We start from the raw sequence: 128,812 nt of genomic DNA, 5'->3' as shown, positions 1-128,812 counted from the left end.
TTCAGCCCTTGGTGCAGTATATTAGTTTCCTTTTGTGACAATGTTACATTACTTAAATTAAAGATGCCATTTAATCGGTTTCCCTCCTTCTTTTTTTGGGTCCTAAGTCCTGCTCTACACCCCCTTGTTCGTCTCTCCTTGGGTTTGGTGGTTGAACATAATTCCTTTCCCAATACGGTTGGTCCTGCCTCTGACTGGTCCTGTTGTTGGGTATCACTGGTGGATAATGGTAACTCAGAGGTCTGCCCCTGTGTGGTGGGAAACCTCTCCCTCTCCTTTGGCCCCTCCGGCCTCTCCCTAAAAAAGGGCGCGGGGAATAATTGCCGTAGCTTGTATTCTGATCCCACAATGGCTCATATCTGTTAGTAATGGGCACTTTATAAGAATTATCATATTGTGGAGGTTGGGGGTTCACACCTGTACCACCTCTTCCCCTTTTAGCTTTACCTTGACTTCTATTAATCCTTCTCGGGGTGTTGGGTAATGGACCGGGTGGGATAGATGTTTTCTTTTAGGTAGTGTTTCTTTTAACTAGTTTGTGTTTATATTTTTGGTTTTCTACTCAAGCTCGCTATGGATATATTCAGGTTCTTGCCTAATAGGCAATTAGATGTTGATAGCTTATTTTCAATTAATGAGCAATCTACAATTGAAGAGAATTATGAGATTGCACTCACAGCTTTGGGTAGTACGCTAGAAAAACAAGGACGCACATGGTGGGATATTTGTACTCTAGAGCACTACCTAAAAGAAAACATTGTATTACGTAGCCTGAGGTGGGAGGTCTCACCCCAGGATGGATTAGATGATTCAGACTCCATGTCCGAATGGATAAGCTTTTTTAATGGAGTAGGAATTAAATTACAGGAATTGGTATTAGGTAGGAAAAGGAAGAAAATGATTACGTTAGAAACTAAGATTAAACAATTACAGCAACAGATAGAACCTATCAAAGAATCACCCCAATATATTGAATTTAATAATAGGATCACCAAAAAACTTGAAAAAGTTACATAGTTACATAGTAGGTGAGGTTGAAAAAAGACACAAGTCCATCAAGTCCAACCTATGTGTGTGATTATGTGTCAGTATTACATTATATATCCCTGTATGTTGCGGTCATTCAGGTGCTTATCTAATAGTTTCTTGAAGCTATCAATGCTCCCCGCTGAGACCACCACCTGTGGAAGGGAATTCCACATCCTTGCCGCTCTTACAGTAAAGAACCCTCTACGTAGTTTAAGGTTAAAGCTCTTTTCTTCTAAATTTAATGAGTGGCCACAAGTCTTGTTAAACTCTCTTCTGCGAAAAAGTTTTATCCCTATTGTGGGGTCACCAGTACGGTATTTGTAAATTGAAATCATATCCCCTCTCAAGCGTCTCTTCTCCAGAGAGAATAAGTTCAGTGCTCGCAACCTTTCCTCATAACTAAGATCCTCCAGACCCTTTATTAGCTTTTTTGCCCTTCTTTGTACTCGCTTCATTTCCAGTACATTCTTCCTGAGGACTGGTGCCCAGAACTGGACAGCATACTCCAGGTGCGGCCGGACCAGAGCCTTGTAGAGTGGGAGAATTATTTGTTTTATCTCTGGAGTTGATCCCCCTTTTAATGCATGCCAATATTCTGTTTGCTTTGTTAGCAGCAGCTTGGCATTGCATGCCATTGCTGAGCCTATCATCTACTAGGACCCCCAGGTCCTTTTCCATCCTAGATTCCCCTAGTGGTTCTCCCCCCATTGTATAGATTGCATTCATATTTTTGCCACCCAAATGCATTATTTGACATTTTTCTACATTGAACCTTATTATTGCCCTGCTTAGCTTAGTATCGTATGCAAATACAGAGATTGAACTGTTTATCTCAACCTCCAGATCGTTTATGAACAAATTAAATAGGATTGGTCCCAGCACAGAACCCTGGGGAACCCCACTACCCACCCCTGACCATTCTGAGTACTCCCCATTTATCACCACCCTCTGAACTCGCCCTTGTAGCCAGTTTTCAATCCATGTACTCACCCTATGGTCCATGCCAATGGACCTTATTTTGTACAGTAAACGTTTATGGGGAACTGTGTCAAATGCTTTTGCAAAATCCAGATACACCACATCTACGGGCCTTCCTTTATCTAGATGGCAACTCACCTCCTCATAGAAGGTTAATAGATTGGTTTGGCAAGAACGATTCTTCATGAATCCATGCTGATTACTGCTAATGATACCGTTCTTATTACTAAAATCTTGTATATAGTCCCTTATCATCCCCTCCAAGAGTTTACATACTATTGATGTTAGGCTAACTGGTCTGTAATTCCCAGGGATGTATTTTGGGCCCTTTTTAAATATTGGTGCTACCATGGCTTTTCTCCAATCAGCTGGTACCATTCCAGTCAGTAGACTATCTGTAAAAATTAGGAACAACGGTCTGGCAATCACTTGACTGAGTTCCCTAAGTACCCTTGGATGCAAGCCATCTGGTCCTGGTGATTAATTAATGTTAAGTTTCTCAAGTCTAATTTTAATTCTGTCCTCTGTTAACCATGGAGGTGCTTCCTGTGTTGTGTCATGAGGATAAACACTGCAGTTTTGGTTACTGAAGCCCCCCGATTCACTCGTGAAGACTGAGGAGAAGAATAAATTCAATACCTTCGCCATCTCCCCATCCTTTGTAACCAGATGTCCTTCCCCATTTTTTATGGGGCCAATATGGTCTGTCCTCCCTTTTTTACTGTTTACATACTTAAAGAATTTCTTGGGATTTTTTTTGCTCTCCTCCGCTATGTGTCTTTCATGTTCTATCTTAGCTGTCCTAATTGCACCCTTACATTTCTTGTTGCATTCTTTATAAAGTCTGAATGCTGAGGATGATCCCTCAACCCTGTATTTTTTGAAGGTCTTCTCCTTTGCTTTTATATGCATTTTTCATTGGAGTTAAGCCATCCAGGACTTTTGTTGGCTCTTTTAAATTTATTACCCAATGGGATACATTGGCTAATGCCCTTATTTAATATGCTCTTAAAGCAAACCCATCTCTCCTCCGTATTCTTTGTTCCTCTTTGTTGTTGATAGAGATACTCAGAAAAAGAAATTTAAAAAGTTTTTTAGGGACTTGAAAGACTTCCATTTATTTATCTGTGGCAGAACTCCCTAGACCCCATTAACACAGAGGAAGGACAGAGGGTGTTTCAACTTCCACAGTCCAACACAGTACGTTTACAACAACCTTACCCTGGCCAGAGTCACACAGATCAGGGGAGGGGTCTACAGCAACAACAGATAAAGACATCTATTCCACCCGGTCCATTACCCAGCACCCCGAGAAGGATTAATAGAAGTCAAGGTAAAGCTAAAAGGGGAAGAGGTGGTACGGGTGTGAACCCCCAACCTCCACAATATGATAATTCTTATCAAGTGCGCATTACTAACAGATATGAGCCATTGTGGGATCAGAATACAAGCTACGGCAATTATTCCCCACGCCCATTTTTAGGGAGAGGCCGGGGGGCCAAAGGAGAGGGAGAGGTTTCCCACCACACAGGGGCAGACCTCTGAGTTACCATTATCCACTAGTGATACCCAACCACAGGACCAGCCAGAGGCAGGACCAACCGTATTGGGAAAGGAATTATGTTCAACCACCAAACCCAAGGAGAGACGAACTAGGGAGTGTAGAGCAGGACTTAGGACCCAAAAAAAGAAGGAGGGAAAGTGATTAAATGGCATCTTTAATTTAAGTAATGTAACATTGTCACAAAAGGAAACTAATATACTGCACCAAGGGCTGAAATGTGGTCTGAAAAGACCTCTTGGCAAATTTGATGCTTATATTGACGTTCACAAGTATATGCGGAAGTTGAGCATCAAAAAGTTTTTCCTCAATAAAAAGTCTAATCCAGTTAGTATGAATGGTAATTCATCACTAGCTGTTGACAGTGGTCTGAAAAACAGATCCCTTTTCAATCCTCCTAACAATTCGTCTCAATGTTTAGATGTGTTTAAAAATTTGGTCCTCCGAGATCTCGATAAGTTGAAACCCAAAAAGAAGGTCAACCCATGGTATATTAAAGAGGGGATTAAGTCTCTGGAAGATAGGAAGGATATCATCATTAGACCAGCGGATAAGGGAGGGGGGGTTGTTATTTTGTCCAAAGACTACTACACTACTCAATTGGAGGACCTTTTGTCTGATAGAGATACGTATTCAAAATTGGACAGGGACCCCACACTACAATACAGAGCAGAATTGCAAGCTTTGATTGAATCTGGTTACCAGTCACATGTCTTGACTATTAAAGAAAAAAGATACCTTATTCCTAGTAGTAGTAGGATTCCCACCATATATACCCTCCCAAAAATCCATAAGGATGCGGTAAATCCTCCCCCAAGGCCCATAGGTAATGGGATAGACTCAGTGACCTCCAGACTGGGCCAATACCTAGATACATTTCTGCAAAAAAGTGTTGTTGCTACAAAAGCTTACCTGAAGGATACAAAAAGCCTATTACAGGAACTACAGGAGATTAATCTCACTGGTAGAGATGAAGTATTTCTGGTCACATCCGATGTGACCAGTTTATGCACAGTCATACAACACAAAGACGCTCTATTGGCTCTCAACTGGGCGCTTAGCAGAAGAGATGATCTACCCCATAAACAGAAAGTGTTCTTGAGGAATGCGTTAGACTTCTGTCTTTCGCATGACTATTTCTGGTTTGGCCATAGGTTTTTCACCCAGAAGAGAGATGAAGCAATGGGCGCTAAATTTGCACCCAGCATAGCTAACCTCTTTATGGGTGAATGGGAAGACAAGGTAGTGTTCCATGAGAGGAGACCAGAACTCATCTATTATAGACGTTACATAGATGACCTGCTATTACTGTGGGCAGGTACAGAATCCACATTGAAAGAATATATTGATTACTTGAATGATAACACGCATAATATCAAGTTAACAAGCCACTGGAGTACCGAACAAATAAACGTTTTAGATGTGACAATATTTAGGGTTAAAGACAAACTACAAAAGTCTTCTTTAAAACCACGGATAGAAACAGCTTCCTCCCTTTGCACAGTGGCCATCACCCTCTGTGGCTTCGCAATGTGCCTAAAGGTCAAATGATGAGGGTCAGGAGGAACTGTTCTGCGTTAGAGGATTTTGACCAACAAGCATTGGTCCTAAAAAATAGGTTTGTTGAGAAGGGGTACACACCACAACAGCTTGATTCGATTGTAGAAGAGATAAGAGCTATACCACGTGACCAGTGCCTGAGGGATAGAAATATAATTGATTCGAATGTGGATCATGAATGGGGCTTTATATCCTCTTTCCACTCTCAAAACAGAGAGGTGGAGAATATATTCCACAGCCACTGGCACATACTCCATTTAGACAGGACACTAGCAAGTGTTCTGCCTATGAAACCGAAGTTCATTTATCGCAAAGCACCGAGCTTTGGGGATTTGATTGTTAAAAGAATAATTGACCCGCCTAGCCGATTCTTTGCATGTATAAAGTTTAAAGCCTGCAGGAGGGTCTCTAGACCTTTGAGGAGAGTAGAGATGTTCTCTTCCACCTCAAATAATAGAGAATTTCCTATCAAACAGTTTATTACGTGCAATACATCGCATGTAGTTTACGCTCTTAGGTGCTCCTGTGGGCTAATGTAAATAGGGAGAACAAAACGTCTGCTTAAAATTAGAATTGCAGAACATATACAGAACATTGCTATCGGTTTTAAGGATCACAATGTATCCCTTCCCTTTAAGCAACACCATGACCAAGATCCTTCAGGGCTTGTTTTTTGGGGTATTGATCATATCAAGCCATCTTGGAGAGGGGGGAATACAGTACGAGAACTCTCCAAAAAGGAAACTCAATGCATTTTTTTTACAGACACCCTTAGCCCGAAAGGGTTAAATATAGAATTAGATATTAATTGCTTCATTAGCAATTATTAGACAAATATTACAGTATGGAGTTTGTTTACATTGTGTGATATGTTTGGATATTGGTTATGACTTGGGGGTTCACTTTACTTCATTTTATGTTAGGACTTCAGTCTCATCATTTTGGGCCTGTAGTTCGGACCTATAGCTCTTTTCAGACATTTTGGTTTAAATACTCTTCCTATACCATAATCCCGGGTAACTATCTAATAAAATTATGAGTTTTATTGAGTTAATGTTTTCTACTGATTTCAGATTATGATGATGATTAAAAGTTTTTTAACATACATTGCGGGGATATGATTGATGCAATTTTGCAAGTACATATCTCTGATAAGGGTATTAGTGTGACTTTTTATTCTTATTTTTATTTCCAATTTAATTGTTGTGATTAAAAGTCTTTTGTACTTTGATACTGATTTTCCGTTAGGGTGTTCTGTCTGTATTGGTCCGTAGCTCAATATCTTTAGTCCACTAAGCTTATTATTGGCAAGATAGAACGGTCCTGTCTCGCACCTCTGACTAATCATTACAAGCGGGGTTAATATTCCAGTCTGTTCGCCTGCTGGGGGCGGAGCTTTAGTCTAAACTGATTCCCTGCCCCATAGTTAAATACCGGGACGCTGAGCTGTAAGGCCACACCCTTTGAAAAAGTCGTAATGACGAAATGCAGCGTCAGGGAGTGACCTTACGGCGACTGGAAATCATGTCACTACGTTGTGCGCTCCAAAGCCCTAGGATTACAACCAGGAAGGAGGAAGTAAGAACTTGATGTAGAGCTTCACTGTCCTCACTGATGTACACCTCTCTCCATCCGGGATAAACACAGGGCCAGTGGATGATTTTAGCTCTTTACTTTAAAGATCTTGAGCTACATTACCACAGCTGGATTGCTACTTCGATGTGCTATTGGATTTTTACTGTGTGTGTAAATAAATTTGCAAAACGGAACTAGACTATGTGGAGTCTCTTTTATATATGAGGATTTCGGAGACTGTACTTCCCCATTGGGATATCCAGACAGCTAGTCCATGGGATGTTGGTCTGTGCCTATTTACCTCTAGGTTCTGGTGAGTACAAACCCCTTGCGGGTGTGTGGAACGCACAGAGGTGAGGTGTCTGGTGAACGGTGCACCCATCAATATACTGCCTGATATACCATCTACACTCATCAGAGACTCTTTATGTATTATTTTCTATTATAGTCTAGTAATTTTTATACAAACTAATCTATCAGATATACTTTTGCTGCCTGATAGAAGCGCCGCTTCAATGTTTTTATTTTTGATCTCTATTGAGATTTTAATTTTAACATTTTTTTATTATACTTAACACGCTGATATTAGAGTACAGAAATAGGAATATGAAACCTTGCTTTGAAGTGGTGTACAATTGTCTGTTTGTGAAAAGATTCAATTTTAAGACATGATTAAAATTCCCTTTTAACCAAATTGCAATACTTAAAAAAGACCTGATAAACCACCACTGCGCTCTAGTGCAAAACCAAATAAAACCTATAGCTGCCAACTTATAAATAGTGATGTAAAACAGTATTTTAAATAAATAAAATAGTGGCGTTGTAAATCACAGGATCCTGTGAAGAAGTTGGAATGACGAAACATGTTAGGGGCATGGCAGTATGGCAACCTAGTATCTGTTTGTGACGTGTGACGTATTGCACTCTGTACTGGCCAGCTGAGACTACCTCGTGCTGCCGAGGATCTAATGAGGGGAGGGGTGAGATCTTACCAGTGCATCGCATCCCGGGTCCGCCGTGACCACAGTACATTGCTACTATCTGTTACAGGAAGCTTACTAAAAAACTGCAAGAATGTGAGTTAATTGATAGAAGACCTTGTATGTGTATTTCAATAAATGTTCTCTACGTTATTACGCTATTGGAGGCATTGTTTCTTTTCATGTCGGTATATTTCCTCACAATGAGCATTGCTGTTAATTGAAGAGCTCCATCTGCCTTAATCGCAACTTCATTTACCTTGACTAGTCCCCGGGGGGGGGGGGGGCTATATCACTGCCTACACGCCGAGCATGAGAGTGCAAGGCAATATTTTCTGGTGAGTGCGGCATCATATAAGCGGATCACAATCACTATCGGTGTGGTGGAGGAGAATTTTTATGGCATAGCAAGATCGCTTTTCAGATTCACTTTTCTGATACACAGCATTTTGCATGGACTTTTTCTCATCGTTTTTTCCATATATTATTGCATGGACTGTTGCCATTTTGTGTTTATTTATATTTATTATTTATCACTGTTTTTTAATTTATTTTATGCTCTCCTGGTCATTAATGGAGAGGTAAACTCATTATGAAATATCACGGACACTTTTATTGATTCACTGTTTGGGTTTATTATCACCAGCTGATGATTTATTTCATTTGCAGTAGTTATCACTATATTTAAGGTATTTATGTGATTTACAGCTCCACTATTTTATTTATTTAAAATACTGTTTTACAAACTGCAATACTTACCTTTTTTGGCAAAGTTTCACAGATGGAGACACCTCAGGTATCCCCTGGAGCCCCTGTGTGGATTACCCTAAAAAAATTTCTCTGGTGTCCCACAGTACACTAGTGCTCCTGAGTCTAGATGTGGAAACAGCTGCTATGTCCTGTCCTTACATTACACTGAATCATTTTTTCAAAGCATTCCAGTTTCAAACACATCTACACAACAATATCCTAAACTTCTTTTAATAAGACAAATTATCAAGACCAAAATGTAGGTATAGCCCTGTACCATCATATTTCTTGGCAAACGAAGGACATTTAGTTAGAATCATATGTATTTTCAAAAGAACGATATTTACGAACGATCGCATCGTTCAACTGTATAAACGAAAAGCATATATGGATCAGCATGCAAGTTAAGTATCTCAATAAGAACACACGACAAGTACTTACTTTTTTTAAGCACCTTCTTGATTCTGCGATATTGTTCTGGCTCCCTCGTTTTTAGGTTAGACCAGCGCTATCTCAATTGTTCTTTAGCCCGTCGTACCCCAAATTGCTGCTCCAGAGAGGTGACAACTGAGGATATTATTTTGTCCTTCCGCAAATTGGGTCTGGTGTACGGACCATTTTTGCCATCATAGTCCTACCTCCTCAATATGGCCACCATCTCCACCATTTCTTCAAAGGCCATGTTGGTGGCCTTATATCTCCTCCTGGATCTGGATTTTTGGGGTTCCGGGCTTTTCTTTGCGCTAGTTCCTGAGAATGTCTCTGCCATCTTTAACTATATACTCCCACTGCGCAACGAAGTGAGAAGGGGCAGGAAAACTTCGTCATAAAGAATGTCAGGGGTGGGCGATGCAGGCGGAGCATGACACATGCGCAGTCTATATAAACCTAGTGCGCTGGCCTACGTATGTCCGAACGGAAGTAGCGAGCGTCATAAACGAAGGTAAGATTTAAACGTGTATGTGTGTGCCCTATATTGGGATAAAGATAACACTGGGCGTTTAGACTGAGATTACTGTTTTTCTCATGTGTATTGTATTTCAGAAAAAATGAATTCCTTTAAGGAGGAAGATTTTTTGAGTCATTTTATTGACCTATATGAAGCTAACCGAAACCTGTGGGAGGTCAAGCACCCCTTGTATTTCAATAAGCAAGCAAAGGAGGCAACACTGGGGATACTTCTGGAGTTTGCAAAGACTCGAGTCCCCCAGGCAGATATTAGGTTAGTGGACAATAAAATTGGGATCTTGCGGAATATGTACAGGCGGGAGCACAAGAAGATACAAGAGTCCCCCAAATCAGGAGCAGCAGCAGACAAGGTTTATGTCTCCAAGCTGTGGTACTACCCAAAACTGCGTTTTGTGGATGACTAGACAGAAGCCAAGCAATCGCTTTCGACCCTTCCCTCCACCCTTCCCTCCACCCTTCCCTCCACCCCAGCTGAGGCGTCCCAGGAAGAACGGGGCCCTTTCATCCTTGAAGAAGTGGATGCGCCCAGCGGGAGCCAGGTATACTTTTTGTTTTGTAATTATTGATTGTCTGAATCTTAATGATGTTAACTAAAATGTTTGATTTGCTTACAAATCAATGATTTCATCACAAATATTATTATGTATTCATATCACTAGACAGTAGTGCCCAAAAATGTTGTTCAAATATTGTTGAACAGCTAGAAAAATGGCGGGGTCAAAATGATGAATGCCTTTTCTATTGGTTTAAAATTAAATTTGCAAGTCATGACCTGAAAATTGTGTGTGATTGATGAAGCCAAAAATACAACTATGTCCCTTTTTTTATACACAGGATGAGCTCAGCCAGGAGGAGGCCATGCCCAGTGGTAGAGAGGAGGAGCCTGTGCCCAGTGGCAGGCAGGAGGTGGCTGGGCCCAGTAGGAGCCTCACAGAATGCCAGGTGCCTCCCCTCCGCCTTCCCACCAATAGGCCTAGGAAGATGACCAGAATAGAGGAGCAATCACTTGCCCTCATTCAGGAAGCAACCAAAATCATCAGTGACCCCCCCAATGCTGAAGAGGCCTATGGTACATATTTGGCCACCAGGTTGATGGAACTGGAGAAGGACCAACGCCTCCTCTGTGAGGGGCTTTTTTCTGAGGCCCTTCAGAAGGGGGTTGTGGGGCCAGCTTACTAAAACAAGCCATATTTATAATGAAGCCCCTACTCCTCCTCCTGCCACAAGTACACCACCAGAGGCACAGCCTCCAAGGAAGGCTGCAAGAAGCATGGAGGGAAGGCTGCGGGCAGTGTGGAGTGAAGGCTCTACGGAAGAGTTGAAAGTGATTGACTGGCTTCAGTCTGGTCTGACAGAAGACGCAGATTGTGCTCCCTATTATATGGACTCCGCAAGATCCCAAATTTGTTTTCCAACGACTTGATGTGTGCCCTGGTGGACAAAAGGATTCACAAATTCCAAAAGTGTCTCCAGTGTTGCCTTCCCCTTTATTTTGTTAACCAGAATAAATGGCTATTTTCTTTACACAAAAAATGTTACATGTGTTTTTATTCCAAAAGGACAGTTTGTTTGTGAGTAGGCAGGTACATGTCTAAAAGACTATGGGGGTTATTTACAAAAGGCAATTCATTTTGCAATACAAGTGTAAAATGCACTTGAAATTGCACTGCAAGTGTACTTGTTGGAAGTACAGTCACTGTAAATCTGAGGGGAAGATCTGAAATGAGGGGAAGCTCTGCTGATTTTATCATCCAATCATGTGCAAGCTAAAATGCTGTTTTTTTAGTTTCCTTGTATGTCCCCCTCGGATCCACAGCGACTGCACTTCCAAGTGCTGTTTCAGTGCAATTTCAAGTGCACTTTTGCACTTGTAGTGCTAAATGAATTTGCCTTTTGTCAAATTAACAAGGGACACCAACCTCATTAAGGTTTATAAAAAATACAAGATAACAATATTATTGTGGTAACTTGAAAATACGAAAAAAAAATAAAATAGAAATCACAAGCATTTTTTGAAATTTTTAAGAAATTGGAAAATATATATTGTTGAAATATAAAATTCTAAAAGATGAGTCTAAAAAAATTGTAAACATTATTTATGCAGGTCTGGCTTTTAAAAACTAGAATATTAGTCATGACATGAGGATAAATAATGAAGAAAGAAGTTTGTGAGAACTCTGTGTGAATATGAGCAGCAAAATAACTTCATTCTTCTAGCATTATAAAGAAAAAAAGAATGCGCTGTATTAAAAGATCACTGAATTACCAGCGTGAGGAATGTGCTAGCTTCAATACGAAGGCTAGTTTTACCAGACTGAGTGCTTCCGTCTTGTACTTGCTTCAGAGCATGCGTCATTTTTGGTCTGTCGGACTAGCACACAGACGAAAGGTTTGCACGCTAGAAAGCCGAGTCCGTCGGACAGATTTGAAACATGTTTTATTTCTAGGTCCGTCAGACTTTTGGGGAAAAAAAGTCAGCTGGAGCCCCCACACGATCGAATTGTCTGATGGAGTCCGGTCCGCCGGACCAAGTCTGCCGGAAAGTCCGCTCGTGTGTACGCGGCATTAATGTCTGCAACTGTTGTCTCTTTTGCTTTCACTTGCGGCTTGTTCTAAGACCCTTAACCTTGCCATGGCTGTGGCATGCTCACATTGTTTTTCCAAAACATCCATTTCTGCTTTCTGGCGTGCAGCTTCAGCTTCGTTCTCGTGAGTAATATAGAACAACCAACTCCAATATGACACAGTGCAATAACCAACCACAGACAGAGACCCACAAATAACAACAGACAGATAAGTACAATAAATGGGAAATACCAGGATCATAAACAATAGCCAGGCCAGGGTCATACACAGCAGATCAGCAGATGGACAGGGGATGTTTCCAGAGACATAAACGTAAGCCAGGCCAAGGTCATACACAGGGAGATCAGCAGATGGGGTTAGAACACAGGACAGGGAGAGGATGGATGGATGGATGGACCAGACTGCAGGCAGGGATGCAAGGTAACAGGTGGGGCAGGATAGGGATCTGGACAGGGAGACAGGATCAGGTTCAGGGCACAGGATCAGATCGCTAGCAGGTCAGGAGGCAATGAAGAAATCAAAGCAAACATGTGAGTGCTTGCCGGGTATTTATAGGCCTGTGATTGGCCTCAAGTGACACCTGATTGTAGGAGGTACTGTCTGCTCCACACTGCCAGGATCCATCCACTGGTGGACGCCAGTACTGCGGCCCAAAGATGACATAACATTAACAGGGAAAAGCTCTCCTGACAGTTCCAAACTGCCAGGAGACACCTGCTGGTGGACCTCAGTACTGCGTGCCAAATAACAGATATTACCAGCGGATGGATCATTTCCTGACAATGGGCCTTTATGAGTTGTTGACTGAGTGCAGAAGATCTTGATTGTAGGGATTTGGAAGATCTTGTGGAGCGTCTAGTAGATGCAGAGTGGTAAGATCTGGATTCATGAAGCCGTATTATTCTCACTTCTGCCTTTGTCTTTGTTTGCGCCATTAAATTGTCTCTTTCAAGATTGAGCTCCTCAAATCCCTTTAATTCTTCCAATGACCCTTGAGTGTTGTACCGCTTTAAGAGATTAGTATATTTAACACACTGTCTTTGATAACTCTCATAAGCAACATTCAATTACTTGATAGTGCCCTCTAGTTGCAATGGCTCATGAGATTGTTGGGAGAGAGAAGACATGCATTTAACAGTATTAGACCATAAGTCATTGATATTAAACAGCAGTTCTTTGTCAGTTTTCAGATTCTCTTGCACTTTCCAGGTTGGTTTTGTTAAGCGTTTTTCCCTTTGGTTTCTCATCTGGAAGAAGTACTAAAGCTGGCTGTGCATCCCCAGATTGCATATTGTCTTGCTGAAACAACTTGTAAGGCCCCTTTCACACGAGGCGGACTCTGCTTCCACGGAGTCCAACTCGGTCCGCCGGCCCAGCGGGAGATCTCTCCGTTTATCTCCGCTGAGCCGGCGGATGACAGGTCCCTCTCTGCTCACTGAGCGGGGAGGGGCTTGTCCCGCACCGCTGCTGCCTATGGAGAAATCGGACGAAAACGGACAGCATGTCCGTTTTCATCAGATCTCACTCAATCCGATCCGCCAGCGACGGATCTGAACGTAGGGCCATCCGTCTGCTTTTAGCAGATCGGACTGGGTCGGATGTCAGCGGACATGTCTCCGCTGACATCCGTCGCTCCATAGGCTAACATGGAGCGCCCGTTCAGATCCGCCGTCAAAACTAACAGGCATACCTGAACGGTCCGACCGTGTGAAAGGGGCCTTAACAAGGAGAGGGTTTATATTAAAGTGGAGTTCCACCCACTTTTACAACTCTTCAGCATCCCTCACTAAACTGTGCACTGTAAGCAAATTGGATATTTTTTTATTTTTTTCTCAGCACCTACTGTATATCTGCTGTATTCATTTTTCACTTCCTCCTCCCTGGCCCCTTCTGCAAAGGGACGGCAACTTCCTCTGAAACTGTCATTGCTATGGAAACCTGACCTGAAACCTGTTACACTGCTTGTGCTGCACTGAGCATGTGCGAGATCTGTAAGGATGAGATCCAGGAAGAAATACAGTCTGGCTTCAGATGCCAACACTTAAGATGGCCACGGCCTGCTGTAAGTTTATAAAATGACAAACTACTGCTATAAACTAACAAAACAGACCTTAGTTTACAGACTAACTTTACTAGAATACACTAAGCTTGTGTATTATAGGGGTATTTTTATTTAAAAAGTATAATTTCAGCCGAAACATCACTTTAAAGTTTTCCAGCAGCAGATAAATGTATCAATTTGCTGTGTCTGAGCTCAGGTTTCTTAGGCTGCAGTTTAAGAAAGGTTTACTCTGACTTTCTTATAAGATTACACAGACAAAAAGTCATGTGCTGATGCATGCAGAGGCAGTGTATAAGCTGTTTGTATGAAAATTCACAGCAGTAATATTGTCCTGTGGCTGATGAGTGCTATGCTGAGACTTGCTTGCAGACACACATACAGACTTGTGTATTAATGGCTGCACTGTCTGATAGCTGCTTTTTCCAGTGTCCATATAACCTCTGACAGTGGTTCCAGAGCTAGCAAGGATCAGATATTTTGACTGATCTTTCTAACGATCTTTTGACTGTTCTGTCTCTCCAATCTAAGCATTGAAAGTGTGATATCTGTAACTTACAGTTAGTTGTGTTGAGATGTCGATAACCCCAATCTTATTTGAATAAACAGACAGTGACTCGATCCAGATGACACCGTGTTGATCTTGTGAAGTTTAATCCATAAACTGTGAGGATCTTACAATAATGAACATCGGATAGGTCAAAAGATCATAATGTGATCCAGTCCACATGTGTGCTGAAATGCATTACTGGCAAATGAAAAAAGGGTGGGGCTAATTATACAGAATAAGCTGAGAAACAGGAAAGGAAGGGACCAGCGACAGAATAATACGCACTGTATAACATTTAAAGGCATATCACAAGCATGTGAAACATGACAGTAGTTGATCAGGGCAGTATACTGTTTGAGGATATTCGGCCTTTGATTAAGATATGTACAGAGCTGGCTCTGCCCTGTATCCCAAAGGCCAGTTATGACTTTTCTCCCCCCTTCAGCATTAACCAGGTTGTGTCCTTAGTATGGCTGTTGGAGGATGACCCTGCATCCACTATTCTTTATTCCAAACAGTTGTTAAAGGATTGTATAGATGCAGTGCAGTCCCTGGTCAGACAGAGGGTATGTGAGCCCACTCTTGTTCTACCTGTACTTCAGGCATGGTCAGATCTGTTATGCCCAGCTTCTGTCAGCTCTCCACAACCCAGACCTGCTACCAAACACCTTCCTGCTCAGACATCTTTTCTCCCATCACCCATGGCAACCTCAGCTACAGTCCAATATACCCTGCTTCCCACTAAGTATCAATACCCTGTTTCTACTTCCTGCACCTATCCTGCCTTTAACCCACCTGCCTCTTCTCTACTACCTTCAGCTTCCCCACAGAAACTTCCTCTGGCCTCTGTTCCCCCTTCTTTGCCATATCCCAGCCCTTCGCTTCAGTATGCCTCACCTCCTACCTACAGTCCTACAGCCACCTACAGATCTCCAGCAGCCAAGGAAGAAACAAGTTCTTCCCCACTCACATGATCCTGCCAGTAATCCAACCTGCTTCCACACCAACCAACCTGCGTCAGTCCGCCTTCATGCCAGCTGAACCTGATGACCCACCTAATCCTGCCAACTCTTTGCCTGCTATCCAGCTTGAAGTTCCTGTGCCACAGTCTGATGTTCCTGTGCCCATGTTCCAGTCCAATGTTCCAATACCTGCCGACCAGTCTGATGTGCCTGCTGTTCAGCCTGTTGTGCCAGTGCCTGCCGTTCAGCCTGTTTTGCCAGTGTCAGCTGTTCAGCCTGTTGTGCCAACGCCTGTGTCTGCTGTCCAGTCTGACTTCCCATTGCCTGCTGTCCAGTCTGACATCCCAGTGCCCTTGTTCCAGCCTGATGATCCTGTGCCCATGTTCCAGTCCGATGTGCCAGTGTCCCAGTCTGAAGTCCTGGTGTCCCAGTCTGAAGTCCCGGTGTCCCAGTCTGAAGTCCCAGTATCCCAGTCTGATGTCTCTGTGCCCGCCTTCCAGTCTGATGTCTCGGTGCCCGCCTTCCAGTCTGATGTTCTGGTACCTGTCTTCCAGTCTGATGTTGCGGTGCTCGCCTTCCAGCCTGAAGTGCCCGATGACCAGCCTGAAGAGCCTGTTGCCCAGCCTGATGTACCCCAATCCGTTGTTATGCTTGATGCCATAGACTATGGACAATTACAACTAGTTGGAGCTTCCGGAGGCCGCTTCTTTAAGGGGGGTTCGCCCGTTGGTGACGCTGTCGGTCTCTTGGATCACAGTACCAGTGTCCACCAGCGGGTGTCTTCCAACACTCTGGATCTGTAGTGGAGGGATTCACCTGTTGGTGGCACTGTTGGATCCTTTGGCTGTAATACCGGTGTTCACCAGTGTGTGTTTCCCGGCACTGTGAAGCAGACAGCACCTCCTGCGTTCAGGTGTCACTTGAGGCTAATTACAGGCATTCATATAAATACCCGGCTGATGATTGATCTCATCACCCTGGTATCTTCCTTGTGCCCTGATCCGTACCTGCAACCTGTGAACGTGATTCTGAAACCTGTAACCTATGTACCTGACCCTGTTACCCTGTGCATTTAATCCTGATCCTGTACCACCTGTTACCTTGTATCCCTGCCCTGTAGCCTGATCCCTTTGCACCTTCCCCCATCTGCTGATTCCCTGTGTATGACCACGGCCTGCCTTACATTTGTGATTCTGGAACTGGTCTTGTTTATCTGCTGATCTCCTGTGAATGACCCTGGCCTGGCTACATTTAAGATTACGGTACTTCCCTTATATTGTATATAGTTATTGTTCTTTGTGGGTCACTGTTTGGTTGGTTGTTTACTGTTTATATTGGAGGTGTTTATATATTGTTATCACTTATCCTTAAATAAACTTAATTATTCACTTACATGCGTTTTTGGTTCTCTCTGTGCAATCCACACAGTCTGGTCATACCAATTCATGACACATTTACATAGTAATCAGTGCATTTTTGTAGCACTGATCGCTGTATAAATGACAATGGTCCCCAAATAGTGTCAAAAGTGTCTGATGTGTCTGCCATAATGTCGCAGACACGATAAAAATCGCAGATCACAGATCGCGGCCATTACTAATAAATTACCTATAAAACCATCCCCTATTTTGTAGACGCTATAACTTTTGCCCAAATCTATATACGCTTATTGTGATTTTTTTTTTAACAAAAATATGTAGAAGAATACATATCGGCCTAAACTGAGGAAAAAATTAGTTTTTTTTATATATTTATAAATAGGGATATTTATTATAGCAAAAAGTAAAAAATATAACTTTTTTTTAAAAATTGTCGCTCTTTTTTTGTTTATAGCGCAAAAAATAAAAACCGCAGAGGTTATCAAATACCACCAAAAGAAAGCTCTATTTGTGGGGGAAAAAAAGGACATCAATTTTGGTTTTGTGTAATGTCGTACGGCCTCGCATTTGTTAGTTAAATCATCACAGTGGCGAATCGCAAAAAGTGCTCTGGTCAGGAAGGGGGTAAAATCTTCCGGGGCTGAATCGGTTAAAGTGCAACTTTTAAGGCAAACTTCTTTGAAATATCATGCATGGTGGGTCCCCTTACTGTGCCTGTAAATTGGTGCATTTGGGGCATATACACAACATGCTACAGCAAAAATGACATTTGTAAACCAAATCAAATCCCACTTAAATTGACTTGTGGATCGAATTGCTGGCAGCCAGTAATTAAAACCACAAGAAAAAAAAGGCGTGTAGCCCCCCCAGTCCATACCAGGCCTGTTGGTGGATTAACATCGAGGGACACTTTTATTTATTTGAGATGACATTTTAGACTAAACGATTTTAAATACTGTCTCTTGTGTTTTTTTTTTAATTTTTGACTCTTTTTGGTGAAGGAGGAGAGGGGGGGTCAGTATCTGGAAGCCCCCTTGATAAAGGGTGTTTAAAGATTCTGAGAAGTCCACAATCATAGCCCAGGGTTGCCGGAAAGAGGCCCTTGTCCCCATCAACATGGTGACAAGGTGCTTTGGGGTGGGGGGGCGCAGAGCCTCCCTGCCACAAAGCACCCACCCCCCCATGTTGAAGTCATGTGGCCTGGTATAGTTCAGTAGGGGGGGAAGAGCACTTGCTCATCCCTTCCCCTTTCCTGACCTGCTGGGCTGCATGCTTGTATAAGGGTCTGGTATGGATTTTGGGGGTGAGCCCATGCCATTTTCGCAAACTTTTTTTGAAGGCAGTTGTTTTTTTTGGGATTCAGCTGTCAGGGAGAAAACACATTGACAGCTGCTGACTCATCGGTTATAAAGGATGTGGTGGCCAAATTCCTGGCCCTGTCCCTTAACAACCATCTTACACTGTGTCCTGATTGTTTAGCACAATCAGGGCACAGTGTGCAGTGCTTAGTTTATTGCAGGGCATTTATTGGGGTCAACACCTAGCAAACACCCTTTGGTTAAAATGCACAATCTGGTTTGTGTTTCCCCCTCCTAATTTCTTAATTCCCCTTTATTGGTGGCTCCTTTTCATTGGAAATGTGAGTATCCCCCATCCACCCCCTTGGTGGCAGGTTGCATTTGTAGGAATCCATTGTTGCCCTCTTTGTTGTTTTTTCATTGCAGAATCTCGTTTGTCTGGGACGGCACACTGTTGAATTCGAGTTATTACTGTATTAATAACTATATTTCAATAATTCATATTGATGAAGAAAGTTCCAAGAAAAATCTGTTAAGTTCTCGCGTAAAAACTCAATAATTGATTTAAAAATAAAATAGCAAAATGTTACAAAAACAATGTAAAAATTTAGAATATAAAAATAGAATCAATAAGTTTCTTATTCTTGAAAGGAAGATTAAATTAGATATGTCTGTGTGTAAAAGTAGCATCAATGTCTTGAGATGTATGTGTGTGTGTGTGTGTCCTCATGAAGAGCTGGAATGCATGTCTCCCTTTGTACCCTCCTGTTACAATCTTTTCTACTCCTAAAAAACCAACCCCTCCCTTTTCAATGAAGAAAGTGGTAAAAAAGGTTTATTTTTTCCTTATAGTCCCACAGAAAAACCGGGAACTTTCAATGAGTAACATTCCCACCCACCTTTTTAAAAAGGCGGGTGTCACTCATTCCAACACAGGATGTGAAATACAAAACCATGTCTAATCAAAACATTCCATGGGGATGGCATATCTACTTTGTCAGTGTAAAGTTAAACATATACAATATAATATAAGTTTCTTTTTAACATCTAAAACAAGTACTACATATATCTCAGTATATAGAACGTTCTTAATAATATCCTAAACAAGAAATATTGTAATATAAAGAAATGATGTTCTTTAACTAAAACTAGAAACTATTAACAACTTAAGTAATATGAATTCTTTCTTGTCATGTGATGGGGGAGGTGAAACAAATTGATACCACATGAGAGTTCTACATAGAACTGCTTTTGAACCTCTCCCAAGAAATGCATATGAAGCTTTAAACGAATCTTTACATAAATATATGTAAAAGTTTATATACCGTATATACTCGAGTATAAGTCAAATTTTTCAGCCCCTTTTTTGGGGCTGAAAGTGCCCCCCTCGACTTATACTCGAGTCACCGCCATCTGCCTACATGATCAGCGTGTCATGCAGGCAGAAGGCGGCCAGCGTGTGCTACATTACACTCGGCAGTGGCTCTCACTGTTCAAAAGCCGCACCTCCTCGTCTGTGATAGGCAGTCAGTGTACAACCTATCACGGACATTCTCTCATCCTCGTCCGTGGTATGAGGATGAGAGAACGTCCGTGATAGGCTGACCGCTGACTGCTGGGAAATGGAGTTTTCTGCCTATCATGGACGAGGAGGAGGCGCGGCTTTTGAACAGTGAATGGCCGCCGCACACGCTGATCGGTGTAGAGCGGCACACGGAGGATGCACAGGACACAGGTAGGATGCACACAAACACATGCACACAGACACATGCACACAGGTACATATACACATGACACATGCACACATACACAGGACACAGGTACATATACACATGCACATATACACAGGCACATGACACATGCACATATACACAGGACACAGGTACATGACACAGGTACATATACACATGACACATGCACATATACACAGGACACAGTTACATGACACATGCACATATACACAGGACACAGGTACCTGAAACATGACACATATACACAGGACACATGACACATGCACATATACACAGGACACATGCACATATACACAGGACTCATGACACATGCACATATACACAGGACACATGACACATGCACATATGCACAGGGCACATGACACATGCACAGGACACATGCACAGGACACAGGGAGGTATACAGCTGCAGATGGGCATTGTTGACCCTCTTTTTCCACTTACAGTAGCTGCTGCATTTCTCACCCTCGTTTTATACTCGGGTCAATAAGTTTTTCCCATTTTTTTGTGGTAAATGAGGGCCTCGACTTATACTCGGATCGACTTTTACTCGAGTATATACGGTATATATATTTCACTTTATCCATATCTAGAATATATGATGATATACATAAGCAAGTCAATCATTCTCAAAAGACTCAAATTCATTCATAAACTCTGATATTCTAACACACACCAGATTGTGGCTTGACCATTGTGGTCAGGTCCCTTTCTTTGGAAATGTGAGTATCTGCCCCCCCTCCACCCCCTTGGTGGTAGGTTGCATTTGTAGGAATCCATTGTTGCCCACTTTGTTGTTTTTTTTAATGCAGAATCTCTTTTGTCTGGGGCGGCATACCAGATTGTGGCCTTGACCATTGTGGGCGGCTCCCTTTCTTTGGAAATGTGAGTATCCGCCTCACCTCTACCCCCTTGGTGGTAGGTTGTATTTGTAGGAATCCATTGTTGCCCACTTTGTTGTTTTTTTCATTGCAAAATCTCGTTTGTCTGGGGTGGCACACCAGATTGTGGCCTTCCCTTGCTTGGGAGCTCCATTTTATGCCCAAAGTGAGTATTTCCTGATTCCCTCTCCAAACTGGCATGTTGTGTTGGGGACTCCCTTTTCTTATAACCATGTTTCCTTTTTTTAATTTTCTCTTTTCAGATACGATACCCTAATTTTGCCTCTTGGTTTAATACATCCCCACATGACTTGCCTGCTGCTGTGTTGTTTTTACCTGCCTGCTGCTGCTGCTGATTACCACTATCCAGATCTCCTGCCTCCTTTTCTGGTTTTGCCATGGCCCCCACCAGAAGGCCCAGTGGTTTAAGGTTGTCTGGCCGTGGTGCAGTTAGGACTCCAGCTGTAGGCGGGAGGTGTGAATCTTTCTCCAGAGGATGGCAGGTGGCTGGGGTGCAGACACTTCCAGCCTCAAGGATGTCCCCAAGCCTGGAGTCACCAGGGGAGGATTCATCCAGGCAGGCTGCGAGGCCACAAGTCCGTTTACTGCGGTTCTCTGAGAAGGAAAACCGGATCATGGTGTTAAAATATTTGGAGAACTACTTCCAAATCCGGTGCCTGGGCACCTCCCGCACAGGTGCTCCTGTGGGATCAGATCACTGTGGCAGTAAATGCAGTGGGAGGTCGTACTTGCTGTACTGCTGATAAAGTACAGAAGCATGTGAATGAGCTGGTGGGGCGGACCAAGAGGTTGCTGGGCAGGTGGGCTCTTGATGGGTATGTGACCAGGCAGGATGTGGCTCCATCTCACCTGAGCCAACTGAAATATTATCAATGGGCACTGCTAGATATCATCAGTCTGGATACTGTTCTTGGTGTGGATTCTCGGGATGACACTGATGCTATCCAGCATGGTAAGTAAAAATCATATGTACCATATGTATTTTACACGGGAGGGAGGTTGCTTGTTTGTCTTTAATGCTTTATGCAAAGTGTGTCTTGATGAGGAAATATGAGGAAATTCTTTAAACTTTTTGTGCTTGAATTGTAGCCCCTTCATCAAGTCCTGGATCATTTACCCCTGCCAGCCCCTCTGGCTAGCAGCAACATGCTGAAGAGGCCCACACACATGCTGATGTGGAATCTCGGGTCCCTCCTGGTAAGTAATCAGATGAGCTCTGCTTTGTTTCTTTGCCAAAAATATAACAGTAAGAGGAAACTAAAACTAACTTTCAAAATATTTCTTCACAGCAACACACCAGCAGGAGGAGGAGGCAGCTGCGCCAAGCACCATCCCACTGCAGAGAAGCCAGGAGGAAGATCTAGATAGGATGGTTTAAAGCTGGCTACATTTGGGGAAAACATCTTTATATGGGAAAAGGGCAGGAACAGAAAACAGTGTAGGCATAATAAAAAAATGAGAAGAACATAGCGATTTGTGGTAGGCCAACAAATGCCCAATGATGCACAAATACATCAACCACATAATGTTAACTGGCAACGCCCCACATGCTTGTTGATTTTCCAAAATTTGGTTGGGGGGAGTTAAGTGGGTGCTCCTGCTTAAGATCCAGAATAGACTACATGGGGCGTCCTGCTAGCAAGACCTCCATTGCAAAGCACACACATATATTAAGGGCAAAGGCCTTTTTACCACTACACTGGTTTGTATGTGATGGTTTGCCAGTGGCACAATTTGCATTTTAACCACTTGAGCCCCGGACCATTATGCTGCCAAAGGACCAGAGGTCTTTTTCCAATTTGGCACTGCGTCGCTTTAACTGCTAATTGCACGGTCATGCAATGCTGTACCCAAACTAAATTTGCGTCCTTTTCTTCCCACAAATAGAGCTTTCTTTTGATGGTATTTGATCACCTCTGCAGTTTTTATTTTTTGCGCTATAAACGGAAAAAGACCGAAAATTTTGAAAAAAAATGATATTTTCTACTTTTTGTTATAAAAAAAATCCAATAAACTAAATTTTAGTCATACATTTAGGCCAAAATGTATTCGGCCACATGTCTTTGGTAAAAAAAATGTCAATAAGCATATATTTATTGGTTTCCGCAAAAGTTATAGCGTCTACAAACTAGGGTACATTTTCTGTAATTTACACAGCTTTTAGTTTATGACTGCCTATGTAATTTCTTGAGGTGCTAAAATGGCAGGGCAGTACAAACCCCCCCCAAATGACCCCATTTTGGAAAGTAGACACCCCAAGGAAATTGCTGAGAGGCATGTTGAACCCATTGAATATTTATTTTTTTTGTCCCAAGTGATTGAATAATGACAAAAAAAAAATATTTACAAAAAGTTGTCACTAAATGATATATTGCTCACACAGGCCATGGGCCCAGGGCCGGTCCTAGACGGGGTGCACGGGGTGCAGTGCACCCAGGCGCCAGAGAGGTGGGGGCGCTGAAGCGCCGGAGTGCTCCCTTCCCTCCTCCTCCTCCTCTTGATTGTGTCCGGCGGCGGCGCTCTCTGCCGGTGTTAAAAGAAGAAAGGCGCCGCCGCCGCTGTGTGTGCTGCTCAAGACCCTCCCTCCTGAGCGGCTGGTCTCTGCGTGGAGAGAGACCAGCCGTACAGTGATGTCGCGCGGGGGGGGGAGCGGAGGAGCGGTATGTGCCCGACACATTCTGCTCTGTGTCTCCCACTCCTGCCTACTTTAAACTCCTCTGCTCTTCACCCGGGCGGCGCGGCTGGCTGCACACTGTTCTCTCCTCTTCAGCTGCCGCCCGGGTGTATATATGTACCCTAATGGAGGGGGGGGCCTGTACTAATGGAGGGGGGGCTGTACTAATGGAGGGGGGGCTGTACTAATGGAGGGGGTGCTGTACTAATGGAGGGGGTGCTGTACTAATGGAGGGGGGGCTGTACTAATGGAGGGGGCGCTGTACTAATGGAGGGGGCTGTACTAATAATGGGGGGGTCTGTACTAATGGGGTCTGTACTAATGGAGAGGGGGTCTGTACTAATGGGGTCTGTACTAATGGGGTCTGTACTAATGGAGGGGGGGTCTGTACTAATATGGGGGTCTCTACTAATGGAGGGGGGTCTGTCCTGGGGGGTCTGTACTAATGGAGAGGGGGTCTGTCCTGGGGGGTCTGTATTAATGGAGGGGGGTCTGTCCTGGGGGGTCTGTACTAATGGAGGGAGGTCTGTCCGGGGGGGTCTGTACTAATGGAGGGGGTCTGTACTAATGGAGAGGGGGTCTGTACTAATGGAGAGGGGGTCTGTACTAATGGGGTCTGTACTAATGGAGGGGGGTCTGTACTAATGGAGGGGGGGTCTGTACTAATGGGGTCTGTACTATTGGAGGGGGGGTCTGTACTAATGGGGTCTGTACTAATAGAGGGGAGTCTTTACTAATATGGGGGTCTCTACTAATGGAGGGGGGTCTGTCCTGGGGTCTGTACTAATGGGGGGGTCTGTACTAATGGAGGGGGGGTCTGTACTAATGGTGGGGTCTGTACTAATATGGGGGTCTGTACTAATGGAGGGGGGTCTGTACTAATGGAGGGGGGGTCTGTCCTGGGGGGTCTGTACTAATGGAGGGGGGTCTGTCCTGGGGGTCTGTACTAATGGGGTCTGTACTAATGGAGGGGGGTCTGTACTAATGGAGGGGGGGTCTGTACTAATGGAGGGGGGTAGGTACTAATGGGGTCTGTACTAATGGAGGGGGGGGTCTGTACTAATGGGGTCTGTACTAATGGAGGGGGGGTCTTTACTAATATGGGGGTCTCTACTAATGGAGGGGGGTCTGTCCTGGGGGGTCTGTACTAATTGGGGGGTCTGTACTAATGAGGGGGTCTGTACTAATGGAGGTGGGGTCTGTACTAATGGAGGGGGGGGTCTGTACTAATGGGGTCTGTACTAATGGAGGGGGGATCTGTACTAATGGTGGGGTCTGTACTAATATGGGGGTCTCTACTAATGGAGGGGGGTCTGTACTAATGGGGGGGTCTGTACCAATGGAGGGGGGGTCCGTCCTGGGGGGTCTGTACTAATGGAGGGGGGTCTGTCCTGGGGGGTCTGTACTAATGGAAAAGAAAAAAGGAGCAGAGAAGAGGATTGTGGGACATATAGTCCCGAGAACTGGCAGCCCCACTGTAACACGGAAACTGCAGCCCACACAGCATGCTCAGCTGAATGGGAAAGAGAGAGAGAGAGAGACAGGAGCCTGGGAAAGTTTTCAGGGAAGTACACCCAGGACTCCAGAGGGAGAGGACAGTGCTGAGAGAACACCATCAGAGAGAGAACCCTGCTGCCCTGCGCCACCAGAGGGAAAGCCACACAGCCTAGCGCCATCGCTGGCATTGAAAGGAATGGAGTCATTGCAGGAATACAGCGGAGTCGCCACGGGCAATTCAGAGTGAGCTGACTCCTGATCAGAGGAACCATTGCTGTATCGCTGGGTCAGGTGAGAGGGCCGATCGGCCAATATGTACTATGTCTGCAGTCTCTGATCATCTCCTGTATTATGTCTGCAGTCTCTGACCATCTCCTGTACTATGTCTGCAGTCTCTGATCATCTCCTGTACTATGTCTGCAGTCTCTGATCATCTCCTGTACTATGTCTGCAGTCTCTCACCATCTCTTGTATTATGTCTGCAGTCTCTGACCATCTCCTGTACTATGTCTGCAGTCTCTGATCATCTCCTGTACTATGTCTGCAGTCTCTGATCATCTCCTGTACTATGTCTGCAGTCTCTGATCATCTCCTGTACTATGTCTGCAGTCTCTGATCATCTCCTGTATTATGTCTGCAGTCTCTGACCATCTCCTGTACTATGTCTGCAGTCTCTGATCATCTCCTGTACTATGTCTGCAGTCTCTGATCATCTCCTGTACTATGTCTGCAGTCTCTGACCATCTCTTGTATTATGTCTGCAGTCTCTGACCATCTCCTGTACTATGTCTGCAGTCTCTGATCATCTCCTGTACTATGTCTGCAGTCTCTGACCATCTCCTGTACTATGTCTGCAGTCTCTGATCATCTCCTGTACTATGTCTGCAGTCTCTGATCATCTCCTGTACTATGTCTGCAGTCTCTGATCATCTCCTGTACTATGTCTGCAGTCTCTGACCATCTCCTGTATTATGTCTGCAGTCTCTGATCATCTCCTGTACTATGTCTGCAGTCTCTGATCATCTCCTGTACTATGTCTGCAGTCTCTGATCATCTCCTCTATTATGTCTGCAGTCTCTGACCATCTCCTGTACTATGTCTGCAGTCTCTGATCATCTCCTGTACTATGTCTGCAGTCTCTGATCATCTCCTGTACTATGTCTGCAGTCTCTGATCATCTCCTGTACTATGTCTGCAGTCTCTGATCATCTCCTGTACTATGTCTGCAGTCTCTGATCATCTCCTCTATTATGTCTGCAGTCTCTGATCATCTCCTGTACTATGTCTGCAGTCTCTGATCATCTCCTCTATTATGTCTGCAGTCTCTGATCATCTCCTGTACTATGTCTGCAGTCTCTGATCATCTCCTCTATTATGTCTGCAGTCTCTGACCATCTCCTGTACTATGTCTGCAGTCTCTGATCATCTCCTGTACTATGTCTGCAGTCTCTGATCATCTCCTGTACTATGTCTGCAGTCTCTGATCATCTCCTCTATTATGTCTGCAGTCTCTGATCATCTCCTGTACTATGTCTGCAGTCTCTGATCATCTCCTGTACTATGTCTGCAGTCTCTGATCATCTCCTGTACTATGTCTGCAGTCTCTGATCATCTCCTGTATTATGTCTGCAGTCTCTGATCATCTCCTGTATTATGTCTGCAGTCTCTGACCATCTCCTGTATCATGTCTGGGGGTTCTTTCTAACATACTCTCTAACAGAAGCCCTCTTTGTGTGCATCAGAGAGACTCCCCTCCAGGTCTCATTAGTGTAAGCTCTTCCTGTATTTTTTTTTATTGTTAAAAGATCATGGGACGATCCTAGGGTAACAAAGAGTTCTTAGGAGAGGATCTCTGTGTTTGAGTCATTGCCATAGAAACATTTGTAAAGGGGAGGAGTTGGTAAGATCACCACGCCCATGTGGGGGCGCCAGAAATTTTTCTGCACCCAGGCGCCGGTGACCCTAGGATCGGCCCTGCATGGGCCTATGTGGAATTGCACCCCAAAATACATTCAGCTGCTTCTCCTGAGTATAGGGATACCACATGTGTGGGACTTTTTGGGAGCTTAGCCGCGTATGGGGCCCCGAAAACCAAGCACCGCCTTCAGGATTTCTAAGGGTGTAAATTTTTGATTTCACTCTTCACTGCCTATCACAGTTTCGGAGGCCATGGAATGCCCAGGTGGCACAAAACCCCCCCAAATGACCCCATTTTGGAAAGTAGACACCCCAAGCTATTTGCTGAGAGGCATATTGAGTCCATGGAATATTTTAGATTTTGACACAAGTTGCGGGAAAGTGACACTTTTTTTTTTTTTTTTTGCACAAAGTTGTCACTGAATGATATATTGCTCACACAGGCCATGGGCATATGTGGAATTGCACCCCAAAATACATTTAGCTGCTTCTCCTGAGTATGGGGATACCACATGTGTGGGACTTTTTGGGAGCCTAGCCGCGTACGGGGCCCCGAAAACCAAGCACCGCCTTCAGGATTTCTAAGGGTGAAAATTTTTGATTTCACTCCTCACTACCTATCACAGTTTCGGAGGCCATGGAATGCCCAGGTGGCACAAAACCCCCCCAAATGACCCCATTTTGGAAAGTAGACACCCCAAGCTATTTGCTGAGAGGCATGGTGAGTATTTTGCAGCTCTCATTTGTTTTTGAAAATGAAGAAAGACAAGAAAAAACTTTTTTTTTTTTCTTTTTTCAATTTTCAAAACTTTGTGACAAAAAGTGAGGTCTGCAAAATACTCACTATACCTCTCAGCAAATAGCTTTGGGTGTCTACTTTCCAAAATGGGGTCATTTGGGGGGGGTTTTGTGCCACCTGGGCTTTCCATGGCCTCCGAAACTGTGATAGGCAGTGAAGAGTGAAATCAAAAATTCACGCCCTTAGAAAGCCTGAAGGCAGTGCTTGGTTTTCGGGGTCCCGTACGCGGCTAGGCTCCCAAAAAGTCTCACACATGTGGTATCCCCGTACTCAGGAGAAGCAGCAGAATGTATTTTGGGGTGTAATTTCACATATTCCCATGGCATGTTTGAGCAATATATCATTTAGTGACAACTTTGTGCAAAAAAAAAAAAAAAAATTTGTCTCTTTCCCGCAACTTGTGTCGCAATATAAAATATTCCATGGACTCGACATGCCTCTCAGCAAATAGCTTGGGGTGTCTACTTTCCAAAATGGGGTCATTTGGGGGGGGGTTTGAACTGTCCTGGCATTTTATGCACAACATTTAGAAGCTTATGTCACATATCACCCACTCTTCTAACCACTTGAAGACAAAGCCCTTTCTGACACTCATTGTTTACATGAAAAAGTTATTTTTTTTGCAAAAAAATTACTTTGAACCCCCAAACATTATATATATTTTTTAAAGCAAATGCCCTACAGATTAAAATGGTGGGTGTTTCATTTTTTTTTTTCACACAGTATTTGCGCAGCGATTTTTCAAACGCATTTTTTGGGGAAAAAACACACTTTTTAAAATTTTAATGCACTAAAACACACTATATTGCCCAAATGTTTGATGAAATAAAAAAGATGATCTTAGGCCGAGTACATGGATACCAAATATGACATGCTTTAAAATTGCGCACAAACGTGCAGTGGCAACAAAATAAATACATTTTTAAAAGCCTTTAAAAGCCTTTACAGGTTACCACTTTAGATTTACAGAGGAGGTCTACTGCAAAAATTACTGCCCTCGATCTGACCTTCGCGGCGATACCTCACATGCATGGTGCAATTGCTGTTTACGTTTGACGACAGACCGCCGCTTGCGTTCGCCTTAGCGCGAGAGCAGGGGGCGACAGGAGTGCTTTTTTTTTTTTTTTTTTTTTTTTTTTTTTTGCTTTTTTATCTTATTTTTAAACTGTTCCTTTCATTTTTTTTTTTTTTTAATCATTTTTATTGTTATCTCGGGGAATGTAAATATCCCCTATGATAGCAATAGGTAGTGACAGGTACTCTTTTTTGAAAAAATTGGGGTCTATTAGACCCTAGATCTCTCCTCTGCCCTCAAAGCATCTGATGACACCAAGATCGGTGTGATAAAATGCTTCCTCAATTTCCCAATGGTGCTATTTACATCCGGCGAAATCTAAGTCATAAAATGCTCGTAGCTTCCGGTTTCTTAGGCCATAGAGATGTTTGGAGCCACTCTGGTCTCTGATCAGCTCTATGGTCAGCTGGCTGAATCACCGGCTGCATTCTCAGGTTCCCTGTTGAGACAGGAGAGCCAGAGAAAAACACGGAAGACGGTGGGGGGGGGGCTTTCCCTCCCACGGCTTGTAAAAGCAGTCTAGAGGCTAATTAGCCACTAGGATTGCTTTTACATGAAAGCCGACCGCTGGCTGAAAAGAATGATACCAAGATGATACCTAAACCTGCAGGCATCATTCTGGTATAACCATTCAAAGTCGTGAATGGCGTACCTGAAGACAAAAAAATGGTTAACAATAAAGCACAGTAAACGGTAAAGTATAAAAAATTGCATACCTGAAAAGCAAACATGATAAAACATAATAACAATAAAACATTGCAGAATAGAATACAGTAAAAAAGAGCAGAACAAGAGAGAGAAAATAGAGAGAGAGAGAACAATAAAACGACAACTATTTTTTTTTTTTTTTATATATTTTTTTTTTTTTTTACACTTTTTTTGTAACTAACTTTTATAACTGTAACCGGTTCCAGGTTCGGGTCTCTCAAAATGCGATGGCATCTTGGGAGACCCTGTGAAAGTGTGCCTAGTCTGTGCAATGCTGTACCCTACGCTAATACTCAACTAATGAATGGTAGCGTTCAAAACATTCACCAATGCAAAGACCAGGATTGTCAGGACAGGAGGGACAATAATAGAGGGTGTCACGCCTATATTCGCGCTTGCTGCAGACACAACATCTTTTTTGGGGGTTCGTTGGGTAGGGGTACTCGGGAGGACATAAAGAAAATGCCTCTCATGCAGCCGACTGCATTTGGTTGGGGATGTGAATGGGGGAAGTACGGGCGCTGCAGAAGCGGTGGGTTCCCAATTAGGACTGGCGAATGCAGCAGGAAGGGCACTATGGGCACGACGGGCCTGTGTTTGTCTTTTTGGTGGCAGCGGGACACTACTTGTGCTTGCCACCTCACCAGCTTGAACTGCACTTATGGGACTCGCCACGTCACCAAGTGTTACTGCAGTGCTGGTTTGACTACGACCGGGGTGTACTAGGCCGCTGGCGCTTGCCAGTTCAATAAAAAGCTACCAAAAAAACTGTTAGCGATCGCAGGGATCAGGCCTGACTCTGCGAACGCTGCAGTTATGCGTTAAGTGTTTTGTAAGTGACAGTGATCGATCGATACTGCACTTGGGTGGGCTGGGCCGGGCGGAGGGGCAAAATGCAGGTGCTAGCAGGTATCTGGGCTGATCCCGCTAACACTGCGTTTTTGGGAACCCTAAACTGCTGGGGACGCTAGTATAGATCTGATCGGATCAGATATTGATCAGTTCAGATACTATACCACTAAGGGAGGTGTACGGTGGGTGCGTGGGTGTTAGGGGTACTGGCGCTAATCTGACGCTGCTTGGGGCTGGTGCTTGCCAGTTCACCAAAATACTACCAAAAAAACTGTTAGCGATCGCAGGGATCAGGCCTGACTCTGCGAACGCTGCAGTTATGCATTTAGTGTTTTGTAAGTGTCAGTGATCGATCGATACTGCACTTGGGTGGGCTGGGCTGGGCTGGGCGGAGGGGCAAAACGCAGGTGCTAGCAGATATCTGGGCTGATCCCGCTAACACTGCGTTTTTGGGAACCCTAAACTGCTGGGGACGCCAGTATAGATCTGATCGGATCAGATATTGATCCGATCAGATACTATACCACTAAGGGAGCTGTACGGTGCGTGCGTGGGTGTTAGCGCTACTGGCGCTAACCTGACGCTGCCTGGGGCTGGTGCTTGCCAGTTCACCAAAATGCTACCAAAAAAACTGTTAGCGATCGCAGGGATCAGGCCTGACTCTGAGAACGCTGCAGTTATGCGTTTAGTGTTTTGTAAGTGACAGTGATCGATCGATACTGCACTTGGGTGGGCTGGGCGGAGGGGCAAAACGCAGGTGCTAGCAGGTATCTGGGCTGATCCCGCTAACACTGCGTTTTTGGGAACCCTAAACTGCTGGGGACGCTAGTATAGATCTGATCGGATCAGATATTGATCCGTACAGATACTATACCACTAAGGGAGGTGTATGCTGCGTGCGTGGGTGTTAGCGGTACTGGCGCTAATCTGACGCTGCCTGGGGCGACGCATATCACCGCCGGGCGATCAGGGGGCTAAACCTTTATTCGGTAATAAACGGCGGGTGCCCTGACACTATAAAAAATAAACAAACTAACCAGCGTCACCCGTAACAGTTATACGGTGATCAGTGGTGAAAGGGTTAACTAGGGGGCAATGAAGGGGTTAAAACATTTATTAGGTAGTATATGGGGGTCCCTGTCGCTATAAAACGCTGACGGCGAACCTAAATATTTAGGTCCCTAACTAGCGTCACCAGCGACACTAATACAGCGATCAGAAAAATGATCGCTTAGCGACACTGGTGACAGGGGGTGATCAAGGGGTTAAAACTTTATTAGGGGGGGTTAGGGGGGTATCCTAGACCTAAAGGGGGGTAATACTAACTGTCCCAACACTGTAACTGTCACAAACTGACACCAATGCAGTAATCAGAAAAAAAAAAAAAAAAAAAACTGCTGGTGTCAGTTTGTGACGGGGGGTGATTGGGGGGGGATCGGGGGGCGATCGGGGGGGGGATCGGGGTGTTTAGTGTGCCTGGCATGTTCTACTGTGTGTGTGTGTGTTTGTGCACTCACATACCCGTCTTCTCTCCTCGGGCCGGAACGGAAATTACCGAGCCAAGGAGAGATGACATCATTTCCTTTGCTGCTGTTTAGCATACAGCAGCAAAGGAATGATGTGATTGGCCGGCGGCGATCGCGAGGGGGGGGGCCACGAACGGATGGCCTCCCCCTCACCTCTGATCGCCGCTGGACAAAAGACGACCGCCTCGGGCACCGGGGGGGGGTCCGATCGGACCCCCCACCCGCGGAAGGCAAATCACGTATATGTACGTAATTTTGCCTGTCCGTGCCACCTTGCCGACGTAAATCGGCGTGAGGCGGTCGTCAAGTGGTTAAACCTCTGCCAAGCTAGGTCAAATTCAACTGTTTGGCCACATGTTTCAAGAATCCAAACTGGGCAAAATGCTTGTTGGTAATGAAAGAATAGTTTGAGGATGATTACTTACTTAGATTTTTTTTTTTGGAAATGCAGCCCCTCAGGTCCATATCATGCCTGCAGCTGGTGTTGGGGATGATCCTGCATCCAATGTGAGGGTATGTGTAAGGAATAAAATGTGTGGGGGTGGGGGGAACATTGAAAGGAGACCTATGTACTTGGTGTCATGCCATACATTTGTGATATTTTTCAGGCTTTTGCAGACAATGCAGCTGCTCCATCTTTACCCCCTTCCGCAGCTCCTACTGAGTTGCCTCTACATCTGGTAAGTTAAAGAGGAAGTAAACCCTGTCAAAAAAAAAACACACCCTGCAGGACAAAGACATAATAAGCTAGTATGCATAACATACCAGCTCATTATGAATTACTTACCTGAGATTGAAGCCCCTGAAGCCACCCTCGTTCACGTCCTCCGTCGCCGACATGATCCCCGACACTCCGGCGCATGCGCGTGGGAGCCGTCAGTGATGGCATGATTCCTTCACTAACGGCACACTCAGTGCGCCTGCGCCGTTGTCTACGGCGTGCATGCGCCATAGACATCAGTGCCCGTTTTTAGGAAAATATCTCCTTAACCGTGTAGGTTGAGATTTTCTTGCACCTACAGGTAAGCCTTAATCTAGGCTTACCTGTAGGTTAAAGTGGTCTGTAAGGGTTTACAACCACTTTAAATAATTGATCTTCTTTGCCACAAGTGTTTGCACACAACCTTCATCTTTTGTGCTTTCCCACAAATATACCTTGCCAATTGATCAAGTTGCTTTGAAGTTCTTGTTCCTTTAAAAAATGAAGGGTTAACATAGCCCAGGAAACTAAGGGGTTGATTTACTTAAACTGGAGAGTGTCAAATCTGGTACAGCTATTCATAGAGACCAATCAGCTTGTAACTTCAGCTTGTTTAATTAAACTTGGGCAATAAAACCTGGAAGCTGATTGGTTTCTATGCAGAGCTGCACCATATTTTGTAAATAACCCCCTGTATGTCTGAACTTGCACTGGATATGCATAAAAAAGGTGCAGGGACTTTACTTTTCCTGCACTGGAATTAGATCGCATGGGTGTTCTCACCCATGCAATTATATTTCTGGCCAAATACAGTTTGCCTGTGTGATCTAATCTAGGAGTGTCATTAGTTTTGTATTGACACCTGCAGCAGTTCACAGAAGGCAGACTGTGGGAGAGATGTGATGTGGGAGCTGGTGCTACAATTGCATTGGTTTCCACAATGCTACAAGATGCCCAGGACCACTGCGAGACACTACGCAGCTGCCCCAGAGCTATGTGAAACAGCTCCATAGAGAGCCAGTAACACTTGTGTCATGCAAATTCAAGCTGCATTTTGATTGTGTGTGATTGTGTCCCAAGATTGGAATGTGTGTCCATATTTCAGCCATCTTTCTAAGTTTAATTAAAATGTTATGTTATGAAGTGTCCTATGCTAAGTAACCCAGCCTTGACAACATGAACATGTTCTAGTACTTGGGCAAATGGTACCCACTTCTAATACTGTTTGTGTGTTCAGCCATGCAAACACTGTTTTTCAAATCGTATACTTTTTCTTTTTTCTTTCCAGCCCACATTGGATGCAGCAGGATCAGCACCTCAGCCACCTTGCCAAAGCCAACTTATCGAAGTAGGTGAAAGGTTGGCTTCTCAGGTGGATAGGTTATGGGAGCAAGGGAGGCCTTCTACACAAATGAATTATGTAGAAAGGACACTGCAGCTCTTACAGCAAGACTTAGGCCAACAAGCTCATGACCGCCAGCAGTTAAAAGAAGAATTGCAAGGTATGGGCCAGAATCAGGCTTCACTACTTCAAATACTGACTACAGCCATCAACAATCAGGCTGAAGTTCTCATGCGAAGTGGTGAAGACATTTGGGCCCTGCATTTAGCGGTACAGCAACTGAATGCAACAATCGCCAGATGCTCTCACCTCAGGGGCAGTAACAGTGAAGAGCAAAGTGTTGTGTTGCAACAACAAGATGTGCATGTTGAAAGGCCAGGGTGTGGCTGATCCTGATTTACCTCTGGTGGATCCTCCCTCACGCTTGGTTATTATCACCACTTCCTCACATGCCCCCACAGACCTAAACAACACCCCAACACAATCTGTCCCTAATGATTCAAACCAGCAATCACAAACTTCACGTCAAAACACAGCATCTCCCCATTCCCAAATTGCAAATATGCCCCCACATGACCAGCCTATATCATCTCACATTGCCTCTACCTCAACTACATATACCTCCTTGCCCTCTGCCACACACACCGACTCTGGACACTCTCAACCCCACATCTTCCCTGTCTATTCAACTCTCACTACCCCTCTTCGTCAAAGTCCTAATCTCCAAATCCTTTCTTCATTTTTTTTTAAATCAAGGCCCCATACGTACCATTGTATTTTCGGGAGCTTTTTGTCTTAAGGTTTGACCTCATATTATATGGTTTTTAGAAATTTGTATGCAAACAGGCAGGCCCTTGCACTGCATGGTTTTGTTAAATCTGAAGACAAAAATCATCATAAAATCTAATAGTGTGTATGGGGCCTATGCCTGCCATAGGAGGGGAAGAGGAGATTGTGCCAGCTATGCACACACTGAGCAGAACATCACAGTAGGCTAACTGAACCTTTGGCACTCATCTTAACGAATGCATTATGTTGGAAATAGGCAAAAACAACTGTCATGAAACTTCGTAATTTTACTCTAAGGAAGCACCACAAAATGAAATGTGTTTGGTTTCATGCAAGTAGCTATTACAGCAGACACAGATTTTTAATGGAAAAAGTTTGGTTGACATTCCGGAACATCTCCCAGAAACTGGTATATAAGTAGCTGACTTGCCATATCCTATAATCAATAAATATGTCGGTGTTATGGTTATGGACTTTAGTCTAACAGATTTGGAGTCAAGACAAATCTAAGGGCCAACATTAGTCAGTCCATGTATGAACAATTAGTGGCCATTTGTGCCTCCCTGCACTCCATCTTGGCAGTTTGCCCCACCTACTGTTACCATTCCACTGAAATGTGAAGGAACATACTAGTGATGGCTGGAGACTATGGACAATAATGACTAGCTACATCCACAGTTGTCACCCTGACTGGTTTGCAAAAGTGCGCATAAGTGTTTTTTGGCCTAGCTGCAAGTTGTAAACAAGGCATCTTTTAACCACTTGAGCCCCGGACCATTATGCTGCCTAAGGACCAGAGGTCTTTTTCCAATTTGGCACTGCGTCGCTTTAACTGCTAATTGCGCGGTCATGCAATGCTGTACCCAAACGAAATTTGCGTCCTTTTCTTCCCACAAATAGAGCTTTCTTTTGATGGTATTTGATCACCTCTGCGGTTTTTATTTTTTGCGCTATAAACGGAAAAAGACCGAAAATTTTGAAAAAAAATGATATTTTCTACTTTTTGTTATAAAAAAAATCCAATAAACTAAATTTTAGTCATACATTTAGGCCAAAATGTATTCGGCCACATGTCTTTGGTAAAAAAAATGTCAATAAGCGTATATTTATTGGTTTACGCAAAAGTTATAGCGTCTACAAACTAGGGTACATTTTCTGTAATTTACACAGCTTTTAGTTTATGACTGCCTATGTCATTTCTTGAGGTGCTAAAATGGCAGGGCAGTACAAAACCCCCCCAAGTGACCCCATTTTGGAAAGTAGACACCCCAAGGAAATTGCTGAGAGGCATGTTGAACCCATTGAATATTTTTTTTTTTTGTCCCAAGTGATTAAATAATGACAAAAAAAAAAAAAAATATTTACAAAAAGTTGTCACTAAATGATATATTTCTCACACAGGCCATGGGCCTATGTGGAATTGCACCCCAAAATACATTCAGCTGCTTCTCCTGAGTATGGGGATACCACATGTGTGGGACTTTTTGGGAGCCTAGCCGCGTACGGGGCCCCGAAAACCAATCACCACCTTCAGGATTTCTAAGGGTGTAAATTTTTGATTTTACTCCTCACTACCTATCACAGTTTTGGAGGCCATGGAATGCCCAGGTGGCACAAAACCCCCCAAAATGACCCCATTTTGGAAAGTAGACACCCCAAGCTATTTGCTGAGAGGCATATTGAGTCCATGGAATATTTTATATTTTGACACAAGTTGTGGGAAAGTGACACTTTTTTTTTTTTTTTTTTGCATAAAGTTGTCACTAAATGATATATTGCTCACACAGGCCATGGGCATATGTGGAATTGCACCCCAAAATACATTTAGCTGCTTCTCCTGAGTATGGGGATACCACATGTGTGGGACTTTTTGGGAGCCTAGACGCGTACGGGACCCCGAAAACCAATCACCGCCTTCAGGATTTCTAAGGGTGAAAATTTTTGATTTCACTCTTCACTGCCTATCACAGTTTCGGAGGCCATGGAATGCCCAGGTGGCACAAAACCCCCCCAAATGACCCCATTTTGGAAAGTAGACACCCCAAGCTATTTGCTGAGAGGCATGGTGAGTATTTTGCAGCTCTCATTTGTTTTTGAAAATGAAGAAAGACAAGAAAAAACATTTTTTTTTTTCTTTTTTCAATTTTCAAAACTTTGTGACAAAAAGTGAGGTCTGCAAAATACTCACTATACCTCTCAGCAAATAGCTTTGGGTGTCTACTTTCCAAAATGGGGTCATTTGGGGGGGGTTTGTGCCACCTGGGCTTTCCATGGCCTCCGAAACTGTGATAGGCAGTGAAGAGTGAAATCAAAAATTCACGCCCTTAGAAAGCCTGAAGGCGGTGCTTGGTTTTCGGGGTCCCGTACGTGGCTAGGCTCCCAAAAAGTCTCACACATGTGGTATCCCCGTACTCAGGAGAAGCAGCAGAATGTATTTTGGGGTGTAATTTCACATATTCCCATGGCATGTTTGAGCAATATAACATTTAGTGACAACTTTGTGCAAAAAAAAAAAAAATGTGTCTCTTTCCCGCATCTTGTGTCGCAATATAAAATATTCCATGGACTCGACGTGCCTCTCAGCAAATAGCTTGGGGTGTCTACTTTCCAAAATGGGGTCATTTGGGGGGGTTTTGAACTGTCCTGGCATTTTATGCACAACATTTAGAAGCTTATGTCACACATCACCCACTCTTCTAACCACTTGAAGACAAAGCCCTTTCTGACACTTATTGTTTACATGAAAAAGTTATTTTTTTTTTGCAAAAAAATTACTTTGAACCCCCAAACATTATATATTTTTTTAAAGCAAATGCCCTACAGATTAAAATGGTGGGTGTTTCATTTTTTTTTTTCACACAGTATTTGCGCAGCGATTTTTCAAACGCATTTTTTGGGGAAAAAACACACTTTTTTAAATTTTAATGCACTAAAACACACTATATTGCCCAAATGTTTGATGAAATAAAAAAGATGATCTTAGGCCGAGTACATGGATACCAAACATGACATGCTTTAAAATTGCGCACAAACGTGCAGTGGCAACAAAATAAATACATTTTTAAAAGCCTTTAAAAGCCTTTACAGGTTACCACTTTAGATCTACAGAGGAGGTCTACTGCAAAAATTACTGCCCTCGATCTGACCTTCGCGGTGATACCTCACATGCATGGTGCAATTGCTGTTTACGTTTGACGACAGACCGCCGATTGCGTTCGCCTTAGCGCGAGAGCAGGGGGCGACAGGGGTGCTTTTTTTTTTTTTTTTTTTTTTTTCTTTATTATTTTTCTGCTTTTTTTATCTTATTTTTAAACTGTTCCTTTCATATTTTTTTTTTTTAATCATTTTTATTGTTATCTCGGGGAATGTAAATATCCCCTATGATAGCAATAGGTAGTGACAGGTACTCTTTTTTGAAAAAATTGGGGTCTATTAGACCCTAGATCTCTCCTCTGCCCTCAAAGCATCTGACCACACCAAGATCGGTGTGATAAAATGCTTCCCCAATTTCCCAATGGCGCTATTTACATCCGGCGAAATCTAAGTCATAAAATGCTCGTAGCTTCCGGTTTCTTAGGCCATAGAGATGTTTGGAGCCACTCTGGTCTCTGATCAGCTCTATGGTCAGCTGGCTGAATCACCGGCTGCATTCTCAGGTTCCCTGTTGAGACAGGAGAGCCAGAGAAAAACACGGAAGACGGTGGGGGGGGGGCATTCCCTCCCACGGCTTGTAAAAGCAGTCTAGAGGCTAATTAGCCACTAGGATTGCTTTTACATGAAAGCCGACCGCTGGCTGAAAAGAATGATACCAAGAGGATACCTAAACCTGCAGGCATCATTCTGGTATAACCACTCAAAGTCGTGAATGGCGTACCTGAAGACAAAAAAATGGTTAACAATAAAGCACAGTAAACGGTAAAGTATAAAAAATTGCATACCTGAAAAAGCAAACATGATAAAACATAATAACAATAAAACATTGCAGAATAGAATACAGTAAAAAAGAGCAGAACAATAGAGAGAGAATAGAGAGAGAGAGAACAATAAAACGACAACTATTTTTTTTTATTTTACATATATATTTTTTTTTTGACACTTTTTTTGTAACTAACTTTTGTAACTGTAACCGGTTCCAGGTTCGGGTCTCTCAAAATGCGATGGCATCTTGGGAGACCCTGTGAAAGTGTGCCTAGTCTGTGCAATGCTGTACCCTACGCTAATACTCAACTAGTGAATGGTAGCGTTCAAAACATTCACCAATGCAAAGACCAGGATTGTCAGGACAGGAGGGACAATAATAGCGGGTGTCACGCCTATATCCGCGCTTCCTGCAGACACGACATCTTTTTTGGGGGGGTTCGTTGGGTAGGGGTACTCGGGAGGACATAAAGAAAATGCCTCTCATGCAGCCGACTGCATTTGATTGGGGATGTGAATGGGGGAAGTACGGGCGCTGCAGAAGTGGTGGGTTCCCAATTAGGATTGGCGAATGCAGCAGGAAGGGCACTATGGGCACGACGGGCCTGTGTTTGTCTTCTTGGTGGCAGCGGGACACTACTTGTGCTTGCCACCTCACCAGCTTGAACTGCACTTATGGGACTCGCCACGTCACCAAGTGTTGCTGCAGTGCTGGTTTGACTACGACCGGGGTGTACTACGCCGCTGGTGCTTGCCAGTTCACCAAAACGCTACCAAAAAAACTGTTAGCGATCGCAGGGATCAAGGCCTGACTCTGCGAACGCTGCAGTTATGTGTTTAGTGTTTTGTAAGTGACAGTGATCGATCGATACTGCACTTGGGTGGGCTGGGCTGGGCCGGGCGGAGGGGCAAAACACAGGTGCTAGCAGGTATCTGGGCTGATCCCGCTAACACTGCGTTTTTGGGAACCCTAAACTGCTGGGGACGCTAGTATAGATCTGATCGGATCAGATATTGATCCGTTCAGATACTATACCACTAAGGGAGGTGTATGCTGCGTGCGTGAGTGTTAGCGGTACTGGCGCTAACCTGACGCTGCCTGGGGCTGGTGCTTGCCAGTTCACCAAAATGCTACCAAAAAAACTGTTAGCAATCGCAGGGATCAGGCCTGACTCTGCGAACGCTGCAGTTATGCGTTTAGTGTTTTGTAAGGGACAGTGATTGATCGATACTGCACTTGGGTGGGCCGGGCCGGGCGGAGGGGCAAAACGCAGGTGCTAGCAGGTATCTGGGCTGATCCCGCTAACACTGCGTTTTTGGGAACCCTAAACTGCTGGGGACGCTAGTATAGATCTGATCGGATCAGATATTGATCCGATCAGATACTATACCACTAAGGGAGGTGTACGGTGCGTGCGTGGGTGTTAGCGCTACTGGCGCTAACCTGACGCTGCCTGGTGCTTGCTTGCCAGTTCACCAAAATGCTACCAAAAAAACTGTTAGCGATCCCAGGGATCAGGCCTGACTCTGCGAACGCTGCAGTTATGCGTTTAGTGTTTTGTAAGTGACAGCGATCGATCGATACTGCACTTGGGTGGGCCGGGCGGAGGGGCAAAACGCAGGTGCTAGCGGGTATCTGGGCTGATCCCGCTAACACTGCGTTTTTGGGAACCCTAAACTGCTGGGGACGCTAGTATAGATCTGATCGGATCAGATATTGATCCGATCAGATACTATACCACTAAGGGAGGTGTATGCTGCGTGCGTGGGTGTTAGCGGTACTGGCGCTAATCTGACGCTGCCTGGGGCGACGCATATCACCGCCGGGCGATCAGGGGGCTAAACCTTTATTCGGTAATAAACGGCGGGTGCCCTGACACTATAAAAAATAAACGAACTAACCAGCGTCAACCGTAACGTTTATACGGTGATCAGTGGTGAAAGGGTTAACTAGGGGGCAATCAAGGGGTTAAAACATTTATTAGATAGTATATGGGGGTCCCTGACACTATAAAACGCTGACGGCGAACCTAAATATTTACGTCCCTAACTAGCGTCACCAGTGACACTAATACAGCGATCAGAAAAATGATCGCTTAGCAACACTGGTGACAGGGGGTGATCAAGGGGTTAAAACTTTATTAGGGGGGGTTAGGGGGGTACCCTAGACCTAAAGGGGGGTAATACTAACTGTCCCAACACTGTAACTGTCACAAACTGACACTATGCAGTAATCAGAAAAAAAAAAAAACCTGCTGGTGTCAGTTTGTGACGGGGGGGGGGGGTGATTGGGGGGGGATCGGGGGGCGATCGGGGGGGGGGGATCGGGGTGTTTTGTATGCCTGGCATGTTCTACTGTGTGTGTAGTGTGTTGTGCACTTACATTGATGTCTTCTCCCCTCGGCGCTGGAACGGAATACCGAGCTGAGGGGAGATGACACCATTTCCTTTGCTGCTGTTTAGCATACAGCAGCAAAGGAATGTTCCCATTGGCCGGCGGCAATCGCGAGGGGGGGGCCACGAACGGATGGCCTCCCCCTCATCTCGGATCGCCGGGGAACAGAACGGGACCGCCTCGGGCGGCGGGGGGGGGTCCGATCGGACCCCCCACCCGCGGAAGGCAAATCACGTACATGTACGTGATTTTGCCTGCCCGCGCCGCTTTGCCGACGTAAATCGGCGTTAGGCGGTCCTTAAGTGGTTAACTCCGGTGACTTGTATAGCGCTACCTATGCGAACTAAATCACCTCAGGGCGCTTTTTGACACCGGTGTCCATCTGCGGCATAGCACGGTCCTTTACCCCATGGGGTCCCGATACGCTTACAAACACATACACATACAACATACATGCTGCCTTCTCTTTCCCCAACCTGGCTGTTACAAAGGGAAACTACTTCCAGGTGGACCAAACGCCACATCCACTAAGAGCAAACTTGAGACTTTGACCACCGAGCAGTCTACCACAAAGAATAGAGTTTGTTTGTGATTTTTGGCTAACTTGATCCATGGCAAATTTATAAGGAGACAGAAGTGGTTTCCATGTTTTACATTTTGAAAAAGAAGAATCCCCAAACTAAATATTGTATGAGCTGCAATCTATGGCAAACAATAATCTTCAAAGCTTGAAAATACACAGCTTTAAAAATAACAGCTGAAGTTGGAAGTGGTTGTTTTCCTATTGACAACTGCTACACATCCTTCAGTTTTTACCTAATCACCTGAGAATATCTTTAGCACTGCAGCTGGAGTGGGCAAAAGCTGCCAATTGTTCCTCAAGCTAGCAGAATCTTGATCAGACTTTGGCAGATATGTATGTGTTCTGTAACTGCAGGGTTTCAGATTGTGTTCAAATGAAAAATAGGAAAGTACATTTGACAAGGCAGTGCAGGGTTGGATAGCTTTTTTTTAATTTTTTTTGGAAAACATTTTTAACAAACTTTCTGAAACTAAAAATATAAAAAAAAAACATAAGAAATAAATATCTATAAAACAAAAAAAAAATAACACAACTCTGGTGGCTGATCATCACAGTGTGGCAAGCCTATCAGCTGCTCCACATATTCAAAACGATGGTGCAGCCAGCCCACCACCACCTTCATGTCATTTTGAGTGGGGTCTGTGGAAAACAAAAAAGAAGTCTTCAATCCTGAGTCTCATTTGTGGCAAATAATACAAAACATAAATTGTGTCTCTGTGGGTATTTTTGAACAATCTAAGGATACAGTGTTGTGGTGAGCTAATAACTTGACACCTGGCTTACACAAACTATTCACTTAACATGTTAATTTAATGGCCAAAGTAGTCTTCCTGGAAGTTGGGTGACTAAATTGCTGACATTCACATGTCAAGGTGGGTTACAAGGATACCTCTTTGGTGTTCACAATAGAAGTGTTTGGACATTTCATGGCCTCCAAATACATGTTCCACAAAAAGGCATTTGAAATTGAGTAAAGGATAAATAGTATTGAGGGACTGCCATAAAAAACAGGCTCTGTGAAAGCTGGACATCAAAGAAGTAAGTGTGTGAATAAGTGAATGCTTCCTCAGAATCACATTGTCAAAGATTGGTCCTCCTTGCATATACCGCTGCAAATCTAAGGTTTCACAAGGATTACAACCCGAAAAATCCATACATGATCTGCAAATGTTTGGCATCAGGCCTGTGTCCTCTACTTTGTGCTCCAAAACACACCTGAAATCCCTTTCGCAAAAATTAGGGTCGGGGGATGGGGTTGGCAAAAAAAACTCCCTAAAAAAAATCACAGGTTGAGAGATTTATAATTAGTGAGGAAATTAGAAGAAACAAACCCACACCTCTCTACACAGGCGGAGAAACATCAAACAGAGGGTGCTATACATCTGCTGTGTGCTTGCTGAAAGGATGTCCATTTGCCAGGAAGGGTGAGATTTGGGCTTCACATTTTCATAGCAGGTCAAACTAAAAGAGGAGAGATTGTATGGGATCTAAGATTTTGTCTTTGGGAATGTGTTCAATACACTAAGTTGGGTTCCCTAAAAAAATTTGATGATGCTGCAAAAATAACTAATGTCTGTAAGCTGAACATTTGATTCTTCGATGTAGGAAGTTGAGCCAGGTGACATGACATCTGCAACACCCTAGGATGAAGGCAGGCAAATTTAGTCAAGTATGGTGAGTGGACTGTTTGCTTGAAATAAGGTAACCACATTTAAAAAGGCACTCTTTCCCCAAACTTGGCAACCATTAAGAATTGGAGATTTAATAAATCTGCAGAGCACAAAATCTGGTACAGCTCTGCCTAGAAACTAATCAGCTTACAGGTTTTTTGGACAAAGCTTAATTGAACAAGCTGAAGTTAGAAGCTGATTAGTTACCATGCACCAGATCTTAATCTACCATGCATCAGATACTTAATGCTCCAGTATTAGTAAATCCTTTTTTTCAAAATGTTTTTTGGACATGAAAACAACTAAGCAATATTAATGACTATTGTTTTGGACTGGCCAAATCCCACTCAATGATGAATTTAGTGTAATGGGAAGAAGGGATTGTGGCAATCACACTCACAGCTATATGTTTGCCAGACAAATACAAAATTATTCTTACGTTCGCCATGAGGGGGTTAAGCACCAGAGTGGATGGCTCCGCCTCTTGTAGGTGGCCCCTTGGATTGCCAGCTACAAAAAAGACAAACACACCTTTCACAAATGATTCTCATCAGGAATTGAAAACCAGCCTGACCCAGATCTTACCTCCAATGGGGTACTTGGCTCCTCGACCTTGCAAATGCATGGTCCTGCCACACTGCTCCCATGGATAGATTAAGCATTTGGCAAAACACAAAATAAAGAGCAAGCTATGGAATGAGGTCGGCCTTATTTTGTGCACATTGCCTCATGACTAAAAAATGGTGTTGAAAAGCAAGGAACACAACATGAATGATGTGCATAAACTGTATGCATGTAGGTAAAAAGAAAAGGAGAAAAGAACTCCTTGCTCCAATCAAAATATGTTCAACTCGGCGGAAAAACCTAGGAGCAGGCAAAACTGGTTGATTACACATGCATTTGAGAACATCACATTTCCACAATGTCACAAATGTTTCAGTTCATAAACTTCAGCATCTGGCCAAAATGTGACAGAACCGCCAAAATAATAGGTATTGTTGGAGTAAGGGGGGTGATGACCAACTTGTATTGTAGCTGGTGTAGTGTATGTAACAAACGTCCACTATCTGGCCCTGTTTTACCAAATACTAAATGAGACATCCCTCATCAGTTACTCAAATCCATTTTTCAAAGGAAATACCCAAAGGGGGAGATTTACAAACACTGGAGAGTGCAAAATCTGGTGCAGCGGTAAATAAAAACCAATCATCTTCCAGGTTTTATTGTCTGAGCTTAAATGAAAATGCTGAGGTTACAAGCTGATTGACACCAGATTTTGCACTCGCCAGTTTTAGTAAATAACCCCCTATACTATACTATACTTTTTACCTAGACCAATAAATCTGGCAGGGAATGTGCTTTCCTCCATGTTCCCAAGAAGTGCCAATAATCTACACTTTACACGCTACAGTTTTTTGATTATTGTTTGGGGGGGTTACTTCTTGGCAGACCTGCTTTGCAGACTGGCCCCAATTAAAATGACTGCTTTCTGTGCCAAAAAGACAGTAAGCAAAAGCACTCAAAACAGCCATGCATCTCTTCCCGTACCTTGCTGTGCAACTTAGCCTTTTTTTAAAGCAGGCTGGATTTTGCAAAATGTGGCTCACTTTGGACAAGGTCTAAACCAGGAGTGGCAAACCAGTGGCCCGGGGGCCACATGTTGCCCACAGAGCCTTATAATGTGTGCCACAACTTCCTGCTCTGGGATGGCGGGTCGACAAGGCCATATCTTGGGTTGCCACCCCTCTATCCCACAGCATCAGCGTTGTGAATGAAGCCGGTGGTAGAGGAAGCAAGTGGCTGAGGAGCAGAGCCCCATAAGCCGCTGCTTACTGTATAGTGTCGGCTGCTGTCACAGGTGGAGTGATACCAAATGCACTCTGCCTGGGCCAACAACAGCTGGCAATACTGGAATTGGAAGACTGTTTTTAAAGCTAAGTTTAGGACTAAAATCACAGTGTATATATGGGTATACAGTAGCTCACAAAAGTGAGTACATCCCTCACATTTTTGTAAATATTTTATTATATCTTTTCCTGTGACAACACTGAAGAAATGACACTTTGCTACAGTGTACAGCTTGTATAACAGTGTTACATTTGCTGTCCCCTCAAAATAACTCAACACACAGCCATTAATGTCTAAACCGCTGGCAACAAAAAGTGAAAATGTCCAAATTGGGCCCAATTAGCCATTTTTTCTCCCCAGTGTCAAATGACCTGTTAGTGTTACAAGGTCTTAGGTGAGAATGGGTAGCAGGTGTATTAAATTTGGTGTTATCGCTCTCACTCTCTCATACTGGTCACTGGATATTCAACATGGCACCTCATGGCAAAGAACTCTCTGAGGATCTGAAAAAAACAATTGTTGCTCTATATAAAGATGGCCTAGGCTATAAGAAGATTGCCAAGACCCTGAAACTGAGCTGCAGCACGGTGGCCAATAACATACAGGGGTTTAACAGGACAGCTTCCACTCAGAACAGGCCTCGCCAGGATCGACCAAAGAAGTTGAGTGCACGTGCTCAGCATCATATCCAGAGATCATCTTTGGGAAATAGATGTATGAGTGCTGCCAGCATTGCTGCAGAGGTTGAAGGGGTGGGGGGTCAGCATGTCAGTGATCAGACCATACACCACACACTGCATCAAATTGGTCTGCATGGCTGTAGTCCCAGAAGGAAGCCTCTTCCAAAGATGATACACAGGAAAGCACGCAAACAGTTTGCTGAAGACAAGCAGACTAAGGACATGGATTACTTGAACCATGTCCTGTGGTCTGAAGAGACCAAGATAAACTTTTTTGGTTCAGATGGTGTTAAGCGTGTGTGGCGGCAACCAAGTGAGGAGTACAAAGACCAGTGTGTCTTGCCTACATTCATGCATGGTGGTGGGACTGTCATGGTCTGGGGCTGCATGAGTGCTGCCAGCACTGGGGAGCTACAGTTCATTGAGGGAACCATGAATGCCAACATGTACTGTGACATAGGGAAACAGAGCATGATCCCTTCCCTACGGAGACTTCGCCGCAGGGCAGTATTCCAACATGATAATGACCCCAACCACATCTCCAAGATGACCACTGCCTTGCTAAAGAAGCTGAGGGTAAAGGTGATGGACTGGCCAAGCATGTCTCCAGACCTAAACCCTATTGAGCATCTGTGGAGCATCCTCAAAGGGAAGGTGGAGGACCGCAAGTTCTCTAACATCCACCAGCTCCATGATGTCATCATGGAGGAGTGGAAGAGGAAGTGGAAGAGGAGGATGTTATCATGGAGGAGTGGAAGAGGCAACCTGTGAAGCTCTGGTAAACTCCATGCCCAAGAGGGTTAAGGCAGTGCTACAAAAATAATGGTGGCCACACAAAATATTGACACTTTGGGCCAATTTGGATATTTTCACTTAGAGGTGTACTCACTTTTGTTACCAGCGGTTTAGACATTAATGGCTGTGTGTTGCGTTATTTTGAGGGGACAGCAAATTTACACTGTTAAACAAGCTGTACACTCACTGCTTTACATTGTAGCAAAGTGTCATTTCTTCAGTGTTGTCAAATGAAAAGATATAATAAAATATTTAAAAAAATGTGAGAGGTGTACTTACCTTTGTGAGATACTGTATCTTTTCTGCAGTGGTTACTGGACTGCTTTCAAATTGATCCACATCTATATATCTTACCCCCTAAGGAGTTGCTGGTAATTGATCAGGCCTGTACTCTGCTTTTCTACTCCCAATGAATTGGCTCAACCCACTTGACACAGCTGTGTAACAGTGTTGGTGTGAAACCCAATAACAAGGAACAACTCAACAATAGCAATATACATATACTGTACCTCTATCGTTACCTGGGTATCTGTTGCTCCACCTGCTATGAGAATAACCAAAGCCTCACGCCAATTATACTTTAACCAGACTGTGAGTTTACTGAAGGCTGGTCTAAGACAGTAATTACAATAACAATTCTGGTGCACAGATTCAGAACAATAATAAACTAGGTGCATGTAAATAACTATCACTCAAAGATTACCTGAATGATGCATGCGGGCACATCTCCAAGTGGGACTGATGCTCAGGGTGGTAAGACCTTGACACTGGGCACCTTCCCACTTCCACTGCGACCACGCAAACACACACCAGACTTGCAGCACACTATCTAGTACTAGGAAAAACAATGCAATACAGTATAGTTGCTCAAGAGCTCCCCCTGTGGTGCAATGCAGTTCTTAGAGTATGTAACAGAATCAGAAGGCCTTATAATGAATAGTATAGTCTCTTGTCTTCTTTCATCAGCTAGCCATATTATACTGCAGTATTTGTATTCCAGTGAGTGAGCAGATGGCAGAGTAATATAAAGTAGTAGATGACAGTAAACTCAATTATACAGCACACTTGTAACCTTCTTCTTGTGAGAATGTGACCGGACCATCAGTCAATGTCTAGTGGAGTACAGGCTTTGAGGCCTGGTTAAACACGGTCTATTTAAATGAGACCGTTACATAGAACTGCAGGTCTCAGCAACACTCCGGAACTAGTCTATACCATGTTAAGTGCTTTATATAAATCTTGGGCAACCGCCCTCTGACCACACCAGACCTGGACAGCTGTACTGCTACATTTCTGTGATCTCAGTCCCGCTTCTAGGTGGGCTCTGGCACACCGCACCGCTCCGTCAGATGAACGATGGTTGTCATTAGGCTCCTTCAGGCTCCCTGGATCCTCCGACCCGATCACAAGCGGCTCCAGCACACTGTGTTCAAAACCTCTCCGGTGGCATCAACTCTGTTCTGCGCCAAGCAGGCCGCACTCTTCCGAACACCCACACAGGTCCCTGCAGGCAGGTCTCACGTCCCAAGCAGAAGAGAGGCGCCACATGCCACGCATGCCCTTTATATAGCCCTACCCATCAGGCAATTCTGTAACTTGGCCCTGTGGGTAGGTAAGTGGGGCACTGTGGGTAAGCAAGTCCTTTGCAGATCATTTTTGAAGTCACTTCCTGTTTATGTTTTGTCCCCTGCTCTTTTGTGAGGAACAACAGTCTTATTTCACAGAGATGAGCTGACCACTAGAGGGAGCCAACCACTAATCTAATAGCATTACATACTGCCTATCATTAGATGGCAAAAATCCCAGCGCTACATCATATATATATATATATATTTATATATGTAGCAATAACTCTCGGTGGAGCTGCTGATTTAAGCGGGTCTGTTACCTTCACTCTGCTTCCCTCTGTTTCACCAGCACCAGGTCTAGGGTTCCGTTGAGTTTACCTCTGGACGACACATGCACCAACACTGGAGTACGTTTTCAATGCTTTATTAAACACTTGACTTAGGAAATAGCAGGAAAGAGGCGGAAAGGAAACTGCAGAAGAAACTCAAACATCTTCTTGTAGGGTTCTTTTGACAAATGTCCCGGTAGAATTCAGATATTGTATGGAATGCGCTCCCCTCGTGGGACACACTCCTTGCTCGTCTGAATAGGCCTCTCTCACTAGCCTAGCAGCCAGTACGCAGCACGAATCAAAGTCTCTGCCACAGACTTGTTGCTTGGGAACAAAACCCGTACGATCCTCTGCCACAGGATGTATCAGATTTTCTGTAATGAATGTCATTCACAGTGCCTGAACCTTTAAGCCAACCCGGCAACACTATGCTGTATAGTTACTTTCGGATACGTCCTCCAACCGAGTCACCAGGCCCCTCTATAGACCAGCACGCTGCATGATCTCTCCAAGACGGGTCCTCCCCTGGGATCTCCCCGGTTGTCCAGCTTCGTCACACAGGACCGACAGCTCAGGACCATTCCTCGGCCGTGGTGGTAGGCCCCAGACAAGCCTCTGGACCCACCCCTGCACTGCAGTATCGTGGGCCTCCGGAACGGAGGACCACGAGGTAGCTCCTTAACGCATACCTGTCGGCCAGGAGGGCCAGCAGGTGGCTGTAAAACGAACCCCAAAATATGGCGTCTGTCCCATAAATACCCTCGCCCAGAATGTAACTCGGAGGACCACCTCCACCGAGTTGTCTACGGTTCAGAAGAGCATCCACACGCTTCAACACGTTGCGCTTCCAACACTAACCAGTGATAACAGCGACACCCATCGGTCAGCACGGAAACACACGCAACGTCAGCCAAGCTGGAACAGAGGCAAACTTAACCTTCCTAACGAACAATTTACTAAATTTACCTAACATGCGGTAGATTGCAAATCTACCAGCGCTACATTACATATATTTATATATATATATATATATATATATATATATATATATATATATATATATATAATGTACACTCATTCCACACACACAGTGGATATAAAAAGTCTACACACACCTGGGAAAATTTGAGCTTTCTGGGATGTCCATACACAAGACAGAGGGGTTTTATTTACTAAAGGCAAAGTCCCTGGAGATCCAAGGGGGACATGCAAGGAATATAAAATCAGCAGAGTTTACCCTCATTTCAGATCTTCCCTTCAGATCTAAAGGGACTGCACTTGCAAGTGCACTTGTGCAAAGTGGATTTGCCTTTAGTAAATCAACCCCAAAGATAAATCATTGCATAACTTTTGGCAGGTTTAACCTCCCTTGTGGTATTCCCGAGTGTGGCTCAGGGTGGATTTTCGGTACCAAAAGCAGTAACCCTGAGCCACACTCAGGATCGCATCACAGGATCCAGGAAGAGGTTACTTACCTTGTTCCCAGGATCCTGCGATGTCCTCCCCGCTCCGTATGCGAGCCGTCCTCCGCCGGAACTATTACAGTGCCGAGCTCCGTTCCCTGCGAGCGTTGCGACGCACGGGGACGGAGAACGGCACCAAATTCAAAAAGTAAAACACACAATACATATACAGTATACTGTAATCTTGTAGATTACATTACTGTATCAATTTATTTCACCTCCCTTTTGTCCCTAGTGGTTTGTCCAGTGCCCTGCATGCAGTTTTATATTATAAAAAATGTTCTTTCTGCCTGGAAACTGGAGATTGTCCATAGCAACCAAAAAGTGTCCCTTTACATCAAAAGTGGTTTTAGACCAGCTAGAAAACAGCGATAATAAATTAGAATCACGTGCAATTCTGCAACTGAGCAAATTTCAGTGTTTTTGATTTGATTACATTATTGAATAATTTTTATTATTATATTATTATTTTTTATAATTATTTATAGTTATTAATTTTATTATAATTTATGATTTCGTGTTTCAAACTTTATCATACCCGGGATGTCTACTAGACTCTTGTTTGGGCAGATTTAAGTGAGTTATTCCTAAGAATTACAGGCCTACAATATAAAACGCCAAATTTCCATGCAAATTATTGTCCGGCTTTTAGCATCAAAAATGTGACATAATCATACCGCCAGGGAGGTTAATATGTCTACCGATGTAGACACTCAACTACCCTCCCCCTTCATACCTGTACACAGTATTTTGCTTCTACATGATTAGATGATCAAATCAGCAGAGCTTCCCCTCAGAGTTACAGCGAGTACACTTGTATTGCAAAGTGGATTTGCCTTTAATAAACCCCAAAATACCTAATAATTTGGGGTGTACACAACAAAGTGCTAGAGTGCAATTTGCCTAATGGGGACACTAGTTAGATTGACCTGTGAGTCCCCAAGGAAAGACATTGGTAGGGTTTTACCCTCACTTCCTGTTTGGCTATGTGACAGGAAGTGAAGCCAAATTTGCGAAAAGGGACACAAAGCCAAATCTAAAAAAGACAAGCAGGGGTTCTAACACTCACTTGGTTTCCCTCAAATGTCCCCAATTAGAATAGGATTGTCTTGAGCTAGATTTTAGCTCAGTGCTCTAATTCAGTGGTTCTCAACCCTGTCCTCAATTACCCCCAACAGGCCATGTTTACAGGTTTACCTTCATCTTGCACAGGTGCTCATAATCACAGTCAATGGCTTGGTATTTTGGACAGCTATTTAGCTAAGATAAATTCCCAAAACATGTCCTGGGGTACTTGGGGACTGAGGCTGAGAACCACTGTGCTAAAATATAAAATTGAATACTTACCTCTCTAACTTTCCTTTCCCGGTTCCTATGCATGGCAGCATACTCACAATCCATGCATATGCTACCATGAAGGCACCAGGAAATAGCTTTTAGACAAATCGCACCTTTTTTTTTGTTTTGCCATGTCTATCAGCCTAGTTAAGCTGCAGCTGGGAAATCTGTTGCATGAAATTTGTTTGGGGGGGGGGGGGGGGGGTGTAAAATGCATTACTTGGATTGAGCATGCATCTGCAAAACAAATTATTAACAGAACACATAAAACATAAAAATTTGCTACAAATTTTATTGGTCAACAAAACATGACTTGGAAACGAGCAAGGAAAAAAAAAACACATGTATGGCAATTTGAGACTCTAACAGAATATGGTTTTGAGGTCTGACCATTTTGCAGAGGAAATTAACAGGAGTTGAAAGGACTGTGCCCACAAACGGACAGTCTCTTAGAATCTAAACATTTAGTAGTCACAACAGCTTGAGGAAGATTTTGCAAAATAATGCAGGACAGACAATTAAATCAAAGTTAAACTAACAACCTACAAACACAGATTGACAACATCAAAAATATTTCAGTGAAAAATATCCCCCCCCCACCCCACCGCCCCCCAAAAAAATACTTGCTCTAAAAGACATCTGTTTTTCAAAAACATAAGAAACAAAATACAAAGAGAAAATACATGTGTTACAAACTCTATAAGGACACCCAAATGTACTTTCTTGCTGGCCCCACACACACCTATTTTCAGGGCAAGGTAAAGAATGCTATTTGCAAGCTTTATATAACATAGGTTTGTGTGCTCATGAGGCAATTGAAAACAAATGCACAGTCCATGAAACACACAAAATGCAAGTTCACCCAATGTAGAGACAGAACTTCAAAGTGTGTACACTTGTTAACCGTTTGCCGCCCGCCGGCCATTATATGATGGCCAGGCAGCGCGGCTCTCGTTCTGGGAGGGTCCATCGGATTGGGTGCCGGCACCGCCATCCTAACTAAGGGAAACAGGCAGTGGAGCCTTGCGGCCTCACTGCCCGTTTCTTACTGCGCATGCACGAGCGCTTTGTGAATGGCCCTGACATCTTCTGGGACACACACAGGTCCCAGAAGGCAGCGGGGCTGCTCGCCGAAGAGGAGGAAGTAACCAAACAGCTCCGCGGAATAGGAAGAGGCAGATTAGGAAGACTGCCTAGCAACAGGGGTTTCTTTTTTTTCTATGTTTTTTAATTTATTTCAAAGAAATTGTTAATGTATAAATGTTTTTTAGGGTGGACCTCCGCTTTAAATTACTAACCCAAAAAACACACTCTCTGAGCATTACCCAGAAACATCCAAGTGCTGTTCACACACAAAAAGCTGAAAAAAAAATTCAAGTCCCTGAGCATGCCCAGACCAACCCAAATGCAGCTAGCACAAAATAAGCCACCCCCTGTCCAAAATTAAGCACATCATCCAGCATGCTACAAAATTACAGAAGGGACAAACACCCCCAGGTCCGGGGGGCAAATAAAGAGCCTAACATGGGCAAAAGTTATACGACAAATACCATTGCAGTCTATGGGAACTGACTTGTTAATTTTGCTAGTCCCCACTTGGCTGGCTTATCTTCTAGTTATTGGCCTTAAAATGGGTATGGGGGCCCAGGTTCCACCCTAAGGGACATATATCAATGTCACCATTTTGGACAACCCCAAAAACAAAACAAGGAAATGTGCCTTTAAAAATGCAAAATTGCTTAAAAGCTAGTAGTTTGGGGGGGGGGGGGGGGGTTACTCTGCCTGTAAAGTGGTTCATCTGTAGCATGTAAATGTAAAATGCTGCTTCAAAGATGTATGGCTTTAGAGAGAACTTACAAATCTACATTGCAGCTGCAAGATTTTAACCCAAAACAAAAAATAGCCTGCCCCCCAATACATACAAGGCCATTTGGGTCTGTTAAGGCTTAAAATGAGAACCCCCACGTGAAAAGTACCACCCAAACTAAAAAAAGATAGTGCCCCTCCCACACACTAACAAACCCCTAGCCAAACACACAGCAAGCCAGCCCATGAAAGGGGGGTGGATGCTTGGGGGCAGGAGGGGCTCGGGCACCCCAAAAGACAACCACCTTGTTCCCATATTCAGGGGGACAAGGACCTCTTCCACACAACCCTAGGCTGGGGTTGGGGGGGGTCTGCAGACAGGGAGTTTTACAGAATGTGGAAAGCCCCTTTAAATTACTGGGTACAAGGTGCTTTGTGGTTGGTATTGGGCTGAGCCCAACATGCCCCAAAGGCAGCCAGCTATGTTGAGTGCATGTGGCCTTGTATGGTTCTGGAGGGGGATGGGTGATTGCTCTTCTCGCCCCTTTCCTAGCTGGCCCTGTTGTATGCTCTGAAAAAGGATGTGGTTTGGATTGGTGAAGGCAGCTCACAGCCTTTTAAGAACGGAGTGGAGTGTGGAGTTCCCCTTTAAAAGCAAAAGTTAGCCCAAGGAAATCATATGCATTAGAGGGGGAAGGTTAGGAGGAGCTAGAGGAGAGAGAGTCTTTTTATATAATTCTAACAAGGTGCATGTCACATGTTGGTAACGCTAACATGACCTGTGTGCAAATCTCCTTTAAAAAATACATAAAGGTGAACCAGCGTAAAAAAATTTGACAAGTTTAGAGGTGCGCCCATTCAACCCACGCAATTGCATGTATGTTGCTTAACATTTACTAAGATTTTGGCAGTGAACAAACACATTTGAAGGAGCGCAAGAGCCGCTTGCGCATGCGCACTGCTTACATCTCATCTCACGCAGTTCTAAACGTACTTGCAGGCACAGCAGGCTTTCTCTGAAAAAGTTATGCCGCGTACACACGATCGAACTTTACGGCATACTTGGTCCGGCGTACCGGATTTCGTCGGACAATTCGATCGTGTATTGCCTCCAGCGGACTTTGTTTTATCAAAAGTTTGACGGACTTAGACTTGAAACATGTTTCAAATTTATCCGGCGGACTCGAGTCCAGTCAAAAAGTCCGCTCGTCTGTATGCTAGTCCGACGGACAAAAACCGAGGCTAGGGCAGCTATTGGCTACTGGCTATGAACTTCCTTGTTTTAGTCCGGTCGTACGTCATCACGTACGAATCCGTCGGACTTTGGTTGATCGTGTGTAGGCAAGTCCGTTCATTCGGAAAGTCCGTCGTAAAGTCCGTCAAAGTCCGCCGGGCAAAGTATGCCGTAAAGTCCGGTCGTGTGTATGCGGCATTACTTTCTCATTCTATTTTGGGCATATTTGTTACTTGGGAAGTTGTTACTAAACTTCCTCACTTCACCCCATAAGACTGGTACCTCCATCTTCTGTAAATGAATTGAAGATGCCGTGCGCCATGTCCATAGTGGCGCACAAATTGCATTCTCCCGTGCGGCAAGATCGCTGTAGTAAATGGGGGATTTGCGCTCTGTTCCCGGCGCACCATTTCATAAATATGAAAATGTGTGCTGCGCCTCGCCGTGCGCCTCGCCGTGCGCCTCTAACGATGGCGCGCAACTTTCGTAAATCAGCCCCTTTGTGAAGCTTCCTTTGGGCCAGTGGGCCAGTGTAATATGTTTCTACCCTGGAAAAAAAAAGGGTAGTGGCTCACTGTTTCTTCAGAGAAGGAGAGTGCCAGAGAAAAAGGGCTCCCCTTGAAGAATTTCTACAAACCCTCACAAGTAGGCCAGCTATTGCTTAGGCTTGCAGCAATAACAGCAGGCCACCAGGAGAAGTTATGCTGCCTCGATGCCGCAGAGGATGGCACACTACGGGCATCAGTCAGAGGAGCTCCGTACCTCTTCATCCTAACTTGTGGGTCTGACTAGGATAGACAAGAGTCGGTACCCTGGTGATTGAGTGGGACTGAATCTATTGCTAGTCATATGGTTCAAATCTGAAATGTGCCCAGTTAATCAGACTACGATGTTGTTCTGTTTGTCTATTACAAAAACACTACAGGAAGACGAGTCAAGAGTTGCCCTTAGGGGGCTGGATGCATTTACAATCTCTATGTGATGATTAGTGATAAGGATTGGTAAAGTGAGAAGGTCGCCTGTGAGGAGAGGGCAGTCTCACTGTAAGTATATAGGGTGAATGATGCTATATACTTGTGTTTCTATCTTTGCAGGCCTGCAAGAAATCTTCATGCCTCTGCGGAGGTTGTCTTCAGTTCACTTGTATATATACTATATTTTGTACATATGTAAAAATGTTATGTGTAGCATAGTTAGTTAGGGGTGTTCAGCCATTTTCCCATCATCCAGTTTTGTTTGGTAGGGGATGCACTAACTTAGTGCACCTGGCAAAAATGCTCTTTAAAAATAATGTAAATATTTGTACAGCAGATCTATATTTTTCTACGTAATGTATTGTGCTAACTGGCCACATATGGGGTATGCCCCATGGCCCTGTACATATGTTATTTCCCTTTTTCCCTTTTCCAACTTTGTGGGATACTCCTTGTATATTTTTGTACAGGTATTTTTGTAGGGGCGGATTCCTGAAGCTAATGAGGACATGGCTTGTTCTGGTGGGGTGGGGGGTGGATGTAGCACCCTTCTAGGTAGGTGCTAGAAGAGAGTATAGTTTTTGGTCTTTCTGCTTTTACCAGGAAGAGGGTCAAGTAAAACTTAGAGTGCTCTCTGCCTACCAGGATCCATTGGTTAGGTCTGCTGATTCTACTCAGGTGCAGCTCAGCTTGTTCTGACTGTCCCCCACTGGTTCATTAGGGAAGCATATTGGACAGTGGGAGAGGACCTGACAAGTGAGTGTACAGGCTTTGTTACAGCCCCAGCAATTGGCAGAAGGAAAGTGCTGCATTGCATTGTGAGATACTGTATATAAAGCCAGAGTGCTTGGGGTGAGTTGAGCCGGGGAACAGAGCCCAGGAGGGAAAAGGGGCGGCTGCCCGCTCCTCCATGGAGGTGGTAATGCGGCCCTGGATGGTCGACCCAGGGGTCTAGAGAGAGAGAAGCTGAACTCAGAGGTCCTGCAAAACTGACTAGAGGGAGACACCAGGAGGGATCTGATTCCTGCCTACTGTGAGTACAGATCTGTGTCTTTGGGGCCTGTCGAGTGAGGGCCACCCCCTTCAGCTAGAAAAGTCAGTGGACGGGTGTCAGTAAAGGGGATGCTAGAGAGCATCCTGAAGATAACTTAGAGCATCAAGTCTGCTGCTAGTGAGAGCAAGAAAACTTAATTCTTCCATACATGTGGCTGTATGGTCAAAAGCAGTGTGTCTGCTTCTACAGATAAGTGATGTCAAGTGAGAGTTGTCCTTATGTATTGTGAATAGTTGTAGTTGGAGTATCCCACTCATCACTTCTCCAATCCAAGTTCTAAATAAAATACAAAAACCCAAATACCCTGGACTGGTCATTAAGTAACGCGGGAGTAAGGGTGAAACAAGTAGGGGTTCTCAGCAACCAAGGGAGAACCCCTAGCAACATAGTGGGAAATCCTCAGCAACCAAGCGGGAACCCTCAGCACTTAAGTGGGAAACTTTCTACACCTAGGTGGGAACCATTGGAAACCAGCTGCAGGTAACAAGGGAGAGACCCATGAAGTCATCATTCAGCAAGCCCTAAGGGGACAGTGCTACATATGTATATATACCCTGCAATTTTGAACTAGATCAGGGGTATTGAATTACAATTCACCGAGGTCCGGTCAGTAAAATTTTCTTCTGGCAGAGGTCCAAGTATCATGTTGGTTCCCTGTTGTGCATTTCCGCGTGCCCTAAACCGCATGTTGCTGCAGCTCCATGCGGCTTGGTGTGGCGCAATTTTGAAAAAAAACATTAAAATGGGCTGATCCACACATGACGTGTGCACCTAATGCACATACACAGATCTGGACCCATCCTTATATCAGTGCCTTCAGTTCCCACTGCACATCAAACTTCCCTCCCCCTTTTACAGTAGTGTTCTCACACTTCTTTGACACAACCCCCATTAACAGTACTGTCCTCCGCCCCTATTTACATCAGTCCCCCCCCACATTACCGTCCTCAGTCCCCCCCCACATTACTGTCCTCAGTCCCCCCCACCAGGGGCGTAACTACCACCATAGCCACCCATGCGGGCGCTATGGGGCCCGCAGCCAAGTGGGGCCCAGTGAGGATGAGAGCACCGCTGGCACAGTCTCCCAGCCAGGGGAAGAGAGAGGAGAGGAAGAGGCAAGCTGTGACCTGTGCCCAATACAGCGTTGCCTGTGCCCAATACAGCCTGGTCTGCCTGTGCCCCATACAGCCTCACCTGTGCAGAGGAAGAGGCAAGCCACCCGGATCAGCAGAGAGCTGAATTGCCCGATGTAATAGCTTTCATTAGAACTTCCAGTGTTCCCGGGGCTCGCGTCACATAGCTCCACCTCTTGGCCCGACGCCTTTGATAGACAGAACGCCAATCCAATGCGGGACGTGTGACGTCATCAAAGGCATCAGGCCAAGAGGTGGGGCTATGTGACGATGAGCCCCGGGAGGACGGGAAATTCAAATGAAAGCTATTACAGCGGGCAAACCTGCTCTCTGCTGATCCGGGTGGCTTGCCTCTTCCTCTGCACAGGTGAGGCTGTATGGGGCACAGGCAGACCAGGCTGTATTGGGCACAGGCAATGCTGTATTGGGCACAGGTCACACTGCATTGGGCACAGGTCACGCTGTATGGGGCACAGGTCACGCTGTATGGGGCACAGGTCACGCTGTATGGGGCACAGGTCACGCTGTATGGGGCACAGGTCACGCTGCATGGGGCACAGGTCACGCTGCATGGGGCACAGGTCACGCTGCATTGGGCACAGGTCACGCTGCATTGGGCACAGGTCACGCTGCATGGGGCACAGGTCACGCTGCATTGGGCACAGGTCACGCTGCATGGGGCACAGGTCACGCTGCATGGGGCACAGGTCACGCTGCATGGGGCACAGGTCACGCTGCATGGGGCACAGGTCACGCTGCATGGGGCACAGGTCACGCTGCATGGGGCACAGGTCACGCTGCATGGGGCACAGGTCACGCTGCATGGGGCACAGGTCACGCTGTATGGGGCACAGGTCACGCTGTATGGGGCACAGGTCACGCTGCATGGGGCACAGGTCACGCTGCATGGGGCACAGGTCACGCTGGATTGGGCACAGGTCACGCTGGATTGGGCACAGGTCACGCTGGATTGTGCACAGGTCATGCTGGATTGTGCACAGGTCACGCTATATGTGGCACAAGTCACGCTGCATTGACACTAGGGCAGCTATGGGGGGGGGCTGTTTGCAGGGGGGCCCCATACAACATTTTGCTATGGGGCCCTGCTATTTCTAGTTACGCCCCTGCCCCCCACATCGCTGTCCTAAGACCCCCACATCACAGTCCTCAGCCTCCCCACTTTAATGTCCTCAGCCCCCCCCCCCCACATTACAGTCCTCTCCAGTTTAATGTCCTCAGCCCCCTTCACATTACAGTCCTCAGTCCCCTCACATTACAGTCTTCAGTCCCCCACTTTAATGTCCTCAGCCCCCCACATTACAGTCCTCAGTCCCCTCACATTACAGTCCTCAGTCCACCCCTTTAATGTCCTCAGCCCCCCACATTACAGTCCACAGTTCTTCCCACGTTAATGTCCTCAGCTCCCCCTACATTCCAGTCCTCAGCTCCCCCTACATTCCAGTCCTCAGCTCTCCCTACATTCCAGTCCTCAGCCCCCCACCCCTACATTCCAGTCCTCAGCTCCCCCTACAGTCCAGTTCTCAGCTACCACATATTCCTGTCCTCAGCCGCCCCACATTCCAGTCCTCAGCCCCCCACCACCACCACCACCATCACTGCAATCCTCGGCATCCTCTCCACACATTCAGTCCTCAGTCCTGTTTAACTTCACCCCCTCACTGTCCTACCTTACACAGACAGATCAGAGGGAGGCACAGCATGTCTGTATGGAGACGGGAGTTGCAAGATAGTATTTGGTTGTTTGGGCCGCCCTTCAGCCTAGCAGCCAATCACCTGCTTGTCAACCTTGGGCAGCTCCGCCCTCCATCCAGAACTGTCCTGCCTCCCACTGTTGGCTCTGTGAGGATTACAGACCGATGGCAGGGGGAAGAAAAAGCTCCTAAATAGCGGTACCGTGGCGGTCCGAATGGGAGAGTGACCCGGTCCGCATTGGGCCCGTTGTTCACCATTTAGTGATGCACCCACTAGATAGATGCCATTAACATTACTAATATCATTATTACTATATTGCCAGTAGGATTATTATTCTATTTATTTTTTTAATGTAATAGTTTGTAACATTATTACTTCCAGCCTTTATGGCATACAGGTGGTGACAATTTATTCCCATTTGTACCTTTGGGTTCTAGTTTGGTCACATTTATTGCCAGTAGAGAAGATAACATGGTCCTTGTGCAGCTGTTCCTGAAGGGGTTAATGTCTCAAGCACTGCCAGGACAATTGGCCTTAAATATGGTCAGGGGTAAAGGCTCCTTTCACACGGGTGGTCCACCTGCTTCATCAGTTCATTCAGGTTTTTTTTTCAAATTAAAAACGGGTTCAGTTTACATCAGTTTTTTTTTATCAGTTTACGCCTGCCATGAGTATTAAATGTCACCTGTATGATATTTATCAGTTGTTTCTAATTTTTGCAAGTGAATTAATGGTGTTATTAATAAATTGACGTTTTCATCCTATTTGACATGCTGCACAGTGGAATTAATCTATGCATCTATATTGTTAAATGTGAAGCAATAGGGGTTATTCACAAATAGGGATGAGCTCCGGCGTGTTCGCATGGCGCACGTGCCGAGCCCGCCAGGAAGTCGGCACGGGGCAGCGCTAATCACAAGCAGTGAGACATTTCCCGATGCGTGGCTGCAGAGATCGGGAAATGTCTCCCTGCCTGTGATTAGCGCTGCGCCGTGCCGACTTCCTGGCGGGCTCGGCACGTGCGCCATGCGAACACGCCGGAGCTCATCCTTATTCACAAAGACTGGAGAGTGCAAAATCTGGAACAGCTGTGCAAAGTAGCCATTTCCTGACAGACTCCATGGCAGCCTATGTGTGGGTTAACCCCGCCTCCTCTCCAATGCTATAGGACCCCATTCCCATAAATGAGCACTCACCACTAGCTACTGCATTCCTTTTTTGTCCTACTCCAATGGACCTACACAAGATGTTCGCGTCCGATCGTAAGGATCCAAGATGGTGGCATACCCCATGCGGTGCAGCTCAGGGCCCAGCCATGGGCGGGCGAGTAGCGTTAAGAGGCTGGAGTTTACCTCTTTGGTGGAAGGATGGTCGCCTCTGTATGCCGAATGGATGGACGCATCAATGGCTGGCAAGGTCGGCAGCATGGTTATTTTCTCCATGGAAGTTGTTTTTTTGTGTGGTCTGTCTTCCCTTAAAGTTTCCCGGCTCATGTTAAGGCCTATGTGGTCGCTCTAGGACCGTTTTTCCCCTCATGGCGGCTGGAGCGCTTGTACGTTCCAGCCCGCTTTGGCACTTCCGGGTGCGGCCATCCGCGCTGCTCGCGCATGCGCTGTAGCCTCCTTGGGACTGAGGCTTGGCTCGCGTGTGCGCAGAGCGGCGGATCGCTCAGCAACCGCACATGTGCAGTATCGTCGCCGCCCTACAGCGCAGGCGCGAGGTTGGGCGGTGACGTCATGGGCGGGGAGTTTAAATTCCGCTCCTAATCTCCTGCACAATGGGAATTCCCTGACAGTGAGTGGGAGTGGAGCGGTTTTCCCCATACCTAGCCCTGGTCTACTTCAGTTGAGTGTCTGCCTGTTTGTGCATACTAAATTGCTTTGTTTTTAAAAAAAAAAAAAAAAAAAAAAAAAAAAAGGAAAAGCAATATATATTCATTTGGTGTTAAAAAAAAAAAAAAAAACAAAGGGAACAAATATTTATTAAAATATTTTTAAATTTTACATATGAATAAACATAATGTGGTTTGTAATTGGATTTATTAAATTATATTTTGCACGTGCACATATATGTTTTTTGGGGCAAGATTATTTTTTATTTTTCCCTTACTGGTGCCTTGGCTTTTTCAGGGCATTTTTCGTCTGCAGACCAACCGTACTGTGTCGCTCTTTGTCCAGAAGTCATGGACAATTTGCCGCCTTTAAGTGGCCAGCCCTCACGCACAAGGTATGTGCTTGTGAGGGGAGGGGTTGAGCTTCAGTCGCAATTGCTTGCGTTTTCTGATGTTTGGTCTCGCCTTTCCCCTTCCCCTACTGTGTTTTCTTTCCAGCCCTTCTAGATCGGACCCTCAGATCACGGTCCAGAATGACAAAGACCTTGCCAGGCCACAATACCAGTCACCTTCAAGATCCAGACGAGACTCTACGTCTGGAAACCACCACCAGGGGAGACGTTCTCATTTCTTCCTCCAGACACCGCTCCCACCGCCATGACAGCCGCTCTGATTGAAGAGCTTACTGGGGATGTGGAACACGAGTTCCGGAGGGCAAGTCACTATGTGACTGTTGCTATGCCCGTGCGGTCAGGGAAAAAGAGACGGAGAACCAGCGTTTGGAGTCTCTTGTTAAACGCGTGGTGCAACAATCCCTGAAAGAGTTGGATTCGCCCCACCCCACAGAGTCAGTCTACTACATTATCTGACCCTCCGGCTGATGAGACCCGTGAAGACCCGGGCACTTCCCAGCCTTACGTGGCCTCTCTTGATTCTTCGGATGATGATCCTCAGGAAGAAGAGGAAATCTGGGGTTTTGACTTCAGTATGGTGTCGCCATTAATAAAAGCAATCAAGGAGGCTCTTAAGTGGGAGGACCCCTCTACCCCCCCAGCCAAGCAGAAAAAATTCTTTAAACACCTGGGGAAAAAACGCTCAGATTTTCCGCTCCTTTCTGAACTGAAAGACATCATAGATGAGGAATGGAGTAAGACAGACAGGAAGTCCTCCATGTCAAATAAAACCTCCAGATAATATCCCTTCAAATCGGAAGAGGTGAAGCATCTGGAGAATGCTCCTCTTGTAGACGCAGCCTTAATGCGTCTGGCCAAGCATGTTACGCTTCCCTTAGAAGATGCGGTGTCCTTCAAGGATGGTCTTGAAAGAAGGATAGACCAGGACTTGAAGAGGATTTACGGGTTGGCCGGCACGGCCTGTAAACCGGCCCTGGCACTTGCGGCCATGTCGAAGGCCATGGAGGCCTGGACGGAGAATGTGGATTCCTTCCTTAAGGGGGTTTCGGAGGAGCTAGCCGGGAGCTCAGCAGCTGCAGAACTGAAGCTAGCGGCAGTCTTCCTGGGGGAGGCGTCCATAGATTTGATCCGCCTATTGGCGCGGATTATGTTGTCATTGGTCACGGCCAAACGGGCTTTATGGTTACGTCCTTGGCTTGCTGACCCGGTTTCCAAACAAGCCTGGTGTAAAATCCCCTTTGAGGGATCTTCACTGTTTGGCAACAAGTTAGACGATGCCATAACACAGGCCACGGGTGGCAAGTCAGGCTTCCTCCCCCAGGACAGGCGTCTTCTTGGACGGAAGAAACCTCAATTCAGAAGACTTCAGGAAAAATTAGAGCAGAGGTCAGACATCCTTTCGCAAGCCCGCTAAAGGCCAGACATCCAGCGGTCGTGAGCAGGCGAAGTCTTTTTGAGATTGCGCCCGCCCAGGCGGGTCGGGTGGGGGCACGTCTGCGCCTCTTCCGACAGGTCTGGGTGGCCTCGATCTCTGACTTTTGGGTAGTAAGGACAGTCTCGACAGGTCACAGATGGACCTTCTCCAGTACTCCTCCCCCCAGATTTGTCTCCACTCTTCTTCCCCGGTCGGAGGAACAGAAACAAGTGCTGCTGTCCTATGTGGACCTTCTGAAGTCTCAGGGAGCAGTGGTACACGTCCCAAAACACGAATGGTTCCAGGGGGTATACTCCCCTCTCTTCTTAGTTCAAAAAAAGAGTGGCTCTTGGCGCCAAGTCATAGACCTGACCTACCTCAACGAATTTATAGAGCACGGGAAATTCAAAATGGAAATCCTGTCGACCATCCAGCAAGCTATACAGCCAGGCGATTGGATGATTTCCATCGACTTGAAGGACGCTTATTTCCACGTCCCAATAGAAGAGGAGTTTCACAAATATCTCCGATTCCAAGTGGGGCAAGATCTTCTTCAATTTATCTGCCTCCCCTTCGGGCTGACAACGTCCCCCCGGGTCTTTTCAAAAGTACTCTTAGCCACAGTAGCTCTCATAAGATTAAAGGGGGTACGTCTTTACCATTACCTCGACGACCTCCTAGTATTGTCGCAAAGCAAAGAGCAGTTCCTGGCCCACCGGGAACAAGTGATCTCCACCCTGTCCAGCTTCGGGTGGCTCCTGAACTTAGCAAAGAGTCATTTAAACCCAGCTCAACGCCTAATATACCTAGGAGCTCAGTTCGACACCGTGAGAAGCACCATCTCCCTTCCACTACAGAAAATCCCGGTTGTTCGAGACAGAATTTCTCGGGCCCTACACGCCCCATGCCTAAAAGCCTCCCAGTGCCTGCAAATTATCAGCACGATGGTCTCTACGACTCCCATGGTCAAATGGGCCTTGTGGAGATTACGTCCCTTCCAGTCAGGTTTCCTGCAGCAATCAAGTTATCCACGTGACATTGACAATGAGGAACAGCTTCTTATGGTGGCTTCAGCGCAAAAATCTTCTGGCTTGTCACTCCATTGCTCCCATCTCCTGGGTCACGGTCACGACCGATGCCAGCGGGACCGGTTGGGGAGCCCTCTGCGGTTCGAACCTCGCTCAGGGCAAGTGGAATTGTGCCTCCCCGACCCAGGTTCGAACGTCCTGGAACTTCGAGCGGCCTGGTGTGCACTACAGTCCTTCTCTCACCTTCTGAAAGGGGAGTCAGTGTTGTTAAGAATGGACAACACCACGGCGGTCGCCTACGTGAAGAGGCAAGGAGGTACCCGGAGTTCCACTCTCCTTCGAGAAGTCGAGCCCATTCTTTCATGGGCACAGAAGAACCTTTCCAGCATTTCAGCAGTCTTTGTCCCAGGAGTCCAGAATACTCAAGCAGACTTCCTATCACGTACCGAGCTGGACAACAAAGAATGGTCCCTTCATGTGCAGACGTTCAGATGGATCTCGTCACTAGGAATCGATCCCGAGGTAGATCTGTTCGCCTCCCTCTACAACTTCAAGCTGAAAAAGTTTTATACTAGGGGGCGTTGCAGCCAGGCCTTCGGAACAGACGCCCTGACGGATCAGTGGAGGTTCAGCAAGGCATATGCCTTTCCGCCACTTCCAGTCATCCTGAGATTCCTGCAGAGGCTCTGAATGGAAGCAGTCGAAGTGGTGACAATAGCTCCATACTGGCCGAACAGGCCTTGGTTCCCTCTCCTTGTCCAACTCAGCTTCAGGGACCCAGTGCCTCTCCCTCTCAGGCCGGACCTTCTTTCTCAGGGGACAGTCCTGCACCCGTGTCCGACAGTGCTGAGACTGATGGTCTGGTTCTTGAGAGGGAGAGGCTAGAATCTCTTGGCTGTGCTTCTAGAGTGATCTCCACCCTCATGAGTTCAAGAAGATCTAGCACAAATAAGGTCTATGGTAGAATTTGGTCCAAATTCGTGGAATTTTGCTCTTCCAAGGGCAGGTCTTTCAGACACCCAGAGGTTCAAGATGTTCTCAGCCTCCTTCAAACAGGCCTAGATTTATCCTTATCCATCAGCTCGCTTAGAGTTCAGGTATCTGCACTATCGGCCTTCTCCGGTTCCTCCTGGGCGGTTCATCTATTAATCCGGCAATTTTTTCGCGGGGCTTCAAGACTCAAGCCCCAAAGGAAATCCAGATTTCCCAAGTGGGACCTTCCACTTGTCCTTGACTCAATTTCTAGACTCAGTACTACGGGGCCCTCCCCGCTCTCTATCAAGGACTTCTCAGCAAAAGTCGCCTTTTTAGTAGCCGTCACCTCGGCTAAAAGGGTCTCTGAAATCAGTTCACTGGGTCATGAAGAACCCTTCCTGATGTTCTTCCCGGACCGTGTAGTTCTCATCCCTATGCTGGGTTCTAACCCGAAAGTGTCCTTGGTGTTCCACGATAATCAGGAGATTGTCCTACCTACGTTTAGATCTCTGGGGTCCTCCGAGACTCATCCTCTGGATGTAGGAGAAGCAATAAAAGAATATTTGAAAGTTACTTCTTCCTTTAGACGTTCTGACCATCTCTTTGTTTTACACTCGGGCAACAATAAAGGGAAGAAAGCCTCGACTAGGACACTCGCAGCCTGGATCGTGCAGACCATCCAACAAGCATACAGGGCTAAGGGCTTGGCTCCTCCAGAGGCGGTGACAGCTCACTCCACCAGGGGAATGGCAGCCTCATGGGCGGCAGCCCGACATGTGGCTCCAGACACCATTTGCAAAGCGGCCTCGTGGGCCTCTATCAACACTTTCATGTCTCATTACTGTATAGAGCCTGCTTCATTGTCTTCTGTAAACTTTGGTTTGAGAATCCTATCGGTTGATAGGACAAATTAAAATTATGTTCTGATTCAGCATACCCACCCGTGTGGTTGGCTAGTTATTTCCCACACGTAGGCTGCCATGGAGTCTGTCAGGAAAAAGGAAAATCAAATACTTACCGTAATTTTCCTTTCCTGATGGACTCCATGACAGACGGAGTTCCCACCCATTGGTCAAAGAGTAGGCTAGTTACGGAACGCAGTAGCTATTGGTGTGTGCTCATTTATGGGAATGGGGTCCTATAGCATTGGAGAGGAGGCGGGTTTAACCCACACATAGGCTGCCATGGAGTCCATCAGGAAAGGAAAATGACTGTATTTGATAATAAATTTTCCTTTTTAGCTTCTAGGTTTAATTGAACAAGCTGAAGTTAGGAGCTGATTGGCTACCATGCAGAGCTGCACCAGTTTTAGTAAATCTACCCCAATGTCACTAATTTTGCAGTATATGGGGTTGCTTTGTATTAGAAAGAAACACTTCTCTCAGGGTATGTTGATGACATCATGTGGCCATAACTGGTACTACTATTTGCATCCTGGGGGTGCGATCTGTTTATTCTATTTTACTTTTATTTACTTTTTACATTTTAATAATACATGTTTTTATCTTTGTTCATGTCCTGGGCTGATATACAGCTTTGTATTCATTGATACATCATTAAATTGAAGCCTGACCACTCAAATGTCCTTTTGCTATGGCAATCTTTCTTCTTTTCATTAGGAAATAAAAGGAAAAGGGTAGAAAAGAAAAGATAAAAAGGCAGATATAGATTATGGAACAAGAGCAGACAAATGATTGGATAAGCAGATTATTATTATTATTATTATTAACTCCTCTCCGATGGATGGAGCCAGGAACTAGATAGTTGAGATCTCAGCAGCCAGGAGACATGATGAGCAGTGGTTCATTCATTCTTGTTGCATCAACTCAAAGCTAATATTGTGGATGTAGCTCTTCAGTCTATACATTTTAATAAAAATGTTTCTCACAGACAGCATAACTAGTTTCATTGCAAATTTCATCATTCCATTTTCCTTGACGCCACACCTGAACACAGTGTTCATTTCCAAATTCATTATTTGGCTCTCCCTCGTCCCAGTAGCTGATAAAAAAAAAAAAAAAAAGATTTGGCACTTATACGTGGAATAAGTTATATATCTTTATTTCTACTGTCTAGGCAGGCCTGTGCACCATAATAACTATTATAAATCAATATTAAAATATGCTTTTCTTAAGAAGAGGAATGAAAGGTACATATTTTTTTCTGTCTTTGTCCATGTCAAAGATTTTTTTTGGTGAAACCATTGTCACGAAAATCCATCGAACTGAGCTCTGCATAGCAGTAAAAACCCGACAGGCGTTCTAATCCTTACCTACTCTATAAAAACAAGCTGAACTGCACTCTTCACCAGTAATAGGATGTCCATGAGTGCCCATGCTGGCTGCCATTCATCTTCACCGTTTTTTCTTCTAGGTACATTTGTCATACTGGGACACTGTAACACTGCACAGCTCAGTGTATTTTGCAAACAGGCAGATAAGAATATTTTATTGCAGAAGAGACATACAGTAGTATATCTTGTAGGAGAGATTTGTAAAAGTTGCATTTATGGCTGTAAATTGACATTGTAGCGCACCCCCCTAAAGAGCCACTGGTAAACTGAGTCCTATTTCCCCCTTTAGATCACACACAGCCAGGTACACAGCATTTCCAGCATTCTTCCTCTGGCTCAAAGATCAGTATAGAGGGTTTCTTTTTTTGTGTTTTAATTGGAGAACGATGAACTTGGATAGGGATAGGAAGCATGGAATAGCCCAGAACTCTAACATTGTACAACTTGAGGACTGCTTAACACCTGGCTACTCTCCAAAACTCCTGGTGCTTTTGCACAACTTCTGGCTGCACTGCACAACTCCCAGCTGTACTGCACAATTGCTGGCTGTACTGCACAACTTCTGGCTGCACATCAACAAAATAATGTTCTATAGGATCTCTAAGCTGTCTGTGACCTGTTCTCCCAGATTCTCAAAGCACCAAACTGTCACACTTGTAGCAATGGGGTCTTGTACTTGTAGCCACAAGATCATCGGTTGCCTCCTGCCGATATCCACCTGGTTGTTCCTAGTGAGGGAGATGTAGACTTATATAAAAAAGCAGTGCAGCGCATAAAACAGAGCATATCAATCAAAATAAAGAAAAGTCCATAATAAAAGAACACCAACAGATATTTGTGCACAGTGGTCCTAAAATTTTGACAGACATGATGATCATGTGACGACCTCCACCAACACTGAGTCCTAACCGCTCACCCGCTGATGAAGTCCCGCCCCCTGGGACGCAACGCGTACAGAACCATGTGACCTTGTGACGTCACCCATGTCCTCCGCTTACCCTCGTGGATCCATGTTACTGTTTGCCTTGTCACCTTAGCACTGGGGGCACAGTGCTGGCTATGTAAGTGCAATACTTTTATAATAAATGTTGACTTTTACCTCCTGGAGAGCACTATATTTTGTTATTATCATTCCATGGCATATACCCACCTGAGTTCCTGGTTATATTGATTACGATACACAGACGCTCCTAATGATTCCCTCATCCAGCTAACCAGTTTATCTACCCTATTGAAGGGACTACTTCTATGACCTGACTGATTCACTCAGGGGTCCACATGCTGAGGTGAGCGGTTAGGACTCAGTGTTGGTGGAGGTCTTCACATGATCACCGTGTCTGTCAAAATTTTAGGACCACTGTGCACGGATATCTGCTGGTGTTCTTTTATTATGGACTTTTCTTTATTTTGATTGATATGCTCTGTTTTATGCGCTGCACTGCTTTTTTATATATATATGATATTTTGGCCCTTAGTGTTCAGCTGCTGTTTATGTGATTTTTGCGCTGATTGATTTTCTATATTTAGATGTAGACTTACACCACTTCTGGACAACTTGGGCTCTCTCCCACAGCTCCATCCCTTGAGCTTTCTCCTGATCCAACTAGACCCTTGGACTAGGTTTGCAAATAGAGCCCCCTGGGCACACCTCCCCAGGGATTTTCTAAAGTCCCATAAATATTCAGGCTGCAGACTCTGTCCTCCTTCCCACTATGTTCTAGAATTCTGAGCAATTCTCTTTAAGCAATCCACCCCTGGCTCCTCTGATTACTGTGGAGCTAAACTACATTTGCCTAGCAGCCTGCTCTACACTAGGAGGATGACACAACATGAATGGTAAATTATAAGAATACGTCACTAAACAAAACCTACCTGAATGATGTAGGAGTTAATGTTGTGCCATCAACCCATTTAAAGGTATTTTCAGTCTCTTGATCAGTCAAACCAAACCAAACAGTTCTTCCTGCTATGATTTTTTCTAAGAAATTCTGTGAAAAAATGAATGTATGTTAGCATGAGTAGGGCTACAGATTACTATTGGTTAAACAAAAAAATGGCCTTTCCTGACACAGCATGACAGCATATATTTATGGGTAGGCTCCGCCTCCTGCTCTATTACAGGACCGGTTATACTATAAGATTAGGTCTCCTCCCTACCTGCAGTATTCTCTTTTTTTTTTCCTCACTACTAACAGCTGGTCATGCTGCTGCTGAAAGAGCAGGATTTTTAATTTTTCCCTCACCTGTCAGACACTTCTGATCAAGCCGCACAGGTTCGAGCCTCTCCTGTGACGAAGCTTCCTTCTGTAAAGGCTGACATGAACACCTATATGGGGGAGACCTCACCCCACAAGGATCCTGGAGAGGGATGCAGGTATCTGGTCTCTAGGGATTGCTCCTTTATCATGACGCCATGGATGGACATTCATTGGACTTTTTGTTTGGACTTGAAGCATGCAGGTGGTAAGGCACCACTTGGTGCACAAATCAATAATATTCAGTTACTGCTGCAAGTATGTTGTTAAGCTTGCATCTCTGAAAGGTTGTGGTTTGTGTCTGCAATACTGCTAATGCTGATAGCAGGTGTGCTGTGCTAGGCTGAAGCCTTCCTATTAACGGAGCAAAGCTTGGCCCTACAGGCTTGACTTATTTTCTGCAGGTATGCTTTTAGTTTGCATTTCTGAAAAGCATATATCACACATGCGAATCTTACTGGCTGTCTATAGGACCACTCTGTTTACTAATGTTTCATAGGTTGTGGTCTGTGTCTGCAGTATTGCTAATGCTTGGACTGATAACAGGTGATGCTGAGCCCTTTTCTATTAACGCAGGGCCTGGCTTTGCAGACTGGGCTCACTGTGTATTGATGCTTGGTTGTGGTATGATCCTTGATGGTACATGTGTCTAAGGTAGGTTTAACCTGCTAGTGCTAATTGTCAGATGACTAATAACTTGCACTGCTTACCTGTGATTACATTAACACTACAGTATCAATGACTGTTATGTGTTTATTTCTATGCATTAACATGCTGACCTTGGTGCTAAAATAAAAGTCAGGATCTGTTTAGTCACATTCCTTAGTACTTACCTGTTAGCAATGTGTAATTGCTTGTGTTATTTGGGGTACCCCCACAGAGAGATATGTGGTTTGTAGTGGTTACTACTGTTGGCAAATACTCCCAGACATGACTCCAGGCTTTCAGCTCATCTGTGAACCAGTAGCAATCAGCCTTCCTAGAGACCAGCAACTTTAACTAAAAGGTGAGGGCAGGTAGGTATATGCTATATCCTAAAAGAGTGCACATTATGGGCATAATGAGTGTAATCTTTCCAGCCCTCAACACCAACACCAGTCAACCTGCTTCTGCCATAAGGGACAGGCCCTCTGCAGCCCTGAAGGAACCACTATGTATTTAACTGCCAGAAGAGGCAGATCAAGAAATCTCTACAGTAATCATAGTGGTCTGGTGGTAACTGGTGTGTTGGCCAAAATGCAAAACAAAGTTGCAGGCCAGAAGCAGTGACAAATGGGTAGAGACTGAGAAAGCCTACAGTCACTAATGGTTCCATACCAAGCCTAATCAAATAGCTGTGTTTTTTTAAAGGCAACCTCTACCTCAGAGCTTGCTTCTGGAAAATTGCTATGGCAAGTTGGCATATCAGAAGCAAAAGGTGGATACTTTAACCCCACCCAAACTGACTGTGTGGAGCTCAGGTACTAAGCTATTCAAAGTAATCTAAAGGGTACCTCTGCCTCAAAAGCAGCCGGCCAAACAGGCTTCATTAGATTAACCAAAGGTGCCATTCTTCCAACAGAAGAAATAATATTCTTTGCAGAGACCCTGGGACAGAGAATAGAACCAGAGATGAAGAAGGGTCATACTACTGTTAAGTAGTGTTTTGTTTTGTTTTTTTTTCTTCTTTTTTTTTTTTCTTTTTTTGTCACTTCAGACAACCGTTTTGAGAAGCTTAAATCAACTTTGCAGTTAATTTCCCTCTCTCCTTTGTCTCATCATCGTGACACTTTGCCATATCAAAAATAATTAAAACCAAGAATGTAGCATATCTAATGAAATGACACATCCCCACAAGGGATTACGCGGGGTCATTTGACAGTATTACATTCTTCTCTATATTCCCCAGCCACCCCCCCTCCCCCTCCCTACCCACCACCCTCCCTTTCCCCATCTCTCCAAGGTCTAATTTTCCCAACTCTCCTTCTCTAGTCCGAGGCTTTCAGTTCTTAAGCGTAGCACCACGTTTTTTTAAATTTTTTCCAGTGTTCCCATGCCACTAAGTTCATGTTTCCTCTATCAAGCTTGCCCTAATCTCCATATTATATGCTTCCTCTACTGCGTCTATCCACTCCCATGTCTCAGGGCTCTCCCTCCTCTGCCAACTCTTCGGTATTATTCTCTTTGCGGCGTTCAGGAGGTGAGGAACCAGTGATCGCTTATATTTATTTATGTCTCCTTCTCCTCCATGAGAGAGAGTATCTTCCTCCAGAAGCTTTTTATTTTGGGGCATTTCCACCATAGGTGCCCCATTGTTCCTACCTCATGGCAGCCCCGCCAACAATATGCCGACCCATTTTGATATTTACTTGTTATCTCTGGGGTTAGATAACTTCTACTTATACATTTATAATTCATTTCTGCCGTTCGTACATCTATTGCTGAGTTGCAAATCATTTTCAAGATTCTCCTAATTGTGTTTTCATCTTTCTTTGTGCCCAATTCATTCTCCCATTTACCTATAAATGGGGGTATCTCCAGCTGTTCCGTTGTCATCAAGATTTTATACATTTTTGAAACTGTATTTCTCGGGTCTTCCGTATCACATAGCCTCTCGAAGTCCGTCAATTTGTCCCCTGTCCTAATCGGGTGTGGTAATTTACTGACAAAGTGACTCAGCTGGAGGTACCGCCACTGATATATCCCCTGTGTCTCCCTCCCAAGCCTAAGTTCTTGAAGTGTCATAATTTTGCCTTCCTTAATAATTTGTCTTAATTGTGTCTTTCCCCATAGTGCTTCTTTTCCTCCTATACTTTCTAATCCAGGTGCAAAAAAATTATTATCCTTTAGTGCCAATAAAGGTGAATTATATTTCCCATTAATTTTCTTGTATACCCCATCCCAAATTTTAAATACATTGCGTGTTATTACATGTGTGTTTTTATATAAGATTCTAGAGTGTGGAGGATTCCAAATACTCCAGTGGTGCTTTACTGAGGTTTTCCTCTATTTTTACCCATCTTTTTTCATTTGCTCTCTTTGCCCATTCAACCGTTCTTGACAGAACTACGGCCTTATAATAATTCTGGATATCCGGCACAGCCAGACCGCCATTTGTTTTCTTTTGTTTTAAGATCCTGAAGGAGACTCTCGGTTTTTTGTTTTTCCATATGAAGCTCATTATTATTTTTTTAACTTTCTTAAATAATATAGAGGCAGTGGTAGCGGTATCATCTGGAATTGGTATGTAATTTTAGGGAGTAGGACCATTTTGATTACATTAATGCGGCCTATCCATGAGAGGGCCTTACAGGCAAAGTTTTTGCAGTCAGATCTAACTACATCTAACAGGGGTAGGTAGTTTATTGTAAATATCTTCTCGATTGAGTTGGCCAGTTTGATTCCTAGGTACCTTAGTTCTTTAGTCCATCTAAAGCTATACTCTTTTTTTTTTTCAATGTCTCCGTTTCTATTTTATTTAAATTTATGTTTAATATTTCTGATTTTACCAAATTTATCACTGTAAAGGATCACCAGTATCTGCAGTATTACCGCTACTGTATGCAACACCTAACTACCACCCTACGGATATAACAGGTAACAATTAGGAAAGAAGACGCTGGTTTTTGAGGCACAAAATATATCAATAGATACTGTAACAAATACTGATAATATCATAGTATCCCGATATCTGAAGCTCCCGCTAATGACCATCAATACTAACATTATCATCTTACCGTCTTACTGGTGATAGATGGGAGAAGGGACACAAGCCAATGAGCACAGGGCTAAATCAACTAGGGTAAATTACTGAAAACCTGGGCATCATCATTACATGGCCTCATAGGGAAAGCCGTGCACGCTATATTAGACGTTAAGGTATCTAGCTACGCCTATAAAAGTACATTTTGTCATGTACAGCTGATACTAGATTTTGGACATCAGAAACAGTGGCACTGCTTACAGCAAACACTACCTCATTAATACCCAACAGAAAGGGGAAATAAAAAGCAGTAAACCTGCAAGAGAGAGGTAGCGAGGCAAAGACGGAAGTGACAGATAACAGTTCTCTTATAGCACCCCAGCATAGAAAGCAGGCTACCTACTCTGTTCCTCATTAAAAATATAACTTGGGGGTTTAGTATACCCAGTATACGGAGGAAAAGATAAAAACCCAAATGGGTAGAATGAGAACTAAAGAGGTACAAGGCACCTTGGATGCAAGATGAATAGAAGGCAGTAGGAGAAAAAACGTGCGCAAAGAAGATAGCTGCAAGAACATAAAACTGCCTTAGTGTAGGAACAACGAAGAATCATTTGCACCATTAAGATAAAGTGACTAAAACCCTACATACCCAACTTACTGGAATAAATAATGAGTAGAAACGTAACCAAAGCAGGGAAAGGGGGACCACCGAAGACACCAAAGGACAACCTCACTGGAAGTACCACTGGGAGTTCAATTAAGCAATATTTAGCCAGGGGGGGGAGTCCGGGGAGTGCCCATCAAGAAGCCCAAACGTCAACTATGGTGGACAAAAGGAAAAAGGGACAAAATGGGAAAGGAGATCAGACCCCCGACCAATCAAGAGAGTCGTCATTAATTGAAAGTGCATCTGAAACATCCAGAATGGTGGAACACAGACAAGACCCAGAACTTCCTTCAAAAAACGAAATCGCAGAGATGTTCAAAGCACTTGAAACCTCAATCAAATCAGAGATAAGTATGCTGAGGACAGACCTAGGTAACCTACTGGCCGGAGTCGAGAGAGCAGAAGACATAATGGATCAACAGGAGCGAGAAATCTCTGATTTAAAAGAACAAATTAAAATAACTCAACAAAACCAGATAAAAATATGCTATAGGTTAGAGGACCAGGAGAACAGAATCGCAGACAAAACTTGAGAATCCGTGGAGTCCCGGAAAAGAGGGGCGAGGACCTAAGGAAGACCATAGCGGCCATCTTCTCCCCCCTCTTGGAACTGGGAGGAGAGGATTTCCCAAAAATTGAGTGGGTACACCGGATAGGAAGGTTGGATACTAGTCGAACAAAAAGAAGTTGTGATATAATTGTGAGGTTTAGATTCTATGCAGATAAGGAAAAGATATGGGTAAAACTGAGAGGACAAACACCACTCCAATATGAGGAGGCAAGGATTCAAGTATTCGCAGACCTAGCCAAAGACACATTAGCGAGAAGACGCCATCTGAAGCCCCTTCTGGAACAAATGACAAATCAAAATATAAAATATACATGGGGATTTCCCGCATGCCTACTGGGAAGTAAAGACGGCAGAACAGCCAGGCTAAGATTCCCGGGGAAGTTAGAGGAATTCTGCAGGAAATTGGGCCTACAGGTGCCCGCGACGATGGACTGGTCCAACGAACGGTGGATAGAATTGGGGATAGGATTAGTGTAAAAGGAAAAGGGGGTAGAGGGGGGATTTGGGAGAGGGGGGGATGGGAAAAGGGAAAATTAGTAAAAGACAATAGAGAAGATGGTGAGCTGTTAGAAGACTAGCACGCCCGGTCGCCAGGGCAATGTCGACCGTTGATCTGGCACACCAACAGCCCCACCTTTGGAGGTGGAGACCAATGGAGGGCTACGACTTACGTGACCCACACTGGCCTAAGGGTCTAGTGAACACCAAGGGGGGGACAGGAGGGGAGGGGGAGGAGGGAGGAGTACGAGGAGGGGCTACATCCCAGTCTTAATAATGAGAAAGCGGGACATCTCTCCAAGGTCTAAGGCAGAGGGCATTGGTAGGGGGGTAGAAAAATGACATTAACCACAATAAAATGCACAACGTACAATATCAAAGGCCTAAACATGGCCAACAAAAGACAAAGTATCTTTAACGAGCTTAGGTTACTTGGATCAGAGGTGGTATTTCTTCAGGAAACACATATATCACATCAATCAAGACTAAGACTATTTTCAGGGGAATACCCGACCTGGTACATGGGGACACTATCTCAAATAGAACACGGGGGTTTGCCATTGGATTTGCAAAAAGAACTAGGTTTGTGCTGGAGGATAGATTAGTAGATGTAGAAGGTAGATACTTATTCCTTAGAGGCAGATTGAATGAAAGAGACTACACACTAGCTAATATCTATGCACCAAATAAAAGCCCAATGAAATACATGGCGGATTACTTTACTGTAAATGACACTGGAGGATTACTTTACTGTAAATGACACTGGAGATGTACCAAGGTCTACCCTGTGGGAGGCCCATAAAGCTTACATAAGAGGAGTTCTTATTGAGATGGGGGTAAGGAAGAAAAAAGAGAGACGTGAGAAAATTCAAAAATTAACGGAGGAGCTAGCCAGATTCGAACAGAAACACAAGAAACAATCATGTCAACTTCCTCAAGAGACATATAAACATATGGTAATCAAAAGGGCAGAGTTGAGACTACACACTAGCTAATATCTATGCACCAAATAAAAGCCCAATGAAATACATGGCAAAAATCTTGGAGAAATTAATGGAGTTTAGGAAAGGGCATTTGATACTAATGGGGGACCTTAACTTTTGTATGGACCCGGGACTGGACAGTACGGACCGAGCACAGGGGAAGAATAGTGTACAATTAAGAAAGATTAAGCAAAAGCTCGCCAGCCTCCAGCTGGTGGACATATGGAGAGTTCAACATCCACGAAAAATGGACTATACGTTTTATTCCCCTGTGCAGGGGTCATACTCCCGGATTGACTATGGATTGGTGGATCATAGGGAAATTGACAAGGTGGCAGACTCCAGGATAGGAAATATAACTTACTCTGACCACGCTCCAATGACCATGGAAATAATAATAGGTGAAGAACTGGGCTACTCAGGGCAGTGGCGCCTAAACGAAGAGCTGATAAGGGGGGAGGAAGGGCTAAATAGAATTAGCAAGGAACTGGAGGATTACTTTACTGTAAATGACACTGGAGATGTACCAAGGTCTACCCTGTGGGAGGCCCATAAAGCTTACATAAGAGGAGTTCTAATTGAGATGGGGGTAAGGAAGAAAAAAGAGAGACGTGAGAAAATTCAAAAATTAACGGAGGAGCTAGCCAGATTCGAACAGAAACACAAGAAACAATCATGTCAACTTCCTCAAGAGACATATAAACATATGGTAAACAAAAGGGCAGAGTTGAAAACATCAATGGAGCAAGAAGTTAGAGCAACACATAGTAAGATAATAGGGGATAGATATCGATGGGGTAATAAACCAAGCAAACATCTAGCGAAAATGGTACAAAAGCGTAAAGCTAGGAACTTTATAGAAAAAATCAAGACCAAAGAGGGCCATATAGAGTATTCTTCTAGAAAAGTCGCGGAGGTTTTCAAGAATTATTATCAGGAGTTATACTCAGTCTCTAAACAGGGCACCCAGTTAAATAATAAGAGAGAGAGAAATAACAAGTATCTAAAGAAGGCGATGCTTCCTAAGATTACAGATGTGGAAAGAGACCTTATGGAAACACCAATCTCCGAAGAAGAAGTTAGAAAAGCAATAGCAAGAATGGCCCCTGGGAAAAGCCCAGGCCCGGACAGATTTACACTAACTTACTATAAAACATTTAAAGAAGTATTGGTCCCTAGGTCGTGTCATTATTTTAATGACAAGGAATAGGGGCACCTCTGAGAAATTATCATAAACACTTTATTTTAAATATATCCACTCACATGAAAGTAGGAGAAGGCATGTACAGGAGCGTGGTGAAGGCTGGAAGGCTGAAAAACACAGGGCTGCATGGATGGAATAGCCACATTCCTTTTTCAAGCATCTTTTTGCTTGAAAAAGGAATGCGGCTATTCCATCCATCTATAGCTAGCAATTTCAGAAACGCGTTGCATGTTGATGACGTCACGGCTCGGCGCCGGCCTGTGTCTCTGCTTTCCAAGCCTCGTTTCCATCTCACATACACGGCCGTGTCTCTTCCCTCACCACACAGGGACAGTACGATCGCCGGAAGATACAGCGCAGCCCTGCCATCCAGCCAGACGTCTCTCTCCTCCTTTCCACAGATATTCATGCTATTATTGGACTGATTCCTTCCTTTTCCACTGGACTACTGATACCATCCTCCAGGGACATTGCATTTCACCTATGTGTGTATGTGCTCATCATCTGCACCCCTGCTTGCCTGGATTGGATTGTGCTCCAGCTACACTGATACAGCTTCTACCTGCAGCCCTGTGTTTTTCAGCCTTCCAGCCTTCACCACGCTCCTGTACATGCCTTCTCCTACTTTCATGTGAATGGATATTTTATTTAAAATAAAGTGTTTATGATAATTTCTCAGAGGCGCCCCTATTCCTTGTCTTTTTTTAGCTATTGGAACTCACTTTTGGTTTCTTGGTGGCTGCCCTGACTGAGACTGTGGTTTTATATAACCAGTGTACACATCTGTACACCCACATTCCTGGACTATTAGGTACTATATTGTAAGGTATCTGCATATTGCGCCTTGTTACTTGTTTAGTCATTATTTTAATGGGGTGGGAGATGGATACGAGATGAGTAGGGAGGCTTTAAAGGCTTCCATTACGATTATACTGAAAGAGGGCAAAGAGAAAACATTATGCTCAAGTTACTGTCCCATCTCCCTCCTCAATATTGACACAAAACTTTATGCAAAGGTATTGGCAGAGAGGTTAAAGGGGTCAAAGAAAGCCCTGGTTAACCCAGACCAGGTGGGTTTTGTCCCTAAAAGAGAGGGGAGGGACAATGGGGTCAGGACATTGCTCCTGTTGCAAAAAATGAGTGAGAGTGGACCCCCAGGGCTACTACTGTCGATCGATGCCGAAAAGGCTTTCGACAGAGTAGACTGGGGGTTCATGTTCCAGACCTTGGAGACTATGGGACTCGGACCCAAAATGATCCAGAGGATTAAAACTCTGTACCATCACCATACGGCGATGGTGGGAGTGAATGGAGTAATGTCTCAGCCATTTGAGATGGAAAATGGTACGAGACAGGGGTGCCCCCTGTCCCCGTTGCTGTTTGTCCTTACCATGGAACCTCTCCTGGCAACAATACGTGCAGACCCAGATATAAGAGGTATTAAGGCTGGTGAAGACGAACATAAAGTCGCAGCTTATGCTGACGATGTGCTGTTTTATTTATCAGACCCGGGGACCACAATGCCCAAGTTAGTTAAAGCCCTGAGGGAGTACGGGGAGGTGTCCAACTTCCAAGTAGTGTTTTGTGACCTGTGTCTGAGCTCACTTCGGTAGCCAGGCTGTCTGGACACCAGACAGGATGAAAGCAAAGCTCTGGTCAGTGATAAACTCTCTATGATGGCGGATCCTAGATTGAAAATGGAGTAGCCAATGATGCAGTTCAGCCAATGCGGATACAAGACTGTATGCTGTTTCTCCAGTAATCATTGTGGTCAGTGAACCCTTATGGCTCATCCCACAAGTAAACACATGCTGCTTTTAAAGTGGATGTAAACCCGAATTTTTTTTTTTTTTTATATCATACTGCAGAGTATAAGATTTCCTATCATTTGAGCCCAGTCTTGCCACACAGAGTTAATCCATCTCTGAGCAATCCTCTTTTATTGTTCAGTGAGAAAAATCTTGACAAACTGAGAAAAACTTTGTCAAATACTCCCCCTTGCTGTTAGTGACAGCCTAAGACACAGGCATTATTTTTTAATTCCCTCCCCCACTCCTTTCTTCAGCAGCTCTGCAAGAATTGGCTGTTCCACACCTCAGCATGATTGGGCATGCTGAAGTCATGTGGTTACTTTCCTGTCTTTTCACTGGATGTTAGAGATCATAGCAAAAGTTCAGTGTAAGAAATACACAGGAGAAAATGCATATTGACAAGGGGAGTGTAGAGGTGGGCGGGGAGTCTACTGACATCACAACTCCACCCACCGAGCTCCAGATAACAGACCCACCCACAGAATATGCAGTTTTTCGGGTCTAATAACAGACAGAGGGGAGACATTTGACAGGTAAAGATACATGCAGGAGGCATGTATATCCTTATAGATAACCCCTATGGCAGTAGTTTAGAAAAGATGACATTGGGTTTACATCCACTTTAAGTCAGAGTGGTGACTGTTCAAGTGGATCTGGTGAAGGAGGATTAATCCCTTATGTTAATCGCCAATGACCAAAGGATAGTCAAAAGGCAAAGTAACGAAGAGTGAATGACAGGCTAAACCTGGGAGAACTATAGCAGAGAATAAAGAATCAATAATCATCTTTATTTGCCTAAACCCAAGCCGCCCGGTAGGGTCAGCTGACAGCTATACGTAAATTTGAGCTTGGGATCCGTGGGTTCTGTGCATTAAGGAAACCAATAAAATTTCATTCCTCTCTGCCAATTCATTGCATCCCCTCCATGATGCATTAGAGCACAAGGGTTGTGACTACATGGTCGTTAGTCAAAAGTAAGACTTGAATAACAAGCAGAAGAATGAGGATCCAAAAATTGCATAGGCCATCGTTGCAATTAACCTCTCCAGCCGTCAGTAAGGCTTGACCTCCACAAATCATACCCCATGATTTTCAAGGAGTATCGTTTATAGCGGTGCGACTCCAAGTCGCAGCGACTTCAAAGTAGTCCCTACACTACTTTTGATCCCACTGTGATGTACTTGGGGCCATGGACATCAAGAATACACAGGCATCGATTCAAGTCGCATAGATATCGCAGTAAAATTGCATGAATTTTAGGTCGCAATAGTGGAAACCTAGGCTAAGACTCTAGATAGCAAGTTGCATAATCGCATGGTTGCATAGTGGTTGAGGATAGACACAAGTCAATCAAGTCCAACCTATGTGTGTGATTATATGTCGGTATTACCTTGTATACCCTGTATGCTGTGTTCGTTCACAAGTGTGTGTGTGTGTGTGTGTGTGTGTGTGTGTGTGTAATACTATTTACACACTTTGCGATGCCCATATTTCGGCAAGTACCTTCGCTTGGCCGTTAGAGTTCACTACGAGTTCATCAGGCAGACTGTGACCTTTCCACAAACTCCAGGCATTTCCCAGGATATTGGGTCCAGTAGGGGCTGACTTGCGGGAGCAAGGACTTCTGGTGAGCCTTGTTTGAGCAACAGACTGGCGCAAAGACTTCCAGGTTCTGGGAAAAGAGTCCTAGTACAGACTCTGATCAAGTCGGGAGGAGCCAGCATCTAGAGACTAAGGCCCCTTTCACACGAGGCGGGCTCCGTTTCTACGGAGCCCACCTCGGTCTGCCGGCTCAGCGGGAGATCAGTCTGTTGATCTCCGCTGAGCCGGCGGATGACAGGTCCCTCTCTGCTCACTGAGCGGGGAGGGGCTTGTCAGGCGCCGCTGCCGCCTATGGAGGGATCGGACGAAAACGAACAGCGTGTCCGTTTTCGTCAGATCTCCTCCGATCCGCCAGCGATGGACCTGGATGTAGAGCCATCCGTCTGCTTTTCAGCGGATTGGACCGGGTCGGATGTCAGCGGACATGTCTCCGCTGACATCCAATGCTCCATAGACTAACATGGAGCGCCCGTTCAGGTCCGCCGTCAAAACTGACAGGCGGACCTGAAGGTCCGATCGTGTGAAAGGGGCCTTACTAGTCTCATTACAACAATGACCTATCGGGAAGCAGTTCTGAATCAAAAAAAAATACAATAAAGTTACCCTCAGAGAGAGCAACAGTATAAGTATCTCACTTGAACAAACAGCTCTTTTCCTTTGGTTGCATCTCATGGTCGCAAGAGGGATAAAAGTAGCCTGTAGTAACCCAGGTGGTCCAAAGGGCCCAAGGGAAGGTTGACAACTGTATTAACTGGTTTTCGTAGTAAGGAAAGACTTACTTCCTGCACCAGGAACAGTGACTCCACAGAGGAGACAAGTCCCCTTTTGAGTAGCTAACTAATCTTTCAGCGTATCAGCTATTAGGCATATCAATTATCACAAGTTGTTACTCGTCGGGTATTCATGCCGATGGAGGACAAGGTGTCCAAAAGTCAGAGTACGCAGACTAATGTCTTTCCGAAACGCAACAAAAAGAGCCCACAACTATGCTGCAAAGACTCAGCAAAATGGGGAAGACCTATCTTCGCCTTCAAGAATGAATACAGAACTAGTCAACTTCTGTCAGAAGTATCTCCCAGTCAGGTCTACCAGCCTGTTAGGTAGGGTTTCTAGAACTTACTGCCAGACAGCGTAAGATACAAAAGCTGTTGGATGACAAGGGACAGTCTCCAAACCAACAAACCTATCAAGGGATCGGCAACAAGTAAGGCTATTAAGATATTGGTCTGACAATAACCTGGGTGGCTTCCCAGAGGTGGAAGCAGAGAAACTAATCACAGCCAGCTGGGCATGCAGATTGGCTAATATGTATATTGAACAAACCTAACAGTCTCCAGGATTCTTACCCGGATTCGCAGCCGTTCAGTGGTGATAACAATAATGGCCCTGTGGCTTGCAGGCCATGATAAACGCAGGTACAATATCATCCTATTCTCCTTCTAGAGGTCCAACGCCTCATACAGCGTGACCAATGGTATCTTCCAGATCCATACAAGTTTATATCTAGATGCTGGAGACCAAGAAGTGGAGGTCTCACCTTTTTAGTGTTTGAAATCCTATGGAGGTCAGAGTGCCTACTCCAGCACTCAAGCGACCAATTATATGTAAGAGAGATGGTTGAGATAAGACTTGTAAAAGGGTATATAAATGCAAGCTCTACAATTGTTAGACAGGCAAGTCAGATAGGAGCTCATAAGGCTGAACTGTGTATGCTGCCCTATTGCAAGGGTCATAGAGGTCAGAACCAATGGGCAAGTATCTGTCCTAACTTGTCTCCTCGTACGAGTCAGAGAAGACTTCTTAACTTGTTCCAGAGTGTGGTCTCAGGTGAATTTCCCTCACGAACTTGGTCGAGCTGGAACCCAGAACTCTGTGAGGGGACCAGACCACCAGCTGATCGACTGGTCCCTATCAGGTGACGGGTTCCCAAGAATTGGCAGAAAAGACCCATTCTGGTTCAGGGTGAGAAGCCAGCCAGCTAGAACGTGGTGACGTCAGGTCCTACAGCACTTAATTACATACATACAAAAGGGACTATAAAAAGTCTGTCCTAGACCGATAAAAGTAGATATATAAGTATATACACATATACTGAGGGTTCAAAGATCACGCACCGGTAGACCTTTCGGTTTACAGTATAATTGGTGCATAGGAGGCTATTAGAACCAAAGCCTCAAAAGGATCCCAGCATTGCAAAACAGCAGGAAGATGACCATCTAAAGACATAAAGAAACAAAAGTAATAAGTCTCTTTAGTGAATAGTATAGCTTAGCCACAAATGTGTATCTGTCATGGTATGTGCAGAGGCACTAGAGCATACCTGTATATGTTGGTTCCCAAAAAGTTCAGTAAAGATGTATGGTAGCACCAGTTGCCATATAGAGAGACCATGTCTCACCTCTGTTTAAAAGCCGCTGATAGGTGAATGGATCCTCCCCCAACAAACATGGAGACACGCTCCATGTGTGGAAGTCTAAGTTTCCTGAGTGCGCCAACCAATTGGGTCCCCTGAGTGTGCGGCACATGTCTCTAGACCCCAGATCCCTCCAAAAAAATACCTGACACGTGACTATTGCTGTCATAAGGGATGTTTACAAGGGACAGTGTAAAAAAAAAAAAATAAATAAATAAAAATCTAACGCGCCCCATCCCTCTGTGGTTGCATGCAGAAGCGAACACATTTGTAAGTCGCGCCTGCAAATTTAAACAGCGTTCAAACCACACATGTGAGATAGCACCATGATCGTTAGAGTGAGAGCAATAATTCTAGCACTAGAACTCCTCTGTAACTCTAAACTGGTAACCGTTAAAATTTTTTAAAGCATGGCACATGGACATTTTTAAGTACCATCGTTTTGTTGCCATTCCACGAGCATGTGCAATTTTAAAGCATGAAATGTTAGATATCTATTTACTCTATTTAGGTATTTATTTACTCTATTTTTCACATTATACAAAAAAAAATCGGGGTAACTTTACTGTTTGTTTTTATTTATTATTCATTAAAGTGCATTTTTTCCCCAAAAAAATGCTTTTAAAAGACTGCTGTGCAAATACGGTGTGACATAAAATTATTGTACCAAAAGTGTAGTTGATGCTTAAAATAGATATACAGCAAAGGTAATGAGTCAGACAACACTAAGTGGATTTTAACATGCTTGGGACAAATATAGATCTGTACTCAGACAAAAAGTAATATTAGAACACTGGAGGTTTGGCCACCATCTCAGGAAATTTAACAGTGCTATAAACCAACCCTAAAGCATGTATCCAGCATTAGACCTTTGCTGCCCATACTTTGGTGCATAATTCCTGCTTACTTGCTCCTCCTTGCTATTGATAATAGCTAAATAGCCTCCCCGATTCAGGCACATCTTTTCTGCATTCTGCCAGGTAAGTTTAAAAGAAGATATGAAATAACAATGCTTTTCATATTCCATCCATTCTTGTTCACAGGATCTGCCTGGAGAGAAAAGGCAAAGCAAGCAAGGAAGAAAAGAAAAATGAAAAAAAATACAATTAACATTTGACCATTCATCATTCTTTACCTACCGTATTTATCGGCATATAACACGCACAGGCGTATAACACGCACATTCATTTTAAGAGGGAAGTTTCAGGAAAAAACTTAAATTTTAAATAAGGAACTTTGAAGCAAAATAAGGGTCAGTGCCCATCTGCAGCCTCGCCATTGCCATAAATGCAGCCTGATTAATGCCCACCTGCAGCCTCACAAGTGCCATCAATGTAGCCTTATTAGTCCACATCAATGCAGCCTCACCATTGCCATCAATGCAGCAGCCTCACCATTGCCATCAATGCAGCAGCCTCACCATTGCCATCAATGCAGCAGCCTCGCCATTGCCATCTATTGACTTCCTATTACAGAGGCCGCCAAGTAAACAGGAGATTCTCACTGTATGTAATCTGACGGCACTCGTACCGCCCCTGTTGCCTCCGGGGCAGCTGAAATTGAAGTATTGGCGTATAACACGCACACGCTATTTGCACCCGATTTTCATGGTGAAAAAGTGAGTGTTATACGCCAAAAAATACAGTATTTAAAATTTGTGACGTTTGGTCATGTAAAATATATACAGGTATATACTGTATGTATACTGTATATATATATATATATATATATATATATATATATATATATATATACAGTATGTCACAAAAGTGAGTACACCCCTCAAATTTTTATGAATATTTTATTATATTTTTTTCATGTGACAACACTGAAGAAATTACACCCCTAAGTGAAAATGTCCAAATTGGGCCCAAAGTGTCAATATTTTGTGTGGCCACCATTATTTTCCAGCACCGCCTTAACCCTCTTCACAGGTTGCCACTGGAGTCCTCTTCCACTCCTCCATGACGACATCACGGAGCTGGTGGATGTTAGAGACCTTGCTCTCCTGTACCTTCCATTTGAGGATGCTCCACAGATGCTCAATAGGATTTAGTTTTGGAGACATGCTTGGCCAGTCCATCATCTTTACTCTCAGCTTCTTTAGCAAGGCAGTGGTCATCTTGGAGGTGTGTTTGGGGTCGTTATCATGTTGGAATACTGCCCTGTGGCCCAGTCTCTGAAGGGAGGGGATCATGCTCTGCTTCAGTATGTCGCAGTACATGTTGGCATTCATGGTTCCCTCAATGAACTGTAGCTCCCAAGTGCCGGCAGCACTCATGCAGCCCCAGACCATGACACTCCCACCACCATGCATGACTGTAGGCAAGACACACTTGTCTTTGTACTCCCTACCTGGTTGCCACACACGCTAGTCTGCTTATCTTCAGCAAACAGTTTGAGGGCCTTTCTTGTGCATCATCTTTAGAAGAGGCTTCCTTCTGGGATGACAGCTATGCAGACCAATTTGATGCAGTATGCAGCGTATGGTCTTAGCATTGACAGGCTGACAGGCTGACCCCCCCCCCCCCGCCCCTTCAACCTCTGCAGCAATGCTGGCAGCACTCATATGTCTATTTCCCAAAGACAACTTTTGGATATAACGATGAGCACATGCACTCAACTACTTTGGTCGACCATAGCGAGGCCTGTTCTGAGTGGAACCTGTCCTGTTAAATCGCTGTATGGTCTTGGCCACCGTGCTGCAGCTCAGTTTCAGGGTCTTGGCAATCTTTTTATAGCCTAGGCCATCTTTATGTAGAGCAACAATTCTTTTTTTCAGATCCTCAGAAAGTTCTTTGTTATGAGGTACCATGTTGCACTTCCAGTGACCAGTATAAGAGAGTGAGAGCGATAACACCAAATTTTACACACCTGCTCCCCATTCACACCTGTGACCTTGTAACATTAACGAGTCACATGACACCAGGGAGGGAAAATGGCTAATTGGGCCCAATTTGGACATTTTCACTTAGGGGTGTACTCACTTTTGTTGCCAGTGGTTTAGACATTATTGGCTGTGTGTTGAGTTATTTTGAGGGGACAGCAAATTTACACTGTTATACAAGCTGTACACTCACTACTTTACTTTGTAGCAAAGTGTACTTTCTTCAGTGTTGTCACATGAAAAGATATAATAAAATATTTACAAAAATGTGAGGGGTGTACTCACTTTTGTGAGATAGTGTATACACAGTACTGTGCAAAAGTTTTAGGCAGGTGTGAAAAATTGCTGTAAATTAAGAATGCTTTCAGAAATAAGAGTGTTAATAGGTTATTTGTATCAAATTAACAAAATGGAAGGAAATTAACAAAAGAGAAATCCAAATCAAATCAATATTTGGTGTGACTACCTTTTGCCTTCAAAACAGACTTAATTCTTCTAGGTACACTTGCACACAGTATTTGAAGGCATTCAGCAGGTAGGTTCTTCCAAACATTTTGGAGAACTAACCACAGATCTTCTGTGGATGTAGGCTTCCTCAAATCCTCCTGTCTCTCATGTAATCCCAGACAGACTCCATGATGTTGAGATAAGGTTTCTGTGGGGGCCAAACCATCACTTCCAAGGACTCCTTGTTCTTCTTTACGCTGAACATAGTTCTTAATTAGGGATGGGTGAACAGTTTGGCCCGAGCATAAGTTCGGGCCGAACTTTGTTTGGATGTTCTGTGAACACCGAACAATATCCGGTGTTCGGGGCAAATTCAAAAGCCACCGGCACACCATTAAAGTCTATGGGACATTAACATGAAAAATCAAAAGTGTTCATTTTGAAGGCTTATATGCAAGTTATTGTCATAAAAAGTGTTTGGGGACCCGGGTCCTGCCCCAGGGGACATGCATCAATGAAATTTTTTTTTTTAAAACGGACGTTTTTTCGGGAGCAGTGATTTTTTTTAATGCTTAAAATGAAACAATAAAAATGAAATTTTCCTTTAAATATCATGCCTGGGGGGTGTCTATAGTATGCCTGTAAAGTGGCACATTTTCCCCGTGTTTAGAACAGTACCACAGGAAAACAACATTTCTTAAGGAAAAATTGTCATATAAAACTGATCGAGGCTCGGCAATATAGATAAAAATCATTGAAAAAAAGAACATGGGATCTCCCCCAGTCCATTACCAGGTCATTACCAGGGTCTAGTATGAATATTAAGGGGAACCCCGAACCAAAATTAAAAAAAAAAAATTGCATGGGGGTTCCCCTAAAATCCATACCAGGCCCTTCGGGTCTGATATGGAAATTAAGGGGAACCCTGGGCCAAATTTTTTTTTTAAATGATGTAGGGGCCCCCCACAAAACCCATACCAGACCCTTATCCGAGCATGCAACCTAGCGGGCCACAGGAAAAGAGGGGGGACAAAGGAGCGCCCCCCCTCCTGAACCATACCAGGCCACCCTCAACATGGGGAAGGTGCTTTGGTGTAGCCCCCCAAAGCACCTTGTCCCCATGTTGATGGGGACAATGACCTCATCCTCACAACCCTTGCCCAGTGGTTGTGGCGGTATGTGGGCGGGGGGCTTATCGGAATCTGGAAGCCCCCTTTAACAAGGGGACCCCCAGATCCATGTTCCCCCCGTATGAATTGATAATAGGGTACAAGTACCCCTACCATTTCACAAAAAAAGTGTCAAAATTGTAAAAAAAGACAATAGCCGGTTTTTGACAATTCCTTTATTAATAATGTCTTCTTCTTTCCCCGCTTCTTCCTCCATCTTCTTCTGGTCTTCCTTTGGTTTTCTCCTTCTTCCTCCATCTTCTTCTTCCCCCGCTTCTTCCTCCATCTTCCTCTGCTTCTACCTCCGGTCTTCTCCACCTTCCTCTGGCTTCTTCTTCCCCGCTTCATCCTCCGGACAATCCGCCTCAATGGGAGGCTCCCGCTGTGTGACACTTCTGTTCTTGTGACAGTTCATATATAACTGAGGGCAGGGCTACCCGGTGACCCCGCCCCCTCTGACACCACAAGGGCTTCCCTATGGCTTTCCCATGGCGTCAGAAGGGGCAGGTCGCCTGTTTACATAAACGGGTGACCCCGCCCCCCTCTGATGCCAAAAAAAAGCACCCTCCCCATGTTGAGGGCATGTGACCTGGTACGGTTCGGGGGGGGGGCTCTCTCTCGTCCCCCCCCCTCTTTTCCTGCGGCCTGCCGGGTTGCGTGCTCAGATAAGGGTCTGGTATGGACTTTGAGGGGGACCCCTAGGCCATTTTTTTAATTTTACATTTGGTGCAGGGTTCTCCTTAATTTCCATATCAGACCCGAAGGGCCTGGTATAGATTTTAGGGGGACCCCCACGCAATTTTAAAAAAAAAATTTGGTTCGGGGTTCCCCCTAATATTCATACCAGACCCAAAGGGCCTGGTAATGGACTGGGGGGTCCCATGCTCTTTTTTTCAATGATTTTTATCGATATTGCTGAGACCCAAAAATTCATTACAGCTGAGATCAGTTTTAAATCAGAATTTTTCCTTTAGAAATGTCATTTTGCTGTGGTGCTGTTCTAAACACGGGAAAAATGTGCCACTTTACAGGCATACTATAGACACCCCCCAGGCACGATATTTGAAGAAATATTTCATTTTTATTGTTTCACTTTTAACATTAAAAAAAATCATTGCTCCCAAAAAAACGCCATTTTAAAAAAAAAATTCTGCATTGATACATGTCACCTGGGGCAGGACCCGGGTCCCCAAACACTTTTTATGACAATAACTTGCATATAAGCCTTTAAAATGAGCACTTTTGATTATTCATGTTTGTGTCCCCTAGACTTTAACGGTGTTCGTGTGTTCTGCCAAATTTTTTGCTTGTTCGGTATGTCCTGGTGGGAACCGAACTGGGGGGTCTTCGGCCCTTCCCTATTCTTAATGACATTGGCTGTAGGTTTGGGGTCGTTGCCCTGCTGCAGAGTAAATTTGGGGCCAATCACATGCCTCCCCGATGGTATGGAATTAGGGATAAGTATCTGTCTGTATTTCTCAGCACTGAGGACACCATTGATCCTGACCAGATCTCCAAATCCACTTGCAGAAATGCAGCCCCAAACCTGCAAGGAACCTTCACCATGCTTTATTGTTACCTGCAGACATTCATTATTGTACCACTCTCCAGCCCTTCAGTGAACAAACTTCCTCCTGCTACTACCAAATATTTCAAATTTTGACTCATCAGTCCAGAGCAACTGCTGCCATCTTTCTGCACCCTAGTTCCTATGTTTTTGTGCATAGTTGAGTCACTTAGCCTTGTTTCCATGTTGGAGGTTTGGCTTTTTGGGCACAATTTTTCCATGAAGATCACTTCTGGCCAGACTTCCCCAGACAGTAGATAGGTGTACTTGGATCCCACTAGTTTCCACCAGTTCGGTAGTTCTGTGTTGATGGCACTGCTAGACATATTCTGATGTTGAAGGAAAATAAGCATGATGTGTCTCTTTCATCTGCTGCATTAAGTTTCCTTGGTAAACCACTGCACCTACAGCATTGGTGTCCCCAATGCTGAGAAATACAGGCAGATACTGTACTTATACATCATGCCATATCATCAGGGAGGCATGTGATTGGCCTCAAATGTATTCTGCAGCAGAACAACAACCCCAAACATACAATGACATTAAAAATGATCTTCAAGCGTAAAGAAGAACAAGGAGTCCTGGAAGTGATGTTTTGGCCCCTACACAGCCCTGATCTCAACATTGAGTCTATCCAGGGATTACATGAAGAGACAAAAGAATTTGAGGTAGCCTACACCCACAGAAGATCTGTGGTTAGTTCTCCAAGATGTTTGGAACAACCTACCTGCTGAGTTCCCTAAATAGTGTGTGTAAGTGTACCTAGAAGAACTGATGCTGTTTGAAGCCAAAGGGTAGTCACATGAAATATTGATCTGATTAAGGCCCCTTTCACACGTGCGGATCCGTGTTGATCTGACCCGTGAACATCCACTTGCTCAGCGGAGATAGCTCCGTTGATCCCCACTGAGCCGGCGGATGACAGGGCGGTCCCTGCACAGTGTGCAGGGACCACCCTGTCAGATCTCTGCTCTCCCCTATGGGGGATCGGAGGAACACGAACCATCTGTCCGTGTTCATCCAATCCACTCTGCAACAGGGGCGGATCCAGAGTCTAGTCTCGGGAGGGGCACTGCCAGAAAATACATTTTTTGGGGGGAATTTATTAGGGAAATGGCTGGTGTTGGCGCTTCAATCATCACAGCACCATGGTTGTTATGGTGTCAGGATGATTGAAGCGCATTTTTTCTATTATTACATTGTTATAAAAAATGAAATAGTTCAACTCACCATAATGCAGAATCAGTGGGAGCCCCAAGCGTGTCACTTGCCACGTTGCCTGCCACCAGATGCGGATTGTCACTTGCCACTTCACCTGCCACACGTTGCAGATTGTCACTTGCCATGCCACCTGCCCCCAGATGTGGATTGTCACTTTCCTGCTACAATTGTCACTTGCAACATCGCCTGCCACCAGATGCAGATTGTCACCTTGCCTCGTCACCTGCCACACATTGCAGATTGTCACTTTCCACGTCACCTGCCCCCAGATGCAGATTGTCACTTGCCTGCTACAATTGTCACTTGCCATGTCACCTGCCACCAGATGCGGTTTGTCACTTGCCACGTCACCTGCCACCAGATGCGGATTGTCACTTGCCACGTCACCTTGCCACCAGATGCGGATTGTCACGTCGCCTGCCACACATTGCGGATTGTCACTTGCCACGTCGCCTGCCACCAGATGAAGATTGTCACTTGCCACTTCACCTGCCACCAGATGCGGATTGTCACTTGCCACGTCACCTTGCCACCAGATGCGGATTGTCACGTCACATGCCACACATTGCGGATTGTCACTTGCCATGTCGCCTGCCACCAGTTGCAGATTGTCACTTGCCACATCATCTGCCACATGTTGCGGATTGTCACTTGCCTGCTACAGCTACAATTGTCACTTTCTTTTTCCCAGAGGGTGAGGCAGCAGATTACCAGTCAGGCAGCAGAGAGATGATGTAATCTCTCTGCTGCCCGTAGCTATCTGCACAGTGAGGGCGGAACTGCAGGGATGCAGGGCGGACGGTGAGAGATGATGTCATCTCTCTGCTCCCCCGCCCGCCGGCTCCCTGATTGGCCAGCAGCCCGGCCGCTCTCTAAATGTCACCAGCGGCCAGCCCGGCCATCCGCTCTCATCCGCCCACCCCTCTGTCAGGCTTAGACTGTCACCAGCCCCCCCGGCCGTCCGCTCTCTCACCCGCCCACTGTCAGTGACTGACAGTGGGCGGGTGAGAGAGCGGACGGCCGGGGGGGCTGGTGATTGACTGTCAGTCTCAGACTGTCACCCGCCCAGCCGTCCGCTCTCTCTCTCCCGCGGACCCAGCTGCCTGCCCTCTCCCCAGCATTCTCGGAGGGGGCAATTGACCCGTTGCCCCCCCCTGGATCCGCCCCTGCTCTGCAAACGGATAGAAAAATAGGATTTTCTTCCGTCTGCAGAATCGGATAATAGCAGGGCCAGATGATATCGGGTGTCAGCGGATGTTCATCCACTGACACCCGTTTTCCCATAGGGGATGCATGTATATCCGCATTTCATCCGAAAACGGATGGATGAAATACGAACACGTGTGAAAAGGGCCTTAGGTGTGTTTCTTCTGTTCTCCTACTTTGCATTTTGTAAATTGATAAAAATAAACAATTAAAATATATATTTTTGAAAGCATTCTTACTTTACTGATGTTTTTCACAGTTGCCTAAAACTTTTGCACATTACTGTGTGTATATAAATCTATATATCTATATGTAGATATATATCTTTCTCAAAGTGCCAGTATCTCTGTATGCTGCTGTATGCAGGCTTAGAATTAATTGGGTGTATTCCTCATTTCAAGAGCCATGGAAATCATTCCTTCATGCCCCTTGGTCAACTCTACATCGGAAGTCACTGGTTTATAGTACAAATATGGCTAATATTATAAAGCCTTTTTTTTCAAACTGCTTCAGTGTAATTCACAGAAAGAAAGGCTTCAATTGAGTATGGCTTGAAAAGCAATGAAAAGTTATAAAAAAATAAATAAAAAGCTAACACCGCGCTAAAGAAAATAAGCACAAAAAATAAAAATCAGCTGCAAGCACTCAAAAGCCAAGATACAACTCCAAAATAGTATTATATACAAACAGTGCAGCGATAAAAACTATAAACAATCATATGATTTAATACAGAATCTCTAAAGAAACAGATTCAATCATATTGATCAGATAAAATCCAAAAACATGCAAAAAAAATGTTATAGTCTGTATAAGAGAGTCCATAAAAACAGAAAAATACAATAAAATCCTCATCCTTGCTCCATGTGACAGGCATAAACAGGTGAAGGGAAGGTAGTGATCTTGTAAAAACAGAGAGTCCTGCTCCACACCCAGTGAAAATTTATACAAACTGCTTATCAGCTATATATGACCTCTAAGTTATAAGTAGAGTTGCCACCTCATCCCTTTAAACCCGAACACCTTTGGATTACACAGGTTCTGAGGCTAATTAAATGCAGATAAGGCACCAAGTGAGTTTAATTACCACTTTAATCAGCCACAGAACCTGTGTAATTAATATGTGTTTGGGTTTAAAGGGATAAGGTGGCAACCTTAGTTATAAGTGGTCCAACAGGGCACGAGGAAATAGGTCTCCTCAAAACCTTACAGGCTCTCCTCTGACACCACTCCCACAGAAAAGAAGGCAGGAGTAAAATCACCTATAAAATGTGATGTTTTATAAATGTGATTTTACTCCTGCCTTCTTTTTCGTGGGAGTGGTGTCATAGAGGAGAGCCTGTAAGATTTTCTTGTGCTCTGTTGGACCATTTAGAACTTAGTGGTCATATATAGCTGGTAACGAATATATGTGCAGCGCTAAATGAGAACAGTCATAATGAGTGAGACCATATATGGTACAAAAAATGAAGTTATACACTCTGAATGACACATGTGCAAACACATAAAATAAATAAACCAAATATAGTCCACAACGTGATGAAAATTAGATATAATCCACAGATGGAAACTGTAGTATGTTGTTAGTCCAGGTAAGTGAATAACCCCCTTGGAACATCAATAGAAGGACAGGTGTGGAAAGAATATATTGGGAGAAGCCACAACCAACATAAGGTAGGCTTACCAGAGCTATTGGACTCAACAAGGCATATGCCCAATGAGTCATCAAAGCATATGGTGACAGCACACCGGTAGACAGGGACATCCACGTCTGCAGATTGTTGGCACAGGCGAATGGTGATCACACTGTCCCTCAGATGACTCCCAGCAGAGAAGGAAAACTCTGAGGGAGGTTGGTCGAATCCTTCCCATATGCTCACAGGATGCAACCAAAAATTAAACAAAAGTTCCACATAGTGAGACATGCATGAAGCTTCACTATAAGCAAAGGGCATACATGACGAGGTGGAAGTATACCAGGCCACAGTGGGTTAAAATTAGGGGTTTTGTTTTAAAAGGTCAGTGCTCTTACCTGAGTGGACAAGCAGGGAGTGATGGGAGGAGCAGGAGAGATAGTAGGTCATGGGAGGAGTGAAGTTTCTTTTTCATAGAGAACGCAGCGAACTGCCAGACAGACATTCCTACTACGATTGCAGACTTCACTTGCATCCTTGGTTTCCTTTTTACATGTTCTGTTAAATTCTTTGTAACATTTAAACGATACTAGTGTTCCCTCATTTTTATATTTTTTAAAAGCTCTTTTCTTATTGTTTATAGCTTCTTTAACTTTGGCCGTGAGCCACATTGGTTTTGTTTTTAGCCTTTTAAACGTATTACCCATGGGAATATACTTTGCAGTGAGGTCCCAAACAGTCTTTTTGAAGAATTCTCATTTCTGTTGTGTGTTTATCAATGCAAATATTCCCTCCCAGTCTAAATCCTGGAGAGCAGCCCTCATCCTTGGAAAATTTGCTCTCTTGAAGTTAAGTGTTTTTATCTTTCCCGTATGTATTTCTTGTTTACAGCTAACATCAAATGAAATCATGTTATGATCACTGCTACCCAGGTGTTCCTTAATCTGGACATTAGTAATAAGCTCTGCATGGTTTGAGATTACCAGGTCCAACAGAGCTTCATTCCTAGTTGGGGCCTCAATAAACTGGACCATAAAATTGTCCTGTAATAGGTTTATAAATTTTTGCCCTTTAACTGTCCCAGTAGTGCCATTACTCCAGTCAATTTCTGGGTAGTTAAAATCCCCCATTATTATCACTGTTCCAGCCCTTGCAGCCCTTTCTATCTGTGCAAGGAGCTGAGTCTCCACCTCCTCGTTAACATTGGGTGGTCTATAACAAAGTCCAATGATTAACTTTGAACTACGCACATCTATATGCAGTTCCACCCATAATGCTTCAGACTCATCACACTCTCCTTCAACCAGGTCCTCTTTCACACTTGCTTTGAGATCACTTCTCACATAGAGACATACCCCACCACCTTTCCTTTTTACCCTGTCTCTCCGAAAGAGTGCATAGCCAGGAATATTAATAGCCCAGTCATGAGAGGATTGAAGCCAAGTTTCAGCAATACCGATTACATCATAGCTCTCCTCATGCACCAGAGCTTCCAGCTCGCCTATTTTGCTTGGCAGACTTCTGGCATTGGTGTACAAACACTTTAATGCATTATTACATTTTGCTCTGGTGTTTTTCATATCATTTTTAGTAGTACGAATGGCACTATAGTTTGCAATGGCTGTTTGCAACATGGGAAATTTCTTGTCACCTGCTATAACCCTCCCCCCATCTATCCCCATTCCACCCTCCATTAATGTCTGACCCCTAACTGACCTGTCTGCCCGATGTAAATCTAGTTCACCCTCCCCCCTCAATCCTAGTTTAAATACTCCTCCAGCCTTCCCCTAAACCTCTCCCCCAGCACAGCAGAACCTCTTCCATTCAAGTGCAAACCGTCTTTAGCATATAGGTTGCACCCCAATGAAAAGTCAGCCCAGTGCTCTAGAAACCCAAATCCCTCCTCCCTTCCCTTCTTCTTATGTCTTTCTTTTCTTCACCTCCTATGTTCTCGATGTTCTTTTCCTATACAGGCTCCTCCCTCTTTATTTGCTAATAGAAGTCTGGGGCCATGGCATAGACATGTTTTTAATTGTTTTATTTCACAGGGGCGGTAATACTATATCTCATATATAAATACATGATAAAGTTTTTTTCTTCTCTTTTCTTTTAATGTAGAATGCAATGAACTTATGTCTATTCTTTTGTTCATAGATTATGCCCAAAGCCCCTGAGGAAGCGTTCATGAACGCGTAACATGTAGAGCAAGTCGAGCTATTTTTTACACTGTCTCCTTTGAAACCTGTTACGACTGAACAAGTAAAATGACTGAATATCTTGTTTAAACATATATTTAATATGTAGATGGTGTATTCAATATGCTCCTAGGTATTATTTGTGAATATATGTAGATATATGTACATGTTTTTTAATCAAATTTTTTGTAATAAATATTGAAACTCTTTTTTAATCCTTTGTGTTTTGCCTATAAAGTCCATCATTCCAAACCAATTTCTAATGATTTCTAATATCGGGACGTGGCATTAACTATTTATGCACCGTATCCACAGTGCCACTCTGATGGTGTCGTCAAGGATCTGCAACCATTTTCTTCTTCTTTGATCTGGAGTGTTTATTAATATTCAAGATTTAATTATAATTTTGGTTTAATAAAAGGCCGAACTGGCCATTTAACCCAATACAGTTTGGTGTCATTTTTGAAGAAAGGGGGTGGTGTTGGTTACTTTTTAATAATAGTTAACAGGTATATCTGAACTACCTCAGTCAAGACATGCACAAAGCTTAACAAAGTATAAGCGAAGGGCATACATGACCAGGCTGCAGTGGGTTAAAATTAGGGGTTTGGTTTTAAAAATGTCAGTGCTCTTACCTGAGTGGATGAGCAGATGGGGTGATGGGAGGAGCAGGAAAGATAGTAATTCAGGGGAGGAGTGAAGGGGGCATCACTTGAAGTCTGCAATCGCCCTCCTGCCCGAACTACCTCAGTCATGAATCCGCATTACAAAGAATATGTATTAAAATTGAGGAACACTCACATTTGAGCAGGTAAAAAAGCTCTTGTAAAATAGACTGAAGATTTAACGCAATGGCATCAGCAGGCTCGCCCCAACATGTTTCGTCTAAAGACGTCATCTCTTTAGACAAAACAAGTCGGGATGAGCCTGCTGTCGTTGCATTAAATCTTCAGTCTATTTTACAAGTGCTTTTTTACCTGCTCAAATGTGAATGTTCCTAAATTTTAATAAATATTCTTTGTAATGCGGATTCACACTATGTGGAACTTTTGTTTCATTTTTGGTTGCATCCTGTGAGCATATGGGAAGGATTCGACCAACCTCCCTCTAAGTTTTCCTTTTCTACTGGGAGTCATCTGGGGGACAGTGTGATCACCATCCGCCTGTGCCAACATCTGCAGTCGTGGATGTCCCTGTCTACCGGTGTGCTGTCACCATAAGCTTTGATGACTCATTGGGCATATGCCTTGTTGAGTCCAATAGCTCTGGTAAGCCTTCCTTAAGTTGGTGGTAGCTTCTCCCATTATCTTCTTTCCACACCTGTCCTATTGATGTTCCAAGGGAGTTATTCATTAATAACATACTACAGTTTCCATCTGTGGATTATATCTATTTTTCATCACGTTGTGGAGTATATTTAGTTCATTTATTGCATGTGTTTGCACGTGTGTCATTCACGTAATTTTTTGTACCATATACTGTCTCACTCATTATGACCGTTCTCATTTAGCACTGCACATACAGTGGGGACGGAAAGTATTTAGACCCCTTTAAATTTTTCACTCTTTGTTATATTGCAGCCATTTGCTAAAATCATTTAAGTTCATTTTTTTTCCTCATTAATGTACACATAGCACCCCATATTGACAGAAAAACACAGATTTGTTGACATTTTTGCAGATTTATTAAAAAAGAAAAACTGAAATATCACATGGTCCTATGTATTCAGACCCCTTGCTCAGTATTTAGTAGAAGCACCCTTTTGATCTAATACAGCCATGAGTCTTTTTGGGAAAGATGCGACAAGTTTTTCACACCTGGATTTGGGGATCCTCTGCCATTCCTCCTTGCAGATCCTCTCCAGTTCTGTCAGGTTGGATGGTAAAGTTGGTGGACAGCCATTTTTAGGTCTCACCAGAGATGCTCAATTGGGTTTTAATCAGGGCTCTGGCTGGGCCATTCAAGAACAGTCACGGAGTTGTTGTGAAGCCACTCCTTCCTTATTTTAGCTGAGTGCTTAGGGTCATTGTCTTGTTTGAAGGTAAACCTTCGGCCCAGTCTGAGGTCCTGAGCACTCTGGGGAAGGTTTTCATCCAGGATTTCCCTGTACTTGGCCGCATTCATCTTTCCCTCAATTGCAACCAGTCGTCCTGTCCCTACAGATGAAAAACACCCCCACAGCATGATGCTGCCACCACCATGTTTCACTGTTGGGACGGTATTGGACAGGTGATGAGCAGTGCCTGGTTTTCTCCACACATATCACTTAGAATTAAGGCCAAAAAGTTCTATCTTAGTCTCATCAGACCAGAGAATCTTATTTCTCACCATCTTGGAGTCCTTCAGGTGTTTTTTTAGCAAACTCTATGCGGGCTCTCATGTGTCTTGTACTGAGGAGAGGCTTCCGTCGGGCCACTCTGCCAAAAAGCCCCGACTGGTGGAGGGCTGCAGTGATGGTTGACTTTCTACAACTTTCTCCCATCTCCCGACTGCATCTCTGGAGCTCAGCCACCAAGGCTCTTCTCCCCCGATAGCTCAGTTTGGCCGGACGGACAGCTCTAGGAAGGGTTCTGGTTGTCCCAAACGTCTTCCATTCAAGGATTATGGAGGCCACTGTGTTCTTAGGAACCTTAAGTGCAGCAGAAATTTTTTGTAACCTTGGCCAGATCTGTGCCTTGCCACAATTCTGTCTCTGAGCTCTTCAGGCAGTTCCTTTTGACCTCATGATTCTCATTTGCTCTGACATGCACTGTGAGCTGTAAGGTCTTATATAGACAGGTATGTGGCTTTCCTAATCAAGTCCAATCAGTATAATCAAACACAGCTGGACTCAAATGAAGGTGTAGAACCATCTCAAGGATGATCAGAAGAAATGGACAGCACCTGAGTTAAATATGAGTGTCACAGCAAAGGGTCTGAATACTTAGGACCATGTGATATTTCAGTTTTTCTTTTTTAATAAATCTGAAAAAATGTCAACAATTCTGTGTTTTTCTGTCAATATGGGGTGCTGTGTGTACATTAATGAGGAAAAAAAATGAACTTAAATGATTTTAGCAAATGGCTGCAACATAACAAGAGTGAAAAATTTAAGGGGGTGTGAATACTTTCCATCCCCACTGTATATTCGTTATTTTCACTTGCAATTGTCTCTTGCTGCCCCGGCTGCTTATTTATGTTTTATGTGACAGCGCAGTATCTTCCACTTTTCACATATAGAGCTGGTAAGCAGTTTGTATAAACTTTCACTGGGTGTGGACTGTGGAGCAGGACTCTGTTTTTACAAGATTACTACCTTCCCTTCACCCATTTATGCCTGTCACATGGAGCACGGATGAAGATTTTATTGTTTTCTTTTTGTTTTTATGGACTCTCTTATATAGGCTAAAAAAATGTTTTTCCTGATGCCTTCATGGCAGCACACACTGGGTTGTGACTCCACCTCAACAACCTGACAGGATTGGTCTAGCTATAAAAGTTGAAGAGAGATGACCCCCACCATTCTCTTTTTTATCCTCACCTGACAAGACGGATGGACATCGCAAGCCTCTTACCGCATCGCCCCCAGCAGGTTCAAGCCTCTCCTGTTTGGAAGTCCCTCCTGTACAGTCTCTAAAGGAGCTTTTATGGAGGGAACCCCACTCTGGTGGTCTCAGGGGCATCAGCACGAAACATCTGGCACACAGTAAGCTTTAAAGAAGCTTCAGACTTGCAGTGGTCTCCACTTTCTCTTCTAGTCATTTTTCTCCCCCTTCTACTATTTTTCCTCATATATTTTTTTCTTCTTTTCTTACCTCTGGGACCTGTAGTCCCACAGCGCTCTGTTAGGTCTATCATGGCCACCGTGTTTCTCGTCCCGCAGTGCGCATACGCGGGAGGCCGTGGGGGCCATTCACAGCCGTTTTCCAAGATGGTGCCAGAGTCATTGCGGCGCTTCTGCGCATGCGCAAAGTGTCATTTTGCCTCGAACGGCAGCGGTCTTTTTAAAAAGGAACTCTGGACTGAGAAAAATGTGTGTTTTCTTCTTATGTCTCCAGGCTTCACATCCTTGTTCAGGATTTCTTCATTGAGGCCAGGTAAGTACTCTTAAGGTTCTCATTTTCAATTTTACAGGGACTTCCTTGTATATTATATTTAAAAAAAAAGAAAAAGGAAAATAATAATAATAATAAAAAATATAATATATATATATATATATATAAAGTATTGAAGAGAGAGAAAAAAGAGAATATCTCCTAACAAGACTCCTTCTGACAGCCCTTCCAGGTCTAGATCAAGACGCAAAGAGAGGTCAAGCCATACCTCAGGCAGAAGATCCCGCAGAAGCCGGTCACGCTCCTCATCTCGTCACAGGCACTCACGCCACAGTCATTCTCGCCATGGTCACTCACGTCACAGTCACTTTCGACGTAGCATATCACATCATTAAAGATCACCTTCGTCACGTCACGGACGAAGCCAACACACCCGTCCCGCAGCTAATACCTGCTGGGTATGTAACGCCACCGCTTTGCCAGATAAATTAGCATGTCACACATGCTTCAATGAAGCCACGAAAGAAAGAGAATCAGACGTCAGAGAAGTAACCAAACTTATTCGGGAATCTGTGCGAGAATCCATAATGGAATCAACAACACCCCTGCCGGCCAGGTCAGACCCAGGTATTTCCATGGCTCCTCCTCGCTCAGCAATCGAGGTAGGGATGGATCCAGAATCCCCTTCAGAAGACGAGGATCCGGAAGTACCAGCAGGGTTTCACTTCACTCTGGTCGAACCTTTTGCAAAGTCAGTCAAGGAGGCCATAAGTTGGGAGGAGTCTGAGGAAGCACCTCAGAAGACTCGGAAATATTTTCTAAACCTGAAGAGGGACCCAGAGACCTTCCCTTTCATTGAGGAGTATCCTCTAAAAGAGCCTAAAGTCAACTCCTTAGTTAACGCTCCTATTGTGGATGCCTCCCTGATGCGTCTGGCAAGACATGTCACCCTACCCATCGAGGACGCCATCTCCTTCCGTGACGTTCTAGATCGTAAGATGGATCTGGAACTTAAAAAAAGCCTACTCCACAGCAGGAGGCGCTTGTAGACCAGCAGTCACCACAGCAGCGGTTGGTAGAGCCATCTCGGGCTGGGCTGTCAATATCAAGAAGTCTCTCCAGGAGGGAGCAGACTTAGAGAAAGTAATTTTGTCTCTACAGGAACTTAAATTAGCAGGCGATTTAATCGCAGAAGCCTCCGTGGATGTTATCAGGTGCTCGGCCCGGGCTATGCTAGCCTCGGTGATGGCAAGGAGAGCTTTGTGGCTAAAACCCTGGGTAGCCGACGCAGCATCAAAAACAAATTGGTGCAAGATCCCCTATGATGGCTCAAATCTCTTCGGCTCCAAATTGGATGCAGCAATTTCCAAGGTGACGGGGGGAAAATCGGGCCTCATTCCCTCTGACAGGAGACCCAAGAGATCAAGGGGTCCTGCTTACAAGGGTAACTTTTCCGAAAGGTACAGAGAAGCCAAAACCTATAGACCAGGAAAAGAGTTTAAGAGAAACTGGAGGAACACACAATCATCCTTCCTGAGGATGCGGAAAACCAAGGCCACCCCTTCTGGCGAACAGCAGAAGTCCTTTTGAAGGTACGCCCGCCCATCCTCCGTGGGTGAGCGCCAGACTCAAAAAATTCATACGAATATGGTCAGAAAACATCAAGGACCCTTGGACCATTTCCATGATCAAGTTCGGTCACAAGTGGAGATTCTTGAACAAGATTCCCAGAAACCACTTTCTTCCAACAAAACTCCAGGCAAGAGAAGGATCTTTCTGAAGTACATAACAGAACTAAAACAAAAGGAAGCCATTTTGGAAGTTCCGCTGTGCCAAAGAGGCAGAGGATTCTATGCCCCTCTCTTTCTTGTAAAAAAGAAAACGGGATTTACGGCCAGTGCTGGACTTAAAGAGACTAAACAGAAACATCAAATTAGCAGCTCAGAACATGCTGGCCAACTATTTGTGCAGGGAACTTCTCTCAAACAACGAGTGGTCATTAAGCCAACAGGCCTTTTCCCTCCTTTCAAGAACTTGGGGAATACCGGAGATTGACCTAGCAGCTACCCCTGCGAACACCAAATGTTGGAGATTTCTGTCAAGAGCGGCTTTCCCGTTGGCCAAGGGAATGGATTGTCTGACTCATCTGTGGAATTTCGAGCTAGGTTACATTTTTTCACCAGTACCCTTAATCATGAGGTTCTTATCCAGGCTTCGGAGATCATCAGCCACAGTAATAGCAGTGATTCCTCTTTGGCCGAGGAGACCTTGGTTCACAACCCTACTACAGCTCAGCCTGCAACAACCGCTGCCTCTTCCGGTAACATCCCAGGGTCAATTCCTACACCCAGCACCAGAAAAATTACACTTGACAGCATGGAAATTGAAAGGACTCAGCTGCTAGAGCAAGGATGCTCACAGGAGGTAATTTCAACTCTTTTACAGGCAAGAAAAAGCACCACCAACAAAACATACTCGCAAGTCTGGAATAGGTTTTGTTGACTGGCCCAACGAAAAAATTGGAACCCAGTATCACCAGAGCCACCGCAAGTTCTGGAATTCCTCCAGTTGGGTATCAATAAAGGATTGAGCTCAAGTACCCTTAAAGTCCGATTTCTGCCCTATCAGCTAAAACAGGCATTAGATGGGCCCTACACCCTCTGGTGATCCAGTTCATGAAAGCTTGCCTAAAAATCAGACCTCCAAGAAAACCCACATTTCCGGCATGGGATCTCTCTACAGTACTTGACGCATTATCAAAACCTCCTTTTTTTCTGGCTGAGTCAATTTCAATTTGGAACCTAACTTTGAAGTTAACCTTCCTTATCACCATTACATCTGTGAGAAGAGTTTCAGAACTTAAAGCACTACTGATAACAGAACCATACCTTGTCCTCTATCCAGATAGAGTGGTATTGAGGCCCTTGGAGCATTTCACTCCCAAGGTATCATCCTCTTTTCATTATAATCAGGATATCACCCTTCCATCCTCTACAAACGACCAAGGCGAGCCTCATGCATTAGATGTCAAAACTGCCATTACCAAATATCTGGAAACTACAGCTTCCTTTAGAAAGTCTGATTCTCTACTCATAATTCTACATGGACTTCTCGAACAATCGCATCCTGGCTGGTTAGCACCATCAAAAAGGCATACTCTACTCAGCAACTAATTATCCCAGAAGGCATCAGGGCGCACTCAACCAGGGCAGTGGCAAATTCATGGGCAGCATACTGCAGGGTTTCACCAGAAACAATCTGTAAAGCAGCGACCTGGTCATCTAGACATACATTTGCTTCTCACTACAAAATTGACTCTGCTCAACTTACAACAGCAGACTTTGGCAGATCCATTATTAAAGTCAATTCCACAGCTCTTTAGAATAATAAAACCTTTATTTTTGCACCCTCCCGACTGGCGAGTTATTTCCCAGTGTGTGCTGCCATGAAGGCGTCAGGAAAACGGAAAATTGTATACTCACCTTTCCGTAATTTTCCTTTTCTGACGCATCTTCATGGTAGCACACAGCAGGTTCCCACCCTGTTCTTAAGATGATATATACAGAGAATGGAGGGGGTTATCTCTCTTCAACTTTTATAGCTAGACCAATCCTGTCAGGTTTTTGAGGCGGAGTCACAACCCAGTGTATGCTGCCATGAAGGCATCAGGAAAAACATTTTTATAGCCTATATAAGAGAGTCCATAAAAACAAAAAGAATACATTAAAATCTTCATCTGTGCTCCATGTGACAGGCATAAACGGGTGAAGGGAAGGTAGTAATCTTGTAAAAACAGAGAGTCCTGCTCCACACCTAGTGAAAGTTTATACAAACTGCTTACCAGCTCTATATGTGAAAAGTGGTGCTGCCAGAGTGCTGCCAGTGTGTGATGCCATGAAGATGCTTCAGGAAAGGAAAATTACGGAAAGGTGAGTATACAATTTTCAGTTTTTTGCATGGTTTTGGATTTTATCTGATCAATACTATTGAATCTGTTTCTTTGGGATTCTGAATTAAATCATATGATTGTTTATACCTTTTATAGCGCCGCACTGTTTGTATATAATAATGAATAATGAAAAATTATAACCTGACAGGTTGTTGTAAGGTGGACCGAAAGAAACCAAAATGCCCTCCACTGATTCAGTGCAAAGCACAGTGGAGGCTTCTTAAAACAGAAGATACCTACATAACACTTTTATCACAAATCCCCAAAACAAGGGTTTATCGCTCCTCTTAAAGTGGCTCTAAAGGTTCCTTTTTTTTAATTTAAAATAACAAACACATCATACTTACCTGCATTTCGCACAGAGCAGCCCCAGTCCTCCTCTTCTCGGGTCTCCTGCCAGCGTTTCTGGCCCCTCCCCCCTGCCAAGTGCCCCTATAGCAAGCTGCTTGCTCTGGGGTCACTCAAGCGCACTCGCTCCCGAGCCACCTTTGTGTGCCTGTGGGTTCCGTAGACACCCGGGAGAAGCTTGGCTCTCATGCACATCGCTGGATCGGGATTGGGCTCGGGTAAGTATTATGGGGGGGGCGGGGGTCTGCAGGGGGAGCAGCACACTAAGGGTTTTTACCTTTATGCATAGCGTCACAGATCAGCTGCGGAGCTGATCTGTGTCTCACCTTTACTGCTGTAGGCCGGCTGGCACCTGTTGTTCCACTAGCTTGTGTTCAGCTCTGTGCACTCTGCAGCTATGGTTGTCGCCGGCCACACCTGTTGCCTAATATATAATTCCTTCCTGCTACTTCCTGTCCAGCCCCTCATGTGCTTCCCTATTTAAATCCCTTTCAAACCAGCTACTGGTTGCTTGAGCAACATTTGTTTCTGAAGCTCCCTTCGTGTAACCTGCCTTAAACCTGAACTCTCCTGAACTGATCTCTTGTGTACTGACTCAGCTTGTTCTGATTACGTTGTCTGCAGCCCGCCCTGACCTTGGCTCGCTATCCGGCTCTCCTTTTGCTTCATACATCCATCCTTGTCTGACAGTGTCTTCTGGTACTTCCTTAGTGAGCAGGGTGAACCCAGGGGTCGTGACCTGGGGTCAGCACGCAGCTAAGCCCAAACCCTCGTGAGGGGGTCCCTGGCAGAATACCGGCTGGCCCTTAGACTCCACGCCCTGGGGAAACCTGTGTCACCTGTGGGCTCACTGTAAGTAGTAACGTGACAGTTTGCTCAAGCCATGAGCGCCTCTGAGAATCGACCACTGACCGAGGATCAAATGCAAATCAAGAGCAAATAATGCTGGTTCTTCAGGATTTTGCCTCCCGTCTGGATCGTCTGCAACTTGCTGCAACTTCAGCTCCATCTGTTCCTGTTTCTGCTTCAGCTGCTCCCGTGTTACCTGCTACACCTGGCAATCCCTTCCTGTATCTGCCGTCGCCACCTCATTTTTCTGTTGATCCTAAGGCTTGTCGGGGCTTCATTAACCAGTGTTCCATCCACTTTGAACTTTCCAGCCACCATTTTCCAACTGATCGCACCAAAGTCGCATATATCATCTCTCTCCTCTCCGGTGAAGCTCTAGCTTGGGCCTCTCCACTCTGGGAATCACACAATTCCATCACCTCCGACCTCCAGCTCTTTTTGGATGCATTCTTGAAAACTTTTGATGAGCCCGCAGAGTGTCTTCGGCTGCTGGGGCTCTCCTTCGTCTTCATCAGCAAGGAATGACAGTCAGCCAATACGCAGTTCAATTCCGTACGCTGGCCGCTGAACTCAAATGGAATAATGAGGCCCTTACTGCTACCTTCTGGCAAGGCCTATCTGAGCGTGTCAAGGATGAACTTGCTGGACGCACCATTCCTACCACATTGGATGATTTAATCACTTTAGGCATTCAAATAGACATTTGCTTCCAGGAGCGGGCCCTGGAGAAATCCAGAACCAGTCATCCCCCTGCTGGCGATCCAGCACAGGTAGTCCAAAGACCTGTGGAATCCTCTCTGTCTTCAACCTCTCATACATTGGAAGAACCTATGCAGCTTGGGTGAACCCGCCTCACTCTCTAGGAACGTGCCCGATGCATGGGATTGGGCTTGTGCCTTTACTGTGGCGATAAAGGACATCCTTTGAACTCCTGTCTAGTCCATCCGGGAAACTCCAGGGTCTAGCTCACTCGAAGGGAGGTGATCTAGAACGATCATTTAATTTTGTTCACTTCCCTCGTTTCACCCTCCCCGTGGCTCTTCTCTGGGCTCAAAATGCCTATCAACTCTTGGCATATGTGGACTCTGGCGCTGCCGTCAATTTTATTGAATAATCTTTAGCTTCCGAGTTCGGCATTGCCTTTGTTGCCTTGGCTATACCCCTCTCCTTGACCGCAGTAGATGGCTCCTTCTTGCCTATGAGTCCCATCCGGTTTAAAACCCCTCCTATTGAGTTACGCATTGGGGTTTTGCATGGTGAGGAGATCTCTTTCCTAATTCTGCCTAAATCCTCCAGTCCCATCATTCTGGGCCTTCCATGGTTGCAGAAACACTCCCCGCATCTTGACTGGAATTCTGGACAAGTATTGGCTTGGGGTTCTCTGTGTCAGCAATGTTGTGTTTTCAAGGTGCTACCTCCTCCTTCCATTCCCCTGGCTGAGACCTCCACAATTCCCATGTTGCCTGCCCAATATCAGTCCTACCGAGATGTTTTCTGCAAAAAGTCCGCTGATTGCCTTCCCCCTCACAGAGGCTTTGACTGCTCCATTAATCTGTTACCTGGGACCTCTCCTCCCCAAGGCCGAGTCTACCCTCTATCTATCCCTGAGACACAAGCCATGTTTGAATACATTCAGGAAAACCTGAAAAAGGGTTTCATCAGGAAATCTCATCTCACCTGCCGGAGCCGGGTTCTTCTTTGTAGTGAAAAAAGATGGTTCACTCCGTCCTTGCATCGACTACAGGGGTCTTAACGCCATCACAGTGAAGAACCGATACCCTCTTCCTTTAATTTCGGAACTCTTTGACAGACTGTGAGGTTCTCATGTTTTCACTAAACTGGATCTTGTAGGGGTTTACAATTTAATAAGAATCCGGGAGGGAGACAAATGGATGACCGCCTTTAACACCAGGGACGGACATTATGAGTATCTTGTGATGCCCTTTGGCTTATGCAATGCCCCAGCAGTCTTCCAAAATTTGGTTAATGAGATCTTCCGTGACCTTCTGTATGTCTGTGTTATTGTATATCTGGATGACATTCTTATTTTCTCACCAGAATTGCTTACCCATCGTCTTCATGTGAAAGCTTCTACGGGACAAGTGTCTATATGCAAAATTGGAGAAATGTCTATTTGAACAAACACAAGTTCCATTTCTGAGCTACATAATCTCATCTCAGAGTCTCCTCATGGACCCAGCCAAACTTCGGGTCATCTCCGAGTGGCCTCAGTCCTCTGGTCTTAAAGCCACCCAATTCTTTTTGGGCTTCACCAATTACTATCGTCAATTCATTCGTAACTACTCCACCTTGGTGGCTCCTATTACATCTCTCACCCGCAAGGGTGTCAATGCTCGGCTCTGGTCCCCTGAAGCCATTGATGCTTTCCTCAAACTCAAGGCAGCCTTCCTCTCCGCCCCAATTCTCCTACGTCCGGACATTACTAAACCCTTTTCTTTGGAGGTAGATGCCTCTTCAGTAGGAGTTGGTGCCGTCCTGCTCCAAGCTCAGAAGGGCGAGTCTCAGCCTTGCGGATTCTTTTCCAAGAAGTTTTCTCTTCAAGAATGGCGACATCTTCTAGAGGGTTCTCCCCATTGCATTACCATCTATACTGATCATAAAAATCTGCAGTATTTACAATCCGCGAAATGCTTGAACCTACGTCAAGATCGCTGGGCCCTCTTTTTCGCCCACTTCAATTTTAACATTACTTTTCGTCCAGGTGTCAAAAACCTTCGAGCTGATGCCTTGTCCAGGTCATTTGATGTCAACGATTCCGAGAGTCACCTAGATCCTGGTCCCATCATCCCTCCGCATCGTATTCTAGCCACTACTCGGCTCCAGTCTATGCAGCCTCCTCCAGGTAAAACTTCTGTAGTTCCCACCAACGCTGTATCCTGGCCTAGGCCGACAAGGCCCAGGCCTAGGGCAGCACTTTGCAGGGGGGCAGCACAGAAAGAGTCCCCGCCGGCTTGCGCTACACTGTTAGTGTAGTACCAGTCTTATGGGGCGGACTGGGCTGAGAGGCAGATTAGTCTAGCGCCCCCATAAAGCGGCCGCACGGCTTCCGGTATGCGGGCGGCTGGTGTTCCGCGACTGCGGGGGGGTTCTAATTTTGACTGTCCTATCATCCTGGACCACAAACCTTCCTCACTGTGCCCTATGTTTTCTGCTGCACCGTTGGCATGGTTATAACTTCTTAGTCCTCTCCATAAAACTATCAGAAATTTGTGCTTAAAGTAGAACTATAGGCAACGCTTTTTTTTTTTTTCTCATTTTGGATAGAATAATGGAGGGTTATAGCCCCTGTCAGTTTATTTTTTACCATCCCTGTCCCATTGCAGAGATTTCCCTTCACTTCCTGCCCCATAGCCAAACCGGAAGTGAGAGGAAATCTATGCAAATTAAGGGAATCCATTGCCCCCCCTCCCCCACAGAACTAGTGTCCCCACTCGAAAATTTCAGGGCGGGTCCTAAACAGCAAAGGGTGTGGCCTTGAAGGGAAGGGGTGGGTCGTATTTAAATTAGGGGGTGCACGAGTTTAGTCAGGCCTAGGGCAGCACAAAACCTAAATACACTACTGGTTCCCGCACTTCGTCCCAAACTCCTTGCTTTGGCACAAGTTCTCTGGACATCCTGGCATACCTCGTACTTTTGATCTTCTTCAGCGTCATTATTGGTGGCCTTCTCATCGTAAGGATGTCAAGGAATACGTTCAAGCTTGTATGGTTTGTGTACTATCCAAATCTTCCATGTCTGCCCCTGCTGGGTTCCTGTTGCCCTTACCAGTGCCCGTATATACCTTGGCGTTGTATTTCCATGGATTTTATCTCAGATCTGCCTCCCTCAACAGGTTCTACAGTTATCTGGGTAGTGGTGGATCGGTTCTCCAAAATGTGTCACTTGATTCCTCTCTCAGGCCTACCTTCTGCTCCCAGCCTTGCCACAACTTTCATTAAGGAGATTTTTCGTCTTCATGGGATGCCTTCTCATATCGTCTCTGACAGAAGTTCAATTTACTACTCGGTTTTGGAGAGCCTTGGCCAGCTCCTTTGGGTTTAATTTGGATTTTTCATCTGCCTTTCATCCCCAGTCCAATGGGCAAACGGAACGTGCCAATCAAAATGTAGAACGTTTTCTCCGTGCCTTCATCTCAGCCCACCAAGATGACTGGGTGGACCTTTTGCCCTGGGCAGAGTTTGCCTTAAACCATTACTCCAATTCCAGTTCTGGAAAATCTCCCTTCTTCACTGTTTATGGGCAGTATCAATCTGTTCCCTTTCCTGTTCCCATTTCTCCTCTTGTACCAGCAGCAGCTGAGACCCAAAGGTCCTTCAACTCAATCTGGAAAGAAGTCTCCGGGAATCCTCATCTAGCTGCTTCCATAAAACGGCAGCAGATCGTCATCGCCGTCCGGCTCTTAAGTTCCTGCCTGGCGATAGAGTTTGGCTCTCTACCAAGCACATCCAACTCCGGGAGCCCTCAATGAAATTTGCCCCTCGCTTCATTGGTCCATTTCCCATTCTCCGTCAGATCTATCCAGTTGCTTTCAAGCTCCGTCTGCCCTCTCATCTCAGGATACCCAACGCCTTCCATGTCTGCCTGCTCAGGCCACTGGTCCTTAACCGCTTCTGTCGCCCTTCTTCTCACCCCGCTCCTGTGGCTGATACCTCAGATCAGTATGAGATTAAAGAAATATTGGACTCCCGGGGGAGGTTACTCTATCTCATTGATTGGAAGGGCTATGGTCCGGAGGAGAGGTCTTGGGTTCCTGCCACTGATGTCTCAGCCCCACGTTTGGTGACCAGATTCCATCAGAATTTTCCCTCCAAGCCAGCCCCCAGACGTGTACGGGGACCTTGTAAGTGGGGGGGTACTGTCACAGATCCGCTGCGGAGCTGATCTGTGTCTCACCTTTACTGCTGTAGGCCAGCTGGCACCTGTTGTTCCACTAGCTTGTGTTCAGCTCTGTGCACTCTGCAGCTATGGGTGTCGCCGGCCACACCTGTTGCCTAATATATGATTCCTTCCTGCTACTTCCTGTCCAGTCCCTCATGTGCTTCCCTATTTAAATCCCTTTCAAACCAGCTACTGGGTGCTTGAGCAACACTTGTTTCTGAAACTCCCTTCGTGTAACCTGCCTTAAACCTGACCTCTAGTGAACTGATCTCTTGTGTACCGACTCAGCTTGTTCTGATTACGTTGTCTGCAGCCCGCCCTGACCTTGGCTCGCTATCCGGCTCTCCTTTTGCTTCATCCATCCATCCTTGTCTGATAGTGTCTTCTGGTACTTCCCTAGCGAGCAGGGTGAACCCGGGGGTCGTGACCTGGGGTCAGCACGCAGCTAAGCCCAAACCCTCGTGAGGGGGTCCCTGGCAGAATACCGGCTGGCCCTTAAGACTTCACGCCCTGGGGATCCTGTGTCACCTGCTCGCCTGTGGGCTCACTGTAAGTAGTACCGTGACACATAGAATGCATGAAGGTAAAAAAAGTCACCCTTCACAACCACTTTATCCACTTCAATACTGGGAACTTTTACCCCCTTCCTGGCATGGCCAATTTTGGGCTTTCTGTGCTGCCACAATATGAATGACAGCTGCGCAGTCATGCAACACTGTATCCAAACTAATTTTTATCAATTTGTTTACACAAATAGAGCTTTCTTTTGGTTGTATTTAATCACCACTGGGTTGTTTAGTTTTTGCTAAAAAACATGAAAAAAACATTAAAAAAGACCGAAAACTTTGAAAAAAAAAGTTTTTCTTTGCTTCCGTTATAAAATTTTGCAAATAAATAATCTTTCTTCATGAATTTAGGCCAAACTGTATTCTGCTACATTTCTTAGGTGAAAATAACCCAAATCAGTGTATATTATTTAGTCTGTTGGAAAGTTATAGAGTCCACAAACTATGGTATATATCCGAACATTGATCAATTCTGATGTACTGACGGCCTATCTAATTTCTCAAGGCCAAAAATGCCAGGACACTACAGGTATCCCCCCCCCCCCCCCATGACCTCTTTTTGGAAAGTAGACAGTCCAAGGTATTTAGTAAGAGGCATGGCAAGTTTTTCTGAAGTTGTCATAAGTTTTTGGAAAATTAAGAAATATATATATATATATATATATATATATATATATATATATATATATATATATATATATTGCGCTATTACAAAGAAAAAAAATGTGGAAAAATAATAATAATACAGCAGCTACATACGAATGTGACTAAAATTCATAAACAAGACATAAGTGAAAATGTAGCTCTAATATAAGCTGTGTGAAACAGCTAAATAGACCAAGATATAAAATGTGAGGAAACATGTAAATATACATATGCAAATTGTGATTGACAAACAAACAAGTCCCAATGAGTGATAAATCGATAATGAGTCAATGAAAAAAAGGGGGAGAGTGGTGTATGCACCACAAATAAAGGGAGGTGTACATCAAGTTGAAGACATCTTTGTGCAGGCAGTCAGGAACACCGGGTATGATATTGACAGCAGGTGTCACAGAAGAGAAAAAATGAATGGGTACTCCTACCGGAACCAATGGATCTGGATGTCAGCGACACCAGATCAAACAGGCATGGACAGGAACGGCTTGAAGTATCCTGAAATGGTCAGCAAGGAGACTGGAACAGGCACAGGTATCATCGAGAGTCAGCCCTTCTCCAATCAAATCACCACAGGGGAATCAGCCCTTGGGCCAATGATGAACGGATGGATGGAATAGGCATATTCATGGTGAAGGAATAAAAAGAAAAAAATGCTCCAGATGGTGCAGATCAAAAGTAAATCGGGTATTTATTTTCATAAAACCAGCTTATAATGACAAAATAGTGATCACAGTTAAAAAAAGCAGGGCTTTGCTTTCTGACTCTCCACATTGCTTTTTTTTTAACTGTGATCACTATTTTATGTCATTATACACTGGTTTTATGAAAATAAATACCGGATTTACTTTAGATCTGCACCATCTGGAGCATTTTTTTCTTTTTATCCCTTCACCATGAATATATATATATATATATATATATATATATATATATATATATATATATATATATATATATATATATATATATATATATATTTTACATACTGTCACCAGTGCAGTACTGCGCCATCATATAACGGGTATGGTGGTGATCAGGAACACTGACTAGTGACAGTACGGGAAAAAAAACAAAATTCATTTTTTTTTTCTTTCTAATTTCTTTTATTTTTTTCTTATACTTGTTTTTCTTTTTTCTTATGATTTCTTTTTTTTTTAACACACTTTGACCAGGGCAAGATAATGTCACCATAGTAACATTGTACTACTCCGGGTAAGTTTATTTATTACCGCTTTAAATCGATTCATTCAGTTTGTTTTGTTGCGATTAGCTGTGATTGGTCAGATCTAATGTCGTATGACGTCTGCTCATATCAACGAGAGGTTCCCGCCAGCATCATCTTGCCATACACCGCGTGGGAACTGATTAAGATAGTGGAAAGAGCCATGCAAATTATGTTTAGAAAGCTTTTCTAAGGCAAATTCAGAGGTAGAATTATACTTCAGTTTCTTACCACTGGTCTGTGACACTTGTTGGTGCATCTTGGAATCTGGGGAGAAAAAGATCACCAAATCAGACTGTTTTGTAAGTTAAAGCGTATATAAACCAAAAAACAAAAACTGATAGTATTGCAGCTTACTGGTCCTAGGATGTAATTTTTTTTTTAACCACACTTTTTTCCCATTATTTTAACCTGGTAACTCTGTCATCACAAAGAGTCTAATGCCCCGTACACACAAGCGGATTTTCCATCTGAAAAAACTTGGATGGTTTTTCCGACGGAATTCCGCTCAAGCTTGACTTGCATACACACGGTTACACAAGTTCTCTGAACTTTCAACCGTCAAGAACGCAGTGACGTACAACACTACAACGAGCCGAGAAAATGAAGTTCAATGCTTCCGAGCATGCGTCGAATTGTTTCCGAGCATGCGTAGGAATTCTGCGCGTTGGAATTTGTACAGTTGATTGGAATTTCCGATCAGAACTTTTTCCAACCAAAAAATAGAGGACCTGCTCTCAATCTTTTGCTGGCTGGAATTCTGCCAGCAAAAGTCTGATGGATCATACACACGGTCGGAATTTCTGACCAAAAGCTCACATCTGACATTTGCTGGCAGAATTTCTGATCTTATGTATGGGGCTTAACATTTTCCAGCACACCTACCAGCTAGCTTACAACAAAAAAAAAATTGGTCCAGTCTAACAATTCATGTTAAAAACAGAGAGTTAAGTTTCAAACATTTGCAAATACATTATATGTGGAAGCCGCAGTGCTCCCCTGTATACTGCGGTCCTAACGCTATATTTCTGAGAGTCTCCAAGTTCCACCCATAAAATTTACTTTGCAGTATTCAGCAGCAGTAAACCTAAGCAACAACATTTGGAAACTTTTTTCTTTTTACTCACTCTTTCCTGGCTGTTGCTAAGGGATGCCTTGTAATCTGCCTCTTCCTCTCCCTGGCGCCTGACGTCATTTCCCTCAGCGCCCGTGCTCGTTAGTGCTCCTGGGAGATGTGTGCCTTCATTTCCCAGAAGTCAGTGGGCAGCGCCGAGGGCTTTGTTGCCATCACAACGGGGCGGGCACTTCTGACGACGACGCCCGTTGTGATGGCAACGTCAGAAGTGTACGGCGCTGCGAGCCATACCTCTTGCACATGCGCATGAACAGGCGGTGCATGCTTGTTGCTCAGCTGCACCTGATCCCGGAAGATAGTGGTTGTGGGCTTCACATGCCCACAAGCAATATGGAAATTGCCAGGAAAGAGGAATATAAGATATCTTCCTCTATGAAATCGGCAATCAAGTGGCGCTACATCCCAGAAAGGTGAGTGCTATAAATAGAAGTTTTACACTAAAAATATTCATCAAAAAAATTTAAAAATGTAACAGTTGGAACTCAGCTTTAAGGGCAGGTTTGCCTGGAGGGAGCCCACTCCTTCTTAAAGGTATAGGGACCTATTGGATGCCCAGCAAGAGCACAATTATTATTATTATTATATAGGAGGTATATAGCACCAACAGTACAACTAGAGTTGGGCCGAACACCCCCCAGTTCGGTTTGCACCAGAACTCCCGAACATGTAAAAAGTTCGGACTCGAACCCCCGATCCCTAACCCCCTTCACGCCTAGTGATAACAACCAATGCGGCTAAAAGCCCCCCCGCGCTGTCTTCCTTTGGCTGTTCCCCTGGGCTCTTCCGTCCTACCAGGAGGCCCGAGTGACCAGCCGGCACATCCGCCAGCTGGCCGGAATCGGCTTCGACCAGGTCTCCTATCTAGTAACCTGGAAGCAATGTTATGACATCACTTCCGGTTTACTCAGCTGATGACGCCGATTTAAAAAAAAACCCCTAGTGTTCCAAAACACAGATTTTGGTGCTTTGAATACTTTTAAGTGCAAAGGGGGGATTTGGGGTCTTATAGACCCCAGATTCCTCCATAAAGAGTACCTGTCACTGACTATTACTGTCACAAGGGATGTTAACATTCCTTGTGACAACAAAAAAAGTGATCGTAATTTTTTTTTTTTTAACCACTTCCCATCCCGTGTATTGTAATATGATGGCCGCAAGGTGGATCTGCCATCCCGGGGGGGTGGCCATCATGATGACCTTGGCTTCCCGGCGGTCTAGGGGGCACGCGCTTGAGAGCCGATGTGCGTGCCTAGTGGCTGCGACATTCGCACCCGCGATTGCTGGTCACAGAACAGGAATGTGGATCTGTGTGTCTGTAAACACACAGATCAATGTCCTGTCAGGGGAGAGAAGACAGATTGTGTGTTCCTTGTATATAGGAACACCGATCGATCACCTCCCCCAGACAGTCCCCTCCCCCCACAGTTAGAATCACTCCCTAGGTAACACAGTTAATCCCTTGATCTCCCCCTAGTGTTAAACCCCTTCCCTGCCAGTCACATGTATACAGTAATCATTGCATATTTATAGCACTGATCGCTGTATAATTGTCACTGGTCCCAAAATAGTGTCAAAATTGTCCGATCTGTCCACCGCAATATCACAGTCCTGACAAAAAAAAAAAAATCGCAGATCGCCGCCATTACTAGTAAAAAAAAATAATAATAAAAATGCCATAAGTCAATAATCTATATTGTAGGCGCTATAACTTTTGCGCAAACCAATCAATATACGCTTATTGCGAATTTTTTTTTACCAAAATATGTAGAAGAATACATATCGGCCAGATACCACCAAAATAAAGCTCTATTTGTGGGGGGAAAAATGATCAAAATTTCATAAGGGTACAGTGTTGCATGACCGCTCAATTGTCATTCAAAATGTTACAGGTCTGAAAGCTGAAAATTTGCCTGGGCAGAAAGGGGGTGAAAATGCCCTGTATTGAAGGGGTTAAAGAGACAGTGTAAACAAAAACAAAAAAAAAGACATTTTTTTTTTTTAAAGCCGGCCCGTCCCTCCGTGCTCACACACAGAAGAGAATGCATACTTAAGTCGCGCCTGCAAATGTAAACAGTGTTTAAACCACACATGTGAAGTATTGCCTTGATTGTTAGAGCAAGAGCAATAATTCTAGCCCAGGACCTCCTCTGTAACTCTAAACTGGTAACCTGTAGAAATTTTTAAATCATCGCCTATGGAGATTTTTAAGTACCATAGCTTGTCGCCATTCCACGAGTGTGCGCAATTTCAAAGCATTACATGTTAGGTATCTATTTACTGATTGTAATATCATCTTTCACATTATACAAAAAAATTGGGCTAACTTTACTGTTTTGTTTTTTTAATTCATAAAAGTGTATTTTTTCCCAAAAAATTGTGCTTGAAAGACCGCTGCGCAAATACCGTTTGACATAAAAAATGTAATTTTATTCTCTAGGGTCTCTGCTAAAAAAATATATATAATGTTTGGGGGTTCTAAGTAATTTTCTAGCAAAATGGATTTTAACTTAAACTGTAAGCAACAAATGTCAGAAATAGCCTTAGACAATCTATGGGACCCGAACTTGAAAAACAAAATCCCCATTGTGAAGGCATATATGCACGTTATTGGCCATAAAAAGGGTATGAGGGCCCGGCTACTGCCCTGGGGGACATGTATCAATGCAAACATTTTTTTTTTTTTTTTTAAAAAGATCGTTTTTACAGGAGCAGTGATTTTAACCACTTAAGTCTCAGACCATTTGGCTGGCCAAAGACCAGAGCACTTTTTGCGATTTGGCACTGCGGCGCTTTAACTGACAATTGCGAGGTCGTGCACCGTGGCTCCCAAACAAAATTGATGTTGTTTTTTTCCAACAAATAGAGCTTTCTTTTTATGGTATTTAATCACCTCTATGGTTTTTATTTTTTGCGCTATAAACAAAAAAATACCGACAATTTTGAAAAAAACGCATTATTTTTTACTTTTTGCTATAATAAATATCCCCCAAAAATATATAAAAAAAACATTTTTTTTCCTCAGTTTAGGCCGATACGTATTCTTCTACATATTTTTGGTATAAAAAAAAAAAAAATCGCAATAAGCGTTTATTGATTGGTTTGCGCAAAAGTTATAGCGCCTACAAAATAGGGGATAGTTTTATGGCATTTTTATTGATAATGTGATCAGTGACAGTGTCATTAGGCAGAACGGGGGAAATGCTTGTTTACATTAGCATCTCCCCGTTCTTCCTCACAGTGAGACGATCGCAGGTATCCCCGCGGACATCGGGTCCGCGGGACCAGTGATCATGGTCACGGAGCTCCCGGCGTGCGCGCCCACGAGCCGCCTCTTAAAGGGCAACGTAGAGATACGTTAGTGTGCCTGTACGTGCCCTTCTGCCGCAGTATATCTGCGTGGGGCGGTCGGGAAGCGGTTAATGATGCTTAACCACTTGCCAACCAGCCGCCGTCATTATACTGCGGCAGGTCGGCACGTTCCGCGAATCGCCGTAGCTGTACATCGGCTCATTTAAGAGCCATAGCAGAGATAGGACTGACGTATACAGGGGAGCCTTGGTGAAGGCACTGTGGCTTCCACATATATTTGCACATGTGCATACCTAAACCCTCTGTTTTTAATGTGAATTGCTAGATGAGAGCAATTAGGTTTTATTGTCCAAATATTTGCTTGGAAATTTTTGTCTGTCTGTGATGTGCATTGAGCTTCCATGTGCACCTTTCTGTAAAGGTTAGTTATAAATGAGGATATTTGCCATCTCTTTCGTATATCTTGTTTACTGTATATGACATGGAGATACATTGGATGCCTTCAGCTGCCATTGATGGGCTTTCAATGTGTCCCTGTGCCTTTAAGGAGGAGTGGGATCCTTTCCAGTCAAACCTGCCCTTAATTTTTCCACTGCTGTATATGTTCCAACTGGCAAAAAAATAACTAAAATAAAAACCAAACATTTGTTTTCTATATTTTCATTTTAGATATTAACCACTTGCTTACTGGGCACTTAAACCCCCCTCCTGCCCAGACCAATTTTCAGGTTTCAGCGCTGATGCACTTTGAATGACAATTGTGCGGTCATACAACACTGTACCCAAATGAAATTTTTATCATTTTTTTTCCCACAAATAGAGCTTTCTTTTGGTGGTATTTGATCACCTCTGCAGTTTTTATTTTTTGTTAAAAAAATGTAAAAAGACCAAATTAAAAAAAAAAAATTTATATTTTATTATAAAATTTTGCAAACAGGTATTTTTTCTCCTTCATTGATGTACGCCGATGAAGCTGCACTGATGGGCACCAATAGGCTGCACTGATGGGCACTGATGGGCTGCACTGATGGGCACCGATGGGCTGCATTGATGGGCACTGATAGGGCGGCACTGGTGGGCACTGATAGGCGGCACAGGTGGGCACTGAGAGGTGGCACTAATGGGTGGCACTGAAGGGCATTGATAGGTGGCACTGGTGGACATGGAGAAGTGGCACTAATAGGTGGCACTGATAGGTGGCAGTGATGGACACTGATGGGTGGCAGTGATGGGCACTGATGGGTGGTAATAATGGGCACTGATGGGCACTCATAGGTTACACTAATAGGTGGCATTGATAGGTGGCACTTGTGGGCATTGATAAGTGGCACTGATGGGCACTGTGGACACTGGCAGGTGGCACTGGCAGGTGGTAATGGCAGGGGGTACTGGTGGCACAGATGAGGCAGAATTGCCTCTTCCTCTTCGGGACCGATGTCCCTTGCACATAAGCCGGTGATCGGCTTTTTTTTCCCCTCACGCTGTCAGTGTGAGAAAAAAAAAAGATTACTGAGCTTTTGTTTACATCACGTGATCAGCTGTCATTGGCTGAGAGATGATCACGGGGTAAGGGGCCAGGATCAGCCCCTTACTCGGATCTGTGATCACCCGAGTCTCAGTGACTCGGTAATCACAGTGCGCACCACGCGCAGGGGGAGCGTGCAGAGGGGAGGCCGTCTATTGATGGCCTCCCAGGTCTGCGCTGTGGCCATCATTTGGCTATAGCGTGGACGCCAAGTGGTTAAATATAACAATTGTATATCTACACACAACTTATGTAAAAAAAATTTTAAAAAAATTGTGAAAGTGTGTAAAACAGTAATATTGATACTTACATAAAGCAAACAGAAGGCTTATGAAGACCAACAAAACACAGAACTTCAGAAAAAGAAGACCCAACAGGATAAAAATCACCCGTTCTCTTCTACTGCTGCCAGCTATAACGAAAATATATATACAAGTAAAATACATTCAAACTATGAAAGGTAGCAATCACTTGAGGGGCTCATTCAGACGGGCACATACAGTAAGCCTGTTCTCCATGCAGAGTCACTGGCAGATGTGTGTGCATCCACCTCGGAGCTGTGTGCAGGCAGCCCATAGAAGTGGATGCACACAGTTGTTCAACAGACACAATCACAATTCAAAGCTTGACATGCAGGCAGTAGCAGGGGCATGGATCTGAACAGACACTGTGAATTTGGATTCACATCACATGCAGATGCATAAATTCATTTACACAAACACTTCAACTTTACACAAAAATTTCCATTTTTAACACAATTCTACTTATATCTATCATTATGATTTTTACACCTTTTATGCATAAGGATAACATGTTTCCTGAGTCCTTGGTATGCTATTAATTACATATGTTTGCCTATTAGCCCTCAAAAAGGGGAAGAAGAACCTTAAAATATGTCTGAATACTGCTAGCTATTTTACATCTGCTTTATGGGGGTGAGGGCAAAGTCTAAGGAAATGTGTTTTTACCCTTGGCGTTTTCTCGGTGGGCCATCCTCCAAGTATTTTCACTCTCTGCGTGATGTCCTCCTAAAAAAAATATATATATATAGTCCAAACATACACATTAAAGCTCAGCCTGGGCTATTTTTTAACGTTTCCCACAGCAGCTGTAATTTTTTTTTTTTTTTAATTAGATCTAGGCTGCAATCTCACCTCCTCTTTGACACTGTTTTTTGCAATAATCTCTTTTCATCACAAGATGTCTTCTGGGCTAATTGACAACCACTCAATCCTAAGACAGGATTTACAGGTGCATCTCAAAAAATTAGAATATCATCAAAAAGTTATTTATTTCAGTAATTCAATTCAAAAAGTAAAACTCATATATTATATAGAACCAAAAGAGGGGTTTGGGACTTTAAATGAGGTGTGTGAGATCACACATCTCCATCTCTAAATCTATATGCAAGAAAGAGAGGGTTTGGGACTTTAAATGAGGTAGGTCTAGCATGGCTAAAAGATGAGTCAATGTAAGAAGACATGTTTTATTCAATACATTAAAAAACATGACATAGTAAAATAATTACATGCATGGTAAACAAGCATATCAATCACATATTATTAACCATATATTCATGAAACCATAATAGCAACTTAGAGATGACATACTGAGGTATAAGACAGTTGTCAATCATAAAGAATCGCATGAAAAGCAACATGGTGGGGTAACTTGGGAGTGGATGAAATAAAACCATGTAAAAAGAAAATGGTGCATCATAATTGGCCTGACGCACATTTTATGGTTTCCTACCACATCATCAGGGGAGAGTGCACCAATGTTTATAAAAATGCATAAAGAAAATGATATGGTCCAATGTTACACCCAAACACAAGGGAGACTATATATGTAAAGGAGGGAAGAAATGAACTAATCTCACTAAGTATTTACATGTCAATCAAGCCTAGACCATGTGAACGTAAAAACTGGTGGCTGCTTAGTGGGATGAGTTCATTTCTTCCCTCCTTTACATATACTGTATAGTCTCCCTTGTGTTTGGGTGTAACATTGGACCATATTGTTTTATTTATGCATTTTTATAAACATTGGTGCACTCGCCCCTCATGATGTGGTAGGAAACCACAAAATGTGCATCGGGCCATTTATGATGCACCATTTTCTTTTTATATGGTTTTATTTCATCCACTTCCAAGTTACCCCACCATGTTGCTTTTCTAGCAATTCTTTATGATGGACAACTATTTTATACCTTACGATGTCATCTCTAAGTTGCTATGATTGTTTTCATGAATATCTGGTTAATAATATGTGATTGATATGCTTGTTTACCATGCATGTACTCATTTTGCTATGTCATGTTTTTAATGTATTGAATAAAACAGGTCTTCTTACATTGACTCATCTTTTAGCCATGCTAGACCTACCTCATTTAAAGTCCCAAACCCTCTCATATATTATATAGATTCATTACACACAGAGTGATATATTTTAAACATTTCTTTCTTTTAATTTTGATGATTATGGCTTACAGCTAGTGAAAACCCAAAATTCAGTATCTCAGAAAATTTGAGTATTGTGAAAAAGTTCAATATTGTAGACTCATGGTGCCACTCAGCTAATTAACTCAAAACACCTATAAAGGTTTCCCGAGCCTTTAAATGGTCTCTGGTTCAGCAGGTTACACAATCATTGGGAAGACTGCTGACTTGACAGTTGTCCAGAAGATAGTCATTGACACCTTCCACAAGGAGGGTAACTCACAAAAGGTCATTGCTAAAGAAGCTGGCTGTTCACAGAGTGCTGTATGTAAGCATATTAATGGAAAGTGGAGTGGAAGGAAAAAGTGTGGTAGAAAAAGATGCACAAGCAACAAGGATAACCGCAGCCGTGACAAGATTGTGAAGCAAAGGCCATTCAAGAATTTGGGTGAGGTTCACAAGGAATGGACTACAGGTGGTGTCAGTGCTTCGAGAGCCACCGCACACGTACCCAGGACATGGGCTACAACTGTTGCATTTCTTGTGTCAAGCCACTCCTAACCAGAGACAATGTCTGAAGCGTCTTACCTGGGCTAAGTAGAAAAGGGACTGGACTGTTGCTCAGTGGTCCAAAGTCCTCTTTTCGGATGAAAGTAAATTCTGCATATATTTGGAAATATAGGTCCCAGAGTCTGGAGGAAGAGTGGAGAGGCACAGAATTCAAGTTGCATGAAGTCCAGTGTGAAGTTTCCACAGTCAGTGATGATTTGGGGAGCCATGTCATCTGCTGGTGTTGGTCCACTGTGTTTTATCAAGTCCAAAGTCAGCACAGCCCTCTACCAGGAAATTCTAGAGCACTCCATGCTTCTCTCTGCTGAGCAGCTTTATGGAGATCCTGATTTCATTTTCCAGCAGGACTTGGCACCTGCCCACATTGCCAAAAGTACCAATACCTGGTTTAATGAGCATGGTATCACTGTGCTCGAATGGCCAGCAAACTCGCCTGACCTAAAACCCATAGAGAATCTGAGAGGTATTGTCAAGAGGACGATGAGACTCCAGACTCAACAATGCAGATGAGCTGAAAGCCACTATCAAAGCAACCTGGGCTTCCATATAACACCTCAGTAGTGCCACAGGCTGATCGCCTCCATGTCACACCACATTGACGCAGTATTTCATGCAAACTAGTATTGAGTGTATATTATACTGTACATGGACATACATTTCTGTATTAAAAATCCTTTTTTTTATTGGTCTTATGTAATAATCTAATTTTCTGAGATACCGAATGTTGGGTTTTCACTAGCTGTAAGCCATAATCATCAAAATTAAAGGAAAGAAATGCTTGAAATATATCACTCTGTGTGTAATGAATCTATAGAATATATGAGTCTCACTTTTTTTATTGAATTACAGAAATTAATTAGCTTTCTGATGATATAAACATTTTTTGAGATGCACCTGATGGGCCCACCCTCTGAAGTACTCACAGTGTACTGGTTCAATTAGCAATGCTGATGTCAACACATTTTTTTTTTTTTTGCATCATTGGGGACCACACTGTCTGGAGAAGAGGCGAAGAGGAAGCGGTCTCTGCAGTCTCATGTAACCACCCTGAAAACTTATTGAAACGGTACTTGTAAAAAAATATGTAGCATAAAATGCTTGCTAACACACTTCCTGTTTTAGGATGGTTATGCTCACCCCCCCCCCCCCCCCCGCTCAATGTATGGAGGAACAATGTAGCCACATTTTGAACAGCAACATAATTACTAACACATTAAAGCCTAACTTCAGCTCATTTTTTTGGGCTTTTGGGATAAATGTTTTAATCAAATTTAAAAAAAGCTGTCTATTGTAAGCACTCCTGTCAGTGATAAATGGTTTATCTCAGCCCTCTAACTGCTACTTTTGCTGCACAGCTTGGTCTGTTAAAAGAAGTTGAAATAATAACAGACTTACTGGATCACCGGGGGGGAAAAAGCTTAAAGAAAGCCAATATATAAAATCTTTGTTTTTTGGTTTAGATACGCTTTAAGGTTCTTGTAATGATGTGTTTGCACTGTTGCTTTTATGAAAATTATGGGAAGAAAATAATGTAAAACATAAATGACTCCCGGGTCGGGTACACTTTAAACAAAGTCAGTGCCTTCTAAGAGGAAACGCGTTGGATTGGAACTAGCAAAGTGATGTCAACTAGCACGGCCCGCACTGCAGGCGGCTGTGTAAGATTTTATCCCATATCACTTGAATTCATTGTCCCTGATGTAAGTGCAATTTTTATTTAATAAACCAGATTTATACACATGAATGCACTATGAGCGTCTTCCATTATCTTTTATAACCGCATGATGTGATTAACGAAATTTAGGAGCACCATAAGCCTGGATACATTCCCTGGAGATGACTGACTTCAGAGGCGCTTCCATTCACACGCATATGATCTCTTGGTGGGATCATTTGATTCAGTAAGCAGCCAATTTTCACATATAGAGCACAGCGGTGACACACTTTCCATTGTGGATTATTTCAGCTGCACCACAAACAGTCTGTTGTATTTGCATGTGGAAAAAGTTGGAGTATCATCTTTTCACTAAACACATTGAATTGTGGAGCACTGGACTATTTATGAACTTTTTGCACTATTTATTATATGTAATTTTTTGTGAACAGATCGTAGCTATTTATCCAAAAAAATATTTTTGATGTAATTCACTTGATACACCGTTCTAGACAACAACTGTTTCACTTATCCAGGGATATTTTGCCATTTGAACATTCACTATTGTTTGATTTTGCTTGTAGCACATTGTTTGTTGCATCTGTTACCTAATTATTATTAGGATAATACCCCAGTCAAAAACAGCGCATCTTATTTATTTTACACTTTACACAATGTAAGCTTTGACATTACTGTGTGTGCACAGAAATATGTTTTCGCTTCAACATTCTTTATGTTTTAAAACATAAAAAAATGCACCTTTTGACACGTGTTGAAAATACCCAAAAGGAGAGTGGGTGTCAAACTCATAATTAAAAGTGTATTTCCAACGTTTAGAGGTATTAGAACCTCTGTCTGGTTTTATTGCTTTTCAGAGGTCTCCAGGAGAGACTTCCCCTTACTTGGTGTCCAGTTGGCAATGGTTTCACCAGACAGGAAGTGAGGAGAAATCCCCAAAAGTAACACAGGCTGAATTTTCCTTTTTTTTTTTAAATGGAAGTATGGAATCCCTCTGTCTCCTCACTTTCTGTCTTGTGGAATTGTTGTCAGCAGGACAGTAAGTGAGGCAATATCTCTCTTAAAAGTAAGGGCTTGGGCACTATGTTTTGTGGTCCTTGAAAGCTATTACATTAGTAATAGTGTGAAATATTTGGGGACCTGTCCTGGGTATGGTGTCCTCCATTTTATTAGGGTCAACTGGTTGTGACCTTGGATTTTTTGGATTAGAATGTGTCTGTGATTATTTTGGTGATTGTCCCTGAGGTGGTGTGTTGGAATGGGGGTCTTGCACAAAGAGGTGTTCCAAAGAGTCAGAGTGGTTTAAAACAAGGGACTTTTTTTTTAATAAATAAATGTTTGGGCGTCTTTATTTCTAGGTTACAACTCTAGACTTTTCTAAACTCTCAATAACTTTAGACTGGTCTTTATTTCTAGGCTACAACAATTTCTAGACCTCCACAACCACCATGCAAGGGCTGTGGGTAAGAGGCCATTACATTCTTCAACACGGTGACAAGGTGCTTTGTCAGGGGAGAAATCTCCCCATGTTGAGTGCATGTGGCTTGGTGTGGCTCGCCCACCTCCTTCCTCCCTTTTCTGGCCAGCCAGGCTGCATGGTCTTTGCGACCGGAGCCCACCCAGGTGTGATACAACAGTGAATGAATATTTATTGTTGAAACACTGATCCTCAATCCGGCCAATCAGAAGCGAGTCTGAGACCCGTTTTTCGATTGGCCCGAAAAGAGAAGATTCCCTATTGGCAGCCGAGGAGGAGGGAAGAAACGGAAGCCACCACCATCGCTGTGATGACCCGTGGACAACAGGAGAACGGGAGGCTGCCGAGCAGGGTAAGAGAGCAGGGGAAGCCGCCGGTGATGGGGTAAGTGCTACTGACTGACCGACCAACAAGGAGGGGGGTCGTGGCATACTGTTTGGCACCCCCCCAAAAAAAAATTCCACAGGCCGCCACTAATAAATAGGCTGGGCCTACAACAGCCCTCTCTTCCTCTTGGGGGAGTAAGACCCAGCCTGAGAACTGAGGCACAACTGGGCTGTCAACTGCAGAATAGATTAAATCCCTTTAGAAGTCCCAGCTCCAGTTAGAGTTTGGGGACCTCTGTTCAGAGTACCCTGAAGCAGCACAGGAAGCTTTGCAGAGGATTTAGGCTGGAGGCATCCAGTACAGAGACTAGCTGGTACTACAGGAGGCAATACAGCAACCAGGGCACAGAGAGTACTAGCCTCAAGGATCCTAGAGACTGTCCTTGCCACAGCACAGTGTGCAGAATAGCACACACAATAGGATTAATTTACAAAAAACAAATAGATTTTTTTTCTCAGCCCCTGTGAGTCAGTGTGGAAAAGGAAATATACAACATGAACATATACAGAACAGCACAACACTTGACTCTTTTTTGGAATGCCGTGTGCTGCCATATGTTTTGGTGCATTGCAGTGCAGGTGCATTGCCTAAGTGTATTGCGGTGCTATTCAAAATGAATGGATTTTGATCTTGCATTATACTAGTGGTTGTCAACTTATAAGTTAAAGGGGCCACAAACACAGCGCCTGACATCACCAAAGGGCCGCACATACACTCACCGGCCACTTTATTAGGTTCAATTGCTTGGTAACACAAATTGCGAATCAGCCTAACACATGGCAGCAACTCAATACATTTAGACATCTAGACGTGGTGAAGATGACTTGCTGATGTTCAAACCGAGCATCAGAATGGGGATGAAAGGGGATTTAAGTGACTTTGAACGTGGCATGGTTGTTGTTAGTGCCAGACGGGCTGGTCTGATTGTTTCAAAAACTGATGATCTACTGGCATTTTCATGCAAGACTATCTCTAATGTTTAAAGGAATGGTCCGAAAAAGAGTAAATATCCAGTGAGCGGCAGTTGTTTGGACAAAAATTGCCTTGTTGATGCCAGAGGTCGGAGGAGAATGGCCAGACTGGTTTGAGATGATAGAAAGGCAACAGTAACTCAAATAACCACTCGTTACAACCAAGGTATGCAGAATACCATCTCTGAATGCACAACACATCGAACCTTGAAGCAGATGAGCTACAGCAGCAGAAGAGTGACACTCCTGTCTGCTAAGAACATGGAACCGAGGCTACAATTCACACAGGCTCACCAAAATTTGACAATAGAAGATTGGAAAAACATTGCCTGGTCTGATGAGTTTCGATTTCAGCTGTGACATTCAGATGGTGGGGTCAGAATTTGGTGTAAACAACATGAAAACATGGATCCATCCTGCCTTGTATCAACAGTTCAGGCTGGTGGTGTAATGGTGGGGGGGATATTTTCTTGGCACACTTTGGGCCCCTTAGTACCAACTGAGCATCGTTTAAATGCCACAGCCTACCTGAGTATTATTCCTGACCTTGCCCTTCCCTTGATGACTACAGTGTCCCCATCTTCTGATGGCTCCTTCCAGAAGGATAATGCACCATGTCACAGAGCTTGAATCATCTCACCACTGGTTTCTTGAACATGACAATGAGGTCACTGTACTCCAATGGCCTCCACAGTCACCAAATCTCAATCCAATAGAGCACCTTTGGGGTGTGGTGGAATGGGTGATTCGCATCATGGATGTGCAGCCAACAAAACTGCATCAACTGTGTGATGCTATCTTGTCAATATGGACCAAAATCTCTGAGAAATATTTCCAACACCTAGCAAGGTGTACCTAATAAAGTGGCCGGTGAGTGTAATATATGTAATGCTTGAGAGGACTGTCAGAAACTGCAGACACAATAGAGGAAATGAGGGACAGAGAGTGTGGACATGTTACATTTTTTATGCTGCAAAAGACAATACAGAACTAGGAACATGTTATATAAGGCTATTAGAGATCAATGCTACTACACTAATCAATGTTCTCACTATAGACTGCTGAGATCTGAGGGTTGCACATCATATACCAAGGGACCGCATGGGGCACTCAAGCCACAGGTTGGGCACCATGGCTTTATACACTTACTTACCCATCAAGCGTCATAAATTTCTCTTTCTGCCTTGTACAGGGTAACAATTGTCAGACCTCTTGGGAGGGCCTTTTATGTATTTTTTTAAAATAATTTTTTAAGCAAAAATGCATAGGTTTTACAGACAATATATAGAGACACCATAACATAGATAAGGCAGTACAGATGCAGCTGGGGAATTACAGTACACTCAATAATACAGCAACTTGTATAAAGCTCAAAAGGACCTACAGTGTTAGCATTCTAAGTCCATGAAAACTTCCCAAACAACATAACTGAGACTGCTGTAGCCAAGAGTACAAGTCCTTTATAGGTTGCCTGCCAGAGACCCGTGTCCAAAACCATTCGACCAAATATTTTAACTAATTAATATGGGAGCTAACAAAAAGAACAGGAGGGGAAAAAAAAGGCGGGGGGGGGGGGGGTGCATGGGGAGCAGAAGGAAGGAGTAAGGGGGGGGCGATACTTCAGTAGTGGAGGCAACCCAGTCCAGCATGGAATAATTGTCTCAAAAAAATAAATATCGGCCATAATAGAGTTCTGCAGTTGGAGTCTTACTGGTCGATCAACTCCTGGTAAGAGGTAGAATAGAAAAAAATTGACCATGGGTACCACGTATTGCGAACTTTCTCCTCCCTATGATAGAAGGAAGCTATGAGGCATTTGGGTCTTTTATTTCTAAACTCCAAAAATCATTCTCAGACATACGAAATCTTCCCAATGGGACAAGCAGAAAAAAATAAGCTGACCAGATTTAGCCAAAATGGTTATACATAGAGTTTAAGACTAAACAATTCCTTAATAAGCCCAACTGTGACTGGTTTTCTTTAAAAATGTTACATTTTAAGAGTAATCTAATGTGCATTAAATACCTGAGGTCCAAATTTCACCAGGCATGTTCTCTTTTCTTTGCCACGTGCAGATCTGTTCCTGCTATGTATTCTCTAAAACAAATGTTCTACATGTCTATGCTCAGATTATACCACATCCCCAATTTACATTTTTCTGACCACAAAGAAAAGGGAAGTCTGTTGCAATAATATTGTAAATGATATGTTGGTTATTATTAATTAATATTAATAATTTCACTCATTGCAGCATCATAATTCCCAACAGGGAACATCTTTAACCAGCTGCCGACCGCCGCGCGCCGATGTACGTCGGCACAATGGCATGGGCAGGCATAAGGGCTTACCTGTACGCCGACCGCACCTCCCCCCTGGTGCCTGTGGCAGTCGGATTATCGTCAGGAGCGATCCGAGGTGAGGGGGAGGCCACTGATTCATGGCCACCCCCTGGCGAATGAGAATCTTCCTCTGCTGCTGTAACGTAAACAGCGGCAGAGGAAGTGATGTCATCGCTCCTCGTGAAGCCTTTTCATTCCGGCTTCCGAAGAGAGAAGACATCAAGTAGGTTTGCACCAACACAATACTTACAGTAGAACACTCTAGCCACACTTTTCACCCCCGATCACCCCCCTGTACCCCTGTCACAGTGACACCAATAGCAGTTTTTTTTTGTTTTTCTGATTATTGCATTGGTGTCATTTTGTGACATTTAGAAGTGGTAGGGCAGTTAGTGTTAGGCCCCTTTAGGTCTAGGGTACCCCCCTAACCCTTCCTAATAAAATTTGAACCCCTTGATCACCCCCCGTCGCCAGTGTCACTAAGCTATCATTTATCTGATCGCTGTATTAGTGTCACAGGTGACGGTAGTTAGGCAGGTAAGTATTTAGGTTCGCCGTCAGCGTTTTATAGCGTCAGGGACCCCCATATACTACCTAATAAAGGTTTTAACCCCCTGATTGCCCCCTAGTTAACCCTTTCACCAGTGACCACCAATAGGAGTTTTTTTTTTGTTTTTCTGATTATTGCATTGGTGTCATTTTGTGACAGTTATAAGTGGTAGGGCAGTTAGTGTTAGGCCCCTTTAGGTCTAGGGTACCCCCCTATCCCCCCCTAATAAAATTTTAACCCCTTGATCACCCCCCCCCCCGTCGCCAGTGTCACTAAGCGATCGTTTATCTGATCGCTGTATTAGTGTCACAGGTGACGCTAGTTAGGCAGGTAAGTATTTAGGTTCGCCGTCAGCGTTTTATAGCATCAGGGACCCCCATATACTACCTAAAAAAGGTTTTAACCCCCTGATTGCCCCCTAGTTAACCCTTTCACCAGTGATCACCGTATAACTGTTACAGGTGATGGTTAGTTAGTTTTTTATAGTGTCAAGGCACCCGCCGTTTATTACCTAATAAAGGTTTAACCTCCTAATCGCCCAGTGGGTGATATAAGTTAGGTTTTAGGGTCAGATAGTGTCTGTGTCACCCCAAGTAGCGTCAGGTTAGTGCCAGCACCGCTAACACCGAAGCACGCAGCATACGCCTCCCTTAGTGGTATAGTATCTGAACGGAT

At 44.2% G+C, this 128,812-nt stretch overlaps 1 protein-coding gene across 2 annotated transcripts; it reads right to left on the bottom strand.

Moving 5' to 3' along the window:
- Positions 1–66,364: 66,364 nt before the first annotated feature.
- LOC141133201 (hepatic lectin-like) lies at positions 66,365–127,374 on the bottom strand. 2 transcript variants are annotated; one of them, XM_073622414.1, is made up of 7 exons: positions 127,274–127,374; positions 118,702–118,761; positions 118,044–118,145; positions 111,996–112,031; positions 83,822–83,964; positions 69,098–69,213; positions 66,365–66,933 (listed from the first exon to the last, which is right to left on the bottom strand). In XM_073622414.1, exons 1-7 carry the CDS (start codon positions 127,296–127,298, stop codon positions 66,801–66,803), a joined length of 615 nt encoding a protein of 204 aa, XP_073478515.1. In that variant the 5' UTR covers positions 127,299–127,374; the 3' UTR covers positions 66,365–66,800. The 2 variants fall into 2 exon arrangements, with proteins under 2 accessions (XP_073478515.1, XP_073478516.1); XM_073622415.1 differs by lacking the exon at positions 118,702–118,761.
- Positions 127,375–128,812: the final 1,438 nt, after the last annotated feature.

Source organism: Aquarana catesbeiana, linkage group LG03, assembly GCF_042186555.1.
Source record: "Aquarana catesbeiana isolate 2022-GZ linkage group LG03, ASM4218655v1, whole genome shotgun sequence".
Classification (NCBI taxonomy): Eukaryota; Metazoa; Chordata; class Amphibia; order Anura; family Ranidae; genus Aquarana; species Aquarana catesbeiana.
The sequence above is the reverse complement of the archived record's forward strand: the minus strand, read 5'-3'. Positions and strand labels throughout refer to the sequence as shown.

Excerpts from the sequence above, each read along its gene's own strand:
- LOC141133201 (XM_073622414.1), bottom strand. The coding sequence starts at position 127,298 with ATGCCTGGTGAAATTTGGACCTCAG. Across the intron at positions 118,146-118,701 it reads CCACCGAGAAAACGCCAAGG|CTGGCAGCAGTAGAAGAGAA; the intron begins GTAAAAACACAT and ends TTTTCGTTATAG. Across the intron at positions 83,965-111,995 it reads ACAAGTGTCACAGACCAGTG|GCAGATCCTGTGAACAAGAA; the intron begins GTAAGAAACTGA and ends TTTTCTCTCCAG.